Genomic DNA, 144,179 nt, shown 5'->3' with positions numbered 1-144,179 from the left:
ACCCTTAGACTGGATGGGCAAAGTGTGTGTGTCATGCATACATATCAGTTTCATATGTGTTCATTATGCGTGTGTTCTATGTGTTTGTTATGTATGCATGGTGATAGTCATTGTTACAGTTGTGTTTCCATGTAGAAGTTGATGATGTTGTTGTTGGGATGTGTTTGTTGTGAATTGATCCAAGATCTTTTACTTATAGATGCATTAGAATTACATGTAACAAAGCTTATTAACCATGGAACTTAAAAGAACATAAAACAATGCAGAAATAACAAGATAAGCATGAAACCATGAGATAAATATTTGATTACAGAGTTCATCTAATTTGGACTACGTCTCCAGGCCATGCTCAATAATGGGGATGCCTTCATTCATTAAGTGGCAAAAAAAGAGATAAAAGTACAAGAAACATTCATTTACAATCCTTATAACTCCAAGCTGGAAGATGGGTGAAGAATGGAGAGCCCAACTTCAGAAACAGACAATACCACTGAAATTGTGGCAAAAAATCATGCAGAATTTCCTATCCGAACACCGAATTCAGAGAAATGAAACTTCTGCACCCTCTTTCCTTTCTACTCAAGGCGAGGTTCCAACCTACTTCCAGGTCAGGTTACTGCTATACACAATAGTTGCTTAACTTCTATGCCAGTATCTCTCTTTTTCTTGTGCAGACAATCCATTATATATGCTAGTAGGTAACTCCTCAACCCTGACAGTTTCAACAAATGAAAAGTATAGAAGGCAGGTGGTTTCCATACCAAGAATCTCAGACCTGGAATAATATGCGGGTAATAACCTGTTTAAACATAAAAAAATAAAAAAAACTTCATAACCTCTTAACCACACATTACCTTAACCCGATGGCTTTAACACAAAGAATCAACGTTTAAATCGGCGGATAGACCCGTGCCTTTACATTAAGTGATGAACGAAAGGCGATAAAATGATGAGTGATCTGGGATAACAGGTGGACCCAACATAAATTATCAACTGAAATACATAATATATATCGGATCCGATAGAATCATCGCAAATCGCAATCGGCAGAGCCAAGGGTGTCTTATCGTTTATGAATGCGGTATGTGCGATATGCGATTGTGATATTGCAATCACCACCCTGACTACCGGGGGCCAATTCTGTAATGCCTTCCCTTTGTGATGTGCGATTTCAATCATCGCATCGCACTCTGACTTTGCTCTGGGCTGATTCTTTACAGTCAACCTACCTCTAATTTGTGATTGCAATATCGCAAATCTCAACCCAGTAGTGCTGGGGCCAATTTACTTAACTGCGGACCTCTTCCTTCTGCGATCTGTAAACTGCAGGTCCAATGGTGGCCTACCACTTGGCGCTTCCCCATTCACTAAGAGTTCTACCATGTCCTCTTCTCCTACCATCTGTCCAAGTCAAACCTAAACTTTGACTTGCTCTAACTTCTTCATATGAGATCAGATTCGAGTTTCGTTCACATCATTGGAATCAGGATGACGAGAAATTTGATCTGATGCTAAGTTTATCGAGATTATACGACTTTGGGTTTTGAGCCTTTTTACCATGCCACTGATACTTTTTAGAGATCCACTTGGATCATGAATGCATGTTGGTTGTATATGCATTGGTTATGCATGTCAATGTCTATATGTTGGTGTGCATGAATTATGTCTAGTTGGTGTTATAGTTTGTGGCATCATGCATGGTAACTAGGATGATGATTGAGATGATGTCTATATACTACTATGATTATGTTTATACATGTATTGTGCTAATCTAGTTGATCTTGCAAATGAGATATCCTCCCCTGAACTATACTGAGGTATGTTGGTTATGTTTATGTTTTGGTTTAGCTAACATGATATACTTGCAGGAAGAAGAAGATCAAATATGACTAGAAAAATGGTGGATTATAGTTCACGAGATTCTCCCTATAGATCAAATGAGAAACATGGTGATGAGTACTCCCCTCATATAGAAGATAGTTTGAGAAGTTTGAAAGCGTAAATAAGGAGTTGCAAAGCATATAATGATAGAATCATTCAGTCACGAGAGAGACTTGCTAGGGCATAGAAGAAACAAGCAGAGGTCAATGCAGTTATCCTTTAGAGTTTGTCATACTTGTATAGATAGGGATATCCACAGATTAGTTATGGGGTGGAGGATATGAATAATGGAGCATATGGTAGCAAGTCTCATGGTGGGCATAGGTTGGATAGAGACGATACCATTTGACATGGAATATTATTGGATACACCTAATAGATGAAGCAGTGGACATGGGATTTACTCTAGTTCTGGTTTAGACAGGCACCATGGTCATCATCACTATCATCCTTACAAGAGGAGTGAAAAGGGATGTTTTTCAGATGAGTTCAAGAAAGAAAATACACCTACATTTGATGGAGAAATGAAAATTTACAAGAATTAGAAGCATGATTTCTTGGGATAAATAAGTTCTTCAGATTTCATGATTACTCAGAGAACATGAAGGCCAGAATAACTATGTTCAGTCTTAAAGGTAAAGCAGACATTTGGTGGGAAGATGTAAAGAATGTCAAGGGAATTCAAGAAGAGGAGTTGACTTGGTGTGATTTTGAGAGAATTTTCATAAAGAAGTATATATAGGAGAGATACTATGATAACAGGGCAAAAGAATTCTATGAGCTAAAGATGGGATCCATGACCGATGAGGAGTACACTAGAAGATTCTTGGGGTGATTGAGGTATGTTCATTATCTTAAGGAGGAGAAAGCTAAGATTAGAGATTCATAAATGGGTTGTTGGTAGCATTCAAGGATAAAATTGAGTTTGATGAGCCTAGATCACTAGAGGAATCCATCAGAAATCTAAAGCATTGTTATGAGGAATTGAAGTGCAGATCTGAGACTAGGCAGCAATGGAAAGGTAATGAGAAGAATAAAGGAAAATGGGATAAGAAGCGAAAAGGACCTCAAGACATAGGTAACAAAGAGAATGTACCACCACCTAATAAGTTCCATGCATCTGACAGAGGGCAGGGATTTCAGTTTGAGGAGAAAAACAAGGGTGATGGCAAGAAGCCTTTATAGTGTTGGACTTGTGGCAAAGATCATCGCAAGGGATATTGTCCACAACATTAGGATGATAGACCTTAGATATACAGTGCTGAAGAGGCAGGGATAGTTGGGGATGTTGGACAAATAATTCCTCAAATATATTCAACATTAGATAACAGGCAGGCAGATCGCCAGACATCCACTATCGAGATGGGCGGTAAGCTTTGTGATCAAGTTGTTTCTATTTTTATCAACCCTGGATCTATTTATAGTTATATTAATCCTAACCTGGTGGGTAAATGTGTTTTGAATAAATAAGTAGATGAAAAACCTTGGTTAGTGCAGTTCGCTACAGGTACTAAGAAACAAGTTCATCACTGGGTAAGAGCTTGTGCATTTGAGTTGAATGGTATGCCTACAACAGTGCATTTGAATGTACTTCCGTTGGGATCACACATTATGTTTTTGGGTATGGAATAGTTGTATATTCATAGGACTAAGGTATATTGTTATGATAAGTCTATTTAATGCTTGGGATGACAATGGAGAACAGAGAATATTGCAGGGTAAGAAAAATGCAACATCAGTCAGAATAGTTACATCTATGCAACAAAAGTTCAATCATAGGAAAGGTTGTGTATTATTTGCAGTACATATTTCTAGTGATAAGGTAAGTATGTTGAGAATGAAGAAATCTTGAACAAGTACCTAGTTCTATAGGATTTTCTAGATGTATTTCCCACATGGATTCTAGATTTACCACCTCACACAGAAGTGGACTTTTCATTGAGTTGGTACCAGTGGTAGCACCAGCATCGAAAGCACCATACAAGATGAGTGCACCAAAGTTAGTGTAATTGAAGCTACAGTTGAAGGAAATGCTTAACAAGGGATAGATCATGCCAAGTGTGTCACCTTGGGGTGCACCAATATTGTTTGTGAAGAAGAAGGATGGTACTCTTAGACTGTGCATTGACTACAAGATTTTGAACAAGGTTACCATCAAGAACATGTATCTGTTGTTGAGGATTATGACTTGTTTTATTAGTTGAATAGAGCAACTGTGTTCTTGAATATTTATTTGAGATAAATATACCATCATGTACGCATTAAAGAAGAGTTATACAAGAACACTTTCCGGACTAGGTATGGACATTATGAGTTTTTTGTAGTTCCTTTTTGTTTGACTATTGCTCTAGCTAATTTTATGTGCTTGATGAATAGTATATTATGTCGTTATCTAGACAATATTTTTATTGTATTCATTGATGATATATATATTCTAAGAATGAGGAGGAATATGTCGAACACTTAGCAACAATGTCCAGATTTCTAAGAGAGCATCAGTTGTATTCCAATCTTAGTAAATGCGGTTTCTTTTAGACAGAGGTACACTACTTTGGGCATGTTGTCTGCAAGGAAGGCATATCAGTAGATCCAGAAAAGGTAAAATCCATTATGGAATGGGTAGCTCTTGCAAAAGTGGATGAGGTCGGATCATTCATGGGGTTAGTAGGTTATTATAGGCAGTTCATTAGGAACTTCTCACATGTTTTTTATCCTATTACACCATTGCAAAGGAAAGGTGATAAATTTGAATGTACAGAGGAATGTGCTACAAGTTTTGAGCAGTTGAAGCAATTGTTGACAACAACTCCAGTTCTAGAGATCGTAGATCCAAACAAAGCATTCATGGTGTGTACAAATGCTTGTAAGAGAGGACTTGGTGGGGTTTTGATGCAGGAGGGATAGGTAGTATGTTATAAATCAAGAAAATTGAATGAGAACAAGCATAACTATGTGACACATGATCTTGCATTGGAAGTGATCATTCATGCATTGAAGATGTGGAGGAACTATCTTCTTAGCAGGTGGTTTGTATTGATGAGTGATCACATTGGATTGAGATACTTGTTTGATCAATAAAATTTAAATTCCAGGCAAGCTAGGTGGTTGGCCACGATCAGTGAGTTTTACTTCAAGATCAGGTACATCAAGGGAAAATAAAACAAGGTTGAAAATTCTCTTAGTAGAATAGTACAAGTAAATCATATAACATCTATGAGTTCTTACGAGACATATCTAAAGCATCAGATCTTGTAGGAAGGACAACAAGATGACAGGTATAGGGAGCTTAGGCATAAGTTACAGCAGAATACCAATGATTAGGATGTGGACTATTGTCTCATAGCGAATGGTTTGGTCAGATTTAGGGACAAGATCTATGTGTCAGACAATAGTGAACTCAAGAAGCTTATATTAAGGGAATGTCATGCTAAGTCATATTCAAGTCATCCAAGATATCAGAATACATTGACAATTGTGAATAATTTTTACTACTGGCCAAATCTAAAGAAAGAGGTGGAAGAGTTTGTTGTGAGATGCTTGGATCGTCAATAGGTAAAAGAAGAGTGCAAGAATCCAGGTGGATTACCACAACCAACTTTGATTCCACAGTGGAAATGGGAGGTCATTTCCATGGGTTTCATTATAGGTTTGTTGAGGACATCTAGACAACATGATTATATTATGGTTGTGGTTGAAAGGTTAACTAAGGCAGCACACTTTATTCCTGTAAAGTCTACTTATTCATCTAACGATGTATCACAAGTATTCATAAGAGATATATTGAGGTTGCATGGTGTTCCAAAGAAGATTGTGTCAGATAGGGACGCTCAGTTCACTTCTATGTTCTAGAAAGTTATTCGCAAGTTGGGTACAAATTTGGCCTTCAACATAGATTATCATCCACAGAAAGATGGACAGACAGAGAGGGTCAACAGGATTTTGGAGGACATGTTGAGAATGTATGTGATGCATCAATAGTGAAAGTGGGAAGAGTATATTCCACTAGTTCAGTTTGCTTACAACAATGGTTATCAGGATTCATTGAGGATGAGTCTGTTTGAGGCACTCTATGGATGGAGTTGTAATAATCCTATTATTTGGAGCGATCCAATGAATAGGGTGATGATTGGACTAGACATGTTGGAAGAAATGGAACAGGAAATTGAGGTTATCAAGAAGAATCTAAACGTAGTGTTTGGGCAAATTATAGACTTATAATTTGACATACATAAATTATCAACCAAGGGTAGGTAATCTTATGAGATACTACACAAAATATATGCAGGCTAATACCTTAAGTGCTTTCTAATTAAAACATTCATACACACATCTCTAATGTCTCTATTCTGCATCAACACTTGGAAGCAAAGACTATTGAGTGGATCCAATCATCCCTCTACATCTCTTGATATCACTGATGTTGATCAGAAAAGATAAAAGACAAAAGAGACAGTCATAAAAATAAAGAAGCTAAAACCTGATTAAATGATTCCAAACGCATTTATCAAATAAACTTCTTCATCCAACCATTTTACATATGCTGCTAAAATTCAGAAAAGAGAAACACTAGTTGTGCAAATAACTTATTGATGCATAAAACGAATAAAAAGAAATACAAATACTGCAACTAATGGAGTTGTGATCAAAGGGGGCCCTCCCTTAATCACAACTCCTCTACTGTTAAAGGAGTTTACACCAGGAGATCAATAGAACATATAACTTTCTATTAATCTGAAAAGTATTACAAAGATATACAAGTCTAATATGTTCAACCAACCAGCCCCCTTACAAATGAAACATAATGAAATTTATACAAGTTCAAAGGCATATTGTAATAGACATTTTTGTGCCTTACAGCATGAAGCATGAAATGTCAATAATCTGAGGGATCCAAAGTCCCTAAACATGTTGTTCCTACCCCTAGAGGAACAAGGTCAGCAAACCACAGCACTGAAAATCAGTTCTCCACCTGAAAACACTCAAAAACAAGCTAATTCTGGATCATGTCAGCTGCTCCATTGAGCATCTGCGCTGAATGTCAACTGCTCCACTCTGTACCTGCGCTGAATGTCAAATCTAATGAAGGCTACCTGCGCTGGGCGAGATTGGCCAAGTGGCACAGTCATTCTGCAAGGTGTCAAATGCCCAGGAAGCTTCCAAAATGACACTTGGATCAGGGAATTCGCCTTGTGATGAGTAAGAGGATCTAGATCTCCAAGTGGAAGCAGGAAACTCCAAGTGGACTCAAGAACTGAAGTATAACTGAAGTGGGAGAGGACACTAGTCAGCTTCATGCCAAACTCAAGCTGACCCATCCTTTCTCCAAATCTCCTATATATAGAGCTCTCTCATGAGGTCTAAGGAGGCTGGAATCTTGTGAATGTAAGGAAGTGCTGTTGGTTTGAGTATAGAACTATTGGGTGATTGCTTTGAAGGAGGTGAAGAGGAGATTTCTTTCTGCTGGGAGGTGTTGCTGGATTGGGCCTCTTATGGTTGGAACACTCTCAGAACTTTACTTCTTCCATTAATAAAGCATTTGAGGTTCTTCTATATGCATGTGTCTCTGTGGCGTATTGATGCTTGTATATTTGATTTATTCTAATCCTTGAATCAATTATGGATGTATGCTTCTTGTAGTTTCCCTTTCTTGTGCTTTTGCAGGATCTTTGTGTAGCTGGGCCAGTGAAAGAGCAAGGAGCTGGGAGCAAGCAGCAAGGAGAGAAGATTGGATCAAACATTAGCGGAAGACAACGGTTAGTGGATCTCTTTCTCCCCTCTCTTACATCTCATAAAGAAGTAATCTTGAATAGTTTTGCATTCGGTTGTTGTTGAGGTACTATCACCCTTAGAGTGGGATAGGGTCATTCCGTATTGGATACTTTTCCCAACAACAAATTGGCGACTCCACTGGGGATCGTATCTTGTTGTTTGTTTGTGTTTTTGCTATTCATTTCATAAACAAAGGGAGTACCGAATCGAACTGTATTTGGATCCTTCAAATACAAAGTAGAGGGCAGCTACTCTAGCTCAGTTTCTGGGCAAGTTTATGATTTGAAGAGCTGATCCACAAGGACTCTAATAAACTCTTAGTGATAGCTTTTCATCCTCCTTGTCATCCCTTAGTGTGTCCTTGACTGATAGCTTCTGATTTGAGCAAAAACTGTGAATTTTTGAGCAATCTGTGACCCGGAAACCAAGAGAAACGAAAGTTTCGTTCTTCAGTGCAGGCTGTACAAAGGCTGTCTGCATTTCAGCGCAGTTCCCGAAGGGGCTACCTGCGCTGAAGGTCAAACAGACAGTGTCCCACCTGCGCTGGACCAGTCTTGCTTTGTGCTACTGGGGTTTCCTGCTGTTTCTTGCCCTGTTTTCACTCTTGTTTTGCTGCCTGTTACCAGTCAATGTGCCTATCTGAAACCAACTTTCCTTGCCACTATTCCGCCTCGGTTGTATAAAGAAACTGTGTTTGTTCTTTGTGTATTTCTTATATCATTTACAGTTTCCCATAACGAAAGTGAACTAGTCTTGTTGTGACCTCTTAGATCTAGACCTGTGATAAAGTGTCGTTTTGATCTTAAGAGTTAGTTTGTTTACTATTCATAGCTGATTGAGCTTTTGCTTTCGTCATTTGGTTTGAGTTTATATATTTCTAGTGTCGAAACAAGTAAATCTTAAGGTGTCTTTTGATTTTGGACGAACTTGTTTGCTTTCACTTGAAATTGAATTCAAAGTTATACAACAGCTTTCTTCTTGCATTACGCCAACATTAAGAAAGAGAAAAGAAATACTTGCATTGTGCATGTGCATTATGACAGCTTGCATGTTGATTTAGGAAAAAGTGCATTAGTGTGTGCTCTATGATCTATGTGAAAAGATGTTATCTTTCTTTTCCCTCAGTAGTTAAGATTTTCAAAGTTGAAAGATTGAAAAGCTTGCTTATCATCTTAGACTGCATTTAGGAGTGTTACCATACATCTCGTGGTGATCCATAAAGGCAAACTGCTAAACAAGATCAACCTTAAAATAAATTGAATTTACATAACAACGCATTGAAACATAACGCAAACACATAGAGGTCTAAGCTAGAGACGTGTTCCGGCGTCGTTAAACGTGATATCTTAGCGTTGAGTGGTTGGGTGATTCCTCCACGGTGAAGCGATAAGTATCAATACGGACTTGTGCTCCCACGTACCGTCGCGTATATATTGGGAGACCCCTATAAGAATAAAGCCTTTATCCAATAGGAAACCGTGTCGGCCGCCCTACTGATCGCAATGCAGTGAACACAACATTCACGAAGATCGACCACTCATACCGTAAAACGTATTCTGTGGTTTTGCGAAAAGTTTGGCACACCCTCTGCCTAGAACTCCAGAGCAGTTTCTTTTGGCCTTTTTCAAACTCTATAACTGAAAAAGTCCATCCGAGCATTTGTCACTTCGGGCTCGTTAAAACATCGAAGGAGACTAGAGTCATCTTTAGGTTTTTCTCGACTCTTAAAAAGTGAAAAAGCAAGTTGTGTCTAAGCGTCGTTATAAAATTTATTTTAAACGGAACATAATCACCTCCTATTCCTGCGTTGATCTTAGGTTGAGAACATGGAACGCCCCAACCAAGGAATTCGACATGATGGAAATCCTAGTCCATTCTCCTCTTGGGGAGAAGTTGGTGCACCCCACATGGCCACATTGTCGCTTCCAGGACTGACAATTGGCCTGCCTATTTGGCTATTCTCAACCAATGTAGTTCAGAACACCATGGTTCCTGAACAGTCGAGTCAACAGTTAGATCAGTCTAGAGCTTTCCACCAGCCTTCTACTTCTTATAACTCTTCCTCCAATCCTTCATCTTCGCAAGGTAGAGCCGGCAAAAGCCAAGCTCCCATGGAGAAGAAGGAGAAGAAGAAGAAGGAGAAGAAGAAGAAGGAGCCTAAGGCGCCTGGGGGCAAGCAAAAGACATCTGACAAAAATCCACACACAGCACAGACCGAGCCTAAATCGCCATGTGTCATATGTAGAGGAGACCACTTCCATAGAAATTGTCCCTATATTCCCCGGATACTAAGGGACTGGTCCCCTCGTCTGCACAATTCGGGAGCATCAACCTCTGATAGCCATGTTGATTGCTTACCGTCAACCAGCGAAAGTGAAGGTTCAAGACAAAGAGGGGGAGCAAGATCCCCCTGCAGACTGTGTGAAGGCGATCACGCCATCCACCGTTGTCCCTTCTTAGACGAAGCGAAGAGAGTTTTGGAAGATCACCCGGTTTCACCGTTGGGACTTCCTCCTGGATACAAAAAACTCGTGCCAAGTCCTTCGTTGGTTGAAAATACAGCTGGCCCGCTCAAGTGGTCAGCTGAAACGTCAGTCATTGAAAATGAACCTACTGAACCCAGACCAGACGAAAGTCTAAAGGTCGATACGGCAGTTGACCCGGTTCTTCCTTCAGAGGTTTCATCCTCAAATGACATCGTCACTGAAGATTCATCTTCGAATGACACCCTCACTGAAGAGAATAAAGGATGACACCATCCAGATTCTTTTCATCAACACCGACTCTGATGAGCATCAGGGCAATGCGCCCATTCCTTTATCGCAGGAAGGAACATCGTCAAGGTCATATCCGGCCGTGTATTCGGTCCCACCACCAAGCAACCTGGTTGTGTCCTTTGATTGGAACCAACTAGGCAGACCCCGGTTACCAGCCAGTATACCATTCAGAATCATAGTCCAAATTTACAGGATGGTAATAGCTGGAACTATCATTGATGAAGGGGCATCTGTGAGTATCCTTTCCTCTATTGCTTGGAAAGCGCTGGGTTCCCTAGAGCTTTTGCCTGAGATAAGAAATCTCTCGGGTTTTGATAAAGGAACCAGTCGACCATTAGGGATCCTCCCCAATGTACTTGTTACATTGAAAGGGAAGACCGTTCAAATGAACGTGATGGTTGTTCAAGGACCCTTGGATTATAACCTACTCCTTGGACAAGACTATATATATTGCATAGGAGCTATAGTCTCCTCACTCTTTAGAGTAATGTGTTTTCCACACGAAGGAAGAATGGTCAAGCTCGTAGACCAACTTTCATTTCCGGGATCACGCATCGCAAATAGTCACATACCAACCCTCAATGGTCTATTCACCCAAGAAATGTCTCCACCCCCAGTCCTCCTTCCCGATGAGTGCGAGTGATTCGGAAAGATGGGACTGGAACCCAGGGGGCATGCATCCTGGTCTGCTTTGGGCAAAGAAAACCTTGGGTATAAAGTAGATTTCCGCGAAAGAATATGACTAGTCCGTACCCCGTCCGTCTAGGAAGAGGGGTTGTTCTAGAACAAGATTCTTTTGTCAAAGTTATGTGAGTGAAATAATCTGTTTTTCACCCACCTTTGTCTATTTCGGTAGACATTGCCGAAGAAAGAGATTGATTTGCGGCAGCAAATAGAACCATCTTTGGGTAACCAGAAAGAGGCAAGCCTCACCCTTTAAAACAAATGTTTTATCGGATAAGTAGGGGCAGCCTTGAAATTGTACTTTATACCTGGGGGCATGCGAACCTTTTGGAGTGCAAGCAAAGAGCGGTTATTTATCTGTTTTTTGGATTAGTCGTTTCCCAACTTGCATAAAGAAAGGATGTGGGGCAAAGGTCAAAATTTGCCAAATTAGGAGCATAGCTTCGTGAGATAAAGCTCCATAAAAAATAGCTATCTCACAGGAGACATTCTTATCTTATGACTGGTATATTCGAGCAGTTTTACCGCGGAATTTATGCTCGTTAAAAAATAGAAAAGCGAGATCCGAGCAGTTTTAACTCGGAATTCATGCTCGTTAAAAAATAAACATAAGCATTGAGCAGTGTTTTGGCGCATTCAAGCTCATTAAAAAATGAACCCATCTCGGTAAATAACCACTGTGATCGTAAATTTATTAGCCATAAAAAGCCTTGGTCGTGTTTACACCCGCCACCTCCATTTCATTTGGCCAATCGTTCACCTTCATATGATTGTTTACCCATTTTGAGGAACAGCTGCGAAAAGTGATTTCACTTAGCCATCCTTGTGACACTGCCGTGATTGGAAAATTCCAACCTGTACCTGGAATCTGCTGCTATCCCTGTTTATCACTCGTTCCTCAAAAGACGAGTCTTCTTTGAGCTCTTTCCATCTGACTCGTAAAATATGAAAAGTTTGCCGAGTTTTGGCCTTCCAGCTCGTTAAAATGACCGGAAGAGCTATCCCTCCTCTAGATTTTAATCTTTTTGGACCTGAGGGATTATTGCACAAAAAGGTCGAGCGCTTGTTTTATTCGGCTCGTTAAAGTTATCGAAAACTCATCCCTTCTGTATTGTTTTATAATTTTTTGGACTTAAGGGATTAGATGACGAAAAAGGAATTTTGGAGTTAACTTTCTGTACCTTTTCAGACTCTCTAAAAATGAAAAGGACCGAGTTTTCCTTGTCGTTAGACTCGTTAAAATGATTAAATAGCGACAAACTTGTCTTTAGACGAGAACGAGTTTCCCTATCGCTAAGCTCGTTAAAACATAGCGATGGGCTTGCCCGAAGGGCAGGTTATAGAACAAGCATATGTTATCCTCCTCAAGCTTGACAAAAATAAAGAGGTACTGGTCAGAAATGACTGGGGAAAAATTGGGAGAACCTCAAAGCTTTAATGGTAGCAAGTCGCTCTTGAACATGACACTTTGTCCTCCGTATCACATCGGGTTGGGTTGTTTCATTCACCGGTCTCATCTCCATGGTCCTCGCCAAACCATCCACATTTGGGGTAATGCTACCGATCCATCACATCAGTGTCGTTATATGTTCAAGAGATGTGTTCAGAAAGAGTCAACCGTGTCCCATCCACTGCCATACATTATCCTTCATCCACCCATGATCGCCACCCTGAATCATATTTCACAGATTGTTTTCACCTCCACTAAAATCATTAGCTCCGTTCCGTGTCACTGATGTGGGATTCATTAAGGCCCTCCTTTGACGGATCGCTTCTTGTCGACTTCAGCTCATTATCCAAGAAGTTGATCTAGGAACAACCCCCTCAGTACTTTGAAGCTTGCATGCCTCAATGGCAAGTTTCTCACTTCCGGCGACAGGTATACATCAATGACCTTCGACCAGAAGATTTTGCGTGGTGTTCGACGCCAAGTCCTTTATTCACACCACGTGAATTGTACTGCAGTACCTTGAGGATCATTTTCATTATTGGTGATTCCTCTCGCGCTTGTTAACGATTTACATTATTGACCGGTAATCAAGCGATGTCTTTCCATGTTCGACTTCAGCGCAATTCTCACATGGATCGACTTGTACTTAGAGTGAAGATCGAACGAGTTTGAAGACCCCGGATCTAGTTTCATCCATCCGGGCTGCGATATATATATTCAGGATATAAAGACATTTGTTATGTACATCATTGCAGCAGATGATCATCCTACTCAAAGGATGATAATTTCAGCAGAGAATTATCAGTCTACCATCAGACAATCGTCTGTTCTATGTACCAAAATGAATTTATAAAGCTGAGCATGGGAATGCCCGCCTCAGCTAGATCATGAAAGCAGAATGAAAAATAATGTATTGTATTGTATTTTATTACAGGGCACCTCTCAGCGATTGAATGAACTTTGGATCCTCCTGATAAAGCATTTCACCTGATAAACGACCTCATACTTTAGGGGGCAACTGTTATAGACATTTTTGTGCCTTACAGCATGAAGCATGAAATGTCAATAATCTGAAGGATCCAAAGTCCCTAAACATGTTGTTCCTACCCCTAGAGGAACAAGGTCAGCAAACCACAGCACTGAAAATCAGTTCTCCACCTGAAAACACTCAAAAACAAGCTAATTCTGGATCATGTCAGCTGCTCCACTGAGCATCTGTGCTGAATGTCAACTGCTCCACTCTGTACCTGCGCTGAATGTCAAATCTAATGAAGGCTACCTGCGCTGGGCGAGATTGGCCAAGTGGCACAGTCATTCTGCAAGGTGTCAAATGCCCAGGAAGCTTCCAAAATGACACTTGGATCAGGGAATTCACCTTGTGATGAGTAAGAGGATCTAGATCTCCAAGTGGAAGCAGGAAACTCCAAGTGGACTCAAGAACTGAAGTGGGAGAGGACACTAGTCAGCTTCATGCCAAACTCAAGCTGACCCATCCTTTCTCCAAATCTCCTATATATAGAGCTCTCTCATGAGGTCTAAGGAGGCTGGAATCTTGTGAATGTAAGGAAGTGTTGTTGGTTTGAGTATAGAACTATTGGGTGATTGCTTTGAAGGAGGTGAAGAGGAGATTTCTTTCTGCTGGGAGGTGTTGCTGGATTGGGCCTCTTATGGTTGGAACACTCTCAGAACTTTACTTCTTCCATTAATAAAGCATTTGAGGTTCTTCTATATGCATGTGTCTCTGTGGCGTATTGATGCTTGTATATTTGATTTATTCTAATCCTTGAATCAATTATGGATGTATGCTTCTTGTAGTTTCCCTTTCTTGTGCTTTTGCAGGATCTTTGTGTAGCTGGGCCAGTGAAAGAGCAAGGAGCTGGGAGCAAGCAGCAAGGAGAGAAGATTGGATCAAACATTAGCGGAAGACAATGGTTAGTGGATCTCTTTCTCCCCTCTCTTACATCTCATAAAGAAGTAATCTTGAATAGTTTTGCATTCGGTTGTTGTTGAGGTACTATCACCCTTAGAGTGGGATAGGGTCATTCCGTATTGGATACTTTTCCCAACAACACATATGTCTGCTTGAATTAGGAAAACTACTATGTTGTAATTAATTTCTATCAATGACTAAACAAAATGACAAAATAGCTTTGCTGAGTTTGATCCATGACTAAAAGCATGGATCAAACAAATTTTGTTACGTCGCTAGAGCTTTTTCCCAATATGACCATCGAGATGAGGACTGAAGATATGGATGGTTTCAATGATGAATTCAAGGCAACCAATAGGACAACGTCCATGTAGGTGGATTTCCTCATAAAACCCATATTCCCATTTTTCTTGAAACTGAGTGGAACATATCCAACCACCGATTCTGCTGCAGGATATATGGGCGGTTACAAGAAATCTGCATATGCAAGAAATCGACAACCATGATTGTCTATAGGAAATCATAGAGCTGCTTCACATCATGACTAATGTTTATAAGATCTCGATCATCCAAACTTGATAATTCGATTAGGAAACGATTAACTTCAAGAAACACTTAAGAACACGGTAAAATAATACTTTTTAAGATAATTTTCATACCGTGAGCGCACAACACCCTTTTGTTCAAAAATTAGGTAATATAGGCGAAATAAGAGTAGTTAGGAATCAAAAAGAGTTCAAAAAGGGGGCAGCAAGGTCTTAGGAGGCTATCAAAACTTGAGAAAAATGGGACTCAACAGGTAGCACGGGACAGGCAAAAAATTTATGCAAACAAGCACAGGGTGTCTAAGGAGTTTCAGGTTGGGGAACATGTGTATTTGTGCATCAAGCCTAAGAAGAGATCCTTGGGGATTGGCTCATGTTCGAAGTTGTCACCTCGGTATTGTGTGCCTTTATAGATCCTTGAGAGGATTGCACCAGTGTCCTACAAACTTGCACTGCCTCTAACAGTCAAAGTCCATGATTTTTTGCATGTTTCGTTACTTAAGACATATGTGTAGGATGTTGATCATGTGATTTACTAGTCTGTATTGCAGGTGGAACTAGAAGGAGAATTCCAACCATAACCTTAGTGCATTTTATAGAGAAATATGCTCATGCTCTGGAGCTGAGCAATCAAGCAGGTTAAAGTGTAGTGGAAGCACTTTGGACTCGATGAAGCTACATGGGAGATGGTTGATTGAATGCAGGCTATGTATCCTTCATTTTTTTTTTCAATTGAGGCAAAGTCATTTTGGTATATGTACATATTTATATATGGTTGTCATTGTAAATACTGCAACAAGTTGTGTTATAAAGCTCCAATAAGAGGTATGGGTGTCATGTTGTTATGTTGTCATGTTGGTTTTCTTTTCAGCAGATTGATCATTGTAAATATTGCAATGAGCTAAGTTATAAAGCTCCATGGGTAATATGTTTGGTTTCAACAGGCTTGCTGGTTGTAGGTATCATTGAACACCAAGGACAGTGTTCTAATAAGGGGGAGAGGTTTGTAACATCCCCAAGTTAAAAATCCATGTCATAAAGTTAATAAAGGAAAAATAATAACCAAGGTCATGGGACATGTATTCCAAGTTGAGTTTTGGGCAAAGACATAGTGACATGGATCATTTGTGATTAATTAATGGCTATGGAAAATGGAGAAGGATTTGGAAAGGCATGAAGCATTTATTGGCAATTTATTTATGAAAATAATGGAAATTAGGAGAAAAGGAAGGTGAAAGGTCACAGGTTACATGTGAGGAGGAAAATGAAGGAAAATAATGGAAAACAAAGAAAATATAGGCCTCAATGATAAAAAGGATTTTGAGGATCAATTCATAGCTTTTGTTAGTTCAGTCTTTGGTACTCTTATTCTATTCTCTCTCATACTCTTGGACACTTACAATTTTCTTGAAGCACTTTTGGAGCATTGTGGCATACTTGGGATTTCGATCAGGAAGGACAAGGAAAACAAGTAAAGCGCAAGAGGACAACAGGATCATCAACTACAACTGGTTTTCTTGTAGGTATCCTTTACTACCCTTTCACCATTAGTGACCATTTCTTGTAGCAACTTATTCAAATTTATCGTCAATTCTTCCATCTTATCATCCATGCCATTCATCTTAGCTTCCATGCCATCCATCTTAACTTGCATGTCATTCATATTAGCTTCCATGCCATTCATCTTGGCTTCATTTACCTTTAGTGAGAGTGAAATTTGTTGTACTTGGTCTTGTAATTTTGATATATTATGTTGTATTTCTTCCTCTTCTTCACGAGTCATGCTAGAGCTTTCAGGTTGCTTACTAGGTGTTTCCATTTTTTTTCTTCTGGGCATTAATCAATGCTAATAATTCTTCACTATTCCCTTTGAATTCCTTCAAACTAATTTTTCAAACCAATCTTATGCAAAATTAAAAAAAAACTACACACCTTTTTTTCACTTTGTAAGAGCTCAATATTGAATTTGTTGTATCTCTCTAACTGTGGACCTCGAATATCTAAAATCTAATCCTGTAAAATCCCTTTGATTCCACTTTCTAACCCCACAAGTCTAATCAATATTGGATTCTCCAAGGAAGAGTTATGCCAAATCTCCCATGGTGACCTGATTATAGACTAGTTTAGTAGATTGAACTTGTACGACATGCCACGTGTCACTGTTTCGACCTTAGTACCTAAAACTGATACATAAGAAACTACAGGCCGTCCTCTTTCTAAAACGTCTGACGAAATTTCAATCTGATGCTCAAAACAAAAGTTATGACGATTTTCCCCAGGTCACCTATTTGGAATGTAATTCGGGAGTCTACAAAAACCATAAATTCCTCAGATCATATCTCCGCAAATATAGTGAGATAAGCTCTGAAATTTAGATCCAAAGTTCAAAACGATTTCATCTCAAATGGTTTTTCTTTTAGCTTATGAAACATCGCAGAAAAAAAGTTATAGCAAAAATGCCACAATGATCTGTTTGGAGCAGCGAAATCCTAGAATCCAAAGCTTTGATACCAAATGTTAGGAAACCAGCTCACAAAAATATAGAAAAGATAGAACAACGCCTTAGAATTCAGTCTCTTCGAGGGGGAAACCTCCTTTAAATTACACAAATGAACAATTATTGGATGATACAAATGACTAAACCTCCCTTCTATATATAGGAGTCTAAGGGGTCACAATATAATCAAGCTGACATAACAGTAATAACATAAGGGCACAAAAATAACAATAGTGGGTTTCTATGGGGCATTCTAATAACAATATGGGAACAATAGGGGCACAGTAATAACAATAAGGGATACAATGACAATAGTAATGGGGGAATCACTAGTATTATAGGGGCCTAACAATTCCCTTGCTAGTTATGGCATGCATGGTATATGCATGTGGTTATTTGGTTATGATTTTTCATTGGCATGGAGGATTCCCTAGATTGATAGTGGTTTTTCCTAGAATTTCCATTTCCTTGATAGGCATGGTGTTCTAGGTTTTACCCTTTTATTTTTTGGTTGGTTCTCATGTTCCTAATGGTTGTGGGTTGAGTTATTAGTTTCTGGATCCTTGGTTGGACAAACACTCTAGAAGCCCTGTAACAACTTGGGTTGAGTTACTAGTCTTGGAAACCTTGGTTGGAGAAATGCTTTGGAGCCTTTCGTGGGTTGAGTTGCTATTCTTAGAAGCCTTGGTTGGAAAAATTCTCTGGAGCATGGCGACAACTGTGGGTTGAATTACGAGTCCTAGAAGCCAAGTTGGAACAAATTCTTTGGAGCCCTGGAAAACTTGGATAGAGATTGATCTGGTGATGGTTAGTGATGTTCGACCGTGAGGTGGAATCACTGATTGAGGTTTGAGGTGGTTTGGCCTATGGAATCCCTAGTTTGGTTTTCTTGGTTTATTCCATGAGATCCCATATTCATGCTTGGAATATGGTGCAATGGTGATTGGATGAAAGAAATATTTAGTTCAGCCCAATCTATAGCCAAGTGGTATGTGGAAGTCCCTGACTTAGTTGGATTTTTCATATGTTAATAAGATCTCCTTTGCTCTTATGCTCTATGGGTAAATGTACTTGTTATTATGTGAGTATGATGGTTTTTCTATTGTTCTAATTTATCTAGTTATATGTTGGTTACAAGTATGGTTTTATGACAGTCATGAGTTATCGCTCTCATCATTTTTGGTTAGTAGATGAAATGTTAATGAATGAATGACCTAATAGATGATAATGCAACTAATGTGAGAGGGCATTAGACCTTCTTCATGAATCAGATATAAGTGTTAGATCCCTATGTTCAGATGTCTTTTTATGACCTGCACATTACATGTTCATGATGTGTTTAACAAAATGTCTATCATGGTTAGGATGAGTCAGGTCAGGTCCTTGTTCAATTTTTACATTAGAGGCCTTTTCTCTTGTTACTTATCATTTCTGAGAATTTCATCAAGTCATGGGAAAATTCCTAAGCCCTATCCCTGAAAAAGTAGCTCAAAGTTCAAGGTTGTTGGCACATAACTATCTGAAAAATAATGCAGTCACATGGAGGCCTTATTGTGGGAGCGACTGGAAGGTTACAATCACATAGAGGGATTTTCATGGGAGTGATTGTGGCTCTAGTTTAGTTAAAAGGCAAGTTAACTCAGGGGTTAGGCACCTGGAGTGGTTGGTTAGCCCTTAGGGGTCCTGTAGCTCCTAAGGAAGGCCATTTTGGTTTTGGTTTGTCAATTCCACTTCCTTAACTGTACTTGGGGAGTTGAATCATATCATAGTAACTCTTCATCACATATTTATCCTGGTGGACTGTTTAGCTTGGGTAAGTGTGGGAGGAGGATGTTACAATAATTTATAGCTCTTATTTGTTATTTCCATTTGTAGTACTTGCATATTGTAATTTTTAGATGCTACTTTGGAAACTTTCAAAACTTTCCTCATGTACTTCTTTCCTTTTATAGCACTAGTTCTTCACTTCTTGCACTATCTTTCTTTTCTTGCAACTTAGATGATCCTCAAGAAGTATCTGCTTATCACATCTCATCTAGAGGTTATAAATACTCAAATATGTAGGAAGGCCAAACAATAATAAAAAAAATAAGTATGGTATCCCAAAGAAATAACATAAACATAAAAGGCACTTGTCTTTGATGAAAAAGTGATCGTCTCCCTCTTGAACCATCCTCTAAGAGTTAATACTTTCCATTATCCATGTAACTATGTTTCGTTCAATGTTTCCATTGACTTCATCAGCAACCAGGCCTAATTGAGACTAGCCCACTGAAATTGTCAGAAGTGTTAGAAAAACATCTCATTGATCATGCTCAGACTACAAAACTAAAGCCTTTATCATATTATAGGGTTCTTCAAAACCCTAACCTAATAATATCCATCAAATCTTAATAACTAGATTGTCTAGGGTTTCCTTCAAACCCTAGCATTCTTTTAGGTATCCTCCATCTTCTCTTGCTTCCATCAATGATTTCTTCACAAGGGTGATCTTTAATGACTTTCTTCAACCCAACCATGATACCATGTTAATTTTTCTTGGGGCTATATTTTTGTTTGGTTTACATAATTGCATTTCATCATTTTCATATTCAATTCACCCCACATCATCATAACATCATTAACAACATATCTAATTATACAGAAAGAACAATAAAAACATCATAAATGCAGTGTAACATAAAGGAACTATAGAAGAAAATAATTCACACATAGAGACACTAGGATTGGTTGGAGACCAGGGAAAAATCCCACAAGGGGGAAAACCCTTTCAAATTATTCCTCTTATTAGATTGTCATAAAATGTTCAATAATGAGAGTACAATAATCCATCTCTTCATTCACAAAACTATTTAGCAAAAATAACCAAACCATATCCTAGAGATGAACCCAACATTAATACTAGACAAAATCATGATTCAAAAGGCCGCAGTCAACTGTCAACGCATGCGGTCAACCAATCAAATCCGTGGTCAAATGATCAAATGAAACCCTAATTTCCAACTGCATGGAGAGTGAGATTGTGTGAAGCTGAAACATTCCAGTCACATGGATAGGCCTGCATACATATGGTTGCAACCAAAAATATCCTGTGGCATCCCTGTGGTTGTGAACTAAAAACCTTAATCACACGTGCAAGCTTCGAACCTTGCAATTTCGGACTTGTGTGAATGAAATTCCATGAACTAATTTAAGACCTATGTGAACTAAAACCAAAGAAGAGAAAAGAATAATTCTTGATGATCTACAAATGAGGGTCACTTGACTTGTATTTATAGCCATTGAAGGGTGTCAGATGACCTTTTGGGTCAAACTGTCTTTTTTATGCACATGTGGGTTTCCATATTAAAATATAGTTTTACTTAACAAAATAAATTATTCTAAGGGCTAGCAGGGTCTTCCTTGATGAGGAATATTGTCCAAAGGAGGGAATTTGTCCCTAAGCTGCCAAAAATTAACATTCTTCAGTGAAAATATTATGTTTTAGCAACTTCAATGGCATCGAATGTGGGGCATTTGTTATAGGATAATCCTTTATATTTCAATCCCCTTCAAACTCTTTCAAATTCAAATGCCTCAAATCTTCCAAATAATCATTGTCAGGGTCCCAATTAACCTTGCCATAGGCAATAGCTTCATGAAACCTTGATTCATATATAATCTGAAAGATATCATGATCATTATTTTCCTTAACATGATTTCCTGTAATATTTTCATCCTCGTCTTAAAAGGAGAAGTCACTGGAAAGCTAAGCTATCACTGGTTCCCACTCAACTATTTTCCTTTTCATTTCCTCCTTCAAGTACCAAGATTGTGGAAATGTTCCCAAAGTATGTATGAAAACATGTACCCACATCTCTACCAGAATTCCTACTTCACTCCACTTAGCTCTACAAGTCTGAATATGTTTTTGTGGACTAGCGTATCCTTCATATATAGTGATTCTAGATGAATAATTCTTTGGGGCACCAAAGCGACATAAAAAAGTAGACTTAACTGACTCCCAATCTTGGAAATGAGTACGATGAGCTCCCTTCCACCTCGCTGGTATTGCTTGAAGGGAAACGTCCGTCAAGGGTACCGCTTGTGTCTCTTCAATTTTTGAATCAAATTCATTAATGAAATTAAAAGCAAAATCTATACCATTAAAGGTAGGAAAGTCTCATACCTCAATGCCAATCCAGTAGGCACAATGAACAATTACACACCATCTAGAGTGAAACTCATGATCTCCATGTTGCCAGTCATCCAATGAAATGTCCAAACCAACTTATGTGCTTTGAATACTCCTCCATCTAATAGACCCATCTATCATAGGATTGATAAAATCTTCTCTTTCCCTAAAGTGAGTTGATAAATTTGATCCAAAATATTAGGTTCTTCTCGATCATCTACAGGTTTTGTAAATGTCAAACCCTAGTATGGATCTAGAGGTTGTATGACTTGGATTCCATCTACCTCAAAAGTTATTATCTCCCACTTAAGATCAATAATAACGTAGTTCTCAAAATCCAAATCTATTCATAATAATGCAGGATATGGTTCTTTATCTCCCATAATGTCTATTACTTCAAAATTTGCAAATGTTTTTTCTCGTGCAATATAAACTTCAACATCATCCAATCATTCAATTGGAAGAATGCAATATTGATTATCCATTTGTAATTGGATCGGTGAGAATGCCAACTTTGGTTGCACTAGTGCGTCCCAAGTCTTTCTTGGTAGGATATTGACATTGGAACCCAAGTATAGCATATAATCCTTGATCTGGAATCTTGCAATGTGAGCATCAATGTATAATTCTCTTCTTGTTCTCCTCTTATTCCGTTGAACATGCCTAGAGTGTTTCTTAGGCAAGTTTACATAAATAGGTCTATTTGAGAGTACCTCATCCTTAACAACAGTTTTAAGTTTCTTACACAATTTCCTTAATAATTGTTCATCATTCATAATCTGAATGCATAATTTAAACAATTCCATCATAGGCTGAGGCATTTCATGAGATGACCTGGGACTCTGCATTCTTACATAAGATGATGTCAGCTGCTTCAAGTTTTTTGTTGCATCTCTATAATATTCTTTATGTTGATTGGAATCATAAGACTTATTAGGTGATGAAGGTCTAATTATAGTCAGTTTTTCGTAAGTTTTTGTATTTGGTTTAATCCTTTTTCCTCATCTATTGACTATATCAGTATTTGGAATTGGAGTTGGTTGAGGTTACCTAGGTTTTGCATTGATCATATTCGCTCTTCTTTTCCAAGTAAATTATTCCCATCGAGCAATCAATTTGAGACAATCCTCTGTTGCATGTGTATTTACTCTACATTGAGAGCAACAAGGTATTCTATCTAATGAAAAGTTGTAAGTAACATGTCCTTCTTGATCACAGTTATAGCAACATATTAGACCTCTTCCTCTAGCTCTTCCTCCCCTTGAACCAAGTCCTCCACCTTGCCCTCGAGGAGCGTCATTCACTCTAAATGCATAGTGATCAAATCGATTAGCTAGAGCATCCAAAGCTCTGCACTGATTAGTATGATGGGTTGGTGATCTGCATAATTCATAGAAAACATTATTGGGAGAATTTGAATATTTTTTCAAAATGGGACAGAGATGAGGGGAGTGACCATAGGTATGGAATATATTGTAATACATAGTTGTATATGCACCTTTCTAATTAAGAAATTAATGAAATTGAGTGTGCCCTTGATATAAAGAATAGGTACCAACTTGTTCAACTCCAATAATAAACAAAGGTGGAGTAGTACCTATAGGCATGGAGGATGGTCCCTAACTTCTAAATCTTGGACATTTTGTGGCATGATGACCTTCAACATGATAGTTAGTACACCAGACCTGAGGATGTAAAGGTCATGCAACATGCATGTCCTTTAATTTCTTTTGTTATATCAATAATATGTTGTTGTACCCAACAAGGGTAAGATCACTGGAATTAGAACCTCCCCTATGTGCATGAGGATACCCCACCATAGCTTCAATCTTTGTAGCTTGCTCAAGTGCATCTTGCAATGTATCAATCTTCTATTGAGTTAAATATATGCACGTTAATTGAAACAAATATTTAATAAACAAATCTTGTTGATGGTTTGGATCAATAGGATAAATTAATTTACCAATAGAATCCTTGAATCGTTGCATGCACTCCTATGCAATCTCCCCTTCACATTATTTGATATCCCATAACGTAGATAGTCCTTATTGGTTTGTATAAAGGTGTTTGAAATCCTAAAAAAAATTCATTCTACCTCATCAATAGTAGGGTTCAAATGAAAATAAGACCATTTAATAAACCATCTAAATGCTCCCCCTCTTAGAGTAGTCTGAAACTCAATAAGCTTTGCAACATAGGGCATTTGTCTAGCCCTTTATATAGATTTTCTCGAATACCAGTGCTACTTAACATCCTCATTCCCTCGTCCTAGAAACTCAGGATATCGAGTGAATGGTCTCGCTATGTTACCAATCATTATAGATCGACCAAGCAATATCAGTATAAATCCTTGTGAAATCGGCTATGAAGATCCTGAATAAATTGACTGATAACTACTACCAACACCACTAGAAGCACCAACTATATATGCATTATAAACCTTCTGAGTTTTTATAGTTTTAGCTACATTTGAAATGAAATGAATAGGATTCTGATATAGTACTAGGGGGAGTTAGGGAAGGAGATCCCTATGTTGTTTACCAATGAAATATTACTTACAGGGGATGCATCATCCTCAAAAAATAGTTGCCTCATCACAAAATTCAGTTCTTCATCAGGAGGGGTATTTTGGTTTATTAACTGAACTGAATGTCTTGATTCCTTTGGTGTCTTCATTCCTTTTGACTCATGGGGATCTTAACTACTTACCTCCTTCTATCTAACGACATTGCTTCCAGCACCTCCTATTTGGCTAGAACTCACACTACTACTATCCTTTATATGTTGCAACTTTGAACTACTTGGTCCTTTTATCCACAACCTAGGACTATTCAACACCTCTCCTATTTGGTTTAGCTCCCTTTGTCATCTTCACATATCACACAAGGTCTACTCTCACCATGCATTAGCTATAAGGCCCTTCTCTGTGCCCTTAAATCTCGAGCCCTAATGATTCATTTGTATCCATCACAACAAAGTATTCATCCTTCACAACCAGGTAACATCTCTCCCCTAAATCCTGCCCCCATTACTTAGAATTTTAAGTTTCCATATTATGTTCTTGAAGTGACAATAGGTTTTCTTCCATCATCAAAATTTTAATCCAGAGAGGGATTTCCTTTAGCAACATTCCCCGCAACCCATACTTGAACACAACTTCGACTTTAGAAAAAGACAATTGATCTTTTGTAGCGAATTCAATAATGTAGCTTTCTATAGTTGTTTGTACCAAAAAATCAACAACCCTCTTCAACTCAGTATCTAATTTATGCAACTCAGCTAGATTGGAAGTAGTCCAAGTATGATGGAGCCTAAGATGATTTCCACCCCTCGTTTAATCTGCAACTGATGCAACCGGTTATGAAGTTCTTTAGGAAACTTACACCAGAATATTTCGTATTGGTCATGGGAGGATTCTACATACAAAACCACCTCCTTTATCTACTCCAAATTATTTTTCCGCAACTGTACGTGTTGCAAAATAAATCAATCAATTTCCTCATGCCACTAGTCTTAAAGATCTCCTCTAAGGATCCTCGATACCACAGTCTAGATACCTTCAAAATACTTAAGGTCCCGATAACAAAACCATTTTTTTTGGGTGTATGTTATATTCTTTCCATGACTAGCCCCACACGTGAGGCATGATAGCCACCCCTGTTCGTTGCAATGGGCGGAACAAGGGGGTCACAAGGGGTGGAAACCCTCCGTGTTGTGGAGTTTGAGGGGGCTGGTAGACCCCCTCTACGGGGTCTAGGGAAGCACCCACGGAAAATTCTTTGGACCCTATACTAGGTGGGCGGACCTACTTATGGTTTTGTGTGTGGTTTTTGCACATGGTTTTGGGCATGATGGTTTTCTTCCCATGGTATTTTGTAGATCCGGTCAATGGAACTACGGTTATGTTCTAATCGAGGCTTAATGGATTGGGGTTTATAAATGCTTCGGCATGTATATATATGTATTGTAACATTGAAATAAATATAATGAAAAATCAATCTAGTAGTCCTGGTTTTGGGATCTAGGGGAAAATATCTATGTATATATTTTTTTATTTTTTATGCTCTTACCATTGTTTATTTTCTATTTTTAGAATTCGTATGTAGGTAATTTCTGTACAGGGTTAAAACCTACATTTGGTATCAAAGCTATTTTGGCTTCAAGGGGATGCCTTTGTTGCTGAGGGGTTTTTCTCAGGCCTATGGTAGAGCCTATTCAGTGGGAGATCTATGGGATTGATTCTTGTGGTGAAAGAAGATGACGAGCATTGGAAAGATAGAGATTGAAAAATTTAATGGTCAGAGTTTTGAGTTATGGCAACTCAAGATGAACGATCTGCTGGTGGATAAAGATCAGTGGATCGCGATACATCTGGGTACTAAACCAATGACAATGTCAGCTGAAGACTAGGAAAAGTTGGATCAGAAGGCAAAGAGCACAATACGGTTATGTATCTCAAATTCAGTATTATGGAATGTATCAGGAGACGCTTCGGTGAAGGCTTTGTGGGACAAGTTAGGGACTTTGTACCGATCTAAGTCTCTGGTGAATAAATTGTTCCTATGGAAAAATCTGTATAACCTGAGGATGAAGGATGAAGACTCGGCGACAGACCATCTAAACATTTTTAATATTGTGGTAAGCCAATTTTTATTTGTTGATATAAAAAATTTAGATGAATATAAGTGCATCAGTTTGTTGTGTTCTCTACCAGATTCGTGGGATAGTATGGTTGTTGCAATAGGTAGCAATGTGATTGCCTTGCAGTTTGATGAAATAGTATCATCCTTGTTATCAGAGGAGATGAGACCGAAAAATACAGAGGGCCAAAATGGTGATGCCTTTTCTATATGAGGACAATCGCAACAAAAAAAAAAAATCCTCGAGTTGGAGATGTAAATCTAGAGTGAGATTTAAATCTCTAGGAAAACTTGCAAAGGTGTGCTAGAAATGCGGAAAGGAAGGGCACTTCAAAAAAGAATGTAGATCTAAAGCTCCTGAGAAAGGAAAGGGATCTGATGGTGCTCGTTCTGCTGAGGAGAAAACCACCTTAGATGAAGGTGGGGATGTGCACTTGGCTTCTTCTTCAAGTACACATGTAGATCATGAGGCATGGTTGATTGACTCAGGTGCATCCTTTCACTTCACTCCCCACAGAGAGTGGTTCTGTGAGTATGATAAATATGATGGTGGTGATGTCTCCTTAGGGGATGACAGGAAGGCTAGAATCGTTGATTGCAGAAAAATCAGGTTGAAGTTGTAAGGTGGAAGGATTAGAACACTTATGGGTGTTCTGCATATTCCTGCATTGGCTAGAAATCTTATTTCGGTAAGCAAGATAGATGATGTAGGTGTAAAAATAGTGTTCAAGAAAGATACCTACAAGATGGTTCAGGGAGAAATGGTATTGATGCGGGGAGCTCGGATTGGAACTCTGTACAAGCTTTATGATAGCATTGTTATTGATGGGTGCAACAGTTTTGTGGTTCCTAAGTGGAGCAGAAAATATAGTGGTCCATGGAGAAAAGACCATGATATGGCATCAAAGGATTGGACATATTGGAGATAAGGGCCTTCAAATACTTCATGGTAATGTTATGGTAGAAGGTATGTCTAATTCCTCTTTAGATTTTGATTTCTGTGAAAATTGTGTATATGGGAAGCAGAATCGAGTGAGTTCACCCTATGGTGCTAAGAGGGCGAAACAGATATTAGAGCTTGTGCACAACGATGTGTTTGGACTTGTGTCGGTTCTGTTTTCATTCTGTATTTTTGAGGTTGAGGGAGTAAACACATAAGACATCATCAAAACCACTTTGGAAGCTCGGATCTAGCCCTGCCAGCTTCAAAGAGGGATCTCTTTGTGTAATTTAGCTTTGTTTTAGTGTAAGCTTTAGGCTAGTTATGATTGCACTTGTTTATTTTGTTTAAAAGATTTAGTTGATTTGAGTGTTATAATTCCATTGGGTTATGGTGTCTATAAACTAAAATGGAGTTTTGCATCAATTTTTAGAGGAGTTCTCACAAGGCAAGCTAGGTTGCACTAACTGGATCTTTCAGAAATTAAATAAATTATGCGATAGAAAAAAGTGTAAGGTTGAGTAGAAACCAAGGATAAATTAAGAATTCCTTGATTTGACTTCAATGGAAAACATTAAAATTATGAGCAACCAAAATATGGTGCTCTCAGTAACAAATCCTATTTATCATAGTTTTTGTTGATTAATTCATATTTTTAGAATAACAGAGAAAGGAAAAACAATGTTGAAACAAATAGGAAAAAGAAACACATCACCATTTATTACACCACATGAATCCTGTGAAAGGTCCTTATATTATTGATGCTCCAGTACTGTGAAAAATACAATATGTAGATGGAAATTACATTCAGAAATCAACCCTTAATACTTCAAACAATGAAGTATTTATAATGGAAATTACAAAAAATCCTTTACAAAAATCGTTTTCAAAACAACAGTGTATTATTAGCCTAATTACAAACAATATGATCTAATTCTAGCAGACAAATAGGCCACGTAGGCAATTGAAAGGAAAGGTGGCCCTATTTTGATGGTTTCGGTTGCTGAGTCAACCCGAAATAGTGCTGCAATGCTGAACTGACCATCATGTTGGCCGTTGTGCTGGCAATTGTTTTATTGTCATTGAATTATCCTTTAATCCAATAAATTGACTAATTCTTCCCATCTTTTTTCATCTGGTATTGTCAGTTTTGTTACCCTGCGGTAAATTTCATCTACCTCTGTGTATTTGGCAAAAGTTGGCTTCACGGTAAAAATGTGTTTTACCTCATGTTGCGGCCTCAGATTTCTATTGCCCCAACATGGGTGATAACCATCCAGTCCGAACCTTAAGGAAACTTCTTTTCCATTTAAAGTGGTGGCTCTGATTAGGGATAATGGGACCAGTTTCCTAGTGTGGGTTTTAAGATGAGAGTGGGTGGTTCATGAGCGATTGCAATAGAATAATGATAATCTAAATGACATATTCTATCATGCAAATCTCTAACTAAATTATTCTAATATAAACCCTAGTATTTATGTGTGGTATGCGATCTACAAAGATATCTGCTTAACATGTGATAATAAAGATTAATCACGCATAAACAGAGATGATAACGTATAAGATAATTTCTTTGACTAAATAGTTAGTCAAATAAATTTATAAAATATATCGCATATATGATGAATTATATATATGAAAATTAACAATTTCAGCTAGGCATCATACAATAGTGCAATTAACGCTTAACAGAAAGAATAAATCTCACATACAATTCATGAAAGTAAAGTGTTGTCACTAATTAAACAAAAAATAGAATCAATCATACAAGATAATAGTACCATATGTGCGAATTTCTGCTCATTTAACTAATGACATGGATCAACTCCTTTCTTCAAATCAAATTATCTCCCAAGAACACAATAGTGCATCAAAAAAGGAAACTAGTATGATATCTAAGAGAAACAATCATGTTCCATAATTTCACCAAAGCATTCACAAACTTACAAAAGTGCATTCTTTGCAAATGTTTTTGATAAAATTTTGGACCCTTCTCTAAATGCATGAGAAGGGTATAAATACTATTCTAACTAATGTGAAAAAATAGATTATACAAAAATTTGAGGAGGTTTCAAACAACCTTCCTCCTAACTAGTTAACTAACTCTAAAAATAAACAGTGGCTTGATGAGCAGAGGCTAAGATGATGATTTGTTGTCTGCTATCTTGTCCTTAAAATCACATATATCGATCATTGGTTTGAGTTGAGGAGGTGCCCCAAAATGTGTCCTGAGTTGTCCTGCGAAAATCACATCAATGAGAGGTGGAAGCATCCACTGAGTCAAATGAAGTGAGCAGTTAAGGGTCATGATTTGGATGTGTGACTTCACAAGGTATTTCCAATATGAATCCTAGTCGGTCTTGGTCAATTTTGCGATTGCTTCCCTTTGAGTCTCTGCCTTTTCCTGCCAGATTTTATGCAAAGCACCTAAATCGGGCATTTCTTTTAGATTGCCTTCCTTTAGCAGGTTGGTGACAAACAGAGTGTGGTTCACCACCTTGATTATATTCTTCAATACCCCAACTGCCCTTGCCACTACTAGCTCAGCTTGCTTGATTCTCACATCCCAATCCGTGAAAAGAATGTCTTTGTGTGTCTCCTCGATTTCAGGCAGATTGGCTTTCCTTCCGTCTTTTGTTTCCTGCCATTCAATGAACTCTGAGATTCTGGTGTTCAGATCAGTAAACTCGGTTCTCTAGTCGATCACCTTATCTATTAGCTGGTTGCTAGTGATTAGATAAGGAGTAATGTGTGACATCTTTTGGCAGAAGTGCTCTTTCTATTTCATCAGGATGGAATTTAGTTCTAATGCCTCTTTAACAAACTCCTCGGTAGTAGGAACATTATTATATGTTTCCATGGCTTGCTGCAATTCTTCGAGTTGCATGTTTTTAGCTGATATATCGGCTTCATGGCTTATTTTTAGGACCTCCATGCTCTGTTGCAATTGGGAAAGCTGCTCAGCTGCTTTCCTGTTCACACTTGCTTTCTCTGTTTCGAGCTGCTGCTCGAGCTATGCAATCCTCTCTTCCTTTTCTCTCAACAAAGTAGAGAATTCAGTAGCTTTTTCCATGGTGGTCGTTGCATATTCTCCTGTGAACTGTGACAATCTAGTCAAGTTCTCAGCTGGGTTGAAAGGAATGTCCCTCCAAACTATGTCCATTGGCTCGTTTCCAGGTGGGAGTTTGGGTGTTTCTACCCTTTTCCTTTTCCTCTGTCTCCTTACTACAAAATTTTGGAGTTGGTTGTAGAACACATCAAGTGGAGGGATTTTGGTCATTTTCAAGACGATCTCTGATGTGGGCAGAGAAAGGATAATCTCAGTCTACTGGGATGTTGTTGCCTGCTCATCCATGGATTTAGACTGCTCGTCCATAGACTTGGACTCTGTATTATCATGAATATGTAGAGGAGTTGGATACTTGATTGTTTCTTAGGTATCTATCGTTTTGGGAGTGTCTTGCAGTTTCTGATTAAACTGATCCCACTCCTGCTCCAAACTATTGCCTTTGACCTCTGAACTGATTTCTTTAGGTGGGGTGCTCATAACCTGTTTCTCTGCTAACTTCCTGTTGGACTCTGCTATATTATCTGTGTCTTGGGCCTTCCCTGTATCTGGTGTTTTCTCAGTATTCACCTGAGACTCTATGCGAGAACTAGGTCCTTCACTGTTAACAGTCACACTTGGTGTAGGCTTATCTTCGATCTTCAACAAGTGCATTGGGATTACTTCGAGCCTTTCATTTCTGAATTCCCGAAATATTTCAAAATATTCAGGACTCAGGTTCGCTTTAGCCCATTCGAACGCTTGTTTGAAGGATTTGGCTAACTGTAACAAGTCTTCAAAATCGTTATCCTCATGGTTGTATGGCTTGAGTTTTACCGTAGTAGTGATGTTATATGCTACCTTGTCTGGATCAAATTTCCTTTTCGGCAATGTATGAAGCCTGAGGGCTTCCATGTTTACTGACTCCTTAATGGCATGATTAAAATTTGCTAAAGCAAAAGAACTGCACTTGACAGGAAAATAGGGCCATAATAACTTCTTGCTTTCTTTGAGGAATTTAGTTAGGCCTTTTCCCATGGTCTGGTGAGTGATTTCCCTTGCTAACAATTTATCAGAAACATACAAAGGAAGGACATGTGGGTTGGCTGTGCTACCAAAAACCCTAATGTAGGTGAACCATTCTTCAATAAAATATTTGTCGACAGCTAGAAGGTCTGTTGCGGCTTCTTGGGAAAACCTGGGGGATTTCTTATTGAAAATTATTTGATGCAGGGGAAAAATAACAAAATGACATATTTTATAGAAATGGGGTATATAATGGGATTCCCATATTTGCTTATGACTGAGATGGATAGGGTAGGGGTCCTGTAAGGTCCATTTCCAACCCATGGTCGGAAATGTAGTGCAAAAACAGATGGCGTCCATAATGTAGGCACTAAAATAGAACGGGGGAAGGTTCTCTGGAGAGGAGGCTCTCTTCTGTCGATATTCGGTAATGATGGTGGCTAGGTTATCAGATAGGATGGTGGCCCAATTCATGATGTGGGAATTAACACAAGCATCAATGAGAGGAATCCATTCTATGGAAAACTTAGAATTATTAGGCAACCCATATAGTCTACATAACATAGCAGCTGCATAGTTGTAGGCGTTTGCCAAAGAGGCTATAGAATACATACCCAATTTTTCAAATTTGAATTTTTTTTCCAATACTCTCCATCCCTGAATCAGCTTGAAGGGGTCTGGGTTATTCTTTACGAAGCTGGCCATGTATATCTCATCATATATATCCTAAGGGTTAGGTATATGGTACATTTCTTTAGGTCCTCTACTCTGAATGATCCCATGAGTTCCATTCTTGAATTCCTGAATTTACTATCTTCTATGGTGAGGTTTTCGACCACCCACCTGATCATATTTGTGTATGGGAGAATTTTAGCCCTTGCTCCTATCCTATGCAGGAAAAAACATGTAACATCCTTGAGTTGAAGCCCTGAAGGTCTTGTTGAGTCAGTTTTTGCTCTTGTGACAGTAATCTTGGGACGCTCGTCCTCAAGCCTATTGTATATGACCTCCCAAGCTGTTGCTCCTCTGTCAGCACTACAGACTATATCAGAGAATATGGGAGCCATCTCTGTAAACTCGGATTCAACAATGCTCTGCTTTTTCTGTTTTTGCATCACCTTCCTTAATGACATGTCTTTTGTAGCTTGCCTAAAATGGACAAGATATATTAGCATAGACAGTATTGGGCAATTAAGACTGAAATATTTTCTGAAATGACTTTGGATCGTGAGAAAGGTTTAATGAGATACTCAATGTTAACTACCCATAACTTGGAAAATGATTACCTCTCCTCGGGCCGCTAAATATTTATTAACCTGTCAATTCATTCGTTTTTGTATTTAAAACACAATTATTTCACATGCTTACCGCTCTTATTTGCACATCACAATATTTAAACAGATACAATATAGCGTTGTCTTTTCTATAAGGCGAAATGCGATTGTGATTGTCACAATATCGCATTTCGCAAATCATTAATGGGCGTTGTAGTGGCATAGCTTAATTACTTGCGAAGTTTGCGAAGTGTGATTTTGTGAAATGACAAGGTGCTTATGATCGGGATATCATAGCGGGAGGTTTGATCGCGCATCAAAAAATTTTAAAGGTATTTTATGATAGTCACATGGAAAAGTGTGATTTGCGAATTGCGATGAGGATCTCATTCTTGGGTTGTTTTGCAAGATTTTTCAAGGCAACTTCTTAGAGTTAGGTTTTATTATCCTAAGACTAAAAATTTAAAAATGGTCCCCATTTATATCTCTAATCTTAGCTATTGTTATTCATAAATGGGGGGGTTTTTTCATAGTACAACACCTCATTCTGTACATGGAAATCATTTGACATGGTTTCCAAAAAGGCCTTTGCTGTCATACTGTCTTTAATTCCACTGAACTTGATGCTACTTCTAGCCACTTCTTTCATCTTCAAGATATAATCTTCCTGAGTGATTAATTTTTCATTTATAACATAAATGTTGGGCAGTCCCTTATGAATCAGTGCTTCAATTCTGTTAGTGAACCTGTTTACATGTAGTTCCAAGGTTTCACACCTTTCTTCCAACTGATCAATGAGATTTCTCTTTGTCAAGGCTTTCTTTACTTCCAAAATAGTAGCAGTCCTATCATTGATCCCTACCTCTTCAATCTCACACTTGGACTTGGATTTTAAGAACTTGATTATGTTAGAGGCTTATGTGGGCATCTCTCCCATCTTTTATCTTCCGTGCACAATAGTTTCTGTAGCCTTTTCTATCAGATCTTTCTACTCAAATATGATTTGGATAGAAGGACAAATATCATTCATAGAGTCTAATATATTCATCCAAATAGTTTCCTTGGCTTGGGCTAAGGTCTGACCAATTGAAGTGTCTCTCTCTACCTTTTGCAACTTCTCCAATAGTCTCTGATATTTCTCCATTTTAGTAACCTGAGTTGCTTCTGCTTTGGCCTTTTTCACTTCCAAAGCTTTGAGTTGGCCCTACAAAGTCTCAATCTCCTTTGACTGGAGTGACATGTTATGTAGTGTCTTTGTTACTTGTTCATCACTCACAGTTTGAGTGGAAGATGTGGCCACATTAGTTTCCCCTGTTAATGGAAGCTGAGAAATAGGTATGGAATCCAAGGGGACAATGGACGTCTTCAGACTATCTTCCTTCTCCTTTATCATTTTCTCCATATTTTCCTCCATCTTCCTAATCTGTATATTTTGTTCTATGATCAATTTCATCATATATGATTTCTGTGCTTTACCTTCTTCAATATCCTTGGTCATTGGACCCTTTGTGGCTGGCAGCTTGAGCTACTTTCTCAATGCTACAATGTCCAGGTTCTTATTTTTGATAATCTCCTCAAAAACACTGACATGTTTAGGATCATACCATATCTTAATCACTAAGTCTTCCAAAGACTTAATCCTGTTATCTTTGGCTAAGGAGGACACTTTCTCCATTTTCAACTGTCATTGGACATTTGCAAAAGAAACCTGCAATTTAAAAAGTGACATAGTAGTGTTAGTCAAAGTGGAGGATATCATTTCACCAGTTTTCTTGTGCATCTCAATTTGATCAATGGGATGTATGTCCTTTGTGCTGAATTCAAAAGTGGTGCTCTTGTAGTCTGCTGGTGATTTTGGCTGTGGAATTCAAGCCTCAAGAAAGGCCATCTGCATTTTACCATGCTCTGTGTCAAAGACTGACAACAACCTACTCTGTGAGCTGGAGGTCTATTTCCAAAATTGGTTATAGGTGCTATTTTTCAAAATCTCATTTCTGAGCTTAATTTCCTTGTACCTGTCAAAAACTGTCTTCTCTTTTTTTGTTTGGACATTTTGTGATTCTAGCTCAGTTTCCTTGTGACCTTGTGAATATGAAGGTCCAATAGGACATGTTTTGAATTTACTAGTTGTAGGTGGTGAATCCAAGATGATGATGGCATCCTGCTCTTCAGTTTCTTTGTCCATTTCTATTCTAGGGGTTAACTTTGCTCTCTTCCTATCGCTAATCCTAAATTTTTTAGCTTCACTCCCAGTTGTTGATGATGATCATTACTCCCTCTGTCTTTTGCTTAATTTTTCTTGAGAAATGGGAGTCTACAAACTAGAAGTAGAAACAAGTTGTTCTTCAGCTTCTTGTAAGGTATTTTCTGTCCACTCTAGCTGATTAGTATACTGTTCTATTTCTGGTCTTGGAGTATGAATATAAGGAGTGTTTTTATTCTCCACTCTAAGATTTTAAATAATGCCACGGGGGTCATAAGACCATGTAAAGCTCAGACTGAATTTCATTTCTTTGAGCATTCTATCTACCTCTTCACCTGATGTCCTTGTGTTGCACACAAATCGACCCACTTGTGTCTTTATTCTAAATTGCGACTTCTTGTTGGTCACTACAAAGTGGATGTCATCTAAATTCAGCATCTGTCTAATATACTCTATGGAAAAATCCTCATTGGGACGTATTTGGGGAGTTTATATGGTGCCAATTCACATCCATACACCCTAATTTTTGTGTAATTTTGGTATAGATACCAATCCCCAGTCTTTGCCTGATCTGTTAAGTGCAAAATTCTCTTGATTTCCTCACCGATCCTCGGTTGTACTGCACTGTTAAGAATGTTCATGGCTAGATGAACAACGTATTCAATAAAATTCTTATAGGTGAATTCCTGCTATTCTCTCATGACCAATGAGGTCCAAAATATCACTTGCTACTAGTTTCCTCTATCATCAAGTTTCTGTAATGCAAAATTGAATCTGTCTGCCTGATAATATAGGAACATATAAACCAAAATTGAGGTGTAATTGAACACCTATTTTGTAGGAAATTTTATGAACTGTTCATGGATACTATCAGCCAAGAATTGACTGAAGTTGAACACCAATGAGGGTTTGTTGTCTGTGGAAAATATGGAAAGGAATCCTAAAATGGGCTCATCTACCCACTGATCAAAATAATAGCCTAAAATGTAGGAAATCATGGGTATAATTTTCTTGGCTTGATCAATGAAAATGGAGGAAGTATATGGAGGATTCTTTTTGGGTAATTGGGCATTCTCTAGCAAGAAAATCTCAAAAATTCTGGCTCTGGTGGTGTGGTGCAGGTAAATTCTCAGTGCGGACACAAACAATTCCTCTAGCCCAAGAGAGCGGGTCTAGCCACAAACAAACAATCTATGGAAAACTTCCTTAAGCTAGAATCAAATAAGAGGGCCTACCTCTTAGAACGCTATTCTGCTTGGTGATGATCCTGCTTCCTTACTCCAGCTACTTTTCATTTCCTTCCTTCGAATACCTGAAACAAGCAAACAAACAACAACAACAAACGTGATAGCATACAAATTGCATTTAGCCTACTTAACAGGTCAAGGAACATTAAGCCATCAAATGTAAGATAACACTTTAATGTAGGAAATCAATCAATAGTTGTATTCATATAAGTTCAGAAAGAGATTACAACCAATGCCTTGACGTTGCTGGTCTCCTCTGATGTATCCAGGTTCCCACACTTCTACTAGCATCTCATGGATAGCCCCAACAATGGAAGTTTTAAGGCTTCTTCCCTTTAGTCTCAAACCAAACCAAACACACTATTCTCCCTCAAACATAAACTAGAGAGCTACAAGCTATAGATGTCTTGCTGATTATTCAAGCTCCAAAAATACTAAGACTGAAACTACATCCAAAAACTAGTTCAGCTTGGGAAAGGAGGGGCTTATATAGCTTTGATGGAGGGGAGATGGTTCCTCTTATCATGGGAGAGGCCTTATCTCTTGGGTTTGTTCCATCCTAATAGGGGAAAGGAACCCAAACTGACTTCCTTGGCTCCATCCAACCCAACCATTTACCGGACTTTCGTTACAAAGCTTCTAGACCTGGAAGCTTTGACTCCATATTTAAAAAACTTGCCAAAAGAGGATCAACGTGACTGAGACAAGGCTTAGTAGTGCTGATCAGTGCTAGTTCTAGTGTTAAACTCTATAGATCAGCATGGGGATGAAATGGTCATTAGCATCGGTCTTGTAAACTGGGGTAAAAGGAATATTCTAGGGAAATGATGCAAAAGGGGATTGTTCTACTCATTAAGAGGGACATAATGGGAGTTTCTTCATGATGGGAAAACACATGAGGATCACTGTAGAGGTCCTCTAGGATCATGGAAGGAGGAGCACAAGGACAGTGATAAAATGTTGTGTAACAGATGCCCCCTAAAGCGTGAAGGCCGAACTAGAGTGAGGGGTGAAATGATTTACAAGTAGATGCGGAGAACTGAAGTCCGTCGTCAGAAAAACTATAAGAAAGCATACATGTACATATATGAAATTTGATAGTCATGCCTGATAAACATGAGAGGCATATAACAATACATGAATCCATGGTATAGGCGCAGCTATCCATTAAGAAAAAGATCATGTGCATGGATCCTCGACATGGACACAACCATCCGACTGGAGGGATCATATGAAATAGATCCACGGCATGGGTGCAACCATTCGTCTAAAGAATCATGTATATAATCATGAATGACTCATTACTCCTCACAACCTAGACTTTTGTAATCTAAGCCCAGGGTCTTGTGCTCCAACATGACCCAATCAAAGTACAAATTCTAACATGTGAATAAATGTGTTGAAGTCGAACATGTTAGAAAGTCGCTTGATTACCGGTCAATGATGTGAACCGTTAACAAGTGCGAGAGAAACCACCAATAATGAAAATGGCTCTCAAGGTACCAGTAGCACAATTCACGAGGTGTGAATAAGGAACTGAAGTCGAACACCTGTGAAATCATTCGATCGAAGGCCAATGATGAGAACCTGTCATTGAGTGCGAAGAACTTGCCATTGAGGCATGCAAGCTCTAAGGTACTAGAAAGGAGTTTCTAGATCAACTTCCTGGATAATGAGCTGAAGTTGACAGGAAGCGATCCGCTGAAGGAAGGTCATAATGAATCCTTCATCATCGACACAAAATGGGAACACAATGAATGAGAGTAATCCAAGATGATCAGACAATGTACAAGTAGGAAGACTTCTCTTGAACATATGGATGACATGACTCCGAAGTTTGGCAACATTTGACATCATAGGATCAAAGGTCATGGTGATGTGGCAGAGATCATATGAGAGGTTTAAAATGGATAACCCAAACCCCCAGGGAGGAAAGTGACAGAGTAAGGATGTCCCAAAACCCGACACGAATAACAAATGAGTGTCAATGTTCAAGAGCCATAGGCTGCCTCAAGTGAATACAACTGATGAAATACTTCCAATTTTAACTCACCATTTTTGGCGAGTACCCCCGTTATTTTTACACAAGCTTGATGGGGATAGCATATGCTTGTAATATAAGTCCATCCTTCGGATGAATCTGACCAAGTAAGATTAATGAGCCCTAGAAAGGAGAAGCTCATATTCATCATGGTTACAAATCCAATGTCGTTTAATATTTTAACGAGTCCAACAAAGGTGTAACTCGACATATTTTTCATGTTTAGAGAGTTTGGAAAAGACATACAAAAGAAAGCTCCACATGGTCCCTTTTCATACATTTGTGTCTCTCAAGCCTGAAAAGGTAGAAAATGATACTGGATAGAACCACTTGACTATTTCAGTCAAGGAGTACCTTTTTCGTAAATATTTTATCCCAACCCGAAAAAGGGGAAAACGTATACTGGGTAAACGATGTTTTGTAGCCTTTAACGAGTTCAAAACAATAAGAGATTGGCAATATTTTCATGTTTAAAGAGTCGAAAAAGAGCTTAAAAGTGGACCCCCCATTTTTATTCTCTTTTATGAGTTAAAAAAAGGGAAAAAATACTCGGCAATCTTTTCATCTTTTACGAGTCAGAAAAAGCTTAAAGGTGACTCGTCCTGGAGGAACAAGTGGTATAAAGGGTAGCAACTAGTTCCGGCAATGGAGGAATTGCTCAAAACATGTAATGGTCAAGGGGCTAGCTAATAAAACCACTCATTGTTGCGGTTCCTCAGGAAAGGAAAAAAACCAAGTGAAAGCATATGATCGGCCAAAGAGATGGTGGCTATGGAATAAAACAACCAAGGCTCATCTAGCAGAAATTAGCTGATTAAAACAAAAATCACGAGATGCAAATCGGGCATGGGTTCATTTTTACACAACCTTGAACCATGGAGAACTCTGCTTGGATTTATTTTCATGTTTACACAAGCTTGAAATGAAAAACATGCTTGAGATAAGTTTGCATGCCCCCGACATAATGACTCAATTTGAGGTAAATGCCCCCCAAGCTTCATTTCATTCAACTAGGTGAATGGAATGAAGGTTCACTTTCGAGATCTAGGAAAGACTCGACTGAGATTTTACAAGATCTTAATCAAAGACTTGATTTGGAAAAGGGAGGTGCTTCATTTTTTAATGAGGTTGACATAGTAAAAGAACTATCCTCGAGACCCTTGTTTCATTTTTTAATGAGCTTGACACAAGACAAGGAACTATGTTCGCACTCCTTGATTCATTTTTTAACGAGGTTGTCACAAGACAAGGAACCATCCTCATGACTCCTTGTTTCATTTTTTAATGAGGTTGACACAAGACCAGGAACTATCCTCACGATGTCTATTCATGACCCATAAGAGAACATGGCTCCCAAGAGGTCTTCACTAGATGGAAGAACCACACTCTGGGAGGAATACATGTCATTTGGTACCAAAGACAGATTGGGTTCCAATGCCCCTAGTACATAATGTAAAATACCATCTGTGTGATCATCAGTAGATGCGGAGACGGAACGGGTAGCCACATAATTGACCTATGGCGGGGAAGGTACTACTTGCAAACAAGAGCCAATAGGGGATGATGGTTTCAAAGGAGGTGCCTCGTGACTAATGAACGAAAGTTGATCAATAGTCACAATTTTACCTTCATGCGGAAAACAAACCACATGGAAAAGTGAAGAAACAACAGCTCCCATCACATAAACATAGTCACGTCCAAGGAGAAGATTGAAATCTAAGGGACCTTGGAGTACCATCACGTCTATATAGATGGTCTTTCCTCCCAAAGTAATAAGGAACTTCAAAAGGATCCCTAAGGGTTGATTGGTTCCTCCGTTGAAATCCAACAGATTCTAGGTGACAGGCACAAGCTGTGGGGAACCCAAAGCTTGCCAAGTAGTAGAAGACATGATGTTAACATACGCGACTTCATCTAATATAGTGCCATGTACTACCATATTATAGTCTTGTACTATGATCTGGAAAGGCACATAAGATGGAAGGCAGAAAGCAGTCAATTTACTCCAACCAAAAGAAACGACAAAACTACTTGGTGGGGTATCATATGATTTCCCCCATGCTCTATAGGAATAGGAGAGGGACTCTCCTGAACAACTAGGATGGGAGGGTCACTCTTTGATTCATGAGAATATGAGGATACGAGAAGAACATGAGTAGTATGATCACCACTCTCTTTGGGAACAAAATGAACAATTGAAGGCAAAGCCAAGTTGACACTATTTTCGGCCAATGGTTGATCGGGAACATACACAAGAGAGTCATACTCAGGAAGAGTAGGATGGGAAAGAGATGAATCCAAATCAATATCTTTACCAACTAGGAGAGGGTTAGAAGAAAGTCTCTGATAACCAACAGGGAGTTGGGTTTGAGGAGCTGTAAGGTTTTCTAAAACTTTGGAAGCTTTATCCATAAGAGGACAAAGGTGAAGAAGATGCTTACCTTCATATAACCTACAGGGGAATTTAATTTTTCCATTCTTCTTACCATAACTGGCCGAGGGTGTAGCATCGACATGATCTCCAGAGGTCGATGGGGATGGTTGATCCAGAGTTCGATACCATACCTCTAAGACTCTGGGAATACTAGGACAATCTCGAAGGAGATGGTCACGCTTACATAGCCTGCAAGGGAATTTTACCTTTTGTGGAGGATTAAAAGGTTTGTCTACAGGAGGTGTATTTGGAGTAACAGCTGCATGGTTGGCCTATTGCTTATCTAACTTCTTCTTCTTCATCTTCTTCTTCTTCTTCTTAGCCTCCTGGTTACTGGATTTCAAACTTTCACCAAGCGAAGTAGAAGAGGAGGATGAAGAAATAGAGGAAGAAGGTGAGAGGTCAACCTTAGAATCAATGTGATATGGTTCAAATGAAGGAGATGGCTAGGCAAAAGTTGGGTCACTCGGGACCATCGAGGTCGAAAATAACCAGATAGGTAAACCAATGGTTAACCCAGGGAGGGACAAAGTTGCCATATAAGGAGCACCAGCGTTTCCAAATGAAGGAAAAGGATCAGGATTCCAATCTGAGGGGAATTATTGACTGGTAGACTCTGGAAATGTTTCCATTTGAATCGACCCTAAAGAATTACTAAGGAAGATAACTTTAACCAAGAATATTTCATGGGAAGTTAATTTTAAAACATTGAAACAAAACTTTGCCTTTTCATGTTTTAAGAGTCGAGAAAAGGGAAAAAGGTGACTCTAGTCTCTTTTGGTTTGAACGAGCTCGAAAGGACAAGTGCTTGATGATATTTTAAATTTAAAGAGTCAAAAATACCAAAATGACTACTCTGGATGATCTAGGCAAAAGGATTACTAGGTAACTGTGAACTGCAGAATACCTCCTGGCGAACCGAGAAGTACAGGCAGGAAATCTCCCCGAATGTTATGTTCGATGTATCATGTTTACAAGGCGGCAGACTTGGCTTCCAATGGATAAAGGATTGCAACCTAGTGGGGTCTCCCTTTATATACACGATGGTACGAGGAGCACAAGTCTGTACTAGCGATGTCTAGTGCTGAAGCGAACGACAATTGCCAGGTTTAAAGACATTGGAACACGTCTCTAGCCTAGACCTCTAAATATAAGCGTTAAGTTTCAATGCTTCCTTAGGTTAATTCAATAGATTTTAACAGTTGATCTTGAATTAGGTTTCAGTTACAATGCCCTATCGCTATCAACTAAAAAACCTCCTACATGTAGCTATATGAGAAAGGAAATCTTTGTCTTTGATGAAAGTTAAGACTAATTGAGAGATAGAGAACACAAAATAAATGTAACAATCAAAGAATAAAATCTTTCACTAATAAATCTCCAAAATGCACTGAATCTTCCTATCGAATGCACTTCAACTAGTCCTTTTAACAGTAAAGAGAATTCATTTCTTTTCAAATACAAATGATGGCACGACTCTAGTCTTCAATGATGCTAACTAATGTAACATATTGATTCAGCAAACTAGAATTATGTATTTTTGAATGGAATGATAACATGAATCTTTCACAAACACTTCAATGAAAAAATTTCAAAAGAATCAACATCAATCAAATGGAAAGCCCGAAAAGAGAATTCGTTCCAAACCAATAATACAACGATTCAATCAAGAACAAGATGAGTAATGTAATCTATGCTCGAAAAGAGATGCTTAATCAAGAGAAGAACAAATGAAACTTTTCAAACTTGTTTAATTGAAGTCAAAGTGATTAAAGGACGAAAAAACAAAAATGCATGGAGCAGCTAACCAACAACTTGACTTGCTGAGAACACAAACAACAGAATGGATGATGACCTAGATGCCCTAGGGCCACAAACCATCCAAAGACTCAAAAAATCAAGTAAGAGAAGGCAAACCAAACAAGCACACAAACCAAGCCAATGAATCTTTCCAGTCAGGGAGAACACAGGAAAAATGAGCTAAGAGGTAGAAATTAAGAGGGCAAGACACACTGGTTATGATCCAAGAGAAACCCTGATCTTCACCTATAGGAATTGGCGCAACAGCCTAACTGACAACAAGCACTGATTGACATCACTGACACGACTGGACAAAATACAACTAGCGCTGATAGGCCTGATCGACACGACTGTTTGGCCAAAAAGAGCGTTGATCGAGGGATTCAAGAAAAAAACAAAAAATTTCAAAGGCCAAAACTAGACCTGCCACTGTAAAGTTCAGGCTCATAGAAGTAAACCAGGCAAAGTAGAGAACACTAAAGGGAAATGGTGATACTAGAAAAGTTCACACAAAACCATGAAATGATAATCAATTAAACAGGAGGATTGGCTCCCCAGTAGAGTCACCAATTTGTGGTGCAGGTAAATTCTCAGTGCAGACACAAACAATTCCTCTAGCCCAAGAGAGTGGATCTAGCCACAAACAAACAATATATGGAAGACTTCCTTGGGATAGAATCAAATAAGAGGTCCTACCTCTTAGAACGCTATTCTGCTTCGTGATGATCCTGCTTCCTTACTCCAACTAATTTTCATTTTCTTCCTTCGAATACCTGAAACAAGCAAACAAACAACAACAACAAACATGATAGCATACAAATTGCATTTAGCCTACTTAACAGGTCAAGGAACATTAAGCCATCAAATCTAAGATAACACTTTAATGTAGGAAATCAATCAATAGTTGTATTCACATAAGTTCAGAAAGAGATTACAACCAATGCCTTGATGTTGTTGCTATCCTCTGATGTATCCAGGTTCCCACACTTCTGCTAGCATCTCATGGATAACCCCAACAATGGAAGTTTTAAGTCTTCTTCCCTTTCGTCTCAAACCAAACCAAACACACTATTCTCCCTCAAACATAAACTAGAGAGCTACAAGCTATAGATGTCTCGCTGATTATTCAAGCTCCAAAAATACTAATACTAAACTACATCTAAAAACTATTTCAGCTTGGGAAAGGAGGGGCTTATATAGCTTTGATGGAGGGGAGATGGTTCCTCTTATCATGTGAGAGGCCTTATCTCTTGGGTTTGTTCCATCATAATAGGGGAAAGGAACCCAAACTAACTTCCTCGGCTCCATCCAGCCCAACCATTTACTGGACTTTTGTTACAAAACTTCTAGACCTGGAAGCTTCGACTCCATATTTAAAAAACTTTCCAAAAGAGGATCAGCGCAACTGAGACAAGGCTCAGTAGCGCTGATCAATGCTAGTCCCAGTGTTAAACTCTGCAGATCGGCATAGGGGATGAACTGGTCATTAGCATCAGTCTTGCAAACTGGGGTAAAAGGAAGATTCTTGGGAAATGATGCAAAAGGAAATTGTTCTGCTTGTGAAGAGGGACATAATGGGAGTTCTTCATGATGGGAAAACACATGAGGGTCACTATAGAGGTCCTCCAGGATAGTGGAATGGGGAGCACAGGGACAGTGACAAAATGTTGTGTAATAGGTGGCAAAATCCATCTTTTGATAAAGTTGGGTGAGGGCTTCTAGGGAGAAAGGAGAAACATTTTCCATAGTGGGGGCCAACATCATTTGGTTAATGGATTGGGCTATAATTGTGAAGTGAATATCACCTGTAGGAGAAAGCATGGTGCTTTGGGTAGGGACATATAAAGGTTGACACCTTCTAGCAAATTCTGGGGCTTGGAATGTTAAGGGGAAAATATAATGGGGGAGGTTGGACTCCCAGAGCCCAATTTCATCGGTTTTTTCTGTGTGTTTATCTTCTAGCAAACAATATAACTCAAGAAAATCACAATCACATTGGGCTTCATTTATCTTGTAATCCCTATCAGCTAAAGGTATATGATCTAAATCTATAGAAGGGGGAATTAAAGGATTAATAGGTTTATCTTGAGTCTTAGTTTTTGGAGGCATGACTGTTAAAATTTGAGAAGAGAAATAATTTGTAGAGGAGCTTACTGAGAACAGTAGAATAATAGACTGTTGGGTGAAAATGAAAGGAAATATTAGTTTCTATCGTGATTTGGTCGCAGAAAGACTCTGAAGGAGATCGCTGTGGAAAACTATGAATAATAGAAGACAAACAATAAAATGCAAGAGAGCAACATGGCGAGCAATAAAGAAAAGAAAACGATGGGTTCATCAAGCTTTTAAATGTTGTAGTGAATCGCCTTGTTAAAATGGTGTGGGACTGTTAGGCATAAACGGTTACCCGAGAGAAATTGAATTTAATGCAGGGCAGTCGTTTTGGCCGGGAACGAATTTAATAGGCCAACGATTATGCCAAGTGGTGGGTGGAGAGTAGTGGTGGAAACATGGTGGGGCGCCATAGATCGGATGAGGGAAAGTGGTTTCCGAAGGGGTTAGCAAGTGGTTTATGGTTTTGGTGAGGGGGGGTTCGAAATCACGATGATATGCCGCATTGGGAATGGGGCCGAGCGAGTGAAACAAATTTTCAGACCACCCCCAGTCATAAAGACCAGATGATGAGGGAGGGAAAAACAGATAAGGGTTGTGGATGAAAGGTGAGAGTGGATCCCAAGGCTTTCAATGCTGCTATACTTTAACCTCAATATGACAAATGAAATGTTTGTCTACTTGCACTTTTCATATTTTCTTTTTGAACTTAGGATAAGGGATCAATGTTGAAATATATGAAAGAATGTATTCCCATATCGCACATATTTGCCCCTTTTAATCCTATCCTGAAAACTTAGGATAAAAATTAGATATCCAAATATTCACCACTAATCTAATCTACCTACCCTTAGCTAAACTAGCATTTTTAAAGGGTGCACTTGGACTAGAAAACCCATTTTATTTTCTTTTATATAGAATGAAAGAACTACCTAACCTATCCCTTATTTCTCCTATTGATCAATATTAAATAGTTGGATCAATGTTATTTTCTACCTGACTAGTGATTTACCCAGATTAAACTGTTAGGTAAATCATTATTCTCTAACTTAATTCACAGAAATTTAAAGAAGTTTAATCATGATTACACTGTATGATTAAACTAAAAACTAGTGATTGTGGCATTTTGAACAAGCTGCACACAACTTTTTATTTTTCAGTAATGAAGCAAAACTATCTATGAGTAGTGGCATTTAGACTTGCAACACTTTCAGTATTATTCCCTTTTGACTTTTCTTTCTTTGGTGGGGTTCAATCTTTTCTTCTTTTTTCAATATTTTTTTGTTTTTTTCTTTTTCTTATTTATAGCCTCTTTTCATTTTTAATTCTTTTTTTTTTTTGGAAATCATTGGCAGATTGATAAGTATTTACAAAATAAGATTCTCGAGATACAAAACTCAATTACCTTGAGATCTTGTAAATTATGGGACCCTAATAGGTTCCATCACTTGGTAAGTCTGTGTACTAGTATGTATCATTTATAGATGACTTCTCAAGGAATGCATGGAAATATTTCCTCAGGAAGAAATCTAAAGTCTTTGACAGGTTTAAAGAATTTAAGGTTCTAGTGGAAAACCAGACAGAGAAGAAGATAAAGGTGCTGATGACAGATAACAGTGGAGAGTTTTGCAAGAAGGAATTTGAAGAGTTTTGTAATAAGTGTGGTATAGTACAGAAGAATACTACTCCATACAAACCTCAACAAAATGGAGTTGCAAAAAGAATGAACAAGACATTGATGGAAAAGGCAAGAAGAATTCTTAGTGGTGCCGGGTTAGGATAAGAATTCTGGGCAGAGGTGGTGGAGACTGCATGTTACTTGGTCAACATATCACCTTCATCAACATTGGAGAATAAGACTCCACAAGAGGTATGGACTAGTAATAAACCCTCTCTTTCACATCTGACGGTATTTGGATTTGATTCATATGTACATGTTCCAAAGGAGAAAAAAACCAAGTTGGATAGTAAATATGAAAGGTGCATCTTTATTGGGTATCAGGATGGTTTAAAAGGTTATAAGTTTTGGAACCCATAAACAAGGAAGGTTGTGTACAACTGTGATGTGCTGTTTGGAGAGGTGAAATATGCTACTAAGCATGAAGTCATTCCAAAGGAACCTGAGAAGATAGAGTTTGAGCTAAAGGAGGAGGAATCAGACTCTATAGCAGAAAAGGAATCAGAAGATGAAGACCCAAGAACTCCAACTATGAGAATATCAGTTCGAGAAAGAAGGTAGCTAGAAAGGTATAGTCCAACTACTTTCTGTTCAAAATTTTCTTTATCTATTACTGATTATGATCCCAGAATTGTTAGGGAAGTAGTAGCTTCAAAGGATGGAAAACTCTGGAAATAGGCCATGGTTGATGAAATGGAATCTTTCCACAAAAATGAGGCTTGGGATCTAGTCGAGTTGTCGGCTGGAAGGAAACCCATTGGCAGCAAATGGGTGTTTAAGAAGAAGATGATTGTAGAAGGCAAGGTGGATAAATACAAAGCTCAGTTGGTAGCAAAAGGTTCTTCCCAGGTGCCGAGAATTGACTTTTGTGATATTTTTTCTCCTGTTGCCAAGGTAGCTTCTATTAGATTAGTTTTATCTATTGCTGCTACTTTTGATTTTGAGGTAGAATAGATGGATGTGAAGACAACATTTCTTCACAGGGATCTAGAAGAAGAGATCTACATGAAGCAACCCGAAGGCTTTGCGGTGAAGGGTAAGAATGAACTAGTATGTAGGTTAAAAAAGTCTCTCTATGCGTTAAAACAATCAACAAGGATGTGGTATAAGAAATTTGATACATATATATGGGGACTTGGCTTCACCAGAAGAAAAGCATATCACTATGTGTATTTTAAATTAATTGGTGATCGTGTTATTTATTTGGTCTTGTATGTGGATGATATGTTGTTGATTGGAAATAACAAAGAAATTAACTAGGAATTGAAGACCCAATTGTACTCCAAATTTGACATGAAAGATCTTGGTGCTGCAAACTATATTTTGGGCATGGAAATTAAACTATATCAAGAAAAAATGAAGCTCTAGTTAAACCAGAGGAAGTATGTCGAGACAATATTGTAGAGATTTAATATGCAGGATAGTAAACCGGTGAATGTTCCTATTCTTTTCGGTGTAAAGTTATCTGGTGAACAGTGTCCCAAGACACAAGAAGAGGAAGAGGACATGTCTCGTGTTCCATACACAAGTGTAGTCGATAGTCTGATGTATGAAATGGTATGTACTAGACTAGACATTGCCCATGTAGTGGGAGTATTGAGCAGGTTTATGTCAAAACCAGGGAAGGAGCATTAGACAATAGTAAATCGGGTTTTCATATATTTGTGTGGCACTAGTGATTATGGTCTGTGCTACCAAGGAAGACCAGGATTCGATAGAGTTTTGGACATCCGTGTATTTGTTGATGAAGACTAGGTTGTAGATATGGATCAGAGAATATCTACAAGTGGGTATGTATTTTAACCTGTTTAGAGGTGCGGTCGTTTGGATGAGAAAGAGACAGTCTATAGTGGCACTTTCAACTACAAAGGAAGAATACATGGCAACCACTCATGCAAGCAAGGAAGCAATTTGGTTACAAAGATTGTGTTCAAGTATGGGGTTGGTACAATGAGCTATAAGGATAGATTGTGACAACCAAAGTGTAATTTTCTTGGCAAAGAACCCTGCTTATCATTCAAAGACAAAGAACATTGATGTTTAGTATCACTTTGTGAGGGATATGGTTGAGGAAAAAAAGGTGTTGTTGGTAAAGGTGGACACTTTGAAGAATGTTGTAGATGCATTGACAAAGTCTGTGAGCACTAAGAAGTTCTCTTAGTATGGAGAAACAATGGGCATTGTGGGGTTGGACCTATGACTAAGCTCTCATGTGGCCCCTCGTGCAAAGAAAACAACAATTGGGAGAATGTTGGGTGTATGTTATATTCTTTCCAAGACTAGCCCCACGTGCCGGGGAGTGATATCCCCCCTTGCTCATTATGTCCGGTGAAGCAGGGGTGTCACAGGGGGGTCGACAACCCCCCATGTTGGGGGGTTTAAGGCCCCCTCTATGGGGTCTGAGGCAATGCCCCAAGGACAAAAAAATTGGACCCTATATTATGTGGGTGGACCTAACTATGGTTTTGTGTGTGGTTTTCGGACATGGTATTTTGTAGATCCAATCTAGGGAACTGCGATTATGTTCTAATCCAAGGTTAATGGATTGGGTTTTATGGATGCTTCGACATATATATATATATATATATATATATATATATATATATATATATATATATATATATATATATATATATATATATATATATATATCAATATATATATATATATATATATATATATATATATATATATATATATATTGTAACATTAAAAGGAATATAATGAAAAATCAACCTAGTAGTCCTAGTTTTGGGACATAGCAGAAAATATCTGTGTATATTTGTTTTATGTTTTATGCTCTCGTCATTGTTTATTTTATGTTTTTAAAATTCGTATTCAGGTAATTTCTGTACGGGGTTAAAGTCTACATTGTTGGTGCAAATTTTGACATAGAAGGACCCTGGGTTCAGACACAGGGTGCCAACAAAGAAGTTTGTCGTAGTCTAGCAATCCACTGGCATTTTCATCTTTCTTGAGAAGAGAGGTGTCTCAATCAAGGCATGCCAAGAATCAACAGAAAAATAAGGGATTATGGAACAGGGTTGAGGAAAGACTTAACAAGTGACTCATTACGCAATCATCATATTAAATACCACACTAGCATATTCAGTGCAACTAGAAATGAAACAAAAACATCATATGTTGGAAATAATAGAAAGCATTCAAAACTATAATCTTAAAAATTTTAGGGGGCTAAATAAACCACCACCATGTAGACATATAAAAATTCCCTCAACAATTCTTTTCATTATCAACCATATTTTTATATTACAATAGTCTCTCCATAACATGCGAGAGATTGATAACTATCAGGCCAAAATACAGGACATAATTCAGAGATGCATTAAAAAGATTAGAAATTCGATCAACCATTACACTAATAGCATCTCATTGTATGCTTTGAATTCTCTCTTTTGCTGTCTTTTCTTTAGCCTTTTATAGATTTTTTTTCTTGATCCCACTCACTTCTAGTCCACTTTGACAAAATATGGGTGTTTTGGTCCTTATTGCCTTTGATTCTTTCAAATTCCAGCGCACCTGTCCTTCTTTTGTGGCTTCTGCAAATTCCAAAGTAACTGCTTCTAACACCCGTTGCTGCTTCTTTCTAATTATTCTTAGTGTCTGATTATTTTGACCATTTACTTCACCTTTTCCAATGATATTTTCCACGACCACTTTCTGGCCAAAACTTTGATCAAAATTTTCCAAAATTACTATAAAAAAACGAAGGAACCAACATGCCCCTTCGCCCCTTGCCAACAGTCAATGGGAATTTAGTCTTACTAGTTACCGATAACAAGGATATGCACACTTTCCATAAAACACTTTGTCCCCTTAAATATTGTAATTAAGACCTCCTAGTGTCATCCACGTCTTTTGATGAGCCCCAATATCACAAAAAGATTGTTGAGACTCCTAAGGCTACCAATTTTAATTATCAACCCGAGGTTTGTACAAATTTAAGAGGTGGCAATGTTGAATGCATAGTAGGTCAAGTTCTACTCATGCCACCTTCAAGAAATGGACCAGATCAAGGAACATAGAGACAATCTTTTAAGTAGCTCAAGGAATGGAATTGCATGAAAAATAGAGTTCTACTCTAACTGCAAGAATGAAAACAATTTCTATACTTGTAGAAATGGAAACTGTTATTCATCAAATATAACGTTTAACCCTAGTTGCAAGAATTTAAAGGCTATGATAATTGTAGGAATGAAAATTAATTTTCTATTTGCATAATGTAGACCTTGTGCTATTTTCAAGAATGTAAATCATTAGTCTAACTGTAGAATATGAAAAGTTCCTTTGAAAACAAGCTAATTATATGCAAGAACAGAACTTTGTAATTGAAACCCTAAGAGCATGAATTCAAAGAAATAGGCCTAATATACTTTTCATTGGAAAATCACCCTCTTAATCACTATGTTCAAAGGCCCTTGACTAGAGTAATAGAGGTCATATGCATTTCATACGCAAATCATCATTACTATTCAATTTAGAAATTTGTCACCTAACCCAAATGGTAGAATTGTATTTACAGTGAGAAAAAGGCAGGTTCATAGTGGTCTTGGGTCCTCCTCAATCATGATTTCAAAGCCTAGAGGTTATTATTCAAGCCTAAGATACAAAAAAAATATTTTGGAGGAAATATGTTCAATTTTAGGGACTGCTACAAAATTTCTACAAGATATTACAAGATTATGACGGGATTACCCTATTTTTCTACAGGATTGATTTTGTGAGCATCCTAAGGGTGGAAAAGGTGGTTTTAAGGTGGGAAAGGGTAGGTAAGGTATATGAGGGTTGTGTGAGGCTTTTTCCAAGCCTATCACCTCTCATAGGCCCATCTTGCAATAAAAAATAATGCACAAGGTGTCCCACAGATAACCCATAAATACAGTCTTAGTGGTGGAATTTTGAGGGCTGCGTGGGATGACAAGGAAGGGGTAAATGATGACATGCAGAATGTAGGATAAGTGTGCTAACCATACAAGCCACTTATAGTACCTACAGACCAACAAAAATCTCTTTTCCTGCACTCAAAATGATGATCAAATTGCAGCAAAATAAGCTTAAGCAAGAAAGGATGAGTCAAATTTTATGAAATTAAACAAAGAAGGATTTTATTGCATTAATAACTAATTCACCTTACAACATGATCTAACCTACATACATGAAAAACTTTACAAAGATGATTTTAACTCCTAGATTTCATATACCGAGTATGCAAGAGACAATGAGCTAAAGCCTAGAAAATTGCAAAGGAAAGAAACCACATATTTTTGGCTTGTTGTTGTAGACTCCTCAACCAAAGTTCCAACAAGAGAGGTGGTAATGAGTACTGCAACCACAATTTTTCTGGCAAATAAACTTCTGCTTAAACAAGGAAGGAAATGTTGCTATTAAATAATTCATAAATAAGATACATAAAGAGGGACTTGAGCCTTTGGGTTGGGCCCTAACCTAAGGGGACTCAGTCCTCTGAAACTAACTCAGATGTAGAACAATAGTATGCTTCTCATTAACATGAAATAAAGTTTAGGTACATCATGCAAAGGAAAATAATAATGACAACCTCAAGTTCCTAGCTCTTGATAATTCTCCATTGCTCCAAAAATTTGAATCCTAATGAGACTATAGGCATGTTTATTTATACAATGAGGATTGAGGGGAAACCTACTTGAAAATAGGAATGCCTCCCTCCAAAATTTCAAAAAATTTGATCTAGCTCCCTCAGATCCTTGCATTCACTTGAGTTCACTAGCTTCCAATAGACCTCAATATGTAGAATAGTTATTCTAGGGATCACTTCGAGTCAAAGGAGAGTAAATGCAAGGGACAAGCCTCCTACACTTCCTCTATATGCCTCCAATGTGCCTCTGCATCATAAATGTACTAAAAATGCTCATTTTCCCACACATTAACCACATTAGGCCATGAAGCATGACAAACATGCTTTTAGTCTTCCTATTAAACACATGATGGCCAAACAGATGTTAATTAATGTGAAAAAAAGGAGAAATTATGGGTTGGAGGATAGAAAAATGGGTCTCATATTCTACCTATTGATGGTACCCATCATCTTTTACAGCCTGAAACCATTTGTTCTATAGTAAACGCAAGGCGAAGATCGTTAGAAGAAAATGGTAAAAAAGTACAACCAGACAGGATGTCAGGCTAAGGAAACTAAGCAAATTATTCTATATGCCTAAATTAGGTTCATTTTCCTATTAATATTTATGTGCATATTAACATTAATGAATGTGGAACTTGAAACTGAAATTTAAAAAAAAATGAATACATAAAGTTCCAAAAACATGAGTCTATCTTTTTGCATTCATGGACTGCTAACGTTACAATTTTGAAAATAAATCAAAAGGAAATAGTTTACCCATCAATATTTATTAAGGGAATGAGCATCACCAAACCTACAAAGAAAAATAAAGATATACACGTAACCGAAACTTTGCAGAACAAACTGAAGGGAATGAGCATCACCAAATATGCAAAGAAAACTAAATATATACATGTAACCCAAACTTTGCAAAACAATATTTGTTCCCTACCCTGCACAACTGCTATTAGATTTTTTTTTTTGTTCTTTAGGAGTGATTCATCCTTTAAAAGTAGTTCCACTCTAGAAATTGCCCCATCTCCTTCGAATCTACTATATCCAATTGCTCTATATATATTAAACAAAACAGGGAAATGATTAAAGTTAAGAAAGTGCATGTTCTCACATATTCCCATACAATCCCTTTGCAAGTGTGAAAGTGCTTCTTTGCACTCCCTTATCTCCACACATATCCCTTCTCTTGCACATCCTTCACTCTACACAAAATAAGATGAAAAAAAGTTAAAAAAAGAAGAAGAGAAAAACGCACAAGGAGTTTATGTCATAGTGTTAGTGTCAGAGCACTCACTGATGAACCCCGCCCTCCCCGGTTTATGTAAAGGAATTTCTCAAAGTACTGTGTAAATGTCAGTGTTAGAGCACTCACCAAGGGAATGACCACTCAAAAAATTAGCCTTTTTTATTTTAAAATGATTTGTTAGGCACTGACAAATTCTGAAAACAAATTTCCCTCCACTAGGGGGATAATATCCCATTAGTGTTTTATTTCCAATTGAAAATTAGAAATAAGATTTCCATAAATTAGAAAATTGTGAACTTACAAAAAAATAGAAATATTCAAGACTTTCCCAAAACTTCGATTAAAATTGCAAAAGCACAACAAAATACTTGAGAGCCAATACACTTTGACTATGAGGTGAGTGCTATACTCCCTGACAAGGTAGGGATTAAAAAATATATATATATATAGATATATATATATATATATATATATATATATATATATATATATATATATATATATATATATATATATATATATATACATATTTATTACACAACCAAATACATTATTATAATATATAGATCATGCACATAATTATTACATAGAAAAAAATCTCAAAAAAGCCATTATACAATCATTTTTTTAATGTTTATCCTGCCTAAAATCTGCTAGGTATATGTAAGCCCCTTAACATGAAAATCATGGTAAAAGATGATGGAAAGGCCTTCATGAAAGGAAAATCACACAAAGTTCACCGAGGTCTCAAGGTATAGTGGAAGGACCTTCATTAACGAACAATTCTTGCATCCTTAGATTTTTGAAGTGAAATTATTATAATCAATTTTCAATATCAACATGCCTAAGTGTATATATATATCTATATCTATATATATCTATATATATATATATATATATATATATATATATATATATATATATATATATATATATATCGAGAGAGAGAGAGAAAGAGAGAGAGAGAGAGAGAAAATTAAATAATTTTATTATTAATAAAATTAAATAGAATATTTAATTTTTCATTGGGCTAGGAAAAATGCTAGACATCCCACACCTGAATGTGTTCTTTCTTAGTTTTAAAACCTAGTTTAACTGTCTAAGAATATTTGTGGGAAGTTTCATTAAGCTTAGAAGTATATTGATAGTCCCACTAGCTCAGTCTCACTAACTCAATCTTGAATTTCCTTAAGCAAAAAATATAACAATTTTTTTAATAACTAAAAACATGCATGAATAAACATATATTTGGCTTCTTCTCCATCTTCCCTATGAATAATCTTCAAGAGACTAACTATTTCTAAGGGAATCTTCTCTAATACCAATTCTTAGACTAATTATTACACTGTGAGGGAGGGTGAATTAGTGTAATGGCCAATTTTCATCAACTTGAATAATTTTGTAATTAATCAAAACTGTAAACATAATCGTGCATCACTAAATAATATCATCACATCAACATAAGAAAAAACTAGATGCATGTGGAAACCCTTGCTGGACAAACCCACAAATCTTTTTATCTTCTTGAATATTTGATTACATATATTTTCAAGCACCAACCCTCAAAGAAGTGCAAGCATCAATTTTTTATAGGATACAACCCAATTGAGGCACTAACCTCTGAAATATACAAGCACCAACTTGTTGTAGGCTTCTCTTGATTTTCTAGTGCAATAGAGACTAGTAAAAAGAAATCAAACTGACAACTACTTCTAATGATACGATATCACTTCTTTAGAGAATTCCAATCATCAAGTCATTATACATGAAAATTTTCCACCATTAAAAATAGAGTAGTATTAGAGATCACATTAGAGAATGAGGCAAGGGACATAAAAATTTAGGCCAATGGCTAGGAAAAAATCCATAACAAGAAAACCTTGCAAATATTTCCTTATGAGAGAGAATTTGGTTCATCAAATTGTACATCAAAATATTCCAAACAAGATTCCAATCTCTGACCTCAATATTAGCCAAGTCAAACCAGTCAAAGGAGAGAGAAAAATATTCAGTGTTGATCCAAGACAGGTCTACAATAGGAGGGGCTGAATTTCAACATGAGGTAGTTGAAAAAAAGAGGTCAAAATTCGGTCAAATTATAGTCAATGGTCCACATTCAAAATATTGATCAAATCTTTGAGTTGACCTGTGGTCAATATTAGGTCAACATCCCAAAATAGAGATGAATTTCTATTAAATAGAGTTAGTGAATCATAGTCAAACTCGACCTCCAAATCCATTCAAATGCTCGCTGAAATAGAACCAAATAATCCCATGTCAATGTTGGTCAAACATAAAACAAATGGGTGGTTAAAACAAATTAGACGTTTTCCTTTTTCCTTCACATGTGTGGACTTGTTCTTCTTCTTGATTCAAATTGAATGAGTGACTGATATGTGTTCCAAATTAGTTCAATGAACTTCCATTTATACAAGATTCGAGAGGAGGGTTTTGACCTTGGGGTCAAACCCATTCAGAGAGTGAGGCTCACTTGTGCACTTGAGGCGAACTTCGTCAACATGGATAATATATATTGAATCCTTCCCTTTGTCAATGAAAATACTGACCACAACTAACAAATTTTCAACACTCCCTCTTAGCTAGGTAGCTATTTTTCATTCTCTCTCTCTTAAGATCAATCTCCCCGACCAATCCATTGGTCTCTCAGTAATAACCCAAGGGAGAAATCAAATGTACAAGTCTCATCACAAGGAAATATACATAAAGACATCCCATAATCCAAAACCCAATAGCATCAAGATGAGTGCCCAACTTATCATGGGATCAATCAATGAGGCCAAACTCTCCAACCATATGCAATGGTTTCTCAATCAAGCGTAATGACCCAAGGAAGTACATAGGGTCCATCTCCCCAACCTTAACAAGATCTCTTGGTTCATGACCCAAGGGAGGAATCGCTAACTCAATCCCTGACTATATATTATCTTAGTAAAATATGACGACCAATGGGAGATAACTCAAAAATTAGTGTCCCCGACCAACCCACTAGTCTCTCAGTAAAAAATAATTACTTAAGGGATCACGTCAAGCCTCAAAACCAAAAAATAAAACTCGCCAGCCATATTGGTTTCTCATCCAATGACCCAAGGGAGTATCTCAGACAATCTTCTTGACCATATGGTCTCTCATCTAAGCCCAAGGAATATTTTCAATCACATGATGCTATCCAATCAATGCCCCCTCTCACCCAAAGAGGGATTCTTAACAACTCCAAGTTGTTATTTGAAATTGTAACACCCTCCTCCCACATCTACCCAAGCAACCGACCAGTTAGGGTAAACATGCAACGAGAGGCCACTATGATATGATTAGACATCCTAGGTAACCTTAAGGAAATGGACTCGACAGAACATCACACAAAGTCATCCAACACCATAAACAAAACCCTCAGAAGACAAGTCAACCACTCATACAACTTGTCTTTGGGTCCTACTATTGTTTTGGACCTCTTATGCTATAGTCACTCTCATGTTATGGGCAAGGGAGCGACCCAAAACCCAAAGTCGTTGTCATAGGCCTACCTTCCATCCACTATGGACCAAAATTTCCAATTATGTGCCAACGAACCGGAGATTTAAGCCACTTTTTCAAGCCCGGAGCCTAGGCCACTACCCAGAAGGAATGAATGCTTAGAATCAGGAAAATTACAGGGAAACAATGATGCAAAAGCAATGAGATGATAAAGACCTTAGCCAAACTCTACTAGCCATGATAGCCATTTCATCAAACATATCGTGAACATGTAACCTACAAGTGTAAACAACATAATTAAGTGTAGGGATCTCATACTTATCTGAGAATCACTATGAACCATTGATTCCTCATGTCATTCACTGCATATTCATCTATTAGATCATAGACACATTGTCCATTCACATACAAGTAAAAATATGATGAGAACCATACATAGTTGTTGTCATAAAATATACATATAACTAGAATAATATGGACAAAAATATAAATAAAATCGCAACCATATACACCACATATAATCCACCATAATACTCATACAAATGCTAGGAGATATCACCTTTCATTAATGATGAAAAATCCAAACCCAGGATGGAACTTCCACATTCCACCTGACCGTAGAATGGTTGAGCCAAATCTCTCTTCAACCATTCACCCCTGTGCCATATTCCAAGCATGAATGTGGGATATCATAGAACACATCAATCAAAACTCATCCAAGGCTTCTAGAGGCCATCCACCTCAACCCATCAAACAGTGATTCCACCTCACGGCCGGACATCACAAAACCATCATTAGATTGGTCTCCATCCAATATTTCCAGGGCTTCTAAAGTGTTTGTCCAACCAAGGTTTCTAGGACTAGTAACTCAACCCATCACTTATACAGGGCTTCCAGAGTGTTTTTCCAACCAGGGCTTCTAGGACTAGTAACTCAACCCACCTAGGGCTTCCAGAGCATTTGTCCAACCAAGGCTTCCAAGACTAGTAACTCAACCCAAGCTAATAAAACATGAGAACCAAGAAAAACAAAACAATGAAAGTAAACCAACAATCACCATGGCTATCCAGGAAATGGAAAGGCTAGGAAATCCACTATCAATCTCGGCCATCCTCCATGCCAATGATAGATCACAACCAAGAAACCACATGCATGTGCCATGCATGCCAAAACTAGTGAAGAAATCATACATGCAACTTGGTACCTGCAAGAAAATATTATGTAGTTGCTGATCCCAACACCCTCTTGCGCTTTCCTTATCTTCCTTTGCCTTCTTTCTCCAAGAATCCAAATATTCCACACCCTCCAAGGGTGCTCCAAGAAAACTCTAAGTATCCAAGAGTAAGAGAGAGAGAGAGAGAGAATAATGAGAGAGCTTGTAAACTGAACTGATCAAGCCTTGTCCACTGATCCTCAGAAGCATTTTTATTAATGAGGCCTCTATTTTCTTCACTTTCCATTATTTTCCTTCATTTTCCTCCTCACATGCAACCTACGACCTTTCAACTTCGTTTTCTCCTAATTTCCATTATTTTCATAAATAAAATTCCAATTAATGCCTCATGCCTTTCCAAAGCCTTATCCATTGCCTTTTCCAATTTCCTTAGCCATAAACAACCAAATGAACACCCCTAGGATGTCTTGCCCAACAATCAACTTGGAATAAGTGTCCCATTCATCCGTGGTTCCTTTTTTTTTTACTTTTATTACATGAAATTTTCACTAGGGCTATTAGAGAAATAACAAAACCTCATATGGAACAATGGTTTCATCAAAACATCAACAACCTATTGATTAGTAGGCACATACCCAAGCTTCACATCTCCTCTTTGTATAATATTATAGATTTAATGATATTTGATCTCAATGTGCTTTGAATTATCATGGAAAATTGGGTTCTTGGAAAGCTTTACATAACTTTGATTATCACAATATACAATGGTTGATCCCATCACCTGATCAAAAAAACCAACAAATATATTTTTAAGCCACACAACTTCACATTAGGTTGAACTGGCAACAATATACTCAACTTCAGTCATACTAAGAGCGATAGAAGTTTGCTTCTTACTATACCATGAAATTGTAGTAGAGCCCAAGCTAAATTAAAACCTAGAGGTGCTCTTTCTATCATCAATGCTTCCATCCCAATCAGCATCAGTAAAACCATGCAGCTACCATTTTCCGTTAGAAACATATTTCATACCATAGTCAATGGTGCCACACAGATATCTCAATATATGTTGCGCTTCAACCCAATTTATATGTTGGGGCTCAACCAATAATTTGCTCAATGTTTTCATATCATAATAGATATCAAACGTGGTATTAACCAGATAGTTCAATGAACCAATCAATTTGCAATAGATAGAGGGATCAATCAGATCATAATCACAGTCTCGTATCTTCTTCAAATTTATCGCCATGGGAGTTTCCATGGACTTGCAGTCCATCACGCCAAAATTTTGAAGGATCTTAATAGTGTATTTTCCTTGTCCAACAAAGATTTCATCAATATTTTTCCAAATTTCCATTCCCAAATAGTAATGTATAATACCAAGGTCCTTCATCTAAAATTCAAAAATCAACTCCCTCTTACACTGGAAATTGAGAACTTCAACCCCTATAAGAAACAAATCATCTACATACATGTTGTTGGGAAAAGTATCCAATACGGAATGACCCTATCCCACTCTAAGGGTGATAGTACCTCAGCAACAACCGAATGCAAAGCTATTTAAGATTACTTCTTTATGAGATGTAAGAGAGAGGAGGAAGAGATCCACTAACCGTTATCTTCCGCTAATGATTGATCCAATCTTCCCTCTTTGCTGCTTGCTCCCATCTCCTTGCTCTTTCACTGGCCCAGCAAAGATCCTGCAAAAGCACAAGAAAAGGAAACTACAAGAAGCATACATCCATAATTGATTCAAGGATTAGAATAAATCAAATATACAAGCATCAATACGCCACAGAGACACATGCATATAGAAGAACCTCAAATGCTTTATTAATGGAAGAAGTAAAGTTCTGAGAGTGTTACAACCATAAGAGGCCCAATCCAGCAACACCTCCCAGCAGAAAGAAATCTCCTCTTCACCTCCTTCAAAGCAATCACCCAATAGTTCTATACTCAAACCAACAGAACTTCCTTACATTCACAAGATTCCAGCCCCCCTAGACCTCATGAGAGAGCTCTATATATAGGAGTTTTGGAGAAAGGATGAGTCAGCTTGAGGCTGGCATGAAGCTGACTAGTGTCCTCTCCTACTTCAGTTATTCTTCAGTTCTTGAGTCCACTTGGAGTTTCTTGCTTCCACTTGGAGATCTAGATCCTCTTACTCATCACAAGGCGAATTCCCTGATCCAAGTGTCATTTTGGAAGCTTCCTGGGCATTTGACACCTTGCAGAATGACTGTGCCACTTGGCCAATCTCGCCCAGCGCAGGTAGCCTTCATTAGATTTGACATTCAACGCAGGTACAGAGTGGAGCAGTTGACATTCAGTGCAGATGCTCAGTGGAGCAGTTGACATGATCCAGAATTAGCTTGTTTCTGAGTGTTTTCAGGTGGAGAACTGATTTTTAGTGCTGTGGTTTGCTGACCTTGTTCCTCTAGGGGTAGGAACAACATGTTTAGGGACTTTGGATCCCTTAGATTATCGACATTTCATGCTTCATGCTGTAAGGCACAAAAATGTCTATAACAGTTGCCCCCCTAAAGTATGAGGTCGTTTATCGGGTGAAATGCTTTATCAAGAGGATCCGAAGTTCATTCAATCGCTGAGAGGTGCCCTGTAATAAAATACAATACAATACATTATTTTTCATTCTGCTTTCATGATCTAGCTGAGGCGGGCATTCCCATGCTCAACTTTATAAATTCATTTTGGTACATAGAACAGATGATCGTTTGATGGTAGACTGATAATTCTCTGCTGAAATTATCATCCTTTGAGTAGGATGATCATCTGCTGCAATGATGTACATGTCAAATGTCTTTATATCCTGAATATATATCACAGCCCGGATGGATGAAACTAGATCCGGGGTCTTCGAACTCGTTCGATCTTCACTCTAAGTACAAGTCAATCCATGTGAGAATTGCGCTAAAGTCGAACATGGAAAGACATCGCTTGATTACTGGTCAATAATGTAAACCGTTAACAAGCGCGAGAGGAATCACCGATAATGATAATGACCCTCAAGGTACTGCAGTACAATTCACGTGGTGTGAATAAAGGACTTGGCGTCGAACACCACGCAAAATCTTCTGGTCGAAGGTCATTAATGTATACCTGTCGCCAGAAGTGAGAAACTTGCCATTGAGGCATGCAAGCTTCAAAGTACTGAGGGGGTTGTTCCTAGATCAACTTCTTGGATAATGAGCTGAAGTCGACAAGAAGCGATCCGTCAAAGGAGGGCCTTAATGAATCCCACATCAGTGACACGGAACGGAGCTAATGATTTTAGTGGAGATGAAAACAATCTGTGAAATATGATTCAGGGTGGCGATCATGGGTGGATGAAGGATAATGTATGGCAGTGGATGGGACACGGTTGACTCTTTCTGAACACATCTCTTGAACATATAACGACACTGATGTGATGGATCGGTAGCATTACCCCAAATGTGGATGGTTTGGCGAGGACCATGGTGATGAGACCGGTGAATGAAACAACCCAACCCGATGTGATACGGAGGACAAAGTGTCATGTTCAAGAGCGACTTGCTACCATTAAAGCTTTGAGGTTCTCCCAATTTTTCCCCAGTCATTTCTGACCAGTACCTCTTTATTTTTGTCAAGCTTGAGGAGGATAACATATGCTTGTTCTATAACCTGCCCTTCGGGCAAGCCCATCGCTATGTTTTAACGAGCCTAGCGATAGGGAAACTCGTTCTCGTCTAAAGACAAGTTTGTCGCTATTTAATCATTTTAACGAGTCTAACGACAAGGAAAACTTGGTCCTTTTCAATTTTAGAGAGTCTAAAAAGGCACAGAAAGTTAACTCCAAAATTCCTTTTTCGTCATCTAATCCCTTAAGTCCGAAAAAGTATAAAACAATACAGAAGGGATGAGTTTTCGATAACTTTAACGAGCCGAATAAAACAAGCGCTCGACCTTTTTGTGTAATAATCCCTCAGGTCCAAAAAAGATTAAAATCTAGAGGAGGGATAGCTCTTCCGGTCACTTTAACGAGATGGAAGGCCAAAACTCGGCAAACTTTTCATATTTTACGAGTCAGATGAAAAGAGCTCAAAGAAGACTCGTCTTTTGAGGAACGAGTGATAAACAGGGATAGCAGCAGATTCCAGGTACAGGTTGGAATTTTCCAATCACGGCAGTGTCACAAGGATGGCTAGGTGAAATCACTCTTCGCAGCTGTTCCTCAAAATAGGTAAACAATCATATGGAGGTGAACGATTGGCCAAATGGAATGGAGGTGGCAGGTGCAAACACGACCAAGGCTTTTTATGGCTAATAATTTTACGATCACAAATGGTTATTTACCGGTACTGGGTTCATTTTTTAAAGAGCTTGAATGCGCCAAAACACTGCTCAATGCTTATGTTTATTTTTTAACGAGCATGAATTCCGCGTTAAAACTGCTCGGATCTCGCTTTTCTATTTTTTAACGAACATAAATTCCGCGGTAAAACTGCTCGATCATACCAGTCATAAGATAAGAATGTCTCCTGTGAGATAGCTATTTTTTATGGAGCTTTATCTCACGAAGCTATGCTCCTAATTTGGCAAATTTTGACCTTTGCCCCACATCCTTTCTTTATGCAAGTTAGGAAACGACTAATCCAAAAAACAGATAAATAACCGCTCTTTGCTTGCACTCCAAAAGGTTTGCATGCCCCCAGGTATAAAATACAATTTCAAGGTTGCCCCTACTTATCCGATAAAACATTTGTTTTAAAGGGTGAGGCTTACCTCTTTCAGGTTACCCAAAGATTATTCTGTTAATCTTTCAAACTGAACACTTCTTCGGCGATGTCTACCGAAATAGACAAAGGTGGGTGAAAAACAGATTATTTCACTCACATAACTTTGACAAAAGAATATTATTCCAGAACAACCCCTCTTCCTAGACGGACGGGGTACGGACTAGTCATATTCTCCCACGGAAATCTACTCTATACCCAAGGTTTTCTCTGCCCAAAGCAGACCAGGATGCATGCCCCCTGGGTTCCAGTCCCATCTTTCCGAATCACTCGCACTCATCGGGAAGGAGGACTGGGGGTGGAGACATTTCTTGGGTGAATAGACCATTGAGGGTTGGTATGTGACTATTTGCGATGCGTGATCCCAGAAATGAAAGTTGGTCTACGAGCTTGACCATTCTTCCTTCGTGCAGAAAACACATTACTCTAAAGAGTGAGGAGACTATAGCTCCCATGCAATATATATAGTCTCGTCCAAGGAGTAGGTTATAATCCAAGGGTCCTTGAACAACCATCACGTTCATCTGAACGGTCTTCCCTTTCAACGTAACAGGTACATTGGGGAGGATCCCTAACGGTCGACTGGTTCCTTTATCAAAACCCAAGAGATTTCTTTTCTCAGGCAAAAGCTCTGGGGAACCCAGTGATTTCCAAGCAATAGAGGAAAGGATACTCACAGATGCCCCTTCATCAATGATAGTTCCAGCCATTACCATCCTGTAAATTTGGACTATGATTCTGAATGGTATACTGGCTGGTAACCGGGGTCTGCCTAGTTGGTTCCAATCAAAGGATACAACCAGGTTGCTTGGTGGTGGGACCGAATACACGGCCGGATGTGACCTTGACGATGTTCCTTCCTGCGATAAAGGAATGGGCGCATTGCCCTGATGCTCATCAGAGTCGGTGTTGATGAAAAGAATCTGGATGGTGTCATCCTTATTCTCTTCAGTGAGGGTGTCATTTGAAGATAAATCTTCAGTGACGGTGTCATTTGAGGATGAAACCTCCGAAGGAAGAACCGGGTCAACTGCCGTATCGACCTTTAGACTTTCGTCTGGTCTGGATTCAGTAGGTTCATTTTCAATGACTGACGCTTCAACTGACCACTTGAGCGGGCCAGCTGTATTTTCATCCAACGAAGGACTTGGCACGAGTTTTTTGTATCCAGGAGGAAGTCTCAACGGTGAAATCGGGCGATCTTCCAAAACTCTCTTCGCTTCGTCTAAGAAGGGACAATGGTGGATGGCGTGATCACCTTCACACAGTCTGCAGGGGGATCTTGCTCCCCCTCTTTGTCTTGAACCTTCACTTTCGCTGGTTGACGGTAAGCAATCAACATGGCTATCAGAGGTTGATGCCCCCGAATTGTGCAAACGAGGGGACCAGTCCCTTAGTACCCGGGGAATACAGGGACAATCTCTATGGAAGTTGTCTCCTCTACATATGACACATGGCGATTTAGGCCCGATCTGTGCTGTGTGTGGATTTTTGTCGGATGTCTTTTGCTTACCCCCAGTCGCCTTAGGCTCCTTCTTCTTCTTCTCCTTCTTCTTCTTCTCCTTCTTCTCCATGGGAGCTTGGCTTTTGCCGGCTCTACCTTGCGAAGATGAAGGATTAGAGGAAGAGTTATAGGAAGTAGAAGGCTGGTGGGCAGCTCTAGACTGATCTAACTGTTGACTCGACTGTTCAAGAACCATGGTGTTCTGAACTACATTGGTTGAGAATAGCCAGATTGGCAGGCCAATTGTCAGTCCTGGAAGCGACAATGTGGCCATGTGGGGCGCACCAACTTCTCCCCAAGAGGAGAAAGGACTAGGATTTCCATCCTGTGGAATTCCTTGGTTGGGGCGTTCCATGTTCTCAACCTACAGATCAACGCGGGAATAGGAGGTGATTTTGTTCCGTTTAAAATAAATTTTATAACGACGCTTTAGACACAACTTGCTTTTTCACTTTTTAAGAGTCGAGAAAAAGCTAAAGATGACTCTAGTCTCCTTCGATGTTTTAACGAGCCCGAAGTGACAAATGCTCAAATGGACTTTTTCAGTTATAGAGTTTGAAAAAGGCCAAAAGAAACTGCTCTGGAGATCTAGGCAGAGGGTGTGCCAAACCTTTCGCAAAACCACAGAATACGTTTTACGGTACGAGTGGTCGATCTTCGTGAATGCTGTGTTCACTGCATTGCGATCAGTAGGGCGGCCGACACGGTTTCCTATTGGATAAAGGCTTTGTTCCTATAGGGGTCTCCCAATATATACGCGACGGTACGTGGGAGCACAAGTCCGTATTGATACTTATCGCTTCACCGTGGAGGAATCACCCAACCACTCAACGCTAAGATATCACGTTTAACGACGCCGGAACACGTCTCTAGCTTAGACCTCTATGTGTTTGCGTTATGTTTCAATGCGTTGTTATGTAAATTCAATTTATTTTAAGGTTGATCTTGTTTAGCAGTTTGCCTTTATGGATCACCACGAGATGTATGATAACACTCCTAAATGCAGTCTAAGATGATAAGCAAGCTTTTCAATCTTTCAACTTTGAAAATCTTAACTACTGAGGGAAAAGAAAGATAACATCTTTTCACACAGATCATAGAGCACACACTAATGCACTTTTTCCTAAATCAACATGCAAACTGTCATAATGCACATGCACAATGCAAGTATTTCTTTTCTCTTTCTTAATGTTTGTGTGACACAAAAAGAAAGCTGTTGTATAACTTTGAATTCAATTTCAAGTGAAAGCAAACAAGCTTGTCCAAAATCAAAAGACACCTTAAGATTTACTTGTTTCGACACTAGAAATATATAAACTCAAACCATATGATGAAAGCAAAAGCTCAATCAGCTATGAACAGCAAACAAACTAACTCTTAAGATCAGAACGACACTTTATCACAGGTCTAGATCTAAGAGGCCACAGCAAGACTAGTTCACTTTCGTTATGGGAAACTGTAAATGACGCAAGAAATACACAAAGAACAAACACAGTTTCTTTATACAACCGAGGCGGAATAATGGTAAGGAAAGTTGGTTTCAGATAGGCACATTGACTGGTAACAGGCAGCAAAACAAGAGTGAAAACAGGGCAAGAAACAACAAGAAACCCCAGTAGCTCAAGGCAAGACTGGTCCAGCGCAGGTGGAACACAGGCAGTTTGACCTTCAGCGTAGGTAGCCCCTTCGGGAACTGCGCTGAAATGCAGACAGCCTTCACACAGCCTGCACTGAAGAACGAAACTTTCGTTTCTCTTGGTTTCCGGGTCACAGATTGCTCAAAAATTCACAGTTTTTGGCCAAATCAGAAGCTATCAGTCAAGGACACACTAAGGGATGACAAGGAGGATGAAAAGCTATCACTAAGAGCTTATTAGAGTCCTTGTGGATCAGCTCTTCAAATCATAAACTTGCCCAGAAACTGAGCTAGAGTAGCTGCCCTCTACTTTGCATTTGAAAGATCCAAATGCAGTTCGATTCGGTACTCCCTTTGTTTATGAAATGAATAGCAAAAACACAAACAACCAACAAGATACGATCCCCAGTGGAGTCGCCAATTTGTTGTTGGGAAAAGTATCCAATACGGAATGACCCTATCCCACTCTAAGGGTGATAGTACCTCAACAACAACCGAATGCAAAGCTATTTAAGATTACTTCTTTATGAGATGTAAGAGAGAGGAGGAAGAGATCCACTAACCGTTATCTTCCGCTAATGATTGATCCAATCTTCCCTCTTTGCTGCTTGCTCCCAGCTCCTTGCTCTTTCACTGGCCCAGCTACACAAAGATCCTGCAAAAGCACAAGAAAAGGAAACTACAAGAAGCATACATCCATAATTGATTCAAGGATTAGAATAAGTCAAATATACAAGCATCAATACGCCACAGAGACACATGCATATAGAAGAACCTCAAATGCTTTATTAATGGAAGAAGTAAAGTTCTGAGAGTGTTACAACCATAAGAGGCCCAATCCAGCAACACCTCACAGTAGAAAGAAATCTCCTCTTCACCTCCTTCAAAGCAATCACCCAATAGTTCTATACTCAAACCAACAGCACTTCCTTACATTCACAATATTCCAGCCCCCCTAGACCTCATGAGAGAGCTCTATATATAGGAGTTTTGGAGAAAGGATGAGTCAGCTTGAGGCTGGCATGAAGCTGACTAGTGTCCTCTCCCACTTCAGTTATTCTTCAGTTCTTGAGTCCACTTGGAGTTTCTTGCTTCCACTTGGAGATCTAGATCCTCTTACTCATCACAAGGCGAATTCCCTGATCCAAGTGTCATTTTGGAAGCTTCCTGGGCATTTGACACCTTGCAGAATGACTGTGCCACTTGGCCAATCTCGCCCAGTGCAGGTAGCCTTCATTAGATTTGACATTCAGCGCAGGTACAGAATGGAGCAGTTGACATTCAGCGCAGATGCTCAATGGAGCAGTTGACATGATCCAGAATTAGCTTGTTTCTGAGTGTTTTCAGGTGGAGAACTGATTTTTAGTGCTGTGGTTTGCTGACCTTGTTCCTCTAGGGGTAGGAACAACATGTTTAGGGACTTTGGATCCCTTAGATTATCGACATTTCATGCTTCATGCTGTAAGGCACAAAAATGTCTATAACAATACAACAACAAAATCAAGGGCTCACTTTCAACAATTTGGAAGTATAAATTTGGATCAACATCACTCTTCTTGAAATCGAGGCTCAATAAATAACTATCAATGCAAGGGTACCATGCACGAGGAGCCTACTTAAGCAGACACGATCCTTTCTTCAATTTGCAAACATATGTATCTCTATCATGAATCTCAAATATTTGAAGTTGCTTAATATAAACTTCATCTTCGTCGACTCCATTTAGAAAGGATATCTTTACATTCATTTGATGCAATTTCCAACCTGCAATAGAAGCATACCTAGAAATAGGGGAAAATGTGTCTTCATCTCTCCCTTTTTCTGGGAGAGTCATTGGGCCATAAATCTTGCTTTATACTTCTCAAAACAACGTAAACTTTGAAACCTGAACTGATACTGTTACCTGTTTCGTAGAGATAGCAAAAAATTGACACGATTTTGAAAAGGGGCGATGCAAAACACACATATTTTTTTTAGAGCATAGTTTTTGGCACTTTAAATAACCGATACAATTACCCATTTCGTAGGGGTAGTAAAAACATGACCCAATTTTGAAACGTGGTGATGCAGAATACACTTCCTTTTTTTGGGAACATATTTTTGACATTTTAAATTTTCTTATGTATCAAATATAAATATTTGTTTTTAAATGTTAGTGATTTTCATACTGATTTTAAAACGTGTTGATGCAACATGTTGATGCAGAATAACTTTTTTTTAGAGGACTTATTTTTCACACTTTAAAATTTATTATGTCCAATTTTTTTTGAAATTATGATTACTTAACGAATTTTTAAGTTGTTTTATTTTTCTTTTTTCAAATGTTGATTACTTAAAAAACAAATATAAAAGTATATATAAAAAAAAACAAAAAAAAATGTTAATTTTTTTTTATCTCATAAACCATAAAAGAATTAAAAAAAAAAAAACAAAAAAAAAAAAAAAAAACAAAATTTAAAAAAATATATATATAAAATTAAGTAAGTAAAAATTAAAAACATTAACAAAAACTATATATATATATATATATATATATATATATATTAAAAACAAACTAGATTTTAAAAAATAGAAAATTAACCAAAAAAAATTTAAAAACTAGTAAAATTAATATTAAAAACATTTAAAAAAAACTAGGAAAAACAAAAATAAACTCAAATTAAAAAAGAAAAAAAAAGAAGAATGAAATATATATATATATATATATATATATATAGATATATATATATCTTTTCAAATTAAAATTAAATTAAATTAAATTAAAAAATAAATAAATAAAATTAGAAACATTTAAAGCTTAAAAAGAAATATCTATTTTTTATTTTATTTTTAATTGTTTTTTATTAAGCCTACATTTTTTATTTAAAAACAAAAAAAATAAAAATAAAAAATTAAATTTTTTTTAAAACAAATTTATTTATTTATTTATTATTTTTTTTTAACCTCTGCCCGCCCGACTGCCGGTGGTGGCGTGGCCCTGGGTGGTGGGTCTGCATGCAGGCCCTCCGCCCAGGGCCATGCCACCACGGGCGACCGGGCAGGCGGAGGGGCGATTCTGGGAATCGCCCCTCCGCCCGCCCGACTGCCAGTGGTGGCACGACCGTGGACAGAGGGGTCTACATGGAATCGCCCCTCTGCCCACCCGCCCGCCCATGGTGGCGCAGCCCTGGGCAAAGGGTCTACATGCAAACCCCTCCGCCCAGGGCCGCGCCACCACGGGCGGCTGAAGGTAAAAAATAAAAATAAAATTAAAAATAAAAATAAAAAAAATAAAATAAAATAAAATTAACTAAAAAAAGATTGTTTAAAAAAACATTTTAAAATTTTTTAACTTTTAATTTTTTTGTTTTTAAATAAAAAATGTAAGCTTAATAATTATTATTATTAATTTTTTTTTAAATCAAAAATACATATTTCTTTATAAACTTTAAATGTTATTTACTTATTTATTTATTTTAATTTGAAAAGATATATATATATATATATATATATTTTTAAAATTTTCATATTTTTTTTGTTTTTTTTTTTTTTTTAAGTTTTTAATATTAATTTTACTGGTTTTATAATTTTTTTTTTTGTTAATTTACTATTTTTTTAATCTAGTTTGTTTTTAATTTTTTTTCTAGTTTTTGTTAATGTATTTTTTTTAATTTTTCTATTTTTACTTACTTATATATATATATATATATATATATATATATATATATATTTTTTTTTTTTTAAATTTTGTTTTTTTTCCAAATTCTTTTATGGTTTATAAGATAATTTTTATTTTATTTTTTACATTTTTAATTTTTTTTTTTGTATTTTTTATATATATTTTTATATTTGTTTTTTTAAGTAATCAACATTTTAATCTTAATTTTAGTAGTTTTTATTTTTTTGGGTTAATTTTCTATTTTTTTTTTAAATCTAGTTTGTTTTTAATTTTCATTTTTTTTTTAGTTTTTTGTTAATGTTTTTTAAATTTTTCTATTTTTACCTACTTAATTTTATAGATTTTTTTTTTTTTTTTTCTTTTCCATATTTTTGTTTTTTTCTTCTTTTGCCAATTTTTTTTTATGATTTACAAGATAATTTTTTTGTTTTGTTTTGTTTTGTTTTGTTTTGTTTTGTTTTTTTTTTTTTTTTTTTCATTTTTTTTTTAAGTATGTTTTCTTACTATTTATTTGTTTATAATTTTTAAGTTTTTTTTATTTTTTATTTTTTTAATTCTTATCTTTTATAGGTTAATTTTGGTCTTTTTCTTACATTTTTATGATTGATTTTTTTTTTTTTTTTGATGTTTGATTTTTTTTTTTGCCTTTTTTTTATATATTTGATTTTTTTTTTTTTTTTTTAGTATATATTTTAGTTTATGTTCTGTTATTTCTTTTTAACATTTTTTTTTTGTTTCGTGTTTTTTCATTGTTTTAATTTTTTACTTTATTTTATGTTTTCATTATTTTTTTGAAATTTTAATGTTTTTCGGGATCATGATAAAATATTTTACGCCATTATTTCTAAATGTTGAAATTTTATCCTTGAAAAGAAAGTGTTATCCCAACGTCAACACTTTTCGTTTTGAGGGTGTTTTTTGCACAAAATTTACCATTGAAAAAAAAAGTTGTTATTCGAACATCAACATTTTTCGTTTTGAGGGTGTTTTTTGGACAATTTTTGCACAAAAATTAGGTTTTCACCGCCATTTTTAAAACATGTTGAAATTTTACCCTAGAAAAGAAATGGTGTTATTCCAGCGTCAACACTTTACATTTTTAGCACTGTTTTTGATGTTTTTACGGGGATTTTTGGCCAGAGTTCCCATTTTGAGTTTATAGTTCCTGTTTCAAAGTTTACATTGTTTCAATACTTCCATTAGCTACATGCTTGATTTTGTAGATCCATTTGGAAGACATATCAAATTTCCCTTCAGGCCTTGGCATAATTTCCCAAACATAATTCTTCAATATAGACTGGTACTCTTCAATCATAGCATCTTTCCAAACTTGAAGTTCAATAAATTATTCATAAGTGGAGGGCTTAGATTCAATGATATTACACCTCATTGTTACATAACTAGAATGCTTCTTCAGCCTCTTTCTTTCTTTGAAGGTCCCACAAGGTGTTGTAGGTCCTTCTGCTTCCTTCAAAGTTCTTTCAAGCCACACAACGCTCTTTCTAGTCCCAGGTACAATGACTCTTAGTGAGTTAACATATTCATGTTGATCATTAGATTCTCCATGAAGATCTTGTTCCATAGGTTCAAGTTAGTTAGATTTCAATTCCACATTCCTTGTGTTCACCTACATCTCATCATCAGAGCCTAAGTTTGATCCCTTGGATTTTGTTGACAGTGCTGGACCTGTCAACATTCAAGGGATCTCCCCAGTATGAAGTCCCAACTAGACCTCACATTATTTGGTGTAGGAGTCCCATCCAGTATGATGGCCCGATTGCCATTATCTTAAAGATTTCCCTTAGCTCTTTCTTGTCAACACATGAGAGTGGTTTACTTTATCTTTGAACAATGAAGTTCGTGTGCCTAGTGAGTGCTTAGTACCGCTTGTGTCAAAGTCCTTCCACTACAGAGGGAGAGGGTGGAAGTGAGTCTCAGGTTGAAAGGGAATAGTCCCAAATCTCCTAGAGACACACAACACAACATGACATGTGTAGCTTCCGACGGAGTAGTCCACACGGATGTGGTAGTCACAAACACAAGGTGAACAGATAGCACGTACAACACCCAACAGAATAGTCCACACGAGTGCGACGGGCGTTATAAAATTTTTATAAGAATGAATATGTTGAGTGTCTAGCGGGACAACCCACACGGGCAAGTCCACTTGAGCAACTGATACAACACATTTCCAACAACATATGTACTAAAAAAACTGAAATAGTTCAACTGTTTTAATATAGGTTAAAGCAATATGCATTACAAGCGTCCAAAGAATAGTCTTACAAACAAATACAATACATGTGTGAAAATGTGTTGGCCTATTAACACGCTTCTGAATTAAGCAAAAATTCCAAGACACATTCGTACACCATTACATCACTAACCCCGACAGTAGGGCATTGGAGCCACCGCTCGCTCCTCAAAGAAAATATTACAGACTCTCAAGGCTATGTGCGAGGAGCCAAGGTGAAAATTCCTTTGCATGTACAAATGAGGGGTATATATAGCCAAGGGTGAAACTGACCCTTGTGACTATTCAACTTCCCTCATGAATGTTTGACTTAAATCAATCTTCAAATTTATATGTGGGTCTCTTGGATTGCCACATTAGATTACATTGATTACAACAGTATGGCCCATAGTAGTGATGTGGCCTAGATGACTCATGACATGACTCAACATGACAGTGTTGGTATGTTCATGTTGATGGTGGTGTCCATGTTGAGCTGCAGTGTTGCTAAGTGATGAGTGTGCTCTTGGTGTATCATAGCTTCACCTTTGTATGGCAAGGTGTGCAAAGTGTTTGACGGTCTTGGTGTTCGCTTAATAGTTCATGCATGTGCATGTGTCTCCTTCACTTGCTATTTGATACGCTTCCATGAAAACTATGCAATTTTTAGGAGGAGCAGCAGGTCAACTAACAGGGTGGCTGGCTAACAGAACTGTGGAATTTTTGAGGACAATGTCGTGACAGGTAGCGGGTGTCTGTCCAGCATGTCTATGCAATTTCTTTAGTCAATGGAAGTGGGCATGTTGGAAGCTTCTGCACAATTTTTTGTAGGAGTGAATCCCAAGGTCACTGTCCCGTCAAACTCTCCCATTGACCAGTGGGAGGCCTGGTAGATTTTCTTGCAGGAAGCACAGATTGAGATGGATTGCTGAGTAACTTCTGCACTATTCTAGTGATAGTCAGTCAATTTAATTCATGGATTGCATAGTGATGACTGCCTCAGAGGCAACCTCAAGCTCTGCGCAATTATGGGCAGCAATACATGATCACTGAGGGCTGAGACCGCGCGGTGCAGCCTAGCAGAGGTCCAACTATTGGAGGGTGATCCAGTCGACAGATTTTCAGCAAAATGACTAAGTGTGTGAGCAAGTAAACTTGTGCATGCATGACCTTGCGAACACACACTCAACATGACTCGATGACAAGACACCTCGAACCATCAAGACAACATACACTCAATGTGGCTGACCGACAGGTGCGAGCGACAAGTGCGACACTTGATATAGGCATTCAGACAACTGTGATGACACTTACATTACAGTTCTTACAACATCATGTGTGAGTTCGATATATGTTTACATAGTGAGCACAACTCAAACACAACCTTCAACATCACCAGAACGAGGTCGCAAGCATGACATATCAATCAACATGTCGAAGACAACAATTGGTCAAACAAGTGAAAAGGAAGCAAGACATGTAGAAGAAACACATAAAATTACTTTTCGTGTTTGTGCACATGCATGTTACTAAGGATAGGATGATATGACAATGACAAGCAATCCTGCAAACTCAACTAAAAGGTGTACTTCAAAAGGTGTTATTTACTTACCATACTTACCCTCAAGATGATCATGCATCCAATAGATTTTTCATGCGGTCCTGATCTTTTCCATTACTTGGTTCCTTGGTGCTTCTCCTCAACTCCTTGGAAGAAATTTCAGCATGTCACATTTTCCTGTAGTCACTGAGAGGTAGATCTGTGCAATTTCATCAGACAGTGACTGTTGTTGGAATGAGGACCTAGGAGGCCCATTTGCACAGTTTCTGCATGCAAGACAAATAGGGCAACTTGGACAACACTGCATAGTTTTGAGGCATATGAAACTGATGCAGGATGGGGGTCCTCAGAGGACACCTCTTTGCAATTTCTAAGCGCAGTGCAAATGGACTGCTCTACACATTTTTTGAGAGCAATGCTAGTTAGGGTCTGTGGGCTACAGGGTTTCAATATGCAAGGGAGGTTGGTGTCTTTGCGGGATGCGAGGTTTCAGCAAGCAAGGGAGGTTGCTGTCTTTGCGCACTATGGGATTTCAGCAGGCAAGGGAGGAAGCTTGATGGTTGCATAAGAAAAGCACATAGTTCTGGGAAGCTGGATGATGCTAGGTTTCTCGGGAAAATGGTTAAGTCTGAGATCAGTGAAACATATGTAAACATTGATAGGACTTGACTGTGATCGCACACAGACACTTAGTGACACAACGTAGACCATCCAGAATGCATAATACATACTTTTCTTGATGCAAAAACCTTCATGAAAAGAGTGTGTGAAGTGAGAGTGAAACATGTTTATGTGATGATGACCACTCATATGCACACAATTCCCATGAAGCAAAACAACATTCCCTTTGCATGACAAACAACAACCCCTATGCCTGAAAATGAAACATGCGGCATAAAGATGAAAACGTGGACAACTCCTAGGATCAAGGAGGGGAGCTTGAAATTATCAGCTTACCAATACGTGACCAAAGATGATTGATCGCAAGATCTAAGGTAGGCTTTGAAATTTGCATGCGAGCCAAAATGTTGGAGGGTGGTTGTAGTCGCTACAACACTTGGTGACACACTGGTAGAACTCCAACTCTTTGAATGAACCTTGTTTCGTGAAAAGAAATTATAACCTTTCCGAAAGTATTGTTTGATTCTTCGATCATAATGGCTTCTGCACTAGCTTGTGTGAAAGATATAGTCCTTACCATTTTCTTGATCGACCAGCCCACATTCCAAGCCAAGTCAACTTAGTTATTTCGATTGGGGATGAGGGGTATATTGATGCAAAAGTAATATAACTGTTAAAGTTTAAGTTTCATCTATGGTGTTTCTCCACTACCAGTAGTCCTAGACAGTACCCCGACGGAGTCACGCAAGAACACAAGCATCACTCCACTGCCTAGCGAGCCAGTTCAGTGCCTTGGCAGAGTTACTTGCATCACCTCTCTACGCAGGAAGCCTTTCTCTTCTTTCACATTATTAATTTTTCATTATTTTTTTTTAACTATGCATAGGCACTTATTTATTTCAGAGGTGGAAGAGGGATCCTGACTTATTGAGAGCAGAAGAGGTTGTTCCTTTGGAGAAGTATGTTATGTATACCTCTAACATACTTGTTAAGTTTTCCCCCCTCATCTTACTCTACTTGACTGGACTAACAAGGAATAACCCAAAAGAACCGATTAGAGTAGGCAGTACTAGTTAACAGTGCAAGCTTTGTGTTTTCACCAAGACTCACTCTAAATATAACATATTTTCCATCAAGGCATCATCGACTGAAGATAATAAGTTCTTCATAAAGAGAGAGGACAATAGATAACTAGATGTTGATAGCTGTACAATTCCTATTATATTTTCCCAGCTTGTCTCGAGAGCCAAACACGGTTTCATGAGAGGCTAACCTACGAGTACAAGCAAGCAAAGAAAGAAAAAAGCAAAATGCAGAAGTAGAGCGAGACAAAAATAGGTAAGAAAAGAAAGAAAGCAACCAAACCAAACCAAGTAAGCAAGCAAACAAACATGCAAACCAAAAAGCAAAGCAAAGCAACAAGCAAAGACTACTCTTACTCCTATGCTAAATAGTGCATGGGCCTAATAACATGAAGTGATATTTCCAATGCAGTCACCGGCACATTGGTTGGCCCATGTTGGTGAAGGCATGGTTCACAAGAAGCATAGTCAAGCAAACCAGAAAACATGAAATATATAACAATAAATACCAACACACTCCAAGTTTAAACGCATCCACAGAAAAGAAAAGAGTGAAAGCACAAGACAAACACTCTGTGGACTTACCATGGTGCTGTGACAAACTGCATATAGATGATAAGAATATGCATTCTCTTGACTGTGCAGACAAGAAAACATGAGAAAAAAATACAACTTACACCTTACAAGTGTGCTTTCTATGAATGATTCCTCTAGTGCATAAGATATGGGATCATGTGATTCCAGTGGACGAAGCAAAATATGTGTTTTGGATTGATCTTCAGTGCATACAAATGAGTGATGAGGAGCCTTGGGTGTTTCACAAATTTTCTGATTGGAAGTGGAACTAGCCTTAGGACAGCAAGGGCCTGACATAACCATTAGCTCAGGTTGAAGTGCCTCGATAGCCTATGGAGTTTCCACTTTGTCAATAGATATATCATTAGACACCAGTAGCTTAGAGAGATTAACAATGAGTGAATCAATATCACAGTCAAATGAAGAAGTACAGAGATCATGATGACCATGATCAAAAAATTTAGGATGTTTGTCGGCATCCTCATGATTTGATGAATCATAGAGAGGGGTAGATGAGAAGCAAGAATGTTCACCCTCTGCATTTTCGGAAAAAGTAGATGAAAAGTTAAGTGGATTCTCAATGAAATATTTGTCCTCTCCGCTATCAAATGATGGACTGGCATTAGGTGTGTTCTACGAATGATCAGAAGTACATGCATCCGTGGATGGATTTACACAATGAATCAGAGATACCAGAATCATCAAAGATGTCAGTGAAAAGCAGAGGAGGCACGAACAAAAGGAGGTCATCCTTCACCACGGGTTCATGCACATATGCTCGGTCATACACTTTGTAAATGATATTGCATTTTGGTTGTGTAGCATCAACTTTTTCAATGGCTTGATCCTCGTTCACAACAAGTGTAGAGTCCAGAATGGGAGAACACAAGACAGTGCAATCTAGAGGATCAACTAAACATGAAGATGGAGGTTGAGTTAACAAGTGCGTATGACAACCCATGGGATTCCCAACCAAATCTGCATAGAGATTGAGAGTATTGAGGGTGGGAGGATGTGATAGTTGGATAGACATGTGTGCACTCTCGCCCACGTCACTTGGTGGGGGTGGAGCTGTTTGATGAGGGGAAGGCAGACATCACTTGTGATAGCAACTGTGTCTGATTTTGATTGTGTAGCTCTGTCACTAAAGTATGCTGAGCGAGTTTTGAACTTTAACTTCATTTTAGGACAGGGTAAGGCAATATTCAAATCTGTCCATGAGATATTTGAATTTCATTTGGTTTTTCAGAGCTTCAAACTGGAGTAAACAGAAGCGCTGCCAAAAATCCATATGCGATTCATCTCGGGCCTTTCGTTGTTTTGACATTTCCTTGCTAAGAGATTCAGGATCAAAATTATGGAAAACAGATTCGATTAGATCACTGGACTAGTTAAATGAGTGCATGCAATTGTGAGGCAGGTTGAGGCACCATCATTGTGGGGATTCACAAAGTGTGGTTGCAAGCACCATATTGACCTCTACTTCATCAAACTCTTCACCTTCACCATCTACGTGATTTTAGAAAAGTGATAAAAAAAATCCTTCGTGATTTCAAAGGAATGTGCATTAGACAGACATCGTGGAGGGTGAACTACAACGATAACCATGATAGATGTGCAAAGACTCAAAAAAGGATGTGAGGACTCAGCTTGTCATCCGACTCTCCTTCTAGCACTAGAAATGTTGATGGTTCTAGACCCGCCAACATTCAGGGGATCTCCCCGATATGAAGTCCCAACTAGACCTCACACCATTTGGTGTAGGAGTCCCATCCAGTACAATGACCGGTTGCCATTATCTTAAAGATTTTCCTTAGCTCTTGCTTTTCAGCGCATGAGAGTGGTTTACTTTGCCTTCGAACAACGAGGTTCGCGCGTCTGGTAAGTGCTTAGTGTCACTTGTGTCAAAGTTATTTGACTGCATAGGGAGAGGGTGGAAGTGAGTCTCAGGTTGAAACGGAATAGTCCCAACTCTGCTAGAGACACACAACACAATAAGACATGCACAGCTTTTGGTGGAGTAGTTCACATGGATGTGGCAGTCACAAACACAAGGTGAAAAAATAGCATGTACAACACCCAATGGAATAGTCCACACGAGTGCGATGGGCATTATAACAAGTTTAGAAGAATGAATTTGCCGAGTGTCCGACGGGATAGCCCACACGGTCGAGATAGCGTTAGCAACTGATGCAACACATTTCAAAAAAGATATTTAGTAAAACAACCGAAATAGTTCAATTGTCTTAATACGGGTTAAACCAACACGCATTACAAGTGTCCAAAGAATAGTCTTACAAACGAATACAATACATGTGTGAAAATGTGATGGCCTGTTAACAAGATTCTGAATTAAGAGAAAGTTCCAAGACACATTCGTACACCATTACATCACTAACCCTGATAGTGGGGCATTGGAGCCACTGCTCGCTCCTCAAAGAAAATATTACAGACTCTCAAGGCTATGTGGGAGGAGCCAAGGTGAAAAGTCCTTTGCATGTACAAATGAGGGGTATATATAGCCAAGGGTGAAACTGACCCTTGTGACTGTTCAACTTCCCTCATGATTGTTTGACTTACATGACTCTTCAACTTTACATGTGGGTCTCTTGGACTTCCACGTTACATTACATTGATTACAACAGTATGGCCCACAGTAGTGATGTGGCTGAGATGACTCATGACATGACTCAACATGACAGTGTTGGTATGTTCATGCTGATGGTGGTGTCCATGTCAAGCTGCAGTGTTGCTGAGTGATGAGTGTGCTCTTGGTGTATCATAGCTTCACCTCTGTATGGAAAGGTGTGTGAAGTCTTCGATGGTCTTGGTGTTCACTTGATAGTGCATGCATGTGCATGTGTCTCCTTCGCTTGCTACTTGGTATGCTTCGTGTGTTCATCCATTCATGAAAAATTCTCCTAACATGCACTCCTTGTTCGTCTCGTTCGTCGTCACACATTATCTCATCCATGTACCTATATCTGCAATCACTCATGATGAGATGACATCAAATCCAAAAATACCCTAGTCTACCATGATGCATCATCTTTCACTTTCGGGTGTAGGTGACTAGGAGAGAGGACAAGGCTCTGAGATTGTGTAGAGAGCATTTCAAGCTGGGATGCGGGCTCCAGGGCACTCTCAATGAAAATTTCATAGAGGTCACTTGGACAACAATTACTGTCTGCGAGATCTAGCTCAATTGGAGGGCATATCGACGCAATTTTTCCAAAGAGACAATGCGGGCAGTAGGGGGACAATGGCAGTGAAAACTATGTTGATTATCGGGGAGGCTGGCATGGGCTGTGAGAGGCTACTGGCCAAAACTGCGCAGAGCTGGGAGGTTGGCTTGCAAGACATCCTTGTGCAGTTTCTAGGTTGAGTAGGATGTTGGGCAACTGGGAGGCAACCCATGAAAACTATGTATTTTTCAAGAGGAGTAGTAGGTCGGCTAATATGGCGGTTGGCTGACAGAACTGCGCAATTTTTTAGGACAGTGCCGTGACAGGAAATGGGTGTTTGGTCAGTATATCTGTGCAATTTCTTCATTCAATGGAAGCAGGTATGATGACGAATTCTGTGCAATTTTTTAGAGGAGTGAAGCCCAGGGTCACTGGCTGATCAAACTCTCTGGTTGACTAGCGGGAGGCTTGACAAATTTGCTTGTGGACAGTTGCTATTGGGAAAACTAGTGTCCATTCAGAGCTGCTAGTCTCACTAAGACAGGTAGCTATCTTAGAAACAAACAGATTAAAGTTACTTGTGTTTTCCTTTATGAGAGATAGATGAGAGAGAAGCAGAGAGCACCAACCTTGGTCTTTCGCTAGTCTCCTTTCTTGTTTCCTCTCTCCTTTGATAGAGCTTTCGCCACTCCTTCCTCACTTGTCCCGCTTCAAAGAACACTTGTAGAGCCAAGGCAACAAAATACCATCAAAGCATAGCGATCTATAACCATAAATAATGTAGGATCAGATGTACATTAAACATATAAATGCATACACAAACAAGATTTAGAGATATACAAGCATATGGAGGAAAACTCAAATAGCTTTATTGATAGAAGTAGTAGAAGAGAGGATTATAACTAGGTTGTCTGATCCAGCATCATCCTCCCAGCATGAAAGCCCCTCTTCACCTCATACAAAGCAAGATCACCCAACAATGTCTTCAAAGAGAAACCAACAGCACTTCCTTGCAAATTACAAAATTCCAGCCTTTGGATCTCTTGGATAAGGGATCCATATATAGATGTTTATAGGAGAGTGAGTTAGCTTTTGGGATTTTGATTAGTGTCATTTCACTAATAGTTCTTGGTTCCACTTGGATATTTCAAATCTCTTACTCATCCCTGGGTGAATTCAGAGAGGCAAGTGTCATATGAGCAGTTTCTAGAAGATTCTCTGGGTTTCCACCTAGCACACTGCTTCTGCCATTTGTCTGCTCTCACTCATCGCACCCTACAGAAGGGATTTCTAGTATGCATCGCACCCCCCGTGTGTAATAGGTGAGATGCATCGCACCCTATGCATGGAGCAGTTTGTATGGTCCTGTTTTGACCAATTCTGAGTAGTTTTTCATGGAGAACTTCTGGGAGATGATGTAATCAGCTGACCTTGTTCCTTTAGGGTATGAAACAACACTTTTAGGGGTTTAGAAGCCCTTAGTTTATGGACATATGTGATTGGGGTTGCAGTGCCCAAATATGTCTATAACAGTTGCCCCTTAAAGCATGAGGTCATAAATCCTTTTGATGTCGAGTGAAATGCTTTATAATGAGGATCCGAGGTTTTTCAAACTGGAAGGTGACCTGTAATAAGATACAATATAATACATTATCTTCACAATATTTTCATGATCTAGCTGAGGCGGGCATTCCCATGCTCAGCTTTATAAATTCATATTCATGTACATAAGACAGACAATCGTCTGTGTGGCAGACTGATGATTCTGGTAGAGCCATCATCCTTTAGTTTGGATGATTATCTGTGTAGATGTGATGTACATTTGATGTCGTTATTTTCCTAAATATATATCGCAGCCCAGATGGATGAAACTAGATCCGGGGTCTTCAAACTCATTCAATATTCACCTGAAGTACAAGTTGATCCATGTGAAAAGATGTTCTGATGTCAAACACGGAAAGACATCGCCTGATTACTAGCCAATGATGTAAGCTGTTAACAGGTGCTAGTGGAATCACCGATAATGATGATGACCCTCAAGGTACTGCAGTACAATTCACGTGGTGTGAATACATGAGTTGATGTCGAACAGCACGCAAAATCTTTTGGTCGAAGGCCATTGATGTAAACTTGTTGCTAGAAGTGAGAAACTTGCCATTGAGGCATGCAAGCTTCAAAGTACTGAAAGGGTTTTCCCTAAGTCAACTTCTTGGATAATGAGCTGATGTCGACAAGAAGTGACCCGTTGTAGGAGGGCCTTAATGAATCCCACGTCTACGACACGGAATGAAGCAAATGATATTGCGGAGGTGAAAATGATCTAATGATACAAGGTTTAGGGTGGCGGTCATGAAAAATGGAGAGTGAAGGTATTGCAGCGGATGAGACGTTGGCTAGGTTGGTGAATTCTCTGAGCGACTTCTCTTGAACATATCGGCGACACTGAAATGGATTGGTAGCGTTAACCCCAAGGTGGATGGTACGGTGGAACAATGGTCATATGACCGGTGAACGAAATAATCCAACCCGACTCAATCATGGTGATGGAGTGAAAGTGTCATGTTCAAGAGCGACCTGCTACCAATGAAGCTATTCAAGTTTCCTTCCCTTTTTCCCTAGTCATTGCTGACTAGTACCTCTTTATTTTTGTCAAGCTTGAGGAGGATAACATATGCTTGTTCTATAATTTTCCCTTCGGGCAAACCCGTCGCTATGTTTTAACGAGCCTAGCAACAGTGAAACTCGATCTTGTCTGCATGGAAAAGTTTGTTTCTATTGTTTTAACGAGTTTAACGACAAAGATAACTCAGTCCTTTTCAATTTTAGAGAGTCTAAAAAGGGACGTAAAGGCAACTCTAGTGGTCCTTTTTTGTAATGTAATCCCTTAAGTCCAAAAAAGTGTAAAATAATACGAAAGGGATGACTTTTCGATAGTTTTAACGAGCCGAACAAGACAAGCGCTCAATCTTTTTGTGTAATAACCCCTCAGGTCCAAAAATATTAAAATCTAGAGGAGGGATAGCACTTCCGGTCGCTTTAACGAGTTGGAGAGGCCAATTTCTCGGCAATATTTTCATATTTTACGAGTTAGATGAAAAGATCTTAAACGAGACTCGTTTTTTGAGGAACAAGTGACATTTTTGGATAGCAACTGGTTCTAGGTAAGGTTTGGAACTTTTCAATCACGACAGTGGAAAGAGGGTGGCTAATAGAATTACTCATCGTGGTTGTTCCTCAAAAGGGTAAACAATCAAATGGGGGTGTATGATCGGCTAAAAAAGAGTGGAGGTGATGGTAAGAACATGACCAAGGTTCAAAAGCTGAGAGTCATGCAATCAAAATGGTTATTTACCAGAGATGGGGTTCATTTTTTAAATGAGCTTGAACTCTATGGAAACATTTGCTCATTGCTAGGTTTATTTTTTAACGAGCTTGAATTTCACGTAAAACTGCCCATGGTGAGGTTTATTTTTTAACGAGCTTGAACTTTGCGTAAAATTGCTCGTGATAATAGTCAGAGATGTTGATTTCACCATTAACACTATGTTCTTTTGACGGTCGTGCTGCCTGTTCAATTACTCCATCAAATTGATTAGAAATGTAAATACATGCTTGAAAAATGAGTTTAAACAAAAATATTTTACTTGAACTACGTGAATAGTAACATAAAAATAGTTTTTACCTCTCATTTTTACCATTTCATTCACATTTGGGATTTTTGGAGCTCTGGAGGTGTTTTCCCCCTTGATTTTCACTAGATGATTCCGGGAGATTCTGTGGACTATTTTCGACGCCGTCTGGACCAAGTAGGAGCTAACCCTAAGCTCTTCAATTGCATTCTTTCCTTTTCTGATTTTGAGCATGCTTTCTTGTTCTTCTGGGCCTCTGGGGTTTGAACAATTCGTTCTCTCCCCATCGCACCCAATGTATATCGAAAGGTGCGATGCATACTGAGCTGGCCATTGGCCAGTCAGGATGCATCTCACCCAGTACACAGCTGGGGTGCGATGGGCACAAAAGGGCAAGTTTATGCACTGTTTTTCATGGAAATTTTTGCCTGTTTTTGCTTGAATCAGGATCCTAATTCTTCTCTTGTTTGTTTTTTAGAGATTCATTGGATCAAGATGGTTGTTACATGGCGTGAACGTGAGCATGAAGAAGAGGACATGGTTGCTTTACATGATCCGAGTATGGTGACTGCTTTGCGGAATTGTGGTTTGCTCAAATTCTTCCACATATCCAACATGAGGCAACAAATCAATTTGTTGCAATATTTTCTCGATGCATGGGATCCTACCAACCAAGTGTTCCAGATTCGAGGTAAATCCATCCCTTTGATAGTTGAGGATATCTACTTCTTGACCAGTTTATCGAGGTGTGGTGCCCCTCTCTCACTATCAGGATCTGCCCGTGGAGGTGAATCTGTGAGGGATTATATTCGCCGATTTTGTAGAGATGGATCTTAGCCAAGCAGGGATGGCAAGATCAGTATTCGTGATGTCACTGACTAGTCCTTGAGGACTATCTTATTCACCTTTGCTAGATTGGCTGGTAGCATGGCTCTTCATTTGGCCAACAGGTCTTATATGCAGTATGCTCTGGAATGCCTTGAACCAAAGGTATTCAACTGGTGTGATGCAGTACTTCCGGTTATAAAAGAACAGCTCACCAAGGTGAAGAATGGAAGATCTAAGAACTTTGGTTATGGTTCTATTCTCACCGCCTTTGCCTTGGAGAAGATCCCACTGATGCAGCCATAGTACATTTCACTTGGACCATCAGTACCAATGGAACCACGGATGCAGAGATGGGTCGATCTTATGGCCAGACATGCTGGTCAGTCACAGATTTCATTCTCTGATGCCTTCTTTGAGTGGTTCAACCATCAGGAGATGGTCTTTGCTGAGTATCCATATGCTGGGATGGATTTCCGGGGTGACCCAGATTTGGTGCTGCCGACCGGCAAGCAGTGGGGTGTTATAGGTAAATGTTCTGACCATATCCCTGTTTATTGTTTTTATAATGTTCTTATGTCTTTTAAATGCTATCAAGACTAATCAAACTCATATATTCATGCAGATATTGGACCCGTGTGACCAACAGTGCACCCAAGGGTAGCAATTGTCATTCCAGCAGGAGAGGTTGTAGGGAGGGCTGTCCTCTACGATCTAGACGTAGCCGAGACCCTTGCAGTATTGCAGGATCATATCGAGGGTCTCACCCTTGGTATCCAGGATGTGAGGACCAACGAGTTACCTCTGAGATTACAGCGCCATACTATTGGCGTGCCGAGTGGATGGACTAGGCTCACCAACACCATTAGTCTAGGGTGCTTCCCTACATTTTTGAGTTTTTGGGTCATGTGACCGATTTTGTCTTGGACACAAAACATCTTTGATAAACTATAAACAGTTATATATATTTTTGATTTTCGAAGCTTTATTTTGGTTAAGTTATATGATCCTGATGCAAATGTTGATTTGAAATGCTTTCTTTTATAAATGCTGAAAATGTCTAACACATAATTTGCTAATGAATCAATTAATGTGTTTAAGTTTCTAGAAATTTGTTGATATTGAATAGAATCAAAATGCCTTTCCAAAATCCTGACCCTTAGGAACATATGATAGATAGCTGGATTCCGAATAGAATATATGCCAGTAAGCTATAGGATGACAAGTTGTGAGTCTAGCCTGACAAAAAGTCGGCATATGCCACGTGCGATGGCATCAGAGAGAAGTTCTATCAATGCGCTATACTCAGTGATGTTGTTCGTTGATCGACCAATACATACTCCTCTGAAACTCACTAACTCGCTGCTTGGATCAAAAATGGCCCAAGCCACAAAAGATAGGTTCCGCGTACTACGACTAGCTCCGTCAGCATATCCAACGAATGATTCCAATAGGTTCGACATCTGAAACAAATGCAAAAATGGATTACCTAACCAAAATTATCACTCTTGATGAAAACAAAAATGTAACAAAAGCATATAAAGAGGTTACTACACCCAGTCAAGCATAGTAACGCTTAAGGTACAACCCGTTTCAGGGTTGTGCCAGTGGAATTCCATCGTAATCTACTAACCCATAGGCTCCTTTTTCTAACACTCATTTAACAATGTAGGGACCCATCCACAAAGGTTGGAACTTACCTACTCCCAATTTATCGGATTCCTGATCGTAAAGCAAGACCAGGTCACCTTCTGAGAAGACACGAGGTTTGACATTTTTGTCAAATTGCGCCTTCACTCATTTCTTATGGGCTTCGTTAGCCAAGGCGGCGTCACGACGGGTTTCATCCAATTGGATTAGTTCCAAGAAACAAGCCTCTTCCTCTAAAGTTCCGGGGAGAAGGTCGATTGCGAGCTTGAGAGATGAAATCTCACATTGAATTGGTAAGACGGCTTCCAGGCCATACACCAGCTGAAAGGGTGTAAACCTGGTCGCATTTCTTACCGAGGTTCTGTACGCCCACAAGGCTGAGTACAGGATTAGGTGCCAACTCCGTTTGTGGACTCCGATCATCCTTTGCAGCATGCACTTTAGGACTTTGTTGATGGCTTAAACTTGTCCGTTAGCTTGCGGATAATATGGAGTAGAACTATCATGGGACAATCCTAGTTTGGCAGCTAATTCAACCATCATGTGATTGCGAAAATGTGATCCATGATCTATGACTATAGCCTGTGGAACACCGAACCTAGAGACTACATGATTGAAAAAGAAAAGAGCAGTCGTTTCGCCGTTGTTGTTTAATGTAGGCATCGCCTCGGCCCATTTCGTAAAATAGTCAACTGCAACTACTGGTTGCAAAGGTGCGGGTAGTATTCTGGTTTTGCGGTCGAAGATTTGACAAGCATGGCAACTTATGACTATGGTTATGCAATCTTTGAACATTTTTGGCCAAAAGTAGCCTGCTCGTAAAATATTTTGTGCCGTGGCGTAACCAGATTGATGCCCTCCACATGCGCCTAAATGACAATCATTCAGGACTTTTTCGGCCTCCTCATGGGTGAGGCACCTTCACAGAACTATATCCATACCACGACAGTAAAGCGTATCACTGACGATCATGTAGTCTTTTGCTTGGTATCGAGTACGTCATTGTTCAGAGTGAGAGGTATTAGGCCTATACGTTTGGGTTTGGAGATAGATGCTTATATCTCTGTACCACGAATCGCTTGACGATATCAGAAACAAAGATTCATCCATGATTGTTGCTTTGGATGTTGAATCATTGGATGATGATGGGAAATCACATAATAAATCCATGAAAACTAGAGATTTCTTTGATTTGGATTTTACGAATTCCAGATCAAACTCTTGCAAAATAGCTACCCATTTTGAATATTCCCCCCAAGTAACTGACGTGACAGAATGTAAGTCATTGGGTTGCAATCTGATAAAATGATAGTTTTGCAAAAGAGGATATAGTGTCGAAATCTCTGTACTTCTTGAACAGCTGCGAGAGCCAGCTTTTCAACATAGGAGTATTTGCTTTCTGTATCATTTAAGTTTCGACTTAAATAATAGATAGGATGTTCGATTCCATTTTCTTCTTGAACTAAAACCATTGCGATGGTTGTATCTGCTGCAGCTAGATACAGGTTAAAGTCTTTTTGATAATCAGGAGCGTACATTAATGATGCTTTTATTAGGGATTCCTTTAGAGCATCAAAGGAAGCTTGTGCAACCTGATCCCAGTTGAAGGGTACTTCTTTTTTCAAAAGACGCATATAACCTTTAGCAAGTTCGGCGTAATTTGGAATGAACCTCCTCAGAAAGTTTGCTTTCCCTTGGAGTTTCTGAATCTGAAGCAAATTTGAAGGTGGAGGCATATTGATGATTGCCTGAACCTTACATGGGTCGAGTCGAATTCCGTCTTTAGAAACCATGAAGCCAAGTAAACAACTAGAACCGACACAAAACACACACTTGTGTGGATTGAGTCATATCTTGTAGTGTCGGCAACATAGAAATATAGCTCTCAAATGCCGCGGATGATCAGTCTACTTTTGCGAATGAGCTGGAAGATTGTTGAGATATGGTTGAACGATGTTCTTGATGTCATGGAATCCATAATTCATAGCCATCTGAAAGGTTGCCCCTGCATTCTTTAAATCGAAAGGTAATTTGCGGTACGTGAATGTGCCCCATGGACATATAAATGCAGTCTTCGACTGGTCCTGTGGGTGGATATTTATTTGATTATACCCGAAAAATCCATCCATAAATGAAAAGATTTCGCATCCAGCGCATTCATCAATTATCTGGTCGATGAAGGGTGTAGGGTAGTTGTCCTTTGGACAAGCTTGATTTACATCCCTGTAATCAACACACACTCTAATTGTTCCTTGCTTTTTCATCACAGGAACAATATTCGATACCCAATCAGTTAGAGGAACTGGGTAAATGAATCAGCATGTAAAAGTTTTTCAACTTCTGCCTTGATGGCAGCGACTTTCTTTGGGTGTACCTACCGAAGCCATTGTCGTACCAGTTTGACATCTGGATACATATTGATTTCGTGTTCAACTATGCTCGAGTCAATGCTTGGCATTTCATCGTATGACCATGCAAAGACATCTCTGAATTCGCGAAAGAGAGTGCAATATATTTCAAGTTCTGAAGAAGAACAAGATTTGCTGACATGACTATTCTCTACAACATTAGGTTTGATCGAGATATTTATGGTGATAGTTTCTTCAATATTGGACAGATTTCTCTCGGAATCCACTGTATTTATAGTATTTGATAGAAAATAAAAAATTGAAGGATGATCAAGGTCGTTGGAATAATATTCATTGTAATCCGGAAGATGGGAACGATGGTGGTAATCTTCCCATGGTGCCTCTCCTATCATCATCGACTGAATAATTCCTTCGTCTGTAGAATGTACATGTGACCAAGGATTTGAAGAGGTGCCATATTCCTTTGACCTATCCACCCAAACGCTCGATGAGCATTGATTTGGGTTTGCCACCCAGGCTGAGAAAATTGATTGCTACAAAATCTCTATTGGGCTTGGAGGCAAAACCTGTTGATGATCCATGCTAACAAAATGTTCATAAATCTTCTGAATGGAAGATATCATATTGCAGGTTCCTACTATTGCCACTTCTGCCATATTACTCGGAGGCGGTAGGGAAAAAGTACCCATCAAGGTAGGGTCTTTCAGTAGGCCTACTCTGACATTTTGAAGCGAATGAGAGCTTCCATGGATCATTGGAATGCTTCCTGTAACTTGTGAACTATTGGGGAGAAAGGTTTGTTGATCAACGATTGTAATTCCTCCTTGGAAAGGAAATGCAATATTCCTAAAGTAAGTTGATACAACAACAGCCATGGCATAAATCTAGGGCCTTCCCAGTAAGATATTGTAATCGAGGTTTCCATCGATAACTTCGACGTCAATTTCTATTGTTTTGCCCCCCAGTTCAACTTGTAAGTTACTTAAAATCCCGTACGGGGTGTATGTTCATCCATCGAATGCTTTTAATGTCATTGATGATCTTGACAAGGGTGGTGATCCTAAAGTTTTCCAGCAACTCATTGACATAATGCAGGTAGATGCCCCCTCATCAATAATTGTTCGATGAACAGTTTTGTTGAGGGCTTTCACTTGGATGAGGAAAGCGAGTTGAGCTGGTAACTGAGGTTCAAATCCTTTATGGTTAAAGGCCACCAGATTGGAATCCGCTGGGTCAATCCCACCTATTGCTAATAATAGAGCCTGCTTTTGGGAGGGGCAATTTTGCAGTACTTCAAGTGTCGACATAGCGGACGGTGATTGGGCCAGATCCTCTACTATATTATAATTCTGTGCTGCTTAGGCACGAGGATTAAAAGTCAATTGTTGTACTACTCCCTTTGGTGGCTTTATTTTTAGCTCAGGAATGATGGGTGGCACAACTTCGGTTGAAGTTGTTGTCGAACTACTAGGTTGGTCTGCAGCCTTGTTGTTCGATAGCTGTGGATTCCCGTAATCTTTGTTCCTTGTCGATATCAAAGCATCATTTTTCTGTTTTGAAATGGACAACATAAGCACCTGGGATGCGGAAGCATTGTTGCTAGCCACTAGATTGGTTTCTGGGTTTGGAAACGAATCTGTTAAGACTGCTAAGGTTTTTGAGGTCTTAAAGAACTTCTTAATCTCAAATCTATGTGGACAATCAATCGTCCAATGGTCTTCGCCACAAATGTGACACGGCAAAGGAGATTTCTTTTTCCCAGAAGGGTTTGCAGAAGATTTTTCAGGAGACGAATCATCCTGTTTCTTATTTTTGCTTTTCCCTTTTTTCTTGCCCCTGGTTGCTTCGGTTCTTTGCCTTTGTCAGTCGACACGAAATTAACCTCTGAGGCAAGAAGTTCTTCATTTGCATTTTGACCAGAAACCGTACGGGCCTTCTTAGATGTAGCCTTCGCGGTTTTTGTGCTAGTTATGCCTATCACGCCATCGCCAACATGAGAGTCTTTGCTTGATTTAGGAGGAGGAAAAATGGAAAACTCTAGTCTGGGAGCATCAGGAATTTTGTCATAGATCATACCAGATTGAGTATAAATCAAGTCTAGATATTGCGCACGAGCAATGACTTGCTCTTCAGTGAACCCCCCCCCCCCTAGCCACATCTTCTGTAATAGAAGGTAATAATGACTTAATAAACCATTCAGCTAGTAGTTGATCAAGAACATATGTTTTTACCATTCTACGACGACGTTGCCACTCATGAATATGATCAGATATGTGAGTGGCTGTTGTCTGCTTAAAATTGGTACGAAGCTTCATTCCTGTTTCGTACCTTATAGGTAACTGAAAATGGGTTAAAAAGGTTGTGGCAAGGGCATTGAAGTTATCGAATGAAGCTCTAGGCAATTCGATGTACCATTTTGCCACTGGACCAGTTAACGTTCATTGAAAAATGCGAAGCCTAATCATATCATCATTGAGAGTGTTGGACGAACACCACAGATGAAAAGTCATCACATGATTCGACGGATCTTCACCTGGATTTCCATTGAATTTAGGAATATCTGACGGAAGTTTATGAGGAATCGCCGGCCACTAAGGGGCGTAAGCAATTGGATCATTTGTTAGCCGATTCAGATCTGGTAATTCCAACGTTGCGACGAAAGGCAACTGTTGATTCAGGTTTGGCAAAGCGTACCCAGGATAAGATGGGATTGCCTGAGCAGTGGGTCTTTGCATACTAGCATAATGTATTTGATGCTGATAACTTTGATAAGGTTGATGGGCATAACCATTATGATATGATTGATGGTGACCGTTTTGAATATACGGTTTCCCATTACTCGCAAAGCTTTGTTGCTCAGGTCCTCAGTAACCCTGCTGGAATTGCGGTTGTTGATATTGCACCAGCCATGGTTGTGAAGCCATTTGCTATTGTCCAATACTGGATGTTTGACCAAGATGAAGGGTGATAGTACCCGTTTGAGCCTGAGTCGTTTCAGTTAAGGAACTACTAATCGGCGATTGTGGTTGAGTCATTGAGACAAGAGGCTGTTGTATTACAACTTGAGAGACTTGAGGTTGGCATACAACAGGCAGCACTTATTCTTGAGACACCGTTACAATAGCTGGTGTAGTGGTAATATTCGACACAGGTAGATTTGGTTGCATTGAATATACAACTCTTGGCTGTTGAGGCAGTATTGGCACCCAACCACTAGATGCAATTCCAGCTTGACCCGAATTTTGTTGCGAACTCTCATATGGTTTTTCTCCTGGAGGGAACAATGAAAAGGCATACTGCCCCCCATATGGTGGCAATCCAGTGTTCAAAGGAAAAATTGGTCCTTGTAGACTGGATTGCCCAAATTGATACTATTGCGGAGGATCAATTTGTTGAGACTCAACATAAGAAATTCCAGATATTACTCTGGACGAACAAACGGGAACAGACCACACTATCGAAATAGTCCCTGGGTGGACTCCATCTAGCGATTGAGAGCTAGTTGGGACAGATGGTACACTAGCGAACATTGTCGGAGTGGTGGTAGGAAGTTCTGTTACTGCTGTATCGGATGACACAGTCCTAGATGTCGATGGTTGTTCAGACATATTGAGTCTATCCAAAAGACTTCCTAGTGATTCTACAGGAACTTGTGATGAAGGTTGACTATCTTCTGAATTAGAAGGATATAGGTGGATCCCAGTTCCAAAATGTGATGGGGTACTGGATGGAAGTTCCACCACAATCTCTTCTATCGCAATCAGTCCAGGTGGAAGAGGCAAACCGTCAGGTCCGTAAAATATTTCTGGTGACGAAGAAGGTTCACACTCTCCAGCGACAGCTGTTGGAGGGTTAAAACTTTCTAAATCAGTCCTAGATGGAACTGGTTCAGGAATAGATGTGTTTACCATTACAGTAGGATTAGTTATAATGTCCTCTTGTAACTGTGGAACTTCTTCTGTAGAGGCAGGGATACCAGAAATAGTTGGAGTAATTGGATTTTCTGAGGATGTCAAAGCACAAGTTTCAAACAAACCAGGAGACTTTGATCCAGTTAAATGAGATCGCTTGGCCCGGAATGGTTTTGATTCTGGAGTCAAAGACGGTTGACTCGTTAGTCTCCACGAACAACGGGGTTTTGATTGACTTTCTTCCACGATTGAAAATTACTTGATCAACTCAAAATAAGAAGGGGAAAAAGTTATTCCAAATTAAATTAATTTTATGACGCTTCGACACAACTTGTTTTTTCAATTTTTAAGAGTCAAGAAAAAGCTAAAGATGACTCTAGTCACCTTCGATTTTTAATGAGCCTGAAGTGACAAGTGCTCAAATGGACCTTTTCTTTTAAGGAGTCTGAAAAGGAATGAAAGTGACTGCTCTGGAAATCTAGACAGAGGGATTACCAAACCAATCGCAAAACTGCAGAATACTTTTTAGGTACGGCAGTCAATCTTCTCGAATGTTGTGTTCAGTGCATTGCGATCGATAGGGTGGCAGACACGACTTCCTAAGGATAAGGGATGTAGCCTATTGTGGTCTCCCAATATATACTCAACGGTACGTGGGAGCACAAGTCCGTACTAGCACTTGTCATCTCAAAGAAGAGGAATCACCCAACCTACGATGAAAGCGATAGTTACCAGGCTTTACGACGCCGGAATACGTCTCTAGCCTAGACTTCTAAATGTTGTGCGTTAGGTTCCAAAGCATTTTTATGTTCATTGAGGTTTATTTTACAGTTGATCTTTCTTAAGAAGTTTTCCTTTAAGGTTCACCATGTGATGTAGATATACAATTCCTAAATATGCAATCTAAGATGATAAACAGTCGTTTACTTTCTTTTTGCAATGAAAATCCTAGCTACTAAGGAAAGAGAAATGAAATTCTTTCAACATAGAGCAGAGAGCACACACTAGATGCACTTTTCCTAAATCAACTCAGCATTAAGTCTAAATGCAAATGCACATGCATGTATTGTTTTTCAGTTTCCTTAATGTGAGAATGACAAAAAGAAAACAAAGTATAGATCTGAACTATTCTCTTTCACAGTGACAATACTAACAATTTTCTTTTCAAAAAACGAAAGTAAGGTCAAGACGACACTTTGCGATTTTGAATTTAAACTGATTTCGACACTTGAAATACTAATGATTCAAATCAAATATAATGGCAAAAGTGTAATTGACTATCTAAAAGAGGAATGCTTTGTGACACTCTTTTTCTTGATTGAAAACGACACTTGCGACACTTTCAAATCAAAAGACGACAGTTCGATTAAGCTACTGTTTGCATAAGAGAACTGTAAATGATGAAAAATACATAAAAAACATTCACAATTCTTTATCGATGGAGGCTGAATAATGCAAAGGAAGATGGTTTCAATAGAGATATATTGATCACCGATAGCAAAAATACTGAATAAAGCTGAAGACAATGACGAAAAAACCAAAATCTAGAGGCAGAAACAATCTCATTTGATCATCGCACTTGTGACACAGGGAAACAGGGATGCATCTCACCTACAGCACATGGGAGGTGCAATGCATCCAGACTGCCAAGAAGAGACAATGCGATGGTCCAGGGACGAGACTGAGCTTGGTTTTTTGCTCACAGTTTGCAGCTAAGTTCAGGGATTTAGGCTGACCTAATGATTGTCAGTAAACACAAAGTATAGGGGCTGATCTAATGAGGTTATTTGAGCTGCCACTAGGGCACTTAGGATGTTTGCAAGCTAGATTTTCAATTCATAAACGAACCCAGAGATTGACTGAAGCAATGTTGATCTACTTTGCAGTTGCATAGCAAAAGTAGTTCGAAGGCTAGCTGGCTCAACTTTAGGCTCTGTCTGTGGTTTATAAAGCAAACAACAATAATGGAACAAAAAAATATTCACTCCCTAGTGGAGTCACCATTTTGTTATCAGGAAAACTAGTGTCCATTCAAAGCTACTAGTCCCACTAAAACGGGTAGCTATCTTAGAAACAAACAGATTAAAGTTACTTGTGCTTTCCTTTATGAGAGATAGATGAGAGAGAAGCAGAGAGCACCAACCTCGGTCTTTCACTAGTCTCCTTGCTTGTTTCCTCTCTCCTTTGATAGAGCTTTCGCCACTCCTTCCTCACTTGTCCCACTTCAAAGAACACCTGTAGAGCCAAGGCAGCAAAATACCATCAAAGCATAGAGATCTATAACCATAAATAATGTAGGATCAGATGTGCATTAACCATATAAATGCATACACAAACAAGATTCAAAGATATACAAGCATATGGAGGAAAACTCGAATAGCTTTATTGATAGAAGTAGTAGAAGAGAGGATTACAACCAAGCTGTCTGATCCAGCATCATCCTCCCAGCATGAAAGCCCTCTTCACCTCATACAAAGCAAGATCACCCAACAATGTCTTCAAAGAGAAAACAACAACACTTCCTTGCAAATTACAAAATTTCAGCCTTTGGATCTCTTGGATGAGGGATCCATATATAGATGTTTACAGGAGAGTGAATCAACTTCTGGGATTTTGATTAGTGTCATTTCACTAATAGTTCTTGGTTCCACTTGGAGATTTTAGATCTCTTACTCATCCCTAGGCGAATTCAGAGAGGCAAGTGCCATATGGGAAGTTTCTAGAAGATTCTCTGGGTTTCCACCTAGCACACTGCTTCTGCCATTTGTCTGCTCTCGCTCATCGCACCCTACAGAAAGGCTTTCCAGTATGCATCGCACCCCCCGTGTGTAATAGGTGAGATGCATCACACCCTATGCATGGAGCAGTCTATATGGTCCTGTTTTGACCAGTTCTGAGTAGTTTTTCATGGAGAACTTCTGGGAGATGATGTAATCAGCTGACCTTATTCCTTTAGGGTATGAAACAACACTTTTAGGGGTTTATAAGCCCTTGGTTTATGGACATATGTGATTGGGGTTGCAGTGCCCAAATATGTCTATAACAACAGTGCATATTGAAATGGCTTGCTAAGCAACTTTTGCATTGTTATGGTGACAGTCAGTCAAGTTGATTCTAGGATTTCACATGCAGACTACCTAGGAGGCAGCCTCAATCTCTATGCAATTCTAGGTAGTAGTACATGATCACTGAGGGTTGAGACTGCGTAGTGTAACTCAGCAGAGGTCCGGTTGTTGGAGGGTGATCTGGTCAACAGAGTTTCAGCAAAATGACTAACTGTGTGAGTGAGTGAACTTGTTCATGCAACACCTTGAGAATGCACATTCAACATGACTCGATGACAAGACACCTCAAACCATCAAGACAACTTACACTTAATGTGACTGACCAATGGGTGCCAGTGACAAGAAAGACACTATAGGTTTTAACCCCGTACATAAATTACCTGCATACGAATTCTAAAACACAGAAAATAAACAATGCGAGAGCATAACACATAAAACACATATACACAGAGATTTTCCCTTGGATCCCAAAATCGAGACTACCAGCTTGATTTTTCATTATGTTCCTTTCAATGTTACAATACATATTTATACATGCCAAAGCATCCAATACCATGGATCGAAAACCATCGCGTCCAAAACCATGTGCGAAAAATCATGCACAAAACCATAGGTAGGTTCGCCCAACCTAATATAAGGTCCAAAAACAAAATTTCCTGGGGCACTGCCCTAGACCCCATAGAGTGGGGTTACCTGCACCCCTCAAACCCCCTGTGACCCCCCTGCTACACAATCGATGAAATGAAGGGGGGGCTCTACCCCACTTCTAACTCCCCAATTAACTACGTGGGCTAGGCATGGAAAGAATATAACACAACCCAACAGACACTTGAGATATACATTAGAACGACCGTGATGACAGTTGCGCGATAGTGCTTACAACATCGTGTGTGAGTGTGATAGATGTTTACATAGCGAGCACAACTCAAACACAACCTTCAACATCACCATAACGAGGTTGCAAGCATGACATAGAAATTAACATGTCGAAGATGACAGTTGGTCAAACAAGTGAAAAGGAAGCAAGACATGTAGAAGAAACACATAAAATGACTTTTCATATTTGCGCACATGCATATTACTGAGGATAGGATGATATGACAATGACAAGTAGTCCTGCAAACTCAACTAAGAGGTGTACTTCGAAAGGTGTTCTTTACTTACCATACTTACCCTCAAGATGATCATGCATCTGACGAAGTTTGCATGCGGTCTTGATCTTTTCCATTACTTGGTTCCTTGGTCCTTCTTCTCAACTCATTGGAAGCAATTTCAGCATGTCAGCTTTTCCTATAGTCTCTGAGTGGTAGATCTGTGCAATTTTAGCGGATAGTGACTGCTGCGAGAATGAGGTCCTGGGAGTCCTGTCTGCGTAGTTTCTACATGCAATACAAATAGGGCATCTTGGAAAAAATTGCGCAGCTTTTAGGCACAAGACACTGCTGCAGGATGGGGGTCCTAGGAGGACACCTCTACGCAATTTCTAAGTGCAGTGCAGTTGGACTGCTTTGCACATTTTTGGAGAGCAGTGCTAGCTAGGGTCTCTACAAACTACGGGGTTTCAATAGGAAAGGGAGTTTGGTGTCTCTGTGCACTAAGAGGTTTCAGCAGGCAAGGGAGGAATCTTAATGGTTGCAAAAGAAAAGTGCACAGTTACGGGAAGCTGGATGAGGCTAGGTTGCTCGGTAAAATGGCTAAGTGTGAGATCAATGAAACATATGTAAACATTGATAGGACTTGATTGTGATTACACATAGACACTTAGTGACACAATGTAGACCATCCAAAATGCATAGGCATACTTTTCTTTATGCAACAACGTTCGTGACAAAAGTGCGTGAAGTGAGAGTGAAACATGTTTATGTGATTACGACCACTCATACACACACAATTCCATTGAAGCAAAACAGCATTCCCTTTACATGACAAACAACAACCCCTATGCCTAAAAATGACACATGCTACATAAAGATAAGAATGCGGATAACTCTTAGGATCAAGGAGGGGAGCTTCAAATCATCAGCTTACCAATAAGTGACCAAGGATGATCGATCGCAGGATCTAAGGTAGACTCTAAAATCTGCATGCGAGCCAAAATTTTGGAGGGTGGTTGTAGCCGCTACAACAACTTCGAAAATAACATCTTCATCAAAATTGACATCCCTGCAAGTTTCAATAGAACATTTTCCTAGTACATAGACCCTGAAGGCCTTTGAATTTTCACTGTATCCAACAGAAGTTCCCATCTTCTTAGAAGGTTCCAAATTTTTCCTTTCCTTCTTGGGAACATGGACATGAACAAGACAACCAAATATTTTCAAATGTTCAACATTCAGTATCTCACTTATGAAGACTTCTTCAAGATTATTGTAATACAATATTCAATGCAGACATCTATTTTGAACATAAACAGTTGTCTTTGAAGCTTCTCCCAATAGAAACATCGCCAACTCTTTATCATGAAGCATGGCCTTGGTAGCTTCCATAATAGTTCTATTCTTTCTTTCATCAATTCCATTTTGTTGAGGATAGTATGGAACTATAAACTCCCTCTTAATTCCAACATCCCTACAAAAAATAATTAGCTCCTTGGACACATATTATCCTCCATTATCAGACCTTAAAGTCTTGATCCTTCTTCCTGTAGCATTTTCAACTTGTGCATTGAATTCCTGAAACTTGTCAAATACTTAATCCTATTTATTTCAAGAAATAAATCAATGTTTTCCAAGAGTAATCATCAATTAAAGTGACATAGTACATATGAACACCCAAGAATTTATCATACACAGGCCCACAAACATTAGAATGCACTAGATACAAGATTCCTTTGGATCTACTATCACTGCTAGTACATCATCCTTTGAAAATTTTCCCAAGAGTACATCCTTTGCAAACTCCACCATGCTCAATTATGATTTTAGGTACACCTTTAATAAAATATTTCATTCTAGACAAGGCTTTATAATGAACATGCATGTACCTTCAATGCCATAGCTCACAAAGATTAGTGGTGTTATGTAACAAGGCTTGAATTGAGCATCCAAGGAGATGATATAAGCCTCCACTTACCTTAGAAAATTAAGAGGAGTCCTTCTTCCCTACTAGAACTTGTCCATCAATGAAATCAATTCTATATACTTCGTCTTCCAACAAGTTGTTCTTTAAACTAGGAACATATAAAATATTATTAATAGAGACATTATATCATGATTAATTAAATTGGAATGAAGATAAAACAATGCCTCAGACTTCATAATTTCCATTTATCCAAGCTCAACCCTTTGTGTTATCTTCTTTTCAACCAATTCAAAAGGATTTTCATGACTTACAATCATGTTCCTAGAGGCACCACTATCCACCGGTCAACTTTCATCATGACTTCCAATGGAATGTGTAAAAGTATAATAGAATGAATATTAATCATTAAAATATCTATTTCTATGCCTCCTCTTATGTGAGGATTCATTAAGGTCAGATGTAGAAGCATGGTGCTTCTCTTTCATTTTTTTTATCATCATCCCTTCCATAATCATTCTTTTGAGGCCACATGTTTTGATAGTGACCATATGCTTGGAAACAAAAGCACTTTAAACATTTGTAATGTATATTTTATCTTGAGAGGGAGGAGGATGTATGCTTTATGGAGTAGGTCCCCTTGGAGCAGGTCTTGGAGAAGAGCCTTAATTAGGCCTTCTACCTGTATTTCTTTAAAATCTTCCAAAATTTCTTCTACCTTTTCTATTCTTTGAGTGAGTTGCAAAAGCTTGAGGGTCTTCACCTAGATTTACAATATTTCCTTTGGAAAGGATCCTTGATTCTTCTAGAGTGAAAGTAGTCCATAGCTTATCAAAATGAGTAGTTTCTCTTCCACTATTGCTTATTGCAAAAGGATCCCAAGATTTAGGTAGACCACCCATTTCTATAGCTACTAATTCTTTGTCATATACTTATTCACCAATAGCTTTGTGTTGATATATTTTTTGAGATACTTTTACAAATTATGATACCACAATATCATTCCTTTTCATCTTTACCTCACAAATTTGACCCCTTAGACTTATAGATTGATTAATTTTGTTGATGGTATACAATGCAATGAGGGCATCATACATCTCCTTGTAAAATTTGTGATAAAAAATATAGGGAACTAGATTATCCCTAGTAGATTCCACAATGATTCTCCTAGCCAAGATGTCATCTTCTTAAAAAATTTCTTTTCCTTCTCGGTTAGTTGGTTCAATAACATTTCCCAATAAAATACCCAAGACCTTATGCCTTGCAAGTGCTAGGTCAATTCTATTCCTCCATGCCCTGAAATTTGTAGCTCCTTCAAGCTTGTTCTCTATCTTGATGAAGGAATTCATGATGAAGAAGATCAATAAAAACAAAAGATGTAGAATCCCAAAGTTCTTAAATTTTCTTCAAGGATCTCTCGAGGTGATCTCAATTCCATTTTCCTTCACCAAAGCTCTAATACCATGTTGATTTTCTAGTGCAATCAAGACTAGTACATTTTTTTCAATCTGATAACTACTTTCAATGATACACTATTACTTCCTTAGAGCATTCAAATCATCAAGAAGTTATACATGCAAAATTTCAACCATTAATAATAGAGCAGCAATAGAGATCGCAGTAGATAATAAGACAAACACAACAAAATTTAGGCCAATGGCCAGAGAAAAACCCACAAGGAGAAAATGTAGAAAAGCTTTCCTTATGAGAGAGAATCTAGATCATCAAAATGTACATCAGAATATTCCAAACAGGATTCCAATATCTTACCTCAATATTAACCAAGTCAAACTAGTCAAAGGAAAGAGAAAAATAGTCAACACTGGTCCAAGACAAGTCTACAATAGAGGGGCCGAAGTTTGGCCTAATGTAGCTAAATAGAAGAGGCCAAAATTTGGTCAAATTACAGTCAATAATCCACATTCAAATTTTCAGTCAAATATCAAAGTTGACTTGTGTTCAATCTTTGATTAATGACCTAGAAACATAGATGAATTTTTGGAAAATAGACTCAATGAATAACAATCAAAATCGGCCTCTAAATCCAATGAAATGCTTGGTCAAACAAAGGCAAACATCCCAAGTCAATGCTAGTCAAACAAAAGACATATGGTTGGCGAACGTAGATTAGATCTTCTCCTTTCTCCTTCACACATGTGTACTTGTTATTCTTCTTGTTTCAAATTGAATGAGTGAGTGAGATGTGTATTCCAAATGAGGTCAATGAACTTCTATTTATATAAGATTTAGGAGGAGGGTTTTGACCTTGGGGTCAAACCCATTAAAAGAGTGGGGCCAACTTGTGCACTTGAGGTTGACTTGGTACTCAACATGGAAAATTAATTTGTCCTTTAATTTTTTGATGAAAATACCGACTGGAGCACCCCACATCCTTCTTCAAATTGTAGTGGACCACTTTTCATAATATTTCAATCTAGATCGCCAAGCTCAAAATACAATGAATTTAACATGTTCTTCAATAATTAAAATTCAACATCTTATTCATATCAAAACCTATTCATGAGTTCAAGAGCATATTAACAATAACCATGACCCCTATTCTAAAAAAATATGTTAGCAGGTCCCCTCTCTCAACTCACAAAATAATTCCAACCAAAATTCCTTTAAAATTCAAATTGGTTGTTAGGTCCCCATAATAATACTAGTGTATCCCCCTTATTGTTATTGTATACCCATATTGTTATTTTTGTGCCCATGTATCCCCCATGTTGTTATTGTTATGCCCCATAGAAGCCAACTATTGTTATTGTTTCTCCCTTACATTATTATTGTTATGTAGCTCTGATGATATTGTGACCCATTAGACTCCTATATATACTAAGTCTTATCATTTGTATCATCCAAAATTTTTTCATTTATGTAATATAAAGGAGGTTTCTCCCTCAAAGAGGACAATTTTTAAGTCATTGATCTATATTTTATTTTGTTCTGAAAGTTGGTTGCATAATATTTGGTTTCAGAGCTTTGGATTCTAGGGTTTCGCTTCTTCAAAAAGGTTATCTTGTAATTTTCTCTTTAACACTTGTCTACAATGCTTTAGACGCTGAAATTGAAACCACGTAGAGCCAAAATATTGGTGAACTTCATGTACAAATTTCACATCTTGGTTCGCTATATTTCATAGATATGATCTAAGAAATTTAGGGTTTTTACAGGCTCTAAAATTCCTTTTCAAACAAGTGACCTAGGGAAAATCATCATAACTTTCTCTCCGAGCATTAGATTTGAATTTCATGAAAAGTGACTAAAATCACAAGGACTGTATTTTTTCATTTATTATTTTTAGGGCTGAATATCAAAACAATGACACGTGGAAATTTGTACAGGTTAACTCTATTGAACCAATCTATTAACACGTGTAACTTTGTACAAGTTAGCTCTATTGAACCAGTCTATATTCAAGTGATCGTGGGAGATTGGGAATAATTATTTCTTGAAGAATCCAATCTAGGTCTAACTCGTGGGGTTGGAAAGAAGACTCATATGGATACCACAAGGTGAACACTCAGACCTTGGAGATCCAAAATTACAGATATACAGCAGTTTCAATATTGAGATCCTAAAAAGCAAGAAAATGGTGTGTTTATTTTTAAATTTTGCATAAATTTTGTTTGAAAAATCAGTTTGAAGTGATTCAAAGGGCGTAGTGAAGCATAGATATCATTTTTCTATTCCAAAATGCCTCAAAAAAAAGAAATGGACACACCTATTAAGAAACCATAAATTTCTTCTATGATGCATGAAGAAGAAGAATAAATGCAGCATGATATATCAAATTTATGAGACCAAGTGCAACAAATTTTGCTCTCCCAAAAAGTAACAAAAAATGAATTGGACGCCATGATGAATGCTAAGATAGATGGTATAAAAATGGATGTGGGAGTTAATATAGATGGTATAAAAAGGGACATGGGAGTTTTAAACGATGGTTTAAAAGAAGACATGGAAGAAATGTTGAATGTCAAGATAGAGGGGTTGAAGGAAGGTTTGGCAAAGTTGCTAGAAGAAATGCTTCCCAGTGGTGATAAGGTAATCCATGAAAATCATGATGAGGACAAAAGGAATATGAATTTTGAATTTCGAGACTCTAATGTTGGGTTTAAGAACAACCACATTCTAAAGATTGTTGTGAGGAAGTTTGATGGCAAGGATATGGTAACATGGATATCACAGATGGAGCAATATTTTGATCTCCATGATGTGCAACGCACACAAAAGGTATGCATCGCATATTTATATTTAGAACCCAATCAGTTTATATGGTATCGATGGCTTTGTTCTCATAAACCACTTGTCACTTGGTCAATTTTTATGGAGGAAATGATATCACATTATGAGGACACACAGAGCAACACCTTATTTAGCCAATTGATAAATCTCAAACAAAAAGGTCCAATGGTGGAGCACATTGAGGACTTCCAAAAATTGAATATCAAGATAATTGATATTCCAGAGGATCATAGGATTGATGTCTTCATAGGGACTTTAAAGGATAACATCCAACATGAGGTTCGCCTTTGGGAACATAATACATTGGAGAAGGCATTCAGGGTGGCAAGAAAAGTTGAAAGAAAAATTATGGCAACAAGGAAGTCTACCACTCACAAATATAAAGATGGAAGTGTTTCTACTCCTAGCCTTTCATAACCTACAAGGTTTACACCACAAAAATTGGAGGAAAATAGAGCAAAAGGGCTTTGTTACAGTTTTGATAGAAAATACACTAAAGGTCAGAAGTGTGCTGAGAACAAATTATTCTACATAGATTGTGAAGAGGAGGAAGAAAAAGAACAAGAAACATCAAAAGAGGAGGATATAACCCAGGAACCAACCCCATAGAAAGAAGAAATGAAGCCTATTGTATATTGTAATGCATTGGCGTGATTTACCACTCCTAAAACTCTCAAGATATAAAAATATATTAAGAAGAAAAAGGTAATAATGTTGGTTGATTCGGGTAGTACCCATAATTTTATTCATTGTAAGTGATACAGGTGGCTTCAGACATGCTTAGAATTTAGCAGTGGCTATGGAATAACTCAAAAATAAAAGTCCTCAGTTTGAAGCGAAACTAGGACCATATCATAGTCCTCACGCCATGATTCCAATGGTGTGAACAACACTCAAATCCGAGTTTGTATGCTCAAGTTATAGCTGGTCAAACTTTTGTTCAAACTTTTCCAAGTGGCAGTCCTAATGAGGAAACAATTTGGCTGAGTCCTGGTGCATGAGATCGAACCACCAGAACGAAAAATTTGTTGCCTACTTAATTTTTCCAATGACCTTTAAAAACTGGTCAAAAATGTTTGAATAATGGTTTTATTAAAAAAAAAAAAAATAAATTATAATTAGGGTGGCAGGCTCACCCCCTGTTGTATTATATTAATATTAAAAAAACACACAAAATTGTTGGGCCAAGGCCCATGACTCTGACCCACGACCCCACTCATGGCCCAACTGCAATACACCATATGTAATGTACTAACATACATGTTCCAATGGTCGGCACCAACCATATGATATAAATAAAGTGTAGCTAGCAAGGGTTGAACCCACCTAGCCCGGTGGGACAGCCCACCACTCGGGTGGCTTCAAGTGTCATATGCAAAAATTTCATCCAATACACACCAACAAACCTCACCATAACATTATATACCACAACGGTTACCAACTTGCCGCCCCTAAAACATATAACGCCACATCACTAAGCCACCAATGGTTTAATCCCAATCCAACGTTTATGTTAAAAAAATGACCCATTTTAAAAGAGGCGATGGCTAAAACAACCATGCCACATGGGGAGGCCATAGGTTTGGAACTCGAGCCTTCGCCGCACCAATTTTGGTCTCCACCATCGGCCTACGGGCTTGACATTGAAATTTCCACCCTAAAGATTTTATAAGAACCAGTTTCACCATTCGACTAGAGTGGAGGATAAAAAATGAGCAAAACCATCCCGGCAACCCAGAGCTGGAACCATGTGGCATGAATTTTGAGATAGAGGAATATTATACAGGAATATTGTCGGAGAATATTTTTTATGCAGTGAGGAATCTAAAAGATTCCCTAGAGGGTGATTTTTCACAGTGACAGAAAAATGTCAACTCTACACTCAAAGGAACTAGAATTTCATAGGGAACACGATGAAGTGATCTGTTTCCACATCTGAGCAGCAAAAATTTAGACATCTAGCAGCAAGGAATCTTTACAGAATCTTATGGAATCTAAAAGATTCCCTTAGAGGCTTATTTTTTACCAAGGCAAAATGATGCTAAATTTATAGTCATTTTTCACAAAATTTTGAAGGGAGGACAATGGTGTACTCAGAATCTTCATTTGAGCAGTGGATTTTTCGGGCATCTTCAGGAAGGAATCTTTGGAGGAATCTTCAAGATTCCCAAGGGTACAAAATTTGACAGTGTCAGAAAGGGGCAAATTTTATAGTCATTTGACACGATTTAGCGCCACGAATTTAGTGGTGGTGTCTGTTTTAGCAGCCAAGCTTTTCATTTTTAGGCCATCCCCAAAAGTGGAGGTATATGATGCAGTTATGTCATGCTTTTCTTTTGATTTGCTAAGATGATGATTTTGTTGTTGAGATCCTTGATTCCATTATGTTTAAGGATACTTGTATGCCACATCATGTGAGAATTTATTAGCTTGTCATGCTAAAGGAGGGCCCATTTGAGTGAGAGTTCCTATAGGAGGACGTCTCATGGAGAGACATGTCACTCTTGTTGAGGGTATTTTCCCATATGAGTGAGAGTTCCTTACAACATCTTGTGGAGAGACATGTCACTCAAGTTGAGGGAATTTGTCCTTGTAATGACAAAGAGTATGCCATGTACATCATCATCATTTTGTAGCATTTAATGAAGTGGCCTCACCACTCTTGACACAAAGGCTTGTAGACATAACCCACACTGGGTGAACTTCGTTATAAATGTGTGTGTGTGCTTATATTTGATGGTTGTATTTATGTTTCATCTTCCTTAAAGAATGCACATGTGATTGTTTCATACTCTTTCATATGAAATTCTGCTAACATCAGAGAAGTAAACGATCTTGATTAATTCCAGTAGCTGAAAAGATATGAATCAAGTTTGGTATCAGAGAAGTTTTCTCACTGATGTTAATTGTGAGTGTGAATTATTGAACGTGCAACAAGAAGATAAATGGAGAACAATAGATATCTCTATGAGGGCCTCCGCACGATGGCATGCATGGTGGACATAATGTATGTCGATTATCAGGAGAAGATGGCAAGAGAGGAATAGGAGAAATAAAGAGTAGAGGACAATGATCCATCTACATCTTCGAGTGAAAATTCATCTTCTTCATCATATTATCATGATTCAAATGAGGAGATCGATCAGAGCCTTCAAGCAGAGAATATTGAATTGAGGAGACTTATACGAGAAGAAAAAGAGGAGAAGCAGAGATTGCAGCTTCAGTCACAAGCCACGGGGGAGGCCTTGGAAGAATTTCCAATGGTTACAATCTTTGGGGACGATAGCTTTCAATTTTCAAGAACTTTTCTTGAAATTATTTTGGGAAGGAAAGGAAGTTGAATTAATTGGTGGGTAAAAGCATGTTAATGTGTATCACTTTTTCTCTTTTTGTGGCAAAGAAGTTTTATAAAAATAAATGGAGTTGGAAAGTTTACTCTTAAATTTACAAAATCATCAAAAATTAGGTGGTGGTAAAAGAAGACAAAACATGTCAATTTAAATTCAATTTCATGTCATATTTTTTCTAAAATTTAATATATATTTTTTATCTAATTTATTCATTTTCTTTAAAAGATATCATTGATATTTTACATAAATTTTTAAGTAGTGACAAAACTGCGACCCCCCATTTCTCTATTGATTTATGTTTTTCAATTCCAATTTCTTTAAGAGATGTGTTGTAAACATTCTAAAGATTGCTAAACAAATTAAAAAATAAAAAGTAAGCATATTTTTTAATTATTATTAAAATACTAGTAAAAATGATCATCTTTTCGTATATATAAAACCACGACCCAAGAAACTACCCTTTCAAGTTTATAAAATCAATTTTTTTTAATAGAAATTTGAAAATAACATATAACAAAATGTTAAAATATTTTTTTGAAATTTTTTAAATATATTTTAAATTTTTTATAATAAAATTTTTAATTATGATTATAATAACCTATTTTATATTATTCAAAATATAATATATAAAATTATTTGTTTAGAAATTCTAATTCTATTTTTATATATATTTTAAAGAGTTTTAGCTTTTCATTTAACTTTACATAAAGTTATTTATATTTTGTGAGTGATTAACCATAGTTTTTACCAATATTTACTATCAGTTGACTTATTTGCAAATTTAGTATTTACTTTTTATAACATTATTTATATTTTCTAAACCCATTAAATAGGTTCACTATAGCTTTTACTAAAATTCATTGTGAGTTAGCTTTGTTACAAATTTAGCATTTATTTTTTATAATTAACAAGTATGAAACTCAACTCATTTAATTGATATTTTTATATTATTATTATTATTTTTTTTTTATCTTTTTTCATTTGAGTACTTTTTTGCTTTTTCCATCTAATGGGACACATTAGCATGCTTTTACCCTGGTATTGTAGGGAAACTAGGAAATATAATCAACTCTAATGGCATGATAAAGCTTTTGAATAAAGAAAAATGGAGCATAATTGCACAGTTATGCTCTAGAAGTTCAAACAACAAAAACATATATTTCTCCAGATCTCCAAAAAGTGTTAGACAATCATTCCAAGGTATTTGAGACTCCCAAATGACTCCCACATATTCTTGATCATGATCATGCTATTCATTTAATCCCATGAAGTGTTACACCAAACATTAGACCTTACAGATATCCCTATGCCCAAAAGAGTGAAATTAAACATATGATCGCAGAAATGCTAGAGGTTGGTGTAATTCAACCTATTCAAAGTTCTTTCTCTGCTCCAGTAGTATTGGTGCACAAGAAGGATGGATCATGGTGTATGTGTCTGGATTATAGGGAGATTAAAAAGCTCAATGTTAAAGATAAATTTCCCATTCCTGTCATTGATGAATTTTTGGATGAATTACATGGAGCAATTTACTTCACCAAGTTGGACCTTCATTCAGGATATCAACAAATTAGAATGAATACTGAAGACATTCTGAAAACAACATTCAGAACTCATGAGGGTCATTATGAATTTTTGGTCATGCCTTTTGGCCTTATTAATGCACCTTCCACATTTCAAGGTTTGATGAATTCCTTTTTCAAAAACTTTCTTAGAAAATTTGTGTTAGTATTTTTTGATGATATACTAATCTACAACACATCTTGGAAGGATCATGTTCAACATTGGAGGAGAAACAATTATATGAAAAAACCTCCAAATGTTTCTTTGGAGTACAAGAGATGGAATATTTGGGTCATATTGTATCTCATGAGGGTGTTAAGGTAGACCCTAACAAAATTAAAGCCATTGAGGAATGGAAAATCCCCACAACCATAAATCATCCTTGAGGACTTCTCGGGTTGACAGGGTATTATCACAAGTTTGTTAAGAATTATGGGAGAATAGAGGAACCTCTAACAACATTTAACAGCATTGCTGAAGAAAGATGCATTTTCCTAGACTCTAGAAGCAACGAAGGCCTTTGAACATCTTAAAGAGAAAATGTGCCAAGAACCGGTATTAGTTATGCCAAACTTCACAAAAACATTTATTGTGGAATGTGATGCCTCAGGAAATGGAATTGGTGTTTTTTTAATGTAAGAAGGAAGACCAATTTCTTTTGAAATTTGTCCAATCAAAGGAAAGTATTTACACAAACCCATTTAGGAGAAGGAAATGTTAGCAATGCTACATTCACTAAAGCAATGGTGATCTACCTAATGGGAAGACACTTCAAGGTAAAAATAGATCATGATAGTCTTAAACACTTTTTGGAACAAAGATTATCTTCAAAAGAGAAGAAAAAATGGGTCACAGAGATGTTGGGTTATGACTTTGAAATCATCCACAAAAAAGGGAAGCAAAATGTTGTTGTGGATGCACTCTCAAGAAAGGATGAGGATGTGGAAGCATTGCTTTGTTCCATTTCTATTATCCAACCTAATTGGATAACCAAAGAAAGGGATGAATGGAAGAATGACGAAGAGGCATGGACACTCATTCAAAAGTTGTAGCAAGATCCCAGTACATATGATACATTTAGCTAGAAAAATTATTCATTATGGTACAAAGTTCGGTTATATCTTTGTAAGAATTCACAACTCAAGAAAAAGGTTCTTTTGGAATTACACACCCCCCCTTAGGAGGGCACTCAGGATTTTTAAAAACTTACTACAGGTTCAAGAAGGAATTTTTTAGGATTCCCTTAAATCTGATATTCAGAAGTTTGTGGAAAAATGTTTGGTTTGCAAACAAAATAAAGTTGAGACAATTAAGACCCCATGTCTATTACAACCTTTAGCCATTCCAAGTCAGCATTGGGAGGATGTCTCAATGGATTTTATCACAGGTTTTCCCAAGTCTAAAGGAAATATTATCATCATGGTGGTAGTTGATATACATACCAAGTATGCACACTTTTGTGCATTATCTCATCCTTTTAAAGTGAGTACAGTTGCTACTGAATTTATGGAAACAATTCAAAAGCTACATGGAAACCGAAATATTATTGTAAGTGACAAAGATCCCATTTTCATTGGAAATTTTTGGATGGAATTATTTTTTTGTCTTGGTACTCAATTAGCTCATAGCTCATCTTATCATCCTCAATCTAACAAGAAAACTGAGATGGTGAAAAAAAATGGAAGTATACCTTCATTTCTTTGTATCTGAAAAATAAACACAATGGGTTAAGTGCTTACCTCTAGCTGAATGGTGGTATAAAACTTCCTTCCATACTGCAGCAAAAATGGCCCCATTTATGGAACTTTATGGATATCATCCACCATCCATCACATAATCTTTAAGAGAAAATTATAAGTTTCAAGCAGTGGAAGTTCACATCGAGCATCAACAACAAGTTCTCAAACTCTTAAAGGATAACCTCACTCTCGCGCAGAATCGAATGACACAAGAAGTAGATCAGCATCACAGTGAAAGAACTTTTGATGTAGGTGATTGGGCATTTTTACATATATAACCATACAAACAAATGTCCCTCAAGAAAGATAAGAAGGATAATAAATTATCACCCAAGTACTATGGTCCTTAAAAGGTGTTGCAAAATGATTAGTACTATGGCATACAAATTGGAGTTTCCTGCCTCTTCCTAAGTACACCTAGTTTTCCAAGTTTCATGCTTAAAGAAGGTTATCAGTGACAAGCTCCCAGTTTAAACAGTGTTGCTAAAACTTGAAAAATAAGGAAAAATCATATTTGATCCTGAAGTAGTCACAAAACAAGAACTTGACAACTACAGAATCAATTAATTTCAGAGTATCTCATTAAGTGGAAGAACTTACCTATTGAATATTCCACATGGGAGGATGATAATTGTATACAGAAGCATTCAAAACTACTCAAGCATTGAGGACAACAATTTTTTGAAGCAAAGGGGCATGTTATGTCCCTATAATAATACTAGTGTCTCCCCCATATTTCATAACTAATCATTTGATATTATTAAAATAAATTAAAATCATAACTTATTAATTATAATAGCATGGTAACACATGTATTTAAATTAAACATATAGTCGTAATAACTCATATTAAAACAGTTAGAAAATAATTAATAGGAATCATATTTAAAATTATAAGGAATCAATTAAACAAGTTAGTTAATTAAGTAAACAAATTAATTAATAAATTAATTAATTAATTAGTTAAACAAATTAATTAGTTAATTTGTTCAATTAATTAATTACTCAAACAAATTGGTTAATTAATTAGGGCATTGATTGAAACAAATTAATTAATTAATTAAACAATTGATTAATTAATAAATTAAATTAATTAATTAGTTAAACAAATTAATTAGTTAATTTGTTCAATTAATTAATTACTCAAACAAATTGCTTAATTAATTAGGGAATTAATTAGGGCATTGATTTAAACAAATTAATTAATTAATTTAACAACTAATTGATTAATTTAACAAATTAATTAATTAAACATATAAATCAAATAATTGGTTATTTCATAACTAATTATTTGATAATATTAAAATAAATTAAAATCATAACTTATTAATTAATAATAGCATGGTAACACGTGTATTAAAATAAACATATAGTCCTTATAACTCATATTAAACAGTTAGAAGGTAAACAATAGGAATCATATATAAAATTATAGGGAATTAATTAAACAAGTTAGTTAATTAATTAAACAAATTAATTAATTATTTAAACAAATTAATTAGTTAATTTGTTTAATTAATCAATTAGGGAATTGATTAAAACAAAATAATTAATTAATTAAACAAACTAATTGATTAATTAAAATGATTAATCAAAAAAAAATTGAATATTAACAAACTTAGTGGAGATTGGCTGACCCAATTCTTAGATTAACTCCTTCATAACCTATATATATATATATATAACTTAAAATATAGCTCTTGGAAACATCATGAATATCTTTAGAATATCTATTGTCGCATCCCCTGATGATAGACTCACTTGGTAGTCCGAAACATTGGGTTCATAAAACTCTATAACAAGTCATTCCTCCTCTATTTAAAGCCCACTATTGTTATTGTTGTGCCCTTACATTATTATTTTTATGTAGGATCATATTATATTGTGAACCCTTAGACTCCTATATATACCAAGGAAGTCTAATCATTTCTATCATCTAATAATTGTTCATTTATGTAATGTAAAGGAGGTTTCCCCCTCAAAGAGGATCATTTTTAAGTTGTTGATCTATCTTTTCTTTTGTTCTATAAGTTAGTTGCATAACATTGGCCCTTTAAATAACCCATAAAAACATTATAAAAAAATAATTGTTCTACATAATGCACCTTTTTGGTACACTTCCTACAATATGCACCTTTCCGGCACACATTCTATATATTGCAATATGCCATTATATTATCAGTTCAACAAATTGCACTTTTGTGAGTAAAATAAAATTTTAGCTTACCTGACTAAGCTTGAACCCACAACCTACCATGGCACAACAACACACTTTACTAATTATGTTATTCTATTCCTTGTTCAAACTCCTCAATGCATATTCATGTCATAGCTTAAACACTAATATGTTCATACAACAGAAGGAAACATCGTACTTTCATGCCTCGGATAGCCAAGTCATACTCTTTATACCAATCATGGATAGGCCATACGCATTCTTCCAATCCTCAGAGAGTTAGGTCATACTCTTTGCACCAATCATATCGAAGTCATTCTCACTACGCCAATCATAACCAATTCATGCTCATTGAGCCAATAATAACTAGGTCATAAACATACACCAACCATATTGCGTCAATCACTCCTTGGAGAGTTAGGTCATATTATTTACATCAAGAAAATAATGAAATTCAAGGTAATAAACATATTCTAGTCATACCTCAGAGATTCTAATCATGAACCTACTTTGGAGAGCGAGGTCATGCCAAACAAATCACGAAAATCCAGGTCATAAACATATGCCAATCATACCTCAAATTGTTTGGTCATGAACATACTTTGGAGAGTCAAGTTGTGTACATTTGCACCAATCATTCTTCAATGAGCTATTTCATACTCATTCTAGTTATACCTTGGTGAGTTAAGTCACATATATTGTTTCAATCATTCCTTAGTGAGCCAAATAATATTATATCAACATGAGGATTCATTGTGGCGGCTAGATCAAACATACAAAGGAGCCATGTCGTCGGGAGTAAAAACAAAATTTGCACCAATCATACCATGAGGATCCATGTCATAGAAATTATGCCAATCATACCTTAGAGAATAATGTCAAACACACTATCAATAAAAACATCATCAAAGAGAGACACACTACAGAAATTCTTGAACCCACAACTATCAAGAGACCAAAACTGCACACATCACTTAGACCACAAAGATGGAACCTTTGTTTGTTATGCCATGCTCTTCCTAATTTGTTATATATCAAGCCATATTCCCATGTATATATATAAGAGTGTAGAGGCCTAATTTTGGTGTGGATTCAACCTGCAAGGTAATTCATGGGACCACACCATGTGACCCAAACCTAGGGGCCCATTGTTATCCTAATGTTGATGTTAGCATGATGTCACAACTACCACATGACTCTCTCTGAGTGGTGCCACGTGTAACCCAAATTTGATCATATTGGAAAAAAAAAAATTCCATTTCAACATGCCACATGGAAACATGTCATGCTGCCACATAATCACTTTATGCCACATCATCATGTTAATGTCATCATCCTTAACCCAGTATCGTGCTTCCATGTGTCACTAAACAACCATCTATCTAATCCATATTTTCCACCTAAGCATATGCATCAGAGGGATCACCTCATGATTACCTATGCTAAGGGATCCACGTGGCATCCAAAAATAGGGTTGACCACATGCCACATGTCATTATTACATTGTTCCATCTTGGGGGGGGTAGGTGGGGGGTGCAACCTCCGTTAACCTTCACACACGCTAACACTCCATCCACCATTCATTTGATGTTCAACATCTCGATCCTCTCTTACATGCACAAACATTAATCTAGTTAACTAGTGCACAAGTCCATGCACCATCTACATTGATTTCTCTCAAATTCATGGATTTGATCATAATATTAATGACATTTAATAATTTTGGTTTTTCTAATAACACAAAATTGGGGTCTTTTCCCCTTTTCTCCACTGAAAATTTCAAAATGGCTTACCTTATCATTCGGGAAGAGTCTGACCAAGTGTGATATACCGTTGGAAAGGTATCGGAAAGGACTCTCTAACCATACCATCCATAAATTCATGTGGGCATCATAACTTCAAAAAAACTCAATAAAATTCAATCCACTTTTTCATTACTTGTTGTGATCAATCAAGTCGTCAAACAATCATACTCAACAATTTGCTTCCTTAGGCTTACCCTTTGACATCAATGACATTTGTTTTCATCAATGGCAACATTATGCCAACATATTCCACTAGCATGCAAAGGTTTCCTCAAGCAACAATTTGTTAGGATCTGATACTTTTTAATCTCCCTTTTCCTCCACCACAGGAGGCTCTTTAAGCTAGTGATAATGGTATTCCCTAATCTTGATTAGTTTGAGACTTGACTCCCTATTCCTTGAGCTTGTTAGGGACATCCATAAAGAACTAAAAATGAGCCAATTTCTCTAATATCACTAATTTAAATTATTAGAGAACAAAATGAAGGAAAAGGTACATTAAGGTATTGCAGAGAACATAATAATATAATGAAACCCAAATTATATTCATGAAATGAATTAAAGGAAATAAAATATTATTTGCATATGGTATGTTACATCCCATATCAATTGGACCCTATATTGATGAAGAAAATATAGGGGTTTCAAAACATGTATTAAACCTAGTTAATATATTGCAAATAATATTGTAATAATAATATAATAGTAATAATACAGTAATATTATTATCAAATTATAATAATATTTGTTTATTTCTTTAATATTCATGACTCTCTAATGAAAAACTAGTTATATAGTCATGAATAAGAATACAAACTAGTTATAATGGTGATATCTCATCTTTTAAGAGATATGTTTTGGTTATACTCATTCCCATGAACAAATTACAAGAGGAAAAGACTAGGATTCTAACAAAATATGAAGTCCTAAGAAGTAAGAAACATAATAAAAAAATACCTAAATCTATGAGATAATGTGGAAAAAGGATGCATACTTTGAGGGGATTAGTTGACTCATGAGAATGAAACTTTTGCATATCAACTCCATTTAAGGAATTTCTTAGACTATTACAAATTTTAATCCATGCATTGTGTTAGGTAGGAATTTCATTGCATGCCCTATTTTCTAGTATAAAAAATGTAAGATGAATCCCCAAAAAACATGCTCAAATTTGAGGACCTAGAAAACTATAGTAGAGCTACCCAGATTTGGAACTATTCTAAGTTAATGGAATATGTGGGTCACTAGTATCCACTTGGATCACTTGCCCAAAAAAAAATTTCATTAAGGCCAAGAAATTTAAGAATAGTAAACCCAACTATTACACAAACTCTATATTAGAGCCCTAGGAGAAGTTATCAAAGGATAACATAGAAGAACCTAACTACAATCTTAGTACATGACTATATCATGCCCTTTAAAGGTGTAAGACTGATGTGGAAACGATAATGACCTTAAGAATTACCCTCTCCGATTCAAGTTTTTTGACGTACCCTTAAAGGGTTGTACATGACACATGAGTTGAATAATTTATACCAAGAAATGGAGTGGACCCATTCAACAAAACTAATTGAAACAACGCAATTAACATTTTTAAAGGCTTCAACAACATCTAACCAATCAAAATGATGAATAGATATAAAAAATAAAATAAGGAACAACAAGCGACATCCAACCGCTCAACATCATGAATAGAAACAAAAAAATAAAATAAAGAACAACAAACCAATATATAAATTCATGACCAAGATTTCTAACAAGACATTCTAATCTAACTGTTATTAAAACAATTAAGATAATGGTTTTTTATTTTTAGCATTGCAATTTAACATTTAAATTTAAACAAAGATTCAAAATTAATTATCTAATTATAAATTTACATTTTATAAAAAATAAATAATTTATAAAAAATAAGTTAAACTCGTCCATATGTCATGTGTAGACAACCAATCAACCAATCTGTCTGTCTATCTGTCTGTATGTCTATTTGTCTGTGAGAAACACTGATGTTCGCAATGCAAAATAGAATCTATTTGAACCCCACATATATGTTTGATATTTATATTCATTAATTAATTCATGCAGTGGCTCTATCTTACTTTTGACTAAAGAGTCTGGGTTTCAATTATCATGTTTAGTTCTTAGTTGTTGTTATACTTGCTAATAATGTGAATCTGGACATTCATTCTCAATTTTCATAGGTTTCTATTTTTCAAGTTAATACGATCTAAAATAATATAGATGCATTCTAATTTCATTTTTTTAATAGTAACTAAAGATTTTATATTAAAAGGTTGAGTTGTACATTCAGAAATTACATTTTATTCACATCGGGGAAGACTCTCTCCATCATTCCTAATTCATAATGTATCTCATTCCTATATGCGAAAGTTTCTTTCTTGCAATTTAATTTCTAATTAAGCCTCCAAGAACTATCTATTAAAAAATAGAAAGAGTAGAACATTTAAAAACACATACAGATGCAAAAAACCATATCATATTCAATCTTCATTTGAATTCTTTTGTACGAGACACATTGTTCTTCTTTTGTGTCGATATCAATGATAATTCATTGTTGTTGATACGAGATTTTGTATTCTCCATTTGTCATAGAGGCTTTCATGAATTTGGTCTCCATTTGTCATAGAGGCTTTCATGAATTTGGTCTCTTTCTTATTTGCCTAGATTTTTTCGAAATGGATTTTGAACTCGAGAATTAGCTTCTGATATTGCTCATCAAAATGGCTCATCGCTTCAACAAACATTTCCTTATGATGTAGGTGTATCAAAAGGAAAATGGAGCCTTTAAAAATGCACATGATATGCACCCTAAATTTATACCCACTAAATTTTCTAGAGTATATGATTCATGTCCTTATGTAATCTTGGATCTCAGAGAGAATTTTGTTAATGGCTCATATATGTGCATAATGTTATATCAGAACCAAATCAATTGATACATGAAATACATATAAGGACCAGTCCCACAGATTAACTAAGAACAACTTAAACTAATAGAAGCAACAAAACCAACTACACAAAAGTCAAAAGGATGCCACAAGGAGACCAATAGAAGCTTAACGTGTAAAGACAGGACAAAACAAAGAGGGCCAAAGATTACCTTTGCAATGCAAAACCTAGAGCTAAGAATCAAAACCAAATGCACTCACAAAGACAACATCCAAACCTTTAATAGTTGCTTCTCTTGGCCAATGAAGCCTTTCCATAGTCCTCCATTACTTAGCCAAATCATGCTCCTCTATACTATCCTCCTTCTGAGTGATTATCGAATTATAGTGTTCTTCCCATAATGACCATATTCTTCTTCCCTAGGATACTAGCAGGATTGGTTCTCCATACTAGGGATTGATTCGAGATATTTGTTCACACCAGATGAGAGGAGGATAGTATAATACAAGCCTTGCTTGGGCATAATTGCTATTTGTACTTTGTAGGTTACCATGAATCTTTTGGATGTTGACTCTAGGAAGAGGCACCTATGGGTGCATTCTTTATTCATAATACATGTGGAGAAAGGATCCCATAAACCAATTTTTAATAATTTCATGAGATAGATTGGGGAAGGGGCACCCATATATGAGTTGGCTATTCCATTCTATTTAACTTCATATTTATCAAGTGTTGAGAGGGATAATATATTGAGGTGTCAACTCTTTTAGAGTGCAAAACTTGATAAAAGTTTGCATCTTGCGAGATTTGATCCATATGCATCCTTAATAGATCTAGGGTTTAGATGGATCTATGTTTTTGATTTCAAACTTTTGTGATCCATATTGATTTTTTTGGAATTGACTTTCAGATTAATCACATCATCATTATTTTTTGGTCAACATTTCGAACCCTCTAATTTGGTTCATCCTCATGGCCAAGATGAAAATATTGATCTATCATTAGGATTAAATAGTAGAGATGCTTCATGTTCTAGAATTAGTTGTAAAAAACTAAAAATTAGTCATTAAAAAATAAAAAAAGTATTTTAATTAGCATAATAATGTTGAGGTAGAGTGTCAATATTTAATAAAATATTAAAATATTTTGGTCAAAACTAAAAAATTTAGTAAAAAAAACATTTTCAGGTCAATATTTAATAAATAATCTAGCCAATAATAATAATAATAAGGTATTCCACGGGGTCTTGGATAGATCGTGATCAGGTGCTCTGTTAAAACACTCCTTGATGTGAAGTAATTGGTTCAATTCCCCGCCCCTATCAGGGTGATATATTGAACATGATGAAGATGTTGTCTTGCCAAGCTTACAATAATAATAAGAATAATAATAATAAAATAATAAAGTAAAATTTAAAATTACTCAAAAAGATTAAGGAAACAATTGTTAGAGAAAAAAGGAATTGAAAACTAAATTAATAATAAATTATTATATTTTATGTTAAATAAAGGAAAAGAAAGGGACCAAAAAATTTAGTTTTATTGTTACATTAGTATAAATAATTATAAAATAAATTATGCAATTGTCTATAACGCGACTTTTTGAAAGCTTTTTTGACGGGTTTTTCCAGTCGAAATCCGGCAGGAATTTATTGGAATCGCAAGTTTGATAGCTAGTTTCTGCATAATGAAAGCGTCCCAGGGGTTTTCGAGGGTGCTGAATCCAAATATGCAGTTAAAAAACCATTTTAACTGCAACAAATCAAGATTTAACCTCAATTTCTTCCGCCGGATTCCGTCACCGGAATCTCCAAAAAGTCGCATTATAGACAACTCCATAAATTATTATATAGGCTATTGAATTCTAGAGGAAAGATTAATAATTTGATCCACACATACATACATACATATATATATATATATATATAAAGATGCAAGATAAATTAAAAATTAAAAAATAAAAATAGGTCAAAAAAAAAATTAATTAAAAATAAGCTAAAATAAATTGAGCTCTTCAAGAAGGAAAAAAAATCAAAATCAAATCATCATTAAGGCACAATAATCAATTAAATTATAAAAGGATATTGTAAGAATGATAAAAAAAAAGAGATTAATAATGGAATGGAACTGCATAAAAACAATAAATAAATAAATGAATAAATAAATAAAAGGGGCAGTAAAAACTTAAACAATCAAGAGGAGAGGGCAGCGATCCAACTTTTACTCAAATTTCAACAATGTCCTTGTTGAGATTTTATGTATGTTTCTCATTTTCAATCACCTCTCTCATATTCCTATGGTGGAAATGATCAAACTCTTGCATTGACCCTAGAATCCTCAATGCATACATGATGCTTTGTTTTCTCTGCATGTTCATAAATCACTAAGGATGGATAATGATTGTGATTAGCATGCTCTTGAATCCTCTGATTAATGGAGCAATCAGTTTCTCCAATATAAGAAACGTTCAAAAGATAGAGATTGATAAACTATTTCTATGTTAGCTACTATTTTTTTAATTTATTAATGTAAATATTCTTTTATTTTTTAAATCTAAAATTATATGAAAACATCTCCCTATTATTGATAAACTCTTTCTATGTTAATTACTATTTTCTTAATTTATTAATGTAAATATTATTTTATTTTTTTAAATGTAAATTATATAAAAACATCTCCCTAGAAAGATTAGAGATTATCTATTGAAAGAGTATTATATTTAATCTTTAATATTATTAACTGGTTTTATCACGGGTAATTAAAAAAAATAATTATATCCTTTTCACCAAATTTATTTCTTACAAATAACATAATGACGACATCTTACAATAATCAATTATTTTAAGGAAAAAAAATAGATTTATAAGTAGGACTTCGGCGTAAATCACATAAAGAGAGACATTTGTCGACGCGTTTCGAACCAACTAGTGTGGTTCATCGTCAGGACAAGTAGAAGAAACAGATCCAGCTTAGCAAGTTAAATAGTCTGAGCAGAGCCTCCAATGGCTAACTTGACCAACGGCTAGTTTGACTCTAGGACCTGGGGTCAAAATTATTTTATTAATTTAATTAGTAATATTTAGGACCAATCCCTTAAATATATATATAAAAATATATAAAATATTTTTAATGGGTATTTAGTTCAAAAAATATATAATATTAAAAATTATAAGTTAAATAGTATTTAAGAGGAAATTTAGTTAAATAAAGGACCTTATAATATATGAATAAAATAAAGTAAAGTCAAAAAGATGCTAGGTTAGTTAGAAAATTAGTTAAAAAGTATAAGTTGATTAGAATTTAAATGGAAAATTAGTTATATAAAGGACCTTCTAATATAAGAATGCATAGATATAAATATATGAAGTAATATAATATATATATATCTATATATATATATATATATATATATATATATATATATATATATAATTGAAATGGGTGTTTATTTAGAAGTATTATTAAAATTACAAGCTAATTAAAATTCACATAGAAAATTAGTCACAAAGGACCTTATAATAAGAAATGAAAAAATTAACACTCTAAAAATAAATAAATAATTAAATAATTAAATGAAAGGAGAAAATAATGATGAGAAAACATAAAAGTCTTAAAAAAAAAAAATAATAATAATAAAAATAATAATAATAAAATTAAAAATAAAAAATAATAATAATAATAATAATAATAATAATAATAAATAATAATAAAATAAAATAAAATATAAATAAAATATAAATATAAATATAAATATAAATATAAAAAATAAAAAATAAAAAAATAAAAAAATAAAAAATAAAAATAAAAATAAAATAAATAAATAAATAATAATAATAATAATAATAATAATAAATAAATAATAATAATATATAAAATAAAATAAATAATAATAATAATAATATTTACGATCATAATAGTTACGATCATAATCATAAAAAACTATCAGGAAGAAGTAAATAGAAAGAGCGTCAGAAAAGAAGGAGAAGAGCCTGAAAAAGCCTGAAAACAAGAAGGATAAGCACCAACGACAGCAAAGAAGAAGAAAAAAGAGGGGGGAGAGGGAGGAAGAGAAAGACTAGGATGAAAGGGTGGGGATTCAACATCTACTGATCTTCCAGCCGTCATCCCTATTGAGATTGTTTGGCCTTCATTCAATCTCAATAGCTTCCCTAAATTTACGATGATGGAAATGAGCAACTAGTTGCTCAACTAGTTGGTTGAGCAACTTGTCCTGATGATGAACCATACTAGTTGGTTCGAAACGCGTCGACAAATGTCTCTCTTTATGTGATTTATGCCAAAGTCCTACTTATAAATATTATGGATCACAGAAGCCTCAATTCAACAAAAATAGATTTATAAATACACATATTAACATAAGATTTAGGGTCTAATTTAACTTATGTAATAAATTGTCTAAACAATATAAAATGAGAGATGAATATTTTATTATTAAAAAGAATATTCGAGAATACTACATATGTATTATTCTTATTTTTAGTATTATAGTTATATATAAAATCATCTACAACTAAATATAATAAAAATGCGACTAAATATAATAAAAATTTTATCACATTGTTCTTACAGAAAAATAAATAATAATATATATAACGAACCATTCATTTATATATATATATATATATATATATATAATGGTTCTGTAAAAGATAAAAATAAAGACCTATATCATAAATAGATTTAAAGAATAGAGATATAACATTTACATAAATATATTTTAAACAATTTTAAAAAAAATAAATCTTAAAAAAAAAAATTTCTTATTTATATTAAATAATTAAAAATTTCACAACTCTAGAAAAATTATTTTCTCTTGGATTTTGTAAATTTAAAATTGAGATAAAATAATAATAATAAAATTAAAATAATAATAATAATAATAATTAAATAATTATTTATAATTAATTAACTTAATCAGCTATTTTTTTAATATAAAAGTTAAAAGTAAAATTATGTTGTTAAGTTGTGTAGAAGTCGTGACATCTTGGAAAGAATGCCTAATGTATTTCACATGATTAGTCGCATAGAGAGTTATGGGCAGATAGTTACTTCCATAACTTTTTATGGAGAATTAATCCTCAAAACATGGAAACCAAGAGGGTAGAGGTGTCTGAGGTGACCAGTGAGGAGAGAAGAGATAAATTGTAACAAGCCATATCATCAATTTGTGATGAAGGGTCAGACAGATTTAGGAAAGTTAGTTGGATTAAGTCTGATTAGGACCAGATAGTCGCAGAAGAACTAGTTGTGTGTTGTTACGTTCTACCTTGTTTGTGAGAAGAGCACAGGGGGAGATTTGGTCTGTGACTAATCTCATGGTAGGGAGGAACAACATTGCTTTCGGGAAGGTGAAGCTATAGGCTCGCAAGGCTTCAGATAAGTATCCTAAGACTCAGATGTATAAATTGATAATAAGTTACCAATTGAATTGGTTTATATGTGGACAACTGTAATTGTAGATATTTAGTATATAATTGCAGTAATCGAGTCTTCTTTAAAACTGTCATAAATTTCCTGTGAATGAAATTAAAACTACAATGAGTATATTAACAATAATAACATGATAGGAATAAATTACCCCGGCTAATAAAGAAATAGTAAACCAAAAAAACACAAACAACAGGAATACAGAGAAATTAACCGGAAAACCAATAGGGGAACTAGGTTAGTCTTCTGGCCTAGCCGAAAGACAGTCCCAAAGTCTGGAATTTTAGATGGTCGGCATAAATTTTCATAATAATAAACATATAGACAGTATGCTGTAAAAACTGAGAAGTAAATTGAATATTCTAATCTATTATAAACCAAATTTCCACATTCTGTTAAACCTAGAAATTTTTAAGGAACCAAAACTGCAATTTTGTAAAGAATGAGACAAACGCAGGAAATGACAATTGTAATTAAGCCAATACCATAATCTCAACAAAAATATGCCAAAATGAGTTCTTAGGCTTAACTCTTTTGGAAAGGTAGCATAGTTAACAAAATATAGTAGTCACGATAAACTGTAGTAATTACAACCATAATAAGTCACTATAAACAAATTGAAGCCATCGAGATAATCTGGCATTGCTATATAAAGAGGGTTTCAACCTAAGACAAATTCCATCTGAAACCCTAATAGTGTGGAATTGAAAATTGAAGAAATACATTACATTTGCAAAAAGAATAATATCTGAGTTAATAAATGTGTTCGCAGAAAACCCATTATAGATATTGGAGTACCAAAATATAATAATAAAGAAACCCATTACAAATTTAATTAATATATGTATTCAGTGAGAGGTCCTCTGAGGAACCTAGAAAAGAAAAATCTCTCAGGCTCAAGCAGTGGACCCTTCAGATATGATTCTCAAACAATCGGATAGAAAAATGAACTTTTGTAACTTGGGATCTTAAAATTCCTAGAAAGTCACAAGAAGTCAGAAGCCCTAGCATGGTTGTTGAGGGCTCGTCGGCCATAAGCAGTAGGAGAGTAAAATGCCTGTGTAACCTGAATGGCAATTTATTTAGGAATTTGAACGATAATAAGATAAGTAAACAAAATAAATGATAATCTCCAGATTTGTAGACATTGTGCATGAAAACTAGTGGGTTCTATTTCCCTATTAAAGGGCAGCAGAGCAGAATTTCTTGCTTCGACCTATTGAAGCCATAGCCCCTATATCCGAAACCGAGCCTCCTTCCTAGTTTCCAAACACATAAAAAAAGACTAATTAATGAAATGAGGTGGCAAACCCTGATACATAGTCAAATTAAACTCAAAAGTCATCATAGAGAGTTGTGATAACCTCATAGCATTGTTTTGGACCGACAGCGCATCCATGGAAGAAGGTTCGAGGTAACTACCCTAGCATTCGACCCATGTGCATATGAGGAGTTCGAAACCCTACAACAAGCAACACAAATGAGCCTCAGGCAGCACGGTTCGAGTGGGTATTTTCCAAGACCGAGCTCTATGCAACCTCCACCGTCAGATGGGAATCTCCATCCTGGATCATCAATGAGATCTTCACTCCCAAGGCAGAAAAGTGTATGGATTAGCGAGGCTATCCAAAGGTTTCCATGTGAGAATGTACTAAGGACTATGTTAAACATTTAATCAACGTTTGGTTATATGAAACATTTATGACATACATATTAAGAGCCTTAACTATAGCAACGTTTTGTGAACCAACATTAAATCAATCAAACTCATCTCGAATTCGAAACATCAATTCCGCATTACATCATACCGTAAGTCAGTGAATGCATTTAAATATCCATGAATGGTATTAGTCTTAAGTCAAATGTTTCTTAAATGAGCATTAGTATATAAAAAAAATATTTTGTTGTGTGGTGTGTCTCACAAGGGATGTGAGTTGTGGTATCAAAGGAAGGTTACAAAAGTTGTGACCTCTGGGTTATCAAGGGAATAACAACAGTTGTGAAGTTCACAGAGAAAGTGTGAAGAGGAGACAGTATGCAGAGAGCAGGAATTACACTAATAAGACCTGCGATGCGAGTAGGTTTAGCACCCTCTCTAGAAACTAATCCAGAAATGTGGGTACAATTAGGAGAGGAGTCAGGTACCACTAACGCTGCTATACTAGAAACGGTTCAAGAATTGGAAGATGAAATGGCCAAATTATGAGATGATAATGAGTGATTGATGCAAGAACAAGAAAATATTATGAAAATTTTGTCGGACAAGAAAAACCAATGAAACCTATTCCTAGTCCAGAACAAGATAATGTGATGGGAAATCAATAACTAAGGGATGAAAATCTAGAATCAGAAGGAGACCAAGAAAATTAGGAAGAGGAATTAGACAATGTTTCGGAGCATAAAAAATATAAGAGGCAGAAGGCTGAGTTGCAAGGGGAATCTAAAAAATTAAACCTCCAATCTTTGATGGGGAACAATAGGAGGTCGTTGAAGCCTGGATTTTTAACATGAATAAATACTTCCAATTATATGAGTATGAAAATAACTTAAAGGAACGGTTAACAATTTATCAATTATAGGGAAAAGCCACCTTGTGGTGGGAAGAAATGAAAACAGTATGCGGAATCAATGGACATAATGTGACCTAGGAAAAATTCCAGAAACATTTTAAAGACAAATATTTAACTGAAATATTTATGATGAAAAAGCGAAGGAATTTCATGACCTTCAGTTGGGACAATTGACCATGGATGAGTTCATAGCAAAATTTACTTCCTTGTTGTGCTATGTTCCTTACATACGTGAGGAAAAGGCTAAGGTCCACTGATTTATTAACAGTTTGCTTGCATTTATGAAGGAGCATTTAGAGTTTGATAATATGAAAATAATGGACGAGGTGATAAGAAAGACACATATATGTTATTAGCAAAGTAAATAGAGAGGAGATGGAGGAAAAAGGTGGAATGAGAAGAAGGGATCCAAGTTTTCCCCAGGTGCTAAAGGAAACAAGGCCACAAATGTTAAAGGACCTTACAAAAATTTGCATAATCGAAATGCTAATAAACTCAATCAGAGAATCAAATTGTCAAATGAATTAAAAGCCAATGATCAATCAGATAGAGCTGGAATGGAAACTGCAACATGACCCCTAGTACAGTGTTGGGGATGTGGAGGACCGCATTATGTTAAGAATTGTCCTCACCGTAAAGGGATCGAACAAGTGGCACAAATTCAGGAGGCATCGACTGTAGGAGAGGTGGCAAGGAGTTTACTAAGAATTATTGTTGTTCTAGAAGATCACCAAGCTAAATATCAACCCACTATGGTGGAATTTGAACGTAATATTTTTAACCAAATTGTGTCCATTTTGATTGATCCTAGAGCTAGTTTGAGCTATATAAGCCCAAAAGTAGTAGAAAAATGTTGTTTACAAATGATTAAATTTAAGAATCCGTGGTTGGTGCAATTAGCCATGGGGGCTAAGAGAAGGGTGATAGCTAAGGTCAATAATTGCCCCATGGAGTTGGCAGGACAACTGATTGTTGTAGATTTGAATATCCTTCCTTAGGATCTTACGAATCTTATGATGTCTTAATAGGTATGGAATGTGTTGAAATACATTATTCCCTCATCAATTGTAAGGATAAAACTATTAAATTATTTAAATGAAAAAGGAATGAGACAGGAGATTCAAGGGGTGAAAATACCTTTAAAATTAAGATCGATAACCATCTCCCAGTTGAAAAAATGCATTCGAAAAGGGTGTAAGATCTCTATGATGCAAGTGGGATATACTAATACTAAAGAGAAGACTGCCACACTAGAAAATATACCTGTGGTGCAAAATTTTCCTGATGTTTTCCCTGAAGATATTCCTAGATTTCTCGCAAAACAAGATATCGATTTTACAATTGAACTGATTCCTGGGATTGTCCCAGTATCTCAGGCATCTTATCAAATGAGTGTGCTGGAGTTAATAGAACATAAGATGCAATTACAAGAATTATTGGATAAAAAGTACATTCGACCAAGTGTGTCACCTTGGGGAGCTCTTGTACTCTTCGTCAAGAAGAAGGATGGAACCTTACGATTGTGTATTGACTACCGACAATTAAATAAATTAACTATTAATAATAAGTACCCTTTACCCCGCATCAACGAATTGTTTTACCAAGTAAAGGAGGCCATGATATTTTCTAAGATTGACCTTCATTCAGGTTACCATCAAATAAGAATAAAGGAAGAAGATGTACACAAAACAACCTTTAGGACCATAGAAAATTTTAGGGGCGAATGTTCGCCCTTTGGCGAAATTAAGGGGTTTTAAATTTTTAGTGGGCGAATATTTTGTATCATAGTACATTTTTACAAATCATCTCAAATAGCCCACCTTATTTTAAGGGAGAGGGTAAAAAAGGTAAATTTAGCCCTTGAAATTAAGAGTTACAACCTTCCATTCACCCATTTTCAAGAATAGGTTTTATTTAAGTGAATCCTATGGGCCAAAGGCCCAAATACCATATTTATAAAAGAGGTATGGTAAATTAATAAAAATATAAATAAATGAGAGGTATGGTAAGTAAATAAAACATTTTTTATATTTACTCCATAAGTCACCTTATATACATGCAAGGGTGTAAATAAATAAAAATATAAGTAAAGTGGAGGTATGGTAAATAAATAAAACCTCTTTTTATACTTACTCAAAAGGTATGGTAAATAAATAAAAATATAATAAACTAGACGCATGGTAAATAAATAAAACCTCTTTTTATATTTAGTCCATAACCCTTGTTCTATTTATGAAGGCTTAAGAAAGAGGTTTTATTTAAGTGAATCCTATGGGCCAAATACCATATTTGTAAAAGAGGTATGGTAAATTAATAAAAATATAAATAAACGAGAGGTATGGTAAACAAATAAAACATTTTTGTTATATTTACTCCATAAGTCACCTTATATTTACGAACACTCAAAAAATGCGTTATATTTAGGTGAAACCTATGAGCAAAATACTATGGGACAAATACCATGGACTAGATTGTTATTAATACCATGCAAAAAAAAATTATTAACCCTAATATTAGTATTAATAAAAATAAAAATGGCACATGGTATTGACCTGGAATGTAGCCTATTTAAATGGGGGAATTAAACCAGCATAGATCCATCTTTACTCTAGATCTACTAACCCTCGAGAGGTATCAAATATCGTGATATGCAAACTAGCATAGAGTGAAAAATATTTGATCCGATCAAGAGTAAAAATGGATGTTGTCATTTAATGTATGTTAAACATTTTAGCTTGGTTAAAATAAAAAATAAAATAAAAATCAACTATTAATTTTATTAATTTTTATAAATTACTAATAGTAATTTTTAAGCTCCAGGTTTATGATAACCCATGGTATTGACCCATGGTAATACCATGGTATTCATGTGAGCATAGACTATTTAAAGGGGAAATTCTATCATCTTATATCCATCTTAATTATGGGTCTAGCAAGTGCTTAGAGGGATAAATAGATTTCATCCCCCTAAGAGTGGTAGATGTGGAGTTAAGATGGATATAGGTTGGTTTTTATGATAATGAAGATATTAAATAGACTTAGGAAATTATATTGTAAAAAAATCTTAAGATGAATGGTTAAAGCATAGACATTGGACAAGTATATTTGTATACTTCTGTTTTAAACTGAAACAAATCCAGGGCTAAAAGGAATGGATTGATTGCACTAGTCATCCTTCTATAACTTTCCAACATATGCTGGAGTAAATAGATTGTAATTTGGGTAATTTTTCTAATTGAAAACACGAACATACTTGTGTATTGGGGTGGTTACGAGGTCCCTAGAAGTGATGAATTTGAATTTTTCTTGGTTTTATATATAGTATTAGTTTTTTCTCATGCTTTCTATGAATGGCACGGGTGAATTTTATCCTACACCCACTAGGTTATCGATATGTAGTTTCGGTAATTTTGATTTCAAAAGATGTTTTAAAGAAATGCAATGATTTCATTTGTGTATTCAATAAACACAAGATTTTATAATTGAGCAAAATATTCGCCATTCCCGGTGAGAGATTCGCCAAAAAATTATATATACATATCATATTATTGATAAAATAACCTTCCATTTTTCCTATATACCATGGAGATTCGCCCATTTATTATACATGTAAATTTAGGGGGGGTTCTTAAAATTTTCCCTGTTTAGGACTTGTTATGGGCATTATGAATTTGTTGTTTTTCCCTTTGGACTGACTAATGCCCCAACAACTTTTATGTGTCTTATGAACAATATTTTTCATCAATATTTAGATAAGTTTGTATTGATTTTTATTGATGATATACTAGTATATTCCTGAAACATGGAAGAGCACCAAGAACACTTGCGGATTGTTTTGCAAACCTTAAGGGAACACCAGTTGTATGCAAAATACAGTAAGTGTGATTTCTTTAAAGAACAAATTCAGTACTTAGGGCATGTCATAACTAAGAATGGAATTGTTGTGGACCCGGAAAAAATAAAAACCATAATGGAATGGCCAATTCCAAAAAATGTGGCTGATATAAGGTCATTTATGGGACTGGATGGATACTACAGAAGGTTTGTTGAAGGATTTTCCAAAGTAGCATATCCCATTACCTCCTTGCAGAAAAAAGGAAGAATATTCAAGTGGACAACCGAGTGTCAAGATAGTTTTCACTAATAGAAGCATTTACTTACTACTGCCCCTATCTTAAGCATTGCAAACTGAGATAAGGAAGTTGTTGTCTGCGCCGATGCTTGTAAAGGAGTAGAGGGAGTATTAATGCAGGAGGCAGAGTTATAGCATACAAATCACAGAAGTTAAAACAACATGTGAAAAAATACTCAGCGTATGATCTAGAATTAACTGTGGTAATCCATGTATTGAAAATGTGGCGACTTTATTTATTAGAAAATAAATTTTTGATGATGACAGACCATCACAACTTAACTAACTATTTTAAACAACCTACATTGAAGGGAAAGGAAAACCGAGTATCGGATGCACTAAGTCGGAAATTAAACTGTGTTTATGAAATCTCATTTAGTGAAGTTAAAACTGCTTTCAGGGAGCAGATTAAAGAAGTTGCTCAAAGATATCCTAAATGTGAATTTTTATGGAAGCAGACCTAGAGCCCAAGTAGTAGCGAACAACAATTAGGATATAAGATAAATAATAACAAAATGTTGATTTATCGAGGCAGACCACATGTACCCAATCAACAACATATCAAGCAATTATTCTAGATTAATACCATAGGAGTCCTTATGCAGCTCACCCTAGCTATTAGAAATTAATAACTACATCGAGGAAAGAGTACTTCTGGCTGGGTATGAAAAAACAAGTGGCAAAGTATTTAGCCTTTTGCTTGGAATGTCAGCAGGTAAAAACAGAGCACCAACATCCAGCTGGATTTCTCCACCCACTGCCTATTCCAGAATGGAAGTGGGAAATTATTTCAATTGACTTTATTAGACTACCTAAGACCAAAAGGTAAAATGACTCAATAATGGTAGTGTTTGATAAATTACGAAAGCCTTCCCACTTTATCCATGTACAATCTACTTTTAAAATTGTTCAAATTTCTAACATATTTATGAAATATATCTTTAGAATGCATGGAATACCAAAGGCAATAATTTTAGATAGGGATGTAAATTTTACATCTGTGTTCTACAAAGAGTTATTTGAAGGTTTGGGCACTCAGATACAGTTTATCATAGCATACCACCCTCAAATGAATGGACACAAAAAACGAGTAAATCAAATAATTGAAGATATGCTAATAATGTATGTGATGCAACAACCGTCTAAGTGGGAAGACTACATACATTTGGTGGAATTTGCTTACAATAAAAACTATCACGCATCCTTGCGGATGAGCCCATTCAAAGTTTTATATGGTCGCAGGTGCAGAACACCTTTGAATTGGGGAGGCCCCGAAGATAAATTAATGCTAGGTCTCGATATGTTAAAAGAAATGGAAAATGCAGTAAAGAAAGTAAGAATGAATTTAAAGGTTGCTTGAGATAGGCAAAAAATTTATGATGATAGGAAACGAAGTTTCTGGAAGTTTCAAGTCAGAGATCATGTATATGTACAGGTGAGTCCCAAGAAAAGCACCTTGTAATGGGGAAGTTGTGCTAAGTTAGCACCCCAGTTTTGTGGTCCTTTTCAAATTTTGGCTCGAATCGGACATGTGGCATATCAGCTAGCCTTGCCTAGTTATATAAGCATTCATAATGTTTTTCATGTTTTTGTGTTAAAAAATACATCTATGATCCTCGCCATATCATTATTTGGCAGGATATACATGTACATATGTGAAGATAAGTATGTGATATGTGTACTCTGTTGTAATTACTATTATTTGTAATTACTATTACAAAAAAATTAAGACTGACATATTTTTTTTGGTGGCTATGTATGTAGGTTGAGTCGGACAACGAATTCCTAGTCAAGCCCTTACATATACTCGATCGGAGAGAAGTAACGTTACGGAAGCAAGTTATCACCCAAGTTAAGTGTAATGGAAGCACTTTATCCTAGAAGAGGCCACTTAGGAAGAAGAAAAAATTATGAAAGAAGCATATCTAGTTTTATTTGACAGTGTCGAACATTGGGATAATGTTTAATTTAAGGGGCGGGGGAGATGTAACATCCCCTGGTAACATTGTAAAAATTAATTACTACAGTAAAAACATGATACATAGGAATAGATAAGGTTAGATAACAACTAAAATTTTAATTTGATTAATAAAATTATGTTGTTAAGTTGTGCAATATCCGTGACATCTTGGAAATAATGCCTAATGTGTCTCACATGATTAGTTGGGTAGATAGTTATGGGCAGACGGTTACAGCCATAACCACTCCTGGATAATTAATTCTCAAAACATGGAAACCAAGAGGGTAGAGGTACCTGAGGTGACTAGTGAGGAGATAAATTGTAACAAGCCATATCATCAATTTGTGCTAAAGAGTCAGACATATTTAGGAACACTAGATGGACTAAGTCTAGTTAGGACTAGATAGGCATAGAAGAACTAGCTATGTGCTGTTACGTTATACCTTGTTTGTGAGAAGAGCACGGGGGAAGATTTGGTCTGTGACTAATCTCGTGGTAGGGAGGAATGACATTGCTTTCTAGAAAGTGAAACAAAAGAGTACATGCTCGCAAGGCTTCAGATAAGTATCATAAGACTCAAATGTATAAATTGATAATAATTTACCAATTCAATTAGTTTAGATGTGGACAACTGTAATTGTATATATTTAGTATATAATTGCAGTAACCGAGTATTCTTTAATACTATTGTAAATTTCCAGTGAATGAAATTAAAACTACACTAAGTATATTAACAATAATAACGAGATAGGAATAAATTACCATGGATGATAAAGAAATAGAAAACCAAAAAAAAATGGACAGCAGGAATACAAAGAAATTTAACTTGAAAACCAGTATGGGAACTACTTTAGTCTTTTGGCGTAGCCTAGCAGTGGCCTAGCCGGAAGACAATCCCAAAGTTTGGAATATTATATGGTCGGTATAAATTTCAGGATAATAAGCATACAGACAGTATGTTGTAAAAACCGAGAAGGAAACACAATATTCTAATCTATTATAAACCAAATTTCCACATTTTGTTAAACCCATAAATTTCGAAGGACCTAAAACTGTAATTTTGTAAAGAATGAGACAAACGCATGAAATGACAATCGTAATTAAACCAATACCATAATCTCAACAAAAATCAATTAATCCAGTTCTTAGGTTTAACTCTTTTGGCAGGGTGGCACAGTTAACAAAATATAGTAGTCACGATAAATTGTAATAATTATAACCATAATAAGTCACTATAAAAAAATTTAAACCATCGGGATAATGTGGCGCTACTATATAAAGAGGGTTTCAACCTAAGACAAATTCCATCTGAAACCCTAACTGTGCAGAATTGAAACTTGAAGAAATACAATACAGTTGCAAAAAGAATAATATTTGAGTTAATAAATGTGTCCACAGAAAACCCATTATTGATGTTGGAGTACCGAAATATAATAATAAAGAAACCCATTGCAGTTTTAATTAATATATGTATTTAGTGTGAGGTCCTTCGAGGAACCCAGAAAAGAACAGTCTCTCAGGCTCAAGCAGTCGGCCCTTCAGATACGATTCTCAGACAATAGGATAGAAAACCAAAGTTTTGTAACTTGAGATCTTAAAATACCTGGAAAGTCACATGAAATTAGAATCCCTAGCATGGTTGCTGAGGGTTCGTCAGACATAAGCAGTAAGAGAGTAAAATGCCTATGTAACCAGAACACCAATTTATTTAGGAATCTGAGCTATAATAAGATAAGTAAACAAAATAAATGATAATCTCCAGATCTGCAAACATTACACATGAAAAATGGTGGGTTCTGGTTACCTGTTAAAGGGAAATAGAGAAGAATTGACTACTTCGACCTATTGAAGACATAGCCCCTATCCAGAACCGAGCCTCCTTCCTGGTCGTCAAGTGATGGGCCTCCAAATTAGACATAAATTAAGGTCCATTTGACCATCCTTTTGCACATTAAACCTCTCCTTTTCATTAGATAATGTATTTTTAACTTTAATATGTTCATCAAGAAGGTTTATGGATAATTGTGCCTAATATTATTTCTTTTTGTGGAATATTATGAGAATATTGGGAAGATTATGAAGATTTGGAGGAGGAGATAATCTAGGGACCTGCTCTTTACTACAGGAGGATCAATATTAAATAATAAATCAACAAGATATTCTTGAATTATGGCATAGATTGTGGAGCTCCAATGATTGAGAAAATCTAGGAATGTGTTCCCTGCCATTTAATGTAGATTCCTAATATTGGGAACTAGATGCACTAATCAAGGGATTTTGGTGGGAAAATCTTCCCCATTTCATGGGGAATGATTCCTAATAATTTTTTATAAGTACCAAGTCAAACTTTCCTCTAAGGATAGATTTGTATTAGTCTTCTTGTGGAGAGAACTCATATTTTTGCAGCTCCACTTTCATTTTTCTGCAGGGATGTAATTGTATTGATGGAAATAATGAAAATTTGTCACATGTTCAACTTCTAAATCTTGGTATCCTTCATATGACTCTGATTTTCCGTGGGATTGGCCATCCTAGGAGCCTCAAAGCCCTTTTGTATCATTTATTTTTCTTCTTTTCACTTCGTCTTCGCATGCATCTCTTGTTCTTGTCTTTTTTCTATTTATGCATTTAGTATTAATGATTTCTTGTTGTAGGATTGGGTTAAATGGTTAAAGTAAGTTATTTTGCAGGATCAAAAGCATCATTTCATCATTGTAACATCTTTGGAAGGTCATAGTAATCATTGAGCTACTTGGATTAGCTTGCTTATTCCCAAATCTAGATTTCTAGAAGTCCCTTGTGGCAAATAACATTAAATTTTTGTTATTTTTTAAAACATACTAACAAGCTTCAATAGAATTGATTCCACTTGCATTAGATCACAAAAAAATTCTAGTTAATAACAAAAATTACCCCATTCCATTTTCACTTGATTAGGTTAGGCATTTGATAGATTTACTAGCTCACTAGTTCTTGAATTTCTACATTTTAGACTAGTAATTTTCTGCTATTTTTTAGCATGGGTTAACAGAAGTCTTTTTGAGTGATTCCACTTAGAATGGAGACCTAAGACATCCTAGTCAATAATAAAAATTTTCCCATCCAATTTGGATTTGATTTTCTTGGTCATTCGGTGAATTATAGTTTCCTGTAGTAAATATGTTGTTTCCTATAGTACTCTTCCAACGTGTATATACTTGCCCAGATTCACTCAAGAAGCTTGGTTATGATCCCTTAGGGTTGAATCAAGACCCCTAGGCTCTAAATAAATTATTAGGGAAGACTAAAGACCACTTAGGACTTGCCTCTTTACCCACGCAAAATATTTTATCGATTTGGGCTAATGGACATATTTATGGATTGGATAATACAATGATGATTTTCTTCATTGCCATGTCCAATGAACTCTGTTAATGGATATAAACTCTTTGAAATGTAATGGCTGACATTTAGTTCATGATATTTACTTTATACAATTAGAATAATTTTATTTCCTTGTACTTTCTTTCTTGCAATAAGTTAAGGTTTCCATTTCGAGCATTTCATTTTATGCAATTAGTTTAGGACTTGACTTCAATACATACACTCCATTACATCATGACAGAAAAAGGACACATTTTATGTTGCACATATTGTAGGTTTTAACCCCGTACAGAAATTACCTACATAAGAATTCAAAACAAACGGAAAATAAACAATGCGAGAGCATAACACATAAAACACATATACACAGATATTTTCCCCTGGATCCCAAAATCGAGATTACTAGATTGATTTTTCATTATGTTTCTTTCAATGTTACAATACATATATATACATGCCGAATCATCCAATACCATGGACCAAAAACCATCGTGCCCAAAACCATCTGCAAAAACCATGCACAAAACCAAAGGTAGGTTCTACCACCTAATATAGGGTCCAAAAAACATTTCCCTAGGGTGCTGCCCAAGACCCCGTAGAGGATGGCTAACCACCCCCCTAAAACCCCACACTACGCAGTCGACGCAACAAAGGGGAGGATCTGACCCCCCTCTAACCCCCCGATAAACTAGGTCGGCTAGTCATGGAAAGAATATAACACAAACAAACATTCTCCCAATTGTTGTTTTCTTTCCACAGGGGGCCACAGGAGAGCTTAGTCATTTATCCAACCCTACAACACCCATTGTTTCTCTACACCAAGAGAACTTCTTAGAGCTCATAGATTTTGTCAATGCATCTATAATATTGTTCAAAGATTCCACCTTTACCAGCAACACCTTTTTGTCTTCTATCATATCCCTCACAAAGTGATACTGAACATCAATGTGCTTTGTATTTGAATGATAAGCAGGGTTCTTTGCCAAGAAAATTGCACTTTGGCTTTCACAGTCTATCCTTATAGCTCCCTGTACTAACCCCATACTTGAACACAATCTCTGAAACCAAACTGCTTCCTTGCTTGCATGAGTGGCTGCCATGTATTCTGCCTTTGTAGTTGATAGTGCCACTACATATTGTTTCTTACTCATCCAATTGATTGCACCTCCAAATAGGTTAAACACATACCCACTTGTAGATCTTCTCTAATCCAGATCTCCAACCCATTCTGCATCAACAAAGCCACGAATATCCAAAACTTTGTCCAATCCTGGTCTTCCTTGCTAGCACAAACCATAATCACTAGTGCCCCACAAATACCTGAAAACCAGCTTCACTATTGTCCAATGCTCCTTCCCTGGTTTTGACATAAACTTGCTCAATAATCCCACTGCATGTGCAATGTTTGGTCTAGTATAGACCATCACATACATCATGCTACCGACTGCACTTACATATGGAACACGGGACATGTCGTCTTCCTCTTCTTGTGTCTTGGGACACTATTAAGAAAATAACTTTATACCTACAGAAATAGGAACCTTCACCGGTTTACTATCTTGCATATTAAACCTCTGCAGTATTGTCTCGACATACTTTCTCTGGTTTAACTAGAGCTTCCTCTTTGCTTGATATCTTTTAATTTCCATGCCCAAAATATAGTTTGCAGCACCAAGATCTTTCATGTTGAATTTGGAGGACAATTGGGTATTCAAATCCTGGATAATTTCTTTGTCATTTCCAACTAGCAACATATCATCCACATACAAGACCAGATAAATAACAAGGTCACCAATTAATTTAAAATACACACAATGATATTCTTTGCTTCTTGTGAAGCCAAGTCCCCATATAGATGTATCAAATTTCTGATACCACATCCTTGGTGACTATTTTAACCCATACAGAGACTTTTTTAACTTGCATACCATTTATTTCTTACCCTTCACAGCAAAGACTTCAGGTTGGTTCATGTAGATCTCCTCTTCTAGATCCCTGTGAAGAAATGTTGTCTTCACATCCATCTGTTCTACCTCAAAATCAAAAGTAGCAACAACAGATAAAATTAATCTAATAGAAGCTACCTTGGCAACAAGAGAAAAAATATCACCAAAATCAATTCCTGGCACTTGGGAATAACCTTTTTCTACCAACTAAGCTTTGTATTTCTCCACCTTTCCTTCTACATTTGTCTTCTTCTTGAAAACCCATTTGCTGCCAATGGGTTTCCTTCCAACCAGAAACTCCACCAGATCCCAAGCCTCATTCTTTTGCAAAGATGCCATTTCATCAACCAGGCCTCTTTCCAGAGTTTTCCATCCTTTGAATCTACTGCTTCCTTCACAGTTCTGGGATCATCATCAGTAATAGATAAAGAAAAATATGAACAAAAAGCAGATGGACTATACCTTTCTAACTGTCTTCTTTCTCGAACTGGTCTTCTCACAACCGAAGTTTGTGGCTCTTCATCTTTTGATTCCTCTTCTATTGTAGAGTCTGATTCTTCCTCCTTAAGCTCAAACTCTATCTTCTCAAGTTCCTTTGGTTGGAATTCATGTTTAATAATATCTTTCACCTCTCTGAACACCACATCTCAGTTGTAAACAACCTTCCTTGTTATTGGGTTCCAAATCTTATAACCATTTAAACCATCCTTATACCCAATAAAGATGCACTTTTCAGATTTACTATCCAACTTTGTTCTTTTCTCCTTTGGAACATGTACATATGCATCACATCCAAATACCCTCAGATGTGAAAGAGAGGGTTTCTTACCAGTACATACCTCTTGTAGAGTCTTATCCCCCAATGCTAATGAAGGTGATCTGTTGACCAAGTAACATGCAGTCTCCACCTCCTCTACCCAGAATTCTTGTCCTAACCCAAAACCACTGAGCATGCTTCTTTCCCTTTCCATCAACATCTTGTTCATTCTTTCTACAACTCCATTTTGCTCAGGTGGGTATGGAGTAGTATTTTTCCATGCTATACCACACTTCTTATAGAATTCTTCAAATTCCTTCTTGCAAAACTCTCCAACATTATCTGTCCTCAACACCTTTATCTTCTTTTGTGTCTAGTTTTCCACTAGAGCCTTAAATTCTTTAAACCTGTCAAAGACTTCAAATTTCTTCTTAAGGAAATATATCCATGTATTCCTTGAGAAGTAATCTATAAATGATACATAGTACACAAACTTACCCAGTGATGGAACCTTCATAGGTCCAAACACATGACTGTGCACAAGCTCTAATATCTGTTTTGCCTTCTTACCGCCAGAGGGGAAACTCACCCGATTCTACCTCCCATATACACAATTTACATAGAAATCAAAATCCAGAGAGATATTAGTCATAACTTATACCATACCTTTACCATGAAGTATTCGAAGGCCCTTCTCTCCAATATGTCCAAGCATTTGATGCCATGGCATGGTCTTTTCTCCAAAGACCACTAGATTTTCTGCTCCACCTTCAGGAACCACATAACTTTTGCACATATCAATAACAATGCTACCTTGCAGATTGTAAAAAGTTCCAATTCGAACTCCCCGCATTAGTACAAGTGCTCCCCAAATCATCTTTCAAGTATCTTTCTCGAACATTGTTTTTACACCTGCATCATCCAGCGTGCTTACAGAAATCAGATTTCTGGACAATGCAGGAATATGTAGAATGCCCGAAAGTGTTCTAATCTTTCCACCTTGCAAATTCAACTTAACTTTTCTGCGACCAGTCATCCCCCAAGAAGACATCACCACCATAATATTTCTCATACTTGCAGAACCACTCTCTATGGGGAGTGAAGTGAAAGGACGCACCTGAGTCAATCAACCATGCCTCATGATCCACATGTGTACTTGAAGAAGCCAAGTACACATCCCCAGCTTCATCTGAGGTGGTTTTTGCCTCTATAGAAGGAGCATCATCAGATCCCTTTCCTTTGTCAAGAGCTTTAGATTTACAATCCCTTTTGTAGTGCCCTTCCTTTCCGCATTTCCAACACACCTTTACATGTTTTCTTGGAGATTTAGATCTCCCTCTAGATTTAGATCTCCCACTCGATGACTTATTTTTGTTTCTTTTCTAGGACAGTCCTCGTACAGAGAAGGCATCACCATTCTGGCTCTCCATATTTTTCTGTCTCATCTCCTCCGTCAGTAAGGATGAGATTATTTCATCAAACTGCAAGGCAGTTGCATTGCTACCTATTGCAATAACCAGACTATCCCACGAATCTCATAGAGAACACAACAAACTGATGCACTTATCTTCATCTAAAATTTTAATATCAATAGATAATAACTGAATTACCACAGTATTAAATGCATTTAGATGCTCTGTCACCGAGTATCCATCTTTCATCCTCAGGTTATACAACTTTTTCTGTAGGAACAGTTTATTCACCAGAGACTTAGATTGGTACAAAGTCCCTAACTTGTCCCACAAAGCCTTCGACATAGCTTCCCCTGATACTGAGACACACAATCATATTGTGTTATTTGCCTTCTGATCCAACTTCTTCCATTCTTCATTGGACACTCCCGTTGGTTTAGTACCCAGATCTACTGCGATCCACTGATCTTTTTCTACCAATAGATCCTCCATATTTCCATAACTCAAAACTCTGACCATTAAATTTCTCAATCTCTATCTTTCCACTGCTCTCCATCTTCTTTCACCACCATAATCGATCCCGCAGATCTCCCACTAAATAGGGTTTACCACAGGCCCGAGCGAAACCCCTCAGCAACAAAGGCATCCCCTTGAAGCCAAAACAACTCTGATACCAAATGTAAGTTTTAACCCCGTGTAGAAATTACCTACATATGAATTAAAAAAAAAAATAGAAAATAAACAATGCGAGAGCATAACACATAAAACACATATACATATAGATTTTCCCCTGGATCCCAAAACTAAGACTACTAGATTGATTTCTCATTATGTTCCTTTCAATGTTACAATACATATATATACATGCTGAAGCATCCAATACCATGGACCGAAAACCATCGCACCCAAAAGCATGTGTGAAAACCATCCACAAAAACATAGGTAGGTTCGCCCACCTAATATAGGGTCCAATTTTTTTTTCCCTGGGGCACTGCCCTGGACCCCGTAGAGGTGGATTAGCCACCCCCCTCAAACTCCTTATGACCCCCCCACTGCGCAGTCGGCGCAATGAAGGGGGGGCTCTGCCCCCCCTCTAACCCCCCAGTAAACTAGGTCGGTTAGTTGTGGAAAGAATATAATACAACCCAAAACATATAGTGTCGATACCTCTTAAGTTTGCACGAACCCCGGGTTGATAATTAAATTTGGTAGCCTTGGGAGTTACATCATTCTTGTTGCAATACCGAGGCTCATCACTTTTTGGTACCGTTGCCGGAGAGGTGTCAAAGTATGCATTTTTTTCCCCAATTGATTCATTTCTTTTACTTTCTGCATAAACAAAAAATTTCCATTAGGCATATTTCATTTCAAAAAACAAAAAAATCCATTGCATTAGCATTCTTATTCAAAAAAAAAAAATACTTCTCCAACACCAACCCCCCACCCCCCATTTGATTATGTGGTACAGTAAGAGCCACATCACCATTCATTTTTGTAGGTAGAAGAAGAAGAGGTGACAGAGAAGGAAGAAGAAATGGATGGAAATGATGACAATGAAGAAGATCCTCTCGGATTTCCCATTCAAGATACCAATTGCAGTGTGCATATGAAGAACATCCCTCCATCTTTTCTTCCAAATGTTCATGGTCTAAGGTCAAAGGATCCGGAAACCTTTCTCTTTGAATTTGAAATCCTTTGTAGATCTTATGGTTACTTTCTAAACACTCAAAAATTGATATTGTTTCTAGAAACATTGAAGGATAGAGCTCTTAAATGTTTCATGAGTTTAGGGACTAATTCAATAAAATCATGGAATGATATGAAAAAGATATTTCTAGAAAAATATAAAGATCATGATCTTAAAGAAGAAATCTTTAGAATGAATCAAAAAGAAGATGAGAGCCTTAAGGATCTAATAGAGAGGTTCATCTATAATGTTAAGAGGGCAAAACTACATTATTTAGGATCTAACACACTAAAAACCCTCTTACTTAGAACAAGTAGGGATGAATGGATTGATCTCCTTGATATCATGAGTAAAGGTGATGTATACCAATTATCATTTGAAGAAATTTGTGAAACATGAAAACACATATCAAGAGGAAGGGAAAGAGTAATTCAATCAACATCAATATTGGTAAGTCAAGCTAAACTTGGAAATTTTCTTGATAACTTTAAAACATAAATTCTTAGCAATATAAGTGAACAAGTAGAAATGTTAAGAATACAAAATGAGCAAAAAGAAGATGTTGATATTTGTGTTGTCCATGCAGAATCACATGATGTTAAATATTGCCCCTCATTACCAAGGTTGAAGGAATTTTACCAAGAGGACAATGGAACAAATCAATTCCTAATGCAACTATGTTTCGTAGCTCCAAGAGGACCATGGCAGCGTATTCAACCTGATATGATGCAAGAGCCTAATTCACAATTTCAAGCTTATGAAGGTCCATCTCAAAGTAATTGGAACCTACCCTTTCATTGACAACCTTAGCCATCTCAACCTCAAAACCAATCTTGGCAACAAGGTTGGCAAGGAACTTATTGTTTCCATCCACAATCTCCTCAATATTTTCCTCAATATCCTCCATACTCAACTCCATGTTATCCCTACCATTCACCTCCATCACAACGAAAACCCCAACCACATCCATATCAAATATCCACTCCCACTTAACTACCTATACCACCATTTCCAAACCCACACAATGAAGTAGCTCAGCCCACTTACAATGTTGAGGTAAAACACTTCCAAACATCTCCTCTTGATCTAAATGGTATTCATCTTAGCTCAGGAAGAGTATCACAAAAAAAAGATTCTCTTGATATCATTGAAGGACAACATGTAGAAAAACAAGATTCAAATGAGAAGACCAAAGAATCATGGGTTGCACTTGATGAAGAGCAAACATCAGAATCAAAGATTGGGAAAGTGACCTCATGTTTACCATCAGATCCTCTATGTGTTTAAGAGAATAATCAACAAAAATAAGAAGAGCTGAATTTCATGGAAGAAGAAGACATCCAAGATGATCCAAATCAACAAGTGGACCAGGAGCATCACAACTATATTGAAATATGATTCTAGACAGTCACTAAGTTGCAACAATATTCTAATCTTCAATTGTGCTTGATATCATAAAATTCAAAGAATTTGGTCTCTTACATTTAGGTACACCTCAAAGAGTATGCTTAGAGCCTACACATGATTTTATATGTCAACCAGTTATGCAAGTGGCTCCATTGGAAGTATTCCTACACTTGAAAATGATTTTTTTTTTCAAGTAGAGTAGGATAGGAAAGGAAATAAAAAATGAAAAATAAGAGAAAAAATAAAATCTCAAGTGAAAACCTCATTTGAGGCACCTGAGATTGGCTCATTGATTGAAAACCTCCATGAGGTAGTCAATGGGTTGGAAAAAAGAGAAAAAGAAAAGATCCTAGGTGAAAACCTCCTTTGAGGCACCTAGGCAGACCTACTAGTTGAAAACCTCATTGAGGCGGCTAGTAGGCCTAGAAGAAAAAAAAAAAATCTTTGCTCCATGTATCTCTCTCTCATGAATGCAGGTGCTCTCCAACCTCTGCAAGCAACAAAAACAAGTTAGCCACCAAAAGAAAAGTTGATCACAAGCCTAGTCAAAAGAAGTCAAATTTTGACTTTCTCCTCCTTTGCTCAAATGATTCAACAGGACCAAATCCATGCCAATCCATCACCCTCATTTATTTCCACCATCCACTCATGATTCCCAAGCTTTTACCACTCATTTTCCTTGTTGTCCAGAAATACTACTATAGGAAATAGAAATACATAGAGCAGAAAACAATTTTTGTCATATCTTGAAAACCATGCATCCATTTGCCAAGCTATTTTAGGGGGAGATGCATATGGATGATAGTAACATGCCCAAGCAATTTTAGCAAATCCAGTGCACAATTTTCAAGAAATCGACCTCCATCACATACAAGTATTTTTTAATTTTCTCAATATTCATGCATCCATTTACAAATTTGTTTCATGGGGAGGTGCATATGGATGATGGTAACATGCCCAAGAAATCTCAACAAATTTCAGTGCACGGTTTCCAAGAAATTGACCTCAATCAATTTCAGCCATTTTTATTTTTTCTCAAGATTTGTGCATTCATTGGCCAATTTTTTTTTTTATGGGGAGGTGCATATGGATGATGGAAACATGCTAAATTTTTTTAGGTCAATCCAGTATACCATTTGGGAGTGTTATAGACATATTTGGGCACATCAACCCCAAACTCGTATGTCGATGTATTAGGGCTCATCAACCCCTAAAAAAGTTGTTTCATACCCTAAATAAACATAGTCATCTAAATACATCATTCCCCAAAAGTTCCATCTAAGAAATAATCTAGAAATTGCCTAAATTGAACCATATTAACTGCTACACTGTCAAAGTGTGATGCATACTGACTGATACACTATCAGGGTGCCATGCATATTGTTTAGGCCTTCTATAGGGTGCGATGGGCAAGGATAGACAAATTTATGGGACAGTTTGTTAGTTGGTTGCTCATGGAATCTTCTAGAAACTTCTCTTGTGCCACTTGCCTCTCTAAATTCACCCAGGGATGAACAAGGGAACTAGGAAACCATCTCCAAACCCCTCTCTTGTGGAACCAATTGTAACAAGTGGAATGACACTAATCAAACCCCATGGATGACTCACACCCTTGCAAATATCTATAAATTGATCTCCCATCCAAGAGAGCAGAAGGCTGGAATGTTGTGAATTGCAAGTAAGTGTGGATAGTTTGTAATTGAGGAGAAAGCATTGTATTCTTGTTGGTGTGATCTTGCTATTTCATGAGGTGAAGAAGGATTAAAGCTGGGAGGATGGCACTGGATCAGACAACTGGGTTGTAATTCTCCTTTCTATTAATAAATCTATTCAAGTTTTCTCCCATATGATTGTGCAATTGTGTATGCTATCATTTGTTCATTATATATCTGATTCTATAATGTTTATGTTGTAATAGATCACAATGCTTTGATGGTTCTTTGTTGCTGTACTTGTGCAGGTACTCTCCAAGCGTGCTAAGTACGGGGAGGAATTACAGGATCTGCCAAAGGAGAGAGAGATCAAGCAAGGGATTAAGCGAAAGTTCCAGGTTGGTTCCACTATCTTTCTCTTATCTGTTACACATAGGAAAAATCATTGAATTGCTTTAAACTGTTGTTTCTAGGGTAGCTGCCAAACCTAGAGGGTTAGTCGTTCAACAAGACACTAATTTTCCCAGAAAAAAATTGGTGACTCTGCTGGGGAATGAACAGATGTTTGTTTGTTGTTATTGTTTGTTTTATGTTCAATTCTATAAACTATAGACAGAGTCTGAAGCCAGCCAGGTAGCTTTCAAACTGCTCTTGCTCTGCAATTGCATAGTAGATGAATGCTGCTTCAGTCAATCTCTGGTTTAGTTTATGAATTAAACATTTGACTTGCAAGCACATCTAGATGCCCTTTTGGTAGCTCAGTAACCTCTCAAGACATTCCATCATACTTTTCTCATCATTGTTCATCAAAACCAAGCTTGATTTCATTGAAAACTGCTCCACATTTGAGCCAAAACCTCTTTCAGTTGCGCTCCCTGGACCATCGCACTATCTTCCACTGTGTTCTAGTATGCATCCCACCTCCCGAGTGTAGGAAGTGCGATGCATATTATTTTTTGTGAAGCCTAGGTGCGATGATTGATTGAACTCATTGCTCCCATCTAGGACTTGAGGGTTTTTTATTGGTTTTCAGCTTTATTTGGTTGTTTTGCTGCATATGAACAGTGCCTCTTCACTGAAGCTTACTTGCATCACTTAGATCAACCTCAATTACATTAGGATTAGTGAATGTTTTTTGTGTGTTTGTTCCTCATTTACAATCCTTTGTCGAAAACTTGTTTTAGTCGATTTGTCACTTTGATACAAAAAGTGTCGTAATTGTCATTTTTTGTCGAAAAGAGAAGTGTCGTAAATTCTTCCTTCCCTTTATAATCAATTAAACTTTTCTTGATGCATTTGATTTTATTTTTTTACATTCAAAGTGTTGAAAGCATTTTTATTCAAAATTGAAAGTGTTGTTTTGAGTCTTCCTTTCTCTTTTTGAAGGAAAAATTGTCGAAAATGTCATTTTCAGTGCAACATTTTAGATCTTTGCTACTTTTAGTTTTCCTTTTTGCATCTTTCACATTAAGGAAAGCGAAAACAAATACATGCATTTGCATTTAGCATTTTTTTATTTGTGTGCGAAAAGATGATATAGGGAAATGCACTAGTGTGTGCTCTTTGCTCTTTTCTTAAAAGCACTTTAATCTTCTTTCCCTAGTAGGCTTAAATCCCTTATCCATAGGAAACTAAGTCTGCCACCTTATTGATCACAATGAACTGAACACAACATTTGGGAAGATTGACTACCGTACATAAGTCCTTGGTAATTTCTCTTTAATTTATCATCAAGGTGTATATTGCATTTTTGCGATTGATTTGGTAAGCCCTTTGTCTAGATTCTCCAGAGTAGTCACTTTCGTTCCTTTTCGACTCTCTAAAAGAAAAGGTCCATCTGAGCACTTGTCCTTTCTAGCTCATTAAAAATCGAAGGAGACTAGAGTCATGTTTAGCTTTTTCTCGACTCTTAAAAACTAAAAAAGCAAAGTTGTGTCCAAGCGTCATTAAAATTAATTGAATTCAGAATAACATCATTTTCCCCTTAATTTTGAGTTGATCAAGTAATCCGCAATCATGGAAGAAATTCAATAAAAATCCCGTCATTTGCGGAGATTAGCGAGTCAACTGTCTTTGCCTTCGGAAGCAAAGCCAATCCGGAAAAAGCGGTCTCATTTAACTGAGTCCAGTACATCTGGTTTATTTGAAACTTTTGTTTCAACATCGTCAGAGATTCTAGTTACTCCGATTATTTCTGGTGCATCTGTCTTAAAAGACAAAATTCCGCAGTTACAAGAGGACATTAGAATTGATCCTAGTGTAACGGTAAACACTTCTGTATCTGAAAAAACTCCATCTAGAGTTGATCCAGAACCCATCTCAGTTCAAACCAAGGATACATTTGAACTAGGAGTTGTTCAAGAACCTCCCTTTGAGACTGATGTTCATTTACCTGAACATCTGGACTTTGAGTTTTAGTATTCAGAAGGTGTCACCCCTCTAGCATCTGTCACTGCAGAAGCTATACCTTCTTCGGCTCTAGAAATATTTTACGGACCTGATGGTCTACCTCTTCCACCTGGTCTGATTGCTATAGAGGAGATAGTAGAGGATCCCCCATCTAGTACCCCATTTCATTTTGGAACTGGGATTCATTTGTATCCTTCTACTCCTGAGTTTGCTTCCTTTAATCCTACTTCATCGTGAGTTCCTGTCGAATCGCTTGGAGAGCTTTTGGATAAGCTAACCATGTCTGAGCAACCATAAACATCTAGGAATGTGTCATTTGATGCAGCTACAGTAGAATGTGTCTTTTTTGGGTGGCTCCTCTTTTCTAGACCAATCTTTGGTGGTCTCTGCTAGGTTTGGGTTCTCTGCCACAAATTTCTTAACGAATTGTGCATTGTAAGTCGCCTACATTTCAGGAAGATGATACATAAGCTTTAAATCTTGCGCAACGAATGATCCGATGAGCCCATGACCTTGAACCTTGAATTGTCTGTTGTTCATCTCTGCATTGTCAAGTATCCACTTGATCATATCCGTATATGGTAGAATTTTGGGCCTTGCTGCTATCCGATGAAGAAATGAACATGCTAGCTCCTCTAAGGATGCCTCGGAA

Source organism: Pinus tabuliformis, chromosome J (genome assembly GCF_031772625.1).
Source record: "Pinus tabuliformis cultivar Carrire ecotype Pingquan chromosome J, CPIR1, whole genome shotgun sequence".
NCBI classification, from domain to species: domain Eukaryota; kingdom Viridiplantae; phylum Streptophyta; class Pinopsida; order Pinales; family Pinaceae; genus Pinus; species Pinus tabuliformis.
The sequence above is the reverse complement of the archived record's forward strand: the minus strand, read 5'-3'. Positions refer to the sequence as shown.